Raw genomic sequence first — 112,482 nt, forward strand, 5'->3', positions numbered from 1 at the left:
TTATTTTTTCTGCTGTGTAGTGCTCCGTTGTGTAAATGTATCACATTTTCCTTATCCATTCTTCGGTCAAGGGGCATTTAGGCTGTTTCCAGGTTCTGGCTATGACAAACAATGCTGCTATGAACATAGTTGAGCATATGTCCTTGTGGCACGATTGAACATCCTTTGGATTTATGCCCAAAAGTGGTATTACTGGGTCTTGAGGAAGGTTGTTTCCTAATTTTCTGAGAAATCACCATACTGATTGATATCCAAAGGGCTTGAACCAGCTTGCATTCCCACCAGAAATGCAGAAGTGTTCCCTTTACTCCACAACCTCTCTAGCATAAGTTGTCATTAGTGTTTTTGATCTTGGCCATTCTTACAGGTGTAAGATGGAATCTTAGAGTTGTTTTGATTTGTATTTCTCTGATGACTAAGGATGTTGAACATTTCCTTAAGTGTCTTTAAGCCACTTTAGATTCTTCTGTTGAGAGTTTTCTATTTAGTTCTGTACTCCACTTTTTTTATTATATCATTTGTTCTTTTGACCACCAATTTCTTGAGTTCTTTGTATATTTTGGAGATCAGTCCTCTGTTGTGGGGTTGATGAATATCTTTTCCCAGTCTGTAGGCTGTCGTTTGTCTTGTTGACCGTGTCCTTTGCTTTACAGAAGCTTTTCAGTTTCAGGAGGTCCCATTTATTTTTTTTCTCTCAGTGTCTGTGCTACCAGGGTTATATATAGGAAGTGTCTCCTGTGCCAATGCGTTCAAGTGTACTTCCTACTTTCTCTTCTATGAGGTTCAGTGTGGTTGGCTCCATGTTGAGGTCTTTGATCCATTTGGACTTGAGTTTTGTGCATGGTGATAAATATGGATCCATTTTCATTCATCTACATGTTGATATCCAGTTATGCCAGCACCATTTGTTAAATATGCTTTCTTTTTCCATTTGATACTTTTTGCTTCTTTGTCAAAAATCAGGTATTCGAAGGTGTGTGGATTAATATCCAGATCTTGTATTCGGTTTAATTGGTCCTCCTGTCTGTTCTTATGCCAATACCAGGCTGTTTTCAGTACTGTAGCTCTGTAGTAGAGTTTGAAGTCAGGGATTGTGATGCCTCCAGAAGTTCTTTTATTGTACAGGATTATTTTGACTATCCTGGGGTTTTTGCTTTTCCGTATGAAGTTGAGTACTGTTCTTTCGAAGTTGTGAAGAATTTTGCTGGGATTTTCATGGGCATTGTGTTGAATCTGTAGATTGCTATTGGTAAGATTGCTATTTTTACCATGTTAATTCTACCTACTCAAGAGCATGGGAGATCTTTCCACTCTCTGGTGTCATCTTCAATTTCTTTCTTCAAAGATTTAAAGTTCTTGTGATATAAGTCTTCCACTTTTTTTGGTTAGAGTTACTCTGAGATATTTTATGCTATTTTGAAAGGTGATGTTTCTCTGATTTCTTTCTCAGCCCACTTATCATCTGTGTACAGGAGGGCTACTGATTTTTTTTAGTTAATCTTGTATCCTGCTACATTACTGAAAGTGTTTATGAGTTGTAGAAGTTCCTTGGTAGAATTTTTAGGGTTGCTTATGTAAACTATCATATCATCAACAAATAGTGAAAGTTTGATTTCTTCTTTTCTATTTCTATTCCCTTGATCTCCTTTTGTTGTTTTATTGCTCTAGCTAGGACCTCAAGAACTATATTGAATAGATATGGAGAGAGTGGACAGCCCTGTCTTTTTCCTGATTACAGTGGGATCACTGGGAGTTTCTCTCCATTTAGTTTGATGTTGGCTGTTGGCTTGCTATATATTGCCTTTATTATGTTTAGGTATGTTCCTTGTATCCCTGCTTTCTCCAAGACTGAGAAAGGGTACTTCTAGACACATAGGATCTTCTTGGAGAGTGATTCATTTGTTTGGTAGCTAGATTGGCATTCACGTGCTTACAGTCTTTTGGGATGGAGCCCTACCTCATAATCTGCTTTGGACACCACTTCCCATTTCTCCTTTTACCCCTGAAGGGACGTCTCACAGTAGCTCCATCACTCTTGTGGTATGAAGTACTATATGAAAAGGCAGAGGGTGTGGATCTTTGTTGAAGTCCGTTAGAAGAAAGCTTCTTTCTCATAGTCAAAAGAGGAGTCTGAGTTCAACCTCTGGCTAAGGGCAACATGAGCAGTCCCCCAGATTGGCGCCATCTCTTCTCTTCCACTTGATCCAACTGGAGCTGTCAAGAACCTGGAAAAACCGCTCCCAGAAACCAGAAACCAAAAACTTGTAAAAAGCCTATTCTCTAATGTCAGTCTGACCTATGGCCACACCACCCTGAATGTGCCCAATCTTTGTCTAATGTCTGTCTGAGCAATGATCCCTTTGGTCAGTCCCATTTGCTCCTTCTGGAATGCTTCTGTATTAAACCCTATTTTCTACATACACTGTGTATTTCTTGACCCACTTGAGGGAGCATGCAAGGACTAGAGAACCAAGTAGTTAATTATTTGCTTTGCTTTTGTTTTGAGAGATCAAGTCCAATTCTGCAGCCCAGAATAGATCTAAACTCCTGTCTCAACCTTCCCTGTGCCGGGATTGCAGGTGTAAACACCCATCACACCCAATTTATTTTGCATCTTTAAGAATAAAAACATTATCCATGATATATCTTTAAACTTGACTATGTGTTGCTTTGATAATATTAGTTAAAATACCATTTTGATACCCAGTAGACATTATTCATATAGTGATATGATATAAATCTCTGTAGTCAAGCTAATTAACAGTTCCGTCTCCTCGCATAGTCATAATTTCGTCTACAAAGTGAGTGTCTGAAATCTCTCTTTGCAGATTTCCAGTATTCAGTACAGTGTCATCTATAGGCAGCATGTTGTGCTTTCAATCTTAAGAATTAGTCTATGTAACTGCAACTGCATGCCCTTTAACTACCATTTCCCACAATTTAGTCGCAAAAATCTCACCATTTCCCAACTCCGAACCCTGTTAAATGCAGTTGCATCCTCTGCCTGTATACTTTACACTTTTTGAAGTGATGTAGAATGTTGACTGGCTGATGACCAGGTACAGAAAACCACAGATGCTGTGAGTTCATAAGTGCTGCCGTTCTTTGTATCCAGAAGACGCTGCTTCACTCTGATTATTCTCAATCTCTGGCTCTTCTGCTCCCTCTTCCATCATGGTCCCTGAGCCTATTGGTGGTAGGGTGTGATAGAACTATGTTAAGGATTTTTCAATGGTACTGTTTCCTTCTTCTGATAGACCATCTTGGTATAAAGCTCCAACAAGTTTTTTTTGTTAATTTTGTATCCTGAAAGTTTATTAAAGTTGTTTATTCTCACATCTTTGCAGTAGAGCCTTCATAGATTTCTACCTGTTATCAGGAAACAGGTTTGTTTTTCCTTCTCTCCACACCCAAATTTGTCTGCCTTTCATTTCTTATTCCTAATTATTCTTGCTTGTACTTCTAGTGCTACATTGAAAAGAACTAGCAAGAATGGACATACACCTTATATTCAATCTTAAAGGAAAGTCCTTCAATATTTCCCCATTAGTTGTGATGTTATGACATCCTTTTCTTATGTGTGTGGGTGATTGCCTTCATGTATGTCTGTGCACAGAACTCATTATATCCCCTGGTACTGACAGTTGTTAACTGCCATGTGAATGTTGGGAACCCAGGTCCTCTGGAGGAGCAGAGATCCCAGTGACATCAGGAGACACAGAAGTAACCACCGACACCTCTGTCTCTAGATGTGTGGGCTATGGAAACACAGCCACTCTGTTTAAGCCATTTGCTGCCAAAAGCTTCCAAGTCCAGTTCTCTCATAACTCAGTAATGGAAGCCTGATGTACTAGTTCCTCTGACCTCTACCTGATGAAAAGTCCAAGCCAGTGACAGGCGTGTGCTATGGAACAATTTTTGTGCACTGTAAATATGCACTCTCATTAGTTAATAAAGAGCTGACTGACCTATGGCTGAGCAGGAAGAGATTGGGCAGAAGAGAGCCAAACTAGGAGGATGCTGGGAAGAAGAAAGGCAAAGTCTCAGGAGCCGCCAGCCAGATATGGAAGAAGCAACATGAGGAAGTTCATAGATGAGGTAAAGGAGCCTTGGGTCAGCACATGGATTAATATAAATAGGTTAATTTAAGTTATAAGAACTAGCTAGTAACTAACCTAAGCTATCAGCTAAATGTTTATAATTTATAAGAAGTCTCTGTGTGTTTATTTGGGAAATGGGAGATAGAAAAGTCTGCCTGCAAATGGCATTCCAATGTAGGGCACCTACATCCACATGTGACCTGAGAAAGTTTTAAAACTGTTCAAAAAGCATTTTTAAAAAGCCAAATGTGGCTTCTTAGTCTCAAGTCTGTCATGCCAGCTATAGTACAAAGATGCATCTCCTGGCAGCTGCCTGTGGGATGGAGCCAACCGCCAACCATCATGTGTTACCACCATACACTAAACTGAACAGTGCTGGTAGCTGACATAGCAGTTTAAGATACAACCCATGTGATCAGAGAACAATGCAGATGGTCAGTAAAGACAGATACACACAGAAAAAAAAGCTCTAAACAGATTACAATGTATTTTAAAGTGTACATAGGCTTTGGAGAGAACAGAGAAATGGTATAGACAGTCATAGAAAAAATAGTTTAAAAATAATAAAGTCTTTAAAGAAAGAATAAAGTAATATAAAGGAAAAACATGAAAATACACAAGGAATCTAGATCCTGTATATTATTGTGCTGTCTTTGAATTTTCTGATTGCTGATACAGAAAGAAGAGCTGCTAAGATACATTGGATTGTGGAAACTGCTAAATTAAGCCAACCTACATAGTTTAAAAATATCTTCACTTCAACACAGAAGTCAAAAGATGTTACTTTGGGGGATGGGTTATCCTTTTATTTCCACTGAAAATGAGAGTTTCCAGGGTGATATGGATCAAATTTGATCAGGGGAAGACCCCTTGAAATTGCTGACTATAGATATAAAGAAATAAACCTAGGAAAACTACAAAACATGTAACATATATTTTACCTACTCAAACATAAAACAAAAACAATCATCTCTGGCTAACTTGTGTATGACACACAGTCTACACTTGTATTAATATAGAAATATATGTTACCTTTAAAAGTTTGTGTATTTTCAGAACAATGAAAACAGATAGCCCAGGTGATCCAGCATTTCTAAAATGCCTCTGTTACAGTCTCCTCAGAATTCTGCATCCAAACCAGCTTCATGGCACTGGCTGAGGTGGTCCAGGCTCACAAGCTCCTGCAGTCATGACCTAACAATTATTCTGATTTTCTCAAGGTTCCCCCAAAGATACCAATGACCATAAAAAAACAGGAAATAGTCTAGAGAATGACTTCCATATTCAGAAAAGATAGGCTATAGATGTTTGTTATCAATAAACGGGAAGAGGAAAGTTGGTTATAAGTTGTTATTAGTCATAGTCAGGAAAAAGCTAGATGAAGTTAAATTCAAAGATCTCTTTTTAAAGGATTAAAGGGGGCTGTGATATAGAAATAGTGAGATAAAAGAGTAGATTATTGAAACTACATTAATCCAAAAAAATTATTAATTTAAAAATATTTTACATTGCTTTGGATATTGGCTTATTGATACAAATTTAAAGTTATTTTGCCATACTATATGTTTGTTTCTACTCTTGTTTGGGGTACTGTAATAATACAACTCATTGAAAATGTAATGTATAGTTCAAAATACAGGTTAGTGGTTAGTCATCTATAATAATCAAACTTGTAGTCATATTACAATGTTTTCAAGGTTAAAAAGATATATTTAGATAGATGTGGTCTTCAAACATTTCAAAGACCTACATAATATGGCATTTAATATGTTTAATAAAATAACCTAACACTTTTCATGAAGTAAGACATGCCTGCTCCTGACAATACCAATTTACTTCAAAAGAAGATAATGGGTATTGAAGAACCGATGTATGGAATTCACTTTCTTTATGACAAAAGCTAGCCATTTGGGCAAAAGAACTGCCCTTGCCTCAATTGCAGACAGAATATTGTCCAAACTAGACCAGCAGGCTGCAAAAAATAGCAACTGCCAAATATTGCCAAGAAAAGGTAGGACATTCCTTCAAAATTCCCTGCTTCTCAAAGATGTCTGTCTAATATACCATGCCTGTAGGCAAGTGTTGGATCCCTCAACATTATAGAAGAACTTTGGGTGACTGTCCAGGCAAGCCATATGTCCTTGTCATTAGGTAATATTACACCATTCTGGTGTCTTTGATGAAGTTAAATACAAAATAATTAAACTTACAGTTTTCCTTAGTTACAATAAAAAGATAAATTAGGTATAAAACTGTAGACTCGCAAAGATAAGATAAATAATAGAGTATTTTCTCTAATTTTGCGAAATACAAATGGACTAGATATTGTAACTGTAATTCTTACTTGATAATTGTTTTGTCGTATAAAATTTTTACTATGTTAAACTTAAAAATCTTTCTTTTCAATTAGACAAAAAGGGGGAAATACTATACTATGGAACAACCTTTGTGCACTATAAATACATATTAATCTCATTGGTTAGTAAAAAGCTAATTGACCTATAGCTGGGCAGGAAGAGACTGAGTGGGAAAGCCAGACTAGAAGGCAATGGGAAGAAGAAGGGAGGAGTCTCAGAAATTGTCAGGCAGACACAGAAGAAGCAACAGGGGAAGTTTATAGATGAGATAAACTAGCCTCGGGGCAGCACATAGATTTACAGGAATGGGTTGACTTAAGTATAAGAGCTAGTTAGTAACAAGCCTAAGCTATCAGTCAATCATTTATAATTAATAAGAAGTCTCTGTATGTTTATTTCGGCACTGGCTGGAATGACAGGAAAGTCTGCCTACAACTGTCTATGTGCCGAGGGTCAGTCAGACCACCTACCCCATACTCTGGATGTTCTGGACATTCTTTCTGAGAACTGTTTCTCTGTTCACTGAACCCACTTGATTGTCAATATCTTTATTTTTAACTGACACATGTCCAGTACAAACAGCCTTTTAAAATGGAAAGGAAATCCTGAAGGTAAAAAGTCAAAATGGAAATAGGCAGGCAGCAGGATAGGCAGAGAGGACAAGCCTTACTTGAGAAGTGAACACATCACTGTAGTGTGTGGTCACCATGCTCTTCATTCAAACACCTGGCTTGGGATAGCATACCATCCCACGCCTGAGAGCTACCTAGACCGTGAGTTAATCTTTTTCCTGATGTGGATATTTTTGCTTCATTCCTTCCCTCAGGCAAGCAGATGTTAACCTAGGGCAGTTACTGTAGACGCTGAGGGTGCTGCTCCAAGGAATGGACCAGGAAAAGGGGGACAGCAGAACAAGCAGTGTGGGAAGCATCAGAGTTGAGGCATTTGCTCTCCTCTCCAGAAGGACAGACAAAAACCCAACCAATGAGATGTTTTTTTCTTTCATTTTCTTACGTCAAGATAGGGCCTCTCACTACATAGTTCTCGCCTATGTTGGGCCTGCCTACCTTAACCAGGATGGCCTTGACTTCTCAATCCTACTCCACCTCAAAGTGCTGAGATCTCAGGCAGACCAGTTCCCATCAGTTTCAGACTCCTGGGTTCCTGTTTGGAGACCATATACACTCTTTCTAGGTTCCTCCCTCCTAGTGAGGTTAGGGATTTGAATCTGTCAGAAAATGGGGCTTCAACAGAGATGATCTAAAACCAGTGAGAAAACTGAGCAGGTAAAAGTCCTTCCCGCGAAGCCTGAGGACCTGAGTTTCGTCTCTGAAATCCGCAAAGGAGAAGAAGAGCGCCAACTCCTGCATTTGTCCCGATTTCTGCACAGGAGAGTGCCACTCGCTCTTCCCCTGATTCCTAAAAAATACATGTAAAAGAATTAAAAGCAGAAGACTGTTTACATCTGCTAAGCCGAGAAGCCGGAGGGCAGACAAATGTCGGGAAGGTCGGTCGGTAGATGTCAACAACATTAAGGAAGTGGATCACTGAGAAAGTACAGGAAAGTTCCAAGAACGTTCCAAGAATGTTGGTTGAAGCTCCAAGAATGACCTAAGAAAGGCAGCCGTACTGACTATGAATCAAAAAAATTCCTGCTGTTGCCTGGATGTGCCCCGTTGAGAGCACTTGCCTGCCATGACCATGTTCCCGGTTTAAAGCGTTCCCTTTCTGCCGGTAAGTTGGGGTGTTGACTATAATCATTATATTCCACCCATGTCAGGAAAATCTTTGGGTTCCCACGCTTGGGAGGACTCTCTGGATTTGTCCTTAGAGAGGGAGGGATCCACATCTTGAGAGGATCACCACTGTGAGGGAGGTCGGCCCCCTCGCAGTCCCACAGGACAAACCCAGACCGTATTCTCAACCCCAGGGCCAAGCGATGTGGGGGTGGGGTGCTGCAAAGGCAGCAGCAGCCGGGAGTGCAAGTAAGCAAGAGAAGCAAGAGCAGGGGTTTCTGAAGCACTGGATTTTAAGGAGAAAAATTCTGGCCCAAAGATGAGCTGGTAAATCCTGGTTGGACATATTAGCCAAATGATGAATTTTGATTGTTGGACGTTGGTATTTTGTCTCAGGAAATCAGTCAATGATCAAATCTCAGAATCAGTCAGCTGCCAAATAAAAGAATGGTTCTTAGGAGACTGGAGTTTGGACCACTGATCGGGTCATCTCTCTTCTGGCTGTCCTATGGCCTTGTAGGACAGTAAACCTCAAGTTTGTTTTAATTGGGAAAGCTTTTTAAATTATGTTTTTATTTATGTTTTTCATCGAACGTTCCTGTACGATGTAGTTCTTTGTACTACAATATTTATTTTATGATTTTAAAAAGTCATCTTAGCAATTTGAGCTAGAGAGAGTGAAGAGTGTTAGGAGTATGTTTAAAAATGTCACAATTTCGAATATTCTGATGATACCTGACATAACGACCCGATCAGTGGTCCAAACTCCAGTCTCCTAAGAACCATTCCCTTATTTGGCCACTGACTCGTTCCTGAGACAAAATACCAACGTCCAACAATCAAAATTCATTGTCCCGAATCTCAAAAAGTAGCATGCCGCGAATCCATCTGGAAATTCTGAGAAACTTTTGCTTTTGTTTTCACAGTATGTTAGAATTCTAAATTGTATCATTGTTGGTGAGTAAACGTACTGTGCATGTTCTTGTGTGTGTGTGAGTGTGTGTGTGTGTGTGTGTGATGAAATTAAAAATAAGGTTGGGGGTTGGAGCCAGTGCTCTTAACCAGAGGTCCTGAGTTCAATTCCCAGCTTCCACATGGTGGCTCACAACCATCTGTAATGATCTGGTGCCCACTTCCGGCATGCAGGCAGAATACTGTATACATAATAAATAACAATAAATAAAAAAGATTTATTTGTTATGTATACAGTATTCTGTCTGTGTGTATGCCATAAATAAATCTCTAAAAAAATAAAAATAAGGTTGGCAGAGAAGATATGCTCCGGGGCTAGAAGTTCCGAGGTCAGTACCATAGCTTGGGGCTGCCCACTCCCACCTTCCCACTAGCCCTTGTGTGCTGGTTCAGGGGCAAAGCATCTGTGAATTCACTCTTGTTCTCCTCTGCTTCAAACACATTGGTGCCAGGCCTCCTCTCACAGCTATGCCTCCAGCTGTCTTAGAATCTGGGTCTTAGAATGTGGGTAAACACAGCCTGACCTGTTGAAAGGAGACAGGTGAGCCTCCAAAACCACTTCCATCTTTGGATCTCTGAAGCAAGTGCCTGGATGCTGAGAGATAGCCCTGCATTTCCTCCCTAGTTCTCATTGATCTCCTAATGTAATCTTCTCTTACTTTTAGCCTGAGATTTTGGCCATTGTGAAACTGCAGTGTTAACAATTGCCAATGTCAGCTCCAGATGTCACCACCTGCCTGGTGATGACTCATGATAAAATGCAGCGAACCCTGTGATGTCCTCTCAGGGACAGTTTTAGACACACTGTTCTGTCCCAGAACAACTTCAGTATTAATGTTTCGTGACTTCAGAAGCTGACTGAAGATGGCATTACCCCTTCATCAAGACAGCCATGTTTAGCGAATGTGGAAGGGAAATTATTTCAATCCTCTCAGCTCTCTGCTCCTGCCCCCTCCCCTCCCAGCCTCACCTGCACCACGCACAGTCCTCTGCTCCACCCTCACCCCATTCTCAGCCCACCTGCATTCAGTTTTGCCAGAAGGAACAATGTTGATTTTCTTGAAATGTAAGCTGACCTCAGGAGTTATCCTCGAGCCTTCTGTTTATGGAAGTGTGGTTCAGGTGTTTCCATTGACTAGAGTCATTTTCTGCTCTGTGAAGCAAAGCCTGTGCACACATAAAAACCCAAATGCACCATGAAGATCCACACTAGAACCTTCACATTCAGAAGGAAAATCCTAATCATCTCTCTGTCAACAAAACAGAGACAGAATTAATAAATCCAGATTTAATAAACAGGGCAATGCAAAGCAGAGCACTCCTGGATGGCCCTCGAGAATGTGGGGGACATAACATGAGGGCACACAAAAAAAGGTCTGTGAGCCGTTCTTAATAGCCAGTAAGCATGGTCTTAAATATGGACAAAATATATTCTTGACCATATAGTGACATGGTTTCACTGGACAGCTCTGACTGACCAGGATTTTACCATGTAGACCAGACTGGCCTCAAACTCAGAGAGATCTACAGCCCACTCCCTTCAACCCTGACTCCTCTCAGTGTGCCCCTTCTATCTGTGTTGAGATGAAAGTTATGTGCCACCACACTAGACCCAATTAAGATCATCAGTGCTTATTTCATGTTATTTATTTATCTGTATGTTTGGATAGGGTCTCACTGTGAAGCTCAGGGTAACCTCAAACTTGAGATTCTCCTGCCTCAGCCAGTTCTGGGAATACAAATGTGGCTGCTGGAACAGGGGAAGTTGATGAGGGAGGCCAGGCTCTTTCCTTAGAATCTTCAACAACAACAACAACAAAATTTAGACAGTCAGGAGACTAACAAGCAAAAGTGTTCACTTAAAAAGCTCAAGTGCATGCTGGGTAGAAGAATGGCAACCTCGGGTGGGGACTGAAGAATCTAAAACACTGTAGCATGGACAAATTCAGGGAAGCTGTAGCATCAGCACAAAGATCAGCAGCGTTTCTAAACACTAGCAACAAAATCCCTGAAAGTTTTAAACAAATCCATTCACAGTAGCTATAAAGTAAAAACAATGCATTTATCCTGCAGGCTGAAAACTATAAGACATTTAATGGCATAAAATCAGTGAAAGAAGCAATAGCACTTTCAGAAAAAAAGTAGATTCATTATACTATCTGACTCAAAAATAAATATATCCTACAAGGTTATAGCAACCCAAACACTGTGATACTGACATTAAAAACATTTGTAGGCCAACGAAACAGAATAGAGGATCCAGAAATCAATCCAGTGTACACTCAGTCCATCTTCAAAGGTTGTTAAGACACAGCTGGAGGGGCGGGGCATCTAGGAAGGATTTGACTCATGGCTGCAATCCCAACACTCAGGAGTCGGAGGTTGGAGGATTGACAGGAGGTTTGAACAGGCTTGGGCTATACAGTGAGTTCTAGGCCAGCTTGGGGTTGTAAGGTGCATCCGTCTTCAAGAAACAACAAAACAATAACAAACTAAAAGAGAAGGAAAATGTGAGGGCACACAGGGAAGAAAGAGCGCTTTCTCCAGTACACAGTGTTGGGTCTGCACGCAGAAGGGTGGAACTGAGTGGATCTCACACAGCAGGTGCAAATACCAAGTGCATTCAAGGCTTAAACGGAAGACCTGAAACCATAGAGAACAACCAGAAGAATGTAGCGGGGAAACACGACGGCATGAGTCTGGGTGAGATTTGGGGTGTATTTTAAAAGCACAGGCTACCAGAGCATAGACAGAAAGCACGGGCTTCTTACTCTGAAACACAGGCTTCTGCACAGAGAAGGAAAGAACCGGCAGAGCCTCGGGCGCCTACGGAGTGGGAGAAAGCATGGACAATCGCACATCGGGTGAGGGTTTGCTGCCCCCACACACACACCAAGCACCACAGCTGGAAAACAAACAGCCTGGCAAAGTGGGGCAAAGGATCAGAACGGGCGAGTCTCAACGAAGACAAATGACAGACTGACCTCTGAAAATGTGCCCAGTTCATCGGTGACCAAGGAAACGAGAACCAAAGCCCTGTGAGGTAGGCCTCACTCCTGTCCTAACAGAAAGAGGAAAGAGGAAAGAGCTGGTGTTCCTGAGGCGTGGAGAAAGGAGGATGCTTGCTCAGTTTTGATGAGACGTAAATTATTACAGCCGTTAAAGGCACTAGCCTGAAAAGTCCTTTAGTAATTTAGCAATAGGGTACACGGCCAGGCCTGATGCACACTTGCTCTGTCCATGGTAAGCATACTTGTCTTCTGAGACTCTGGCTCCTCCACATTCTCAGAAGGATTATTCCCAACAACCAAGATACGGAATTAAGCTATCCATCAGGACAGATGAAAACAGCAGATAAACATGGAACGTTAATACTCAGCCTTTTGTAAAGTGACTGTCATTTGCAACCACTGGAAGGAAGCTGGGGACGTGGTGTTAAGTGAGGTGAACCAGCCCCGGAGGGACAAATTCCACAGAACTTCACTTATAGTGTGGAATCCGAGTGCTCAGCTGGCAGCGGCAGAGAAGAGTGGAGCCACTAAGGGCTGGGCATGGAGGGGGCAGTCAAATATACACAACGAATACCATAATCAAATCATTTACTGAGCAAGCTTTTTAATGTATCTTTAAACTAAGTCATTTTTGCATTGTGGAGTTTCCGTAGTGTAGTGGTTATCACGCTTGCCTAACACGCAAGAGGTCCCCGGTTCGAAACCGGGCGGAAACAAGGTCAACACCTTTTCCCCACTTCAGTTTTCAGACTGTCAGCTAACTCCCTACATTTTCAGTCGTTACCACATTAAGAATCTCGGCTCTTAAATTTTGTTTTCACTGTAATGTTTTCATGGGCCCTGGATTTAGCAGGTAACTTTGTGAGGACTAATGGCTTCAATGGGTTTCCAAGAAAGTACAAGAAAACCCACGAAAACATTGGGGGATTAGCTCAAGTGGTAGAGCGCTCGCTTAGCATGCGAGAGGTAGTGGGATCGATGCCCACATCCTCCAGTTACTGTTACCTCTGAATCTGGATTATCTATTAAGATACTGAGATTTTGGCATTGGAAACAGCAGATAAACATGGAACGTTAGCTATTCAGCTAAGCGGCAACTACTGGAATGAAGTTAGGGACATGCTGTTTTAAGTGAGGTGAACCAGCCCCCGAGGAACAAATTCCACAGGAATTTGGAATCCCAGTGCTCAGCTGGGATGGAGAAGGTCAGCCTTCTATTTTACCTCGATTTAGCTAGCCCATGATACAAATATATACAACATATTATCAAGCCATTTACTAAGCAAGTTTTTTGGTTGGTTGGTTGGTTGGTTGGTTGGTTGGTTGGTTGGTTGGTTGGTTGGTTTGGTTGATTGACTTTTCGAGACAGGGTTTCTCAGAAGCCTGTCCTAGAACTAGCTCTTGTATGCCAGGCTGGCCTCGAAGTCACAGAGATCCACCTGCCTCTGCCTCCCGAGTGCTGCGCTAGCACAGCCCGGCTTACTAAGCAAGTTTTGGATGTGTGCCTCCAAACTTTGAGCCTTTGGGGAGTTTCCATAGTGTAGCGGTCATCACGTCCGAAGCCTGGCAGAAACAAATTTACGACTTTTTTTCTCACTTTCTCTCCTGTTTTCCGATTCTCAGTTCACTCCCTACAGCAGTTACTACATAAGAATCTCTGCTCTTAAGTTTTGCTTTGACTGCAATGTTTTCATGGGCCAGGTAACTTTGTGAGGACCAATGGGTTCAATGGGTCTCCAAGAAAATACAAGAAAACCCATGAAAACATCGGGGGATTAGCTCAAATGGTAGAGCGCTCGCTTAGCATGCGAGAGGTAGTGGGATCGATGCCCACATCCTCCAGCTATTTATGTTACCGGTAAAACCACGTTTCTGCTGAGGTTCCAGACATTCTGACGTTGCCACAGCATTGGAAATGTACTCAATTAAAATTAACCTCCTTAACCCTAACAACTTTCCGGCGTAAATTTCATTCCTCTTTTGAGCACACAATCATTTGGAAATTTCCCCCCACCCACATCGTTATTATGTGTATTCAACAAGTGTTCGTAAGCGTCTCTATTTGTTATTTCACTGGCCAGACATTAAGTCAGAACCTCCCCTGGCCCACCAGCCTTAGGATTTTTTTCCTTATCCACGCCGTGCTGTAAGTTCCCTGCCGGCTTCTCCAGAATCTTTTCCTATCTCTTTGCGCCCTCGACCACGTTGGTTGGAGGGCTGTTCTGCGCCTCACTGGAACCCTGCACCTCCACCAACGGCGTCGCCTGAACAAACTCGGCCTCAGTGGAATCCGCTCTACTGCTCTCAATTTTCCATTTCTAAGCTCTGCTTTAAAGAAAGAAAGTGCAAATCCTTTGTTTAACACATTGCTGTGATTTTTTTGCGTCACCTGTCCGGGTTCTCTCAAAAAGCTCTCCAGTGTCAACAGCGATCTCCTCGAGGTGTCTCCGGGTGATCATGCTCCTTCCCTCCGTGTGTTTTTCTCCCACGCGGTTCCCCTGCGATGCACGCTGCTTCTTCACCCCGGAATTCCTACACCCGCTCTTCTCCCTCCCTGAGCTCTCTCCCCTTGGCGCGCCGTCCAAGCCGCATTTATTAATCTTTCCTCGGGCCATGTCGCCTCTCCACCATGGCTTTTATCTTTGGTTTGGTCGCCTTCCTTGCTGTTCTCTCTGTTAAAGTGGATCTGTAACTTGTGGATGACACTAAAAAAATACAATGTCCGTCTTAGATGGGAAAAATGGCAAAGCTGCCCATATGTTGTGTTTCCGTAGTGTAGTGGTTATCACGCTCGCCTCACACGCGAGAGGTCCCCGGTTCGAAACCGGGCGGGAACAATATCTTTAGTTTCTCTTTTTTTTTTTCTTTTGAGGTCTCTGAAGTTCTTGGGTTTCCAATGGGGCATACACATCCGTTTTTCTGGACCAGTTCTGTCATTATACTGAAGTATGTCTTTCGCATGCCTAATCTCTCCAGGACTTTTATCACCAAGGCATGTTGCATATTGTCAAAGACCCTTTATAAATCTAATGAGATGATAAAGTTTCTTGTCTTTCAATCTATTTATGAGTGACTTATGTTTATTGATTTATATATATTGAACCATCCCTGCGTCTCTGGGGTAAAGCCCTTTGAACATGCTATGAAAACTTTTCGATATGTTCTTGGATTTGGTTTTCAAGTGTTTTATTGAGAATTTTTGCATCTATATCCATAAGTGATATTGGTCTATAATTATTGTTGGATCCTTGTGTGATTTTGGTATCAGAGTAATAGTAGCTTTGAAAAATACTTGGGAAATGTCCCTTTAGTTACTATTTTGTGGAATATTTTGAGGAATATTGTTGTTTATTCTTCCTTAAAGTTCTGGTAGAGTTCTGCACTGAACTTTTCTGGGCCTGGTATGATTTGATTTGGTTTGGTTTGGTTTTGCTTTGTTTTGTTTTGTTTTATTTTGTTTTGTTTGATTGGGCACTTCTATTTTTCTAGAGGTTATGGGTATGTCTAAAGTGATCTTGAATTAACTTTGATTGGTTGTACATATCAAGAAATTCATCCATTCCTTGTAAGTTTCCAATTTGGTGAAATATATGAACTACATATGAAATATGTCCTAATGGTTCTCTGAATTTCCTCAGTGTCTACTGTAACGTCCCCTTTTCATTCCTACTTTTGTTAACATTTATTTAATTTGGCTAAAAGTTTGTCGAGCGTGTTGATTTTCTCAAAGAACTAACTCATTTCATTGATTCTTTGAGTTGCGTTTTATAAGTTTGTTTGTTTCTGTTTCACGGAGTTAATGCTGGAGTTTGTTTCCTGATGTCTGCTCTGTGGGACGCTACTCCTTCTTGTCATTGTCTCGAGCTCTCAGAACAAGGCTTGTGGCACTAGGTTTCTACTGTGAGATCTCGCCAGACTTTCAACGTACTCATTTAGAGCTGCGAACTGGACTCTTAGAACTGTCTTCCTCTGTCCAATACGTGTGGATGTGGTGTGCTTTATTATTATTTGACTAAAAATGAATTAATTTCTTTCTTGATTTCTGTCTTGACCCATTTTTCATTCAGTAGTGAATTGTTCAGTTTCCACCCTTTGTATACTCTCTGCTACTGTTGATATCTTGCTTTAGTCCGTGGGGATTGGATAGGCTATGGTAGAATGTTATTTCAATTCTCTTGTATCTGTTGAGAATTGCTTTGTGTCCTAGTACGCGGCCAATTTTGGAGCAAGTCCCATGAGTTGCTGAAAAGAAAGTGTATTCTGTAGCCTTTAGCTGGAATGTTCTGTAGATGTCTGCTAGGTCTATTTGACTTGTGACGTCATTCAACTCCAGCATTTCTCAGGTTGCTGTCTGGATGATGTGTCTATGGAGGAAGGTGTGGAACGGGGGCCACCCACCACCACTGTGTGAGGAGAAATGTGTGGTTTTGCCTATAGTAATATTTCTTTTGTGAATTTGAGGGCCCTTGTGTTGGTGCATAACGGTTCACTATTACAATATCTTCTTGGTGGGTTTTCCTTTAAAGGGTGTGGAGTGTCCTTCCCTATTTCTTCTGGTCAGTTTTGATCAGAAGTCTATTTTGTCTGATATTAAAATAAACACACCTGCTTGCTTCTAGGGTCCTTGTGCTTGGAATTCCTTTTTCCATCCTTTTCCCTGAGGTGATATGTATCCTTGACAATGTGGCTCATTTCTTGGAATCAGCAGAAAGACAGATTCTGCTTTCTAATCTCTGTTAGCAATGAGCAGTGTTTATTGATTTCTTGTCTTTTGTTGTTCGTGTGTGAGTTTATCCCCCTCTTTTGATTTCCTGTCCTGGAATTATTTTTCTCTTGTGTCTTTTTGGATGTGGCTAACCTCACACTGAAGTTTTCCTTCCAACGTTTTCTATAAGAACTAGATTGGGAGATAGAAATTACTTAAATTTAGTTTTGTCGGGTAATGTTTTTGTTTCCCTGCTGCCTGTGATTGATAGTTTTGCTGGGTATAGCAGTCTGGGCTGGCATCTGTAGTCTCTCTGAGTTCTAGAACGTCTGTCCAGGTCCTACTGTCTTAAGGGTGTCCATTGAGAAGTCAGGGATTATTCTATGGACATGCTTTCATAAGACTCATCTTTTTCCCTTGCAATATTTAATATTATTTCTTTGTTCTGTATATTTAGTGTTTTAATTATTATGTGCTATAGGAACTTTCTTTTCTGGTCCTGTCCATTTGGTGTTATGTATCCTTCTTATACTTGGAGAGGCACCTCTGTCATTTTTAGATTGAGGAAATTTTCTTCTATGATTTTATTTAAAATGTTTTCTGAAGGACAAACATGGTTTGTGTTCACTCATAAATGAATATTAGCTGTAAAGTAAAGGATAATCATGTTACAATCCATACACCCAAGGAAGCTAAGTAACAAGGTGGGCTCAAGGAGCGTCAGGGAGACATGGTTCTTCTAGAAAGAGAAAATAGAATAGAGTTTTTGAGTGGGTAGGAGGAAACAAGTGAGGGTAGGTATGGAGGGAGAGAGCATTGGGGGAGATTATTGGAATTGTGGGGCGTCCCTGGGGTGAGATAGAAACCTTGTGCAATGGAAACTCCCAGGAACCTACTAGGTTGACCCTTGTAAAAACTCCTAGTAGCGAGAGGGTCCCGAGCCTGCACTGACCATCTTCTGTAACCAGGCAAGGGTTCCAGTGGAGGAACTGAGACACCATCCCAGCCACAAGACCTTAAACCTACAATCTGTCCTGTCTGCAAGATGTGCTGAGTAAAGATGGCACAGAACTTGTGGGAGTGGACAACCAATGACTGTCCAGCTTGAGACCCACGCCATGAGAGGGAGTCCATGCCTGACATTGCTGGAGAGACAGGAACCAGAGGTTGGATAGCCAAGAGTCCTGGGATAGAATCAAACATAACTGGGGGAGGAGAGGGTCCATGAAATGGTCCCTAAGGATACTCTGCTATACTTGTAGACTGGAGCCTAGCTTAATTGTCCTCAGAGATTCTTCATCCAGCAACCAATGCGAGCAAATGTGGAAACCCACAGCCAGACATTAGGTAGAGCTCAGGGAATCCTCTGGAAGATGGGGAGCAAGGCTTGAGGAGTCAGGGACACCACAAGACAATGGCCCACAGACTCAACTAACCAGGGTTCAGAGGGGCACACAGAGAGTCAGGGACCAAGTATGAATCGTACCTAGTTCTTTGGCATATATATTATGTCTGTGTAGCTTGTAGTTCTTGTGAGACTCCTAACAGTGGGGACAGGGACTTTCTCTGACTCTTTTGCTTGCTTTTGGGACTGTTTTCCTCTTACTGAGTTGCCTCATCCAGCTTTAATACGAAGGGATGTACCTAGTCTTATTGCAACATGATATGCCATGACTGTCTGAATTCCTTGGGAGGCCTCTCATTTTCTGAAGAGAAACAGAGGAGGGATGGATCTGGTGGGGAGGGTGGTTGGGGGGAACGGTGACTGGGAGGAGAGAAGGGAGGGGAAACTGCAGTTGGGGTGTAATATATGAGAGAAGAATAAATTAGAAAATGTTCTATGTCTTTGATCAGATTTTCTGGGTGTTTTGTGACTGGATTTTTTTTTAGAGTTAGCATTTTCTTTGAGCTATCTATTTAGTCTACCTGATTTTTCTCTTGGCTATCTGTAACCTGTTGATGAGGCTTACCTCTGAGGTTTTTCTTTGTCATCCTAAAGCTTTTCATTTCCAGCTTTGGTTCGGTTTGGGTTTTCTTTAGTGATTCTATTTCCACTTTCATTTCTTGAAATGTTTACTTTATTTCATTGTCTTAGGGTTTCTATTGCTGTGAGGAGACACCATGACCATGGCAACTCTTATAAAGGAAAGTGTTTGGTTGGGGCTGGTTTACAGTCTCAGAGGTTTAGTGCATTATCGACGTGGTGGAAAGCACGGTAGCACGCAGGCACATATGGTGCTAGGGAAGGAGCTGAGTGTTCCACTTCTAGATCCACAGACAGCAGAAAGAGTGAGTGAGTTTCTGTGCCTGGAGAGCACTTCTGAGAGCTCAGAGCCCACCCCCAGCGACACACTTCCTCCAGTAAGGCCACATCTGCTCCAGCAAGGCCACATGTTCTAATTCTTTCCAATAATGTCACTCCCTATGAGCTTATATGAGTCATTTTCATTCAAAACACTACATTCATTCACCTGTTTGAGTCTTCACAGGTTTTTTTTTTTTTATTTAGTAAGGTTTTTATTCAGATCCTTGAACATATTCATAATTGCTGTTTTGAAGTCCTGGTCTGTGCTTCCTCTCTATTGCATTTCTAAAGGCCTATTGCAGTAGGTCACTGCTTTCTCCAGGAGGCATGCTGTCTTGCCTGTCCATATAGGCAATGGAGTTATGGTATTTGAGGTGTTTCTTGGGGTAGATATCTGATCTTGTCCCTGCTGGGTGGGTGCTCTGTTCTTTGGTTGCTGTGGCCCACTCTGGATCCTAGGCAAGGGTGGTAGCTGTGGGGCTGCTGGTAGAGAGGACTTCTGCAAATTGGTACAAAGGAATGGAGGGAGACAGGCTATGAGGAAAAAAATCAGAGGGGCAATGGGAAAGAGGGACCCTGTTCCTCCACAAAGAGGCGAAGCCCCCCAGGGTGGAGTAGGTGGGCTGAAACAGAATTCCAGTGAAACAGTGTGGACACCGGGAGTCCCCGGGAAAGGGGGTTTCTGTGTGTCATTGGCTGACACCAAGGAAGGGAAAGCTCTGAGGATCCTCAGTAAAGAGTGTGTTTATGTGTATAGGTATTTGCATGCAATTCCCCGTGTAGCCAAAAGAGGGCGACAGAGCCCTAGTACTGAAGTTTAAAATGCAGATGAGAGCGCCATGTGGGTGCTGAGAATCAAAGTCATCTCCTCTAGCGTGACAAATCCTTAGGAATTGAAAATGGAGCCACAGAGTCATCCATCCCTCTCGTGGGCACATGGCCACAGTAGTGGGACAAGGTGTTCTGAGACATTTGCTGGTTCACAGGAACGAACCACTGACTGCTGAGACGCTCACTCCTTCGCATTCACAGAAGGATAAAGTGGCTCTGACACCCGAAACCAAAGAAGCTGAGGACACATGGTGTTAAAGTGAAGTGAGCGATCCACCTAGGGACAAATTTCACAGGACTTCACTTACAGTGTGGAATCTGAGTTTAGCTGCCCCTAACAGAGTAGAGTGGGGCTACCGAGGGCTGGGCATGGAGGGGACAGTCACCTTAGTTACTAGCCCATGATGCAACTATATACAACGAATATCATCAAATCATTTACTAAGCAAGTTTTTAATGTATGTCTTCAAACCAGGAAACACATGTTTTGCGAGGGGTTTCCGTAGTGTAGTGGTTATCACGCTCGCCTAACACGCGAGAGGTCCCCGGTTCGAAACCGGGCGGAAACAAGGGTTTTACTCTTCTCTTCTCAGATTCTCAGCTCACTCCCTACACTTTTGAGCAGTTTGTTTTGTGTTTTGACTGACTGTCATACATTCCTGGATACAACAGGAAACTTTGTGAGAACCAGTGGATTCACTGGACATAAAAGAAAGTACAAGAAAGAAATAAGAAAGGCTGGGGAATTAGCTCAAGTGGTAGAGCGCTCGCTTAGCATGCGAGAGGTAGTGGGATCGATGCCCACATTCTCCACTGGGCCTTCAGTTACTCTTTTATAGACTCCCTTGACTGAGTTCCTCCTTGGATGCTGAGGACTAGTTGATCCCACCCTTTGCTGTCATACTGAAAATATAAAGTTTGGGGCTCCCTTCAGCACCCAGTCTTCTGCGCATCTAAAAAATATTTGAGTCACAACGTATTCTGCGCGAAGTTTAAGTTCTTTCCCCTTAAACCACCACACCTTGCCTACTTTGCTTTAAGTTCTCTGGAACCTTTTGCCAACTCTACCTCGTTGGTGGTGGTGGTAGGGGAGTGTTCTGTGCCTCCCAGACAGGAAGCTTCTCACCTCTCTGCGCTGCCACCAACAGACAGCATCGGGTGGACAAACCTCCCCTCGGCCTGTGTGGGTCTTAGTCTCGGTTTCCCATTTCTGAAATCTGAAAAACCGGAAATTACGTTGTTCTGGTCATTTGAGCCACCTGCCTGGGTTCTCTCAAAAGCTCTCCATCGTCGACCACGGTCTCCTTGAAGTGTCCCCGAGCGTCCGAACTCTTCCATCCTCCTTCCTTCCCTGTGTTTTACAGGCGCGCGATTCCCCAGTGACGCGCCACTGCTTCCCAGAGCCGGAATTTCTATACCTGTGCTTCTCCCTCGGCTGGGTTCTCTCCTTCGCTGTGCCGCCGATAACGCATTTCCTATTCCTAGGCCAGGATCTCGCCTCCCCTTTTCCGTGGTTTTTATCTCTAGTTTGGTTGCATTCCTTGCAATTCTCTCCCTTAATGTGGATCTGTAACTTCTGGGTGGCACTTTAGCAGGGACACGGTGTCTGTCTTGGATTGTAAAGGGACGAAAGGAGGTGTTTTGCACTATTTTCTTACTGTAGTGGCTGTCATGCTGGCTTCACAGTATAGAGGTTCCCAGTTCGAAACTGGGAGGAAACAGTAGCCTTCTTTTTTTTTTTTTATTTGTTTGTTTTGTTTTGTTTTATTTTTTGCCTTTGCCTTCTCAGATTCCCAAGGGAGCACACATCCACTTTTCTTCACCAATCCAAAGGGAGCGGATACTCTGTCCCCTTCTAAGAACAAGCCAAGGAAGCCAGGCCATTCCACTGCCACCAGGAATTTGTGGGCTCTCCAGGTTTCCCCCCGCCCATTTCCCTCCCCTCACTTTTCTGTTTCTCTGGATCTGGAAAGCTTTTGAGCAGATTGTCTATGGGAGTTTTGGCCTGTGTTTCGGGACTTGACAGTCAAACGATGAATAGCACTACTGTAAATAAAAAGGACCAAAATCATTATAATATGGGGGAAGGGGTGTCAGCTCAAGCGGTAGAGCTTATTGTGCACGCCCACACCTTCCAAGTGTTTTGTCGCGTTTGGACCTCCAGATCTCTCTGTGCGCTTATTTGAATCCAAGGTTCTCTTGGGATAATAAGAACCTTCTGGAATTGTGTAGGGATCGCATTGTAAATATACTTAGCAACAGTACATTAAGAACTGAAAATGGGCCTTAAGCCATCACCCTCAAAGCATAATAAACATTGGAACTCGCTTCAGCACAGTCTCCTGAGGTGTTCTCCATCCGGATCACGCCCTTGTTATTCTGTGCGTTTAACAACTGTTTGTTAGCGTCTCTCTTTGCTCCCTCTCTAGCCAGACATTGACTCAGAATCTCTTCTGTGCCGCCAGGTTTCGGATTTTCCCCTTAAACCTCCACAACATGCTTCGTTGCAAGTACTCTCCCTGCCTCTCTACAATCTTCCGTTTCTTCATCTACCTTTTACCCGCTCTTTCGCGTTGGTGGGGGTTGTTCTGCGCCTCACAGGCGGGGAGCTTCCCACAGTCCTGCATTGATACCGACGACATCAGGGAGACAAAGTCCCACTCGGCCTGAGTAGAACTCAGCTCCTTCCCCACTGATCTCAGCTTCCAACTTCTCTGAGAGAAACCTAAAATCACTTTGCTATGATCATTTGAGCCACCTGCCCGGGTTCTCTCTAAAGCTCTCCAGCGTCAATTGCTTTCTCCTTGAAGTGTCTCCGAGCGTCCGAACTCTTCCATCCTCTTTCCCTCCCTGGGTTTTACACGCGCGCGATTCCTCTGCGGCAACACTTTCTGTCTCAACCTTCAGAAGGCAGTGCGGAATGGCCTACACTTTGCCCTGGTTTCTGCCGGAAGTTCGAACTGGGAATGCTCCCTCTTGACATTCCTAGTCTGAAAAGCAACCACTAAACCCACCAAGGACACCTCCGTCACGGGGAAGTTGAATCATTCTGAGTGGATCCCTTGAACTCATATGTCTTGCGTGGACTACCTAATCCGGAAGGTTATCCGTGGGCCATCCAGAAACTGGATGGAATTTATTTTGCTCCAGAATCTGAAATGATAACGAGGCCAGTTGGGTGTTTGTTTGTTTTTCTGGATGGATGAAGCAGCGGACAAGCCTTGCCTGGCTCATCAGTAGAAGACTCGCTCTAGTTAGCAGTGCCTCAGAACCGAGTGGCAAATCTGAGGCCTTAAAACAGGTGACCAAGGACAGCGACCTTTAGGCTATGAGGGTAAGGAGAATGGATGCTGGTGGGGGAAAGGGAGAGCTAAGGGTTCTCAGTTAATCTGCAGATTTACATCTGCACCTCGACTCCTCACGTGGGAAATCTTCCAATCTACATAAATAAGCAAACTGTGCCTCGGCACAGGATTCAGTGTCTGCACGGGGCTCATTTGCATGCTCCTCTGCTCAGTGATGTGCCCGGCATGCACACACGCAGTCCAGGAAAGGACCTGCTGACATTGGGTCTGGAGCTGAACAAATTGCTCTCTTTCCTCTAGAACTTATGACGGAAGCACATACTCAGCTGCTCTTTCCCTGAGGAGAATGACGTCCTGCAGCCTAGACCTGAAAGCCAACCTGGTCTGGAACTGCCTTGGCAGAGTTCCAGAGTGATAGAGCTCTCCAGCTCTGGGGTGGGAGACAATTGCCAGGAGCCCAGTCTACATTCAAGGCTGTGGAGGTTGGGAGCATAGATATTTGGTGTGTTAGTGGGCAAGTTAATGTGTAGACCAGGCAGCGGCAGGTGGGTTGGGATAGCAAAAGAACTCATTATTACATACTCAACCGGTTGCCCAATTCAGGCCTTGCCACTTCCCAACTCTGAGACCCTGAAAAAAAAAAAATACTCAATTTTCCTGAGCCTTCATTGCATCGGGAAAGGACAGATGTGCACAAGTCCTTTAGTTGCCAAAATGCAGCTGGACTCCGTGAAATAAATCCAAAGTATCTTTTAGCGTGAATAAGGGCATATGGAACTGAAAACCCTAAGTTATTTGGGATTGTAAGGGGGGAATCTGTAGATGTGAAGACCCAGATGGAAGCAAAGGACACGACAGGATGCTATGCAAAGAGCACAACCTTGAGTTCCATTCACTTGCTCTTCAGGGAATGCAGAACCCCTGTGTTACTTTTCAACAAAGGAGAGCAGGAAGGAAAGACTGCTGAGGGAAGAGAATGCCAGAGGACCGAAACAAGTGGGAGGAGAGGGGCAAAGGGCGGGTGTAACTGTTCCTGCTCCCTCAGCTCAGAGGGTCTTGTTTAGACGAAACCCAGAGGGGTGTGGACGCCGTCATTCTGCTGATGAGATGCTTCAGATTCAGCACCAGCCGACAGGGTGCAGTTTCCAGTGATGCTATGGTCTTTAAAAGCTGCAAGTGGATGCAGGATGCTTGGCGACTCAGACTCAGTATTTCTAACGTGAAGCTGCTGATGGAGGGGCTATTTGATGCAACCTCAGGTCTGTCAGTCTCCTCATCAGAAGACCCTGAAGTCCATCCTCAGGGGAAGGAGGCCTCCTTTTCTACCCACGGTCTATTAGTTGCTTGTGTTGACAGTGGGTGACAAGGAAGGACTGTGGAGAATTCCAAGTCACATCTGCAGAAATACAATCACAACTGCTGATGGTGATCATATTGACATCAGTTTCTGGTTGTCTGATGAGGTGGGTAGTGAGGAGAGTCAGGCTACACTGGGCACAGCAAGAATATATGTGCTTTTCCTTCCTATTGTGTGATGGAGCGAGCAGGGCAAATCCCTCCTCAGCTTGGTGCTCTGAAGATGCATGGCTGCAGTTGAGGCACAAAGAGGAGTGTGCGGTCATGCACTCATTTATTCCTCCAACAGTGAATCCTGGTGATCTACACTGTGCAGTGGTTGCTATGGTTGTAATGTTTCAAAAGTAAAGAAAATTCAGAAATACTTGAGAGCTGGGTTGATTAACTGAGGCTTTCCCTGAGGTCCTGATGTATGGAGGAGGAATGTAACTCCCTCTCTAAACCACCTCGACTTCTCCATATCGAGGTGTTATCTTCAGCAATATGGCTTAACCATCAGGTTGCAGGGGGAATAACCAATGCCCTTGAAAGAAGCCTCTGGTGTTTGAAGGTTTCCATGGGGCCCCTTAGGCTAATGTCTCAACAAGATGTAACCCATTTCTGGTCCCGGAGATTTTACTTGGTGTCAGTGGATGTCTAGTTTGGGTACTGTCTCCCTCATTATTGGTGACTCATTTAAATTCCTTTCATGTATGAGTATATTTTAAGAAGCTTCTGCAGTAGTAGGTTTCCACATGGTTGTTCAAATGGCCTTTACTGTTAGTTGTCCCTCCCCGTGTACCCTCCTTATCTCCTGTTCAAACACCTACTCTATCTTCCTATTCTAGTTTCCTCTTTGTCCCCCTGCGTTCTATTTCCCCTTCCTTGGAAGATCTTCTCCTCTACCCTGGTCCTATATTAGGTACCTAATCTCTGTAGTTATTTAGATTGTGGTTATTGTAGCAAACATAGCAACCTTAAAAGCAACATCCACATATAAGAGAAAACAAACACTATTTGTCTTTTCCATCTGTGTTACCTCGCTCAGGATTATTTTTTCTTTTTTACTTAATATATTTTTTTACATACCAACCCCAGTTTCCCTTACCTCCTCTTCTCCTGCTTCCTCCTTCCCCTCACCCCATCCGCATCCACTCCTCAGAGAGGGTAAGGCTCCCCTTGGAAGTCAACTAAGTTCATTACCTCATTGTGTTCCATCACATCATTGAGCAGGACCAAGTCATCCCCAACCCATCCCACCCTCATGCCTAGGCTGAGCAAGGTATCTCTCCATAGAGAATAGGCCCCACAAAGTCAGTTCATGCATTACAGTTGGATACTGGTCCCACTGCCAGTGGCTCCATCTACTCTCAAGCCACACCATGTCACCTGTACCCAGGGACCTACTTCTGTCCTATACAAGTTCCCCATTTGTCAGTCTGGAGTCAGCTATCTCCCACAAACATAGGTCAGCTGATTCTATGGGTTACTCTATCATAATCTTGACCCCTTTGCTCATATTATCACTCCTCCCTCACTTCTTTTGTACTCTGGGAGCTCTGCCCAGTGGTTAGATGTGGATCTCTACATCTGTTTTTATCTGTTTCGGGAAGAGGGTTCTAAATTTTGGGGTTGTGGACTGTAGGCTGATTATCATTTTCTTAATGTCTTGTATCCACTTATGAGTGAGTTCTTACTATATTTGTCTTTCTGGGTCTGGATTACCTCACTGAGGATGGGTTTTTTAGTTCTGCCCATTTGCCTGCAAATTTAAAGATACCATTGTTTCTTTACCACTCAGTAGTGCTCCACTGTGTAGATGTACCACACTTTCTTTATCCATTCTTCCATTGAGGGGCATCTAGGTTGTTTCCAGGTTCTGGCTATTATGAATAATGCTACTATGAACACAGTTGAGCAAATGTCCTTGTGGTATGACTGTGTCTCCTTTTGGTATATTCCCAAAAGTGGTATTGCTGGGTCTTGAGGTAGACTGATTTCTAATTTTCTGAGAAATCATCATACTGATTTCCATAGTGCCTATACAAGTTTGCACTCCCACTGGCAATGGAGGTGTACTCCCCTTACTCCAAATCCTCTCCAGCATAATCTGTCATCAGTGTTTTTGATCTCAGCCATTCTGACAGGTGTAAGATGATATCTCAGAGCTGTTTTGATTTGCATTTCCCTGATGATCAAAGATGTTGAGCATTTCCTTAAGTACCTTTTAGCCATTTGATATTCCTTTGTTGAGAATTCTCTGTTTAGATCTGTACCCCATTTTTAATTGGATTATTTAGTAATTCTAGTTTCTTGAGTTCTTTGTATATTTTGGAGATCTGCCCTCTGTCAGATGTGATGGTGAAGAACTTTTCCCATTCTATAGGCAGCCATTTTGTTTTGTTGACCACATCCTTTGCTTTACAGAAGCTTCTCAGCTTCAGGAGGTTCCATTTATTAATTGTCGATCTCAGTGTCTGTGCTAATGGGGTTATGTTTAGAAAGTAGTCTCCTGTGCTCATGTATTGAAGGCTACTTCCCATTTTCTCTTCTATCAGGTTCGATGTGGTTGCATTTATACTGAGGTCTTTAATCCATTTGGACTTGAGTTTTGTGCATGGGGATAGGTATGGATCTATTTTCATTCTTCTGCATATTGACATCCAGTTATGCCAGAACCATTGTTGAAGAGGCTTTCTTTTTTCCATTGTATAATTTTAGCTTCTTTGTCAAAAGTCAAAGTTCATAGGTGTGTGGATTAATATCAGGGTCTTAGATTCAATTTCATTGGTCCCCCTGTCTGTTTTTAATGCCAATAACAAGCTGTTTTCATTACTGTAGCTCTATAACAGAGCCTAAAGTCAGGGATGGTGATACCTCCAGATGTTCCTTTATTGTAAAAGGTTGTTTTGTTATTCTAGGTTTCTTCTTTCTCCATATGAAATTTAGTATTGTTCTTTCAAAGTCTGTGAAGAATTGTGCTGGGATTTTGATGGGTTTTGCATTGAATCTGTATATTGCTTTTGGTAAGATTGTCATTTTTATTATGTTAGTCCTACCTATCCATGAGCATGGGAGATCTTCCATTTTCTGATATCCTCTTCAGTTTCATTCTTCAAATACTTAAAGTTCTTGTCATATAGGTTAGAGTTACCCCCAAGATATTTTATATTGTTTGTGGCTATTGTGAAGAGTGATGTTTCTATGATTTCTTTCTCAGTCTGTTTATCATCTATATACAGAAGGGCAACTGATTTTCTTGAGTTAATCTAATATCCTGCCAAATTACTGAAAGTGTTTATCAACTACAGGAGTTCCCTGGTAGAATTTTTGGGGTCACTTATGTATAATATCATATCATTAGCAAATAGCAAAAGTTTGACTCCTTCCTTTCCAAGTTGCATCTCCTTGATCTCCTTTTGTCCTTATTGCTTTATCTAGGAGTTTGAGTACTATATTGAATAGATATGCAGAGAGTGGATATCCTTCTCTTGTTCTTGATTTTAGTGGAATTGCTTTGAGTTTTTCTCCATTTAGTTTGATGTTGGCTGATGGCTTACTGTATTTTGCCTTTATTATGTTTAGGAATGTTCCTTGTGTCCCTGATCTCTCCAAGACTTTCATCATGAAGAGGTGTTGGATTTTGTTGAAGGCCTTTTCAGCATCTAATGAGATGATCCTGTGTTTTTTTTCTTTCATTTTGTTTATATGATGGATTATAGTGACAGATTTTCGTATGTTAAACCATCCTTGTATCTCTGGGATGAAACCTACTTGATCATGGTGGATGATATTTCTGGTGTGTTATTGAATTCGGTTTGCCAATATTTAATTGAGTGTTTTTGAATCAATGTTCATGAGGGAGATTGGTCTGTAATTCTCTTTCTTAGTTGCATCTTTGTGAGGTTTGGGTATCAGAGCAACTGTAACCTTGTAAAAAAAAACGAGTTTGTGGCATTCCTTCTGCTTCTATTGTGTGGAACAATTTGAGGAATAGTGGTATAAGCCCTTCTTTAAAATTCTGGTAGAATTCTCTTCTGACACCACCTGGCCCTGTTTTTTGTTTGTTGTTTGTTTGTTTTTGTTTTTGTTTTGTTTTGTTTTGGTTGGGAGACTTTTGATGATGGTTTCTATTTCCTTTGCAGTTATAGGTCTATTTAATTTGTTTACCTTGTCTTGATTTAATTTTGGTATGTGTCGTAATTATCCAGAAAATTGTTCCTTTAAACTTTCCAATTTTGTGGAGTACAGGTATTTGAAGTATGACCTGATGATTCTCCCAATTTCCTCTGTGTCTGTTGTTATGCCCTCCTTTTCATTTCTGATTTTATTAATTTGGATATTCTCTCTCTGCCTTCTGGCTTAGTGTAGGATTTAAGCTTTAATAGTGTTTCTTTTACAAATGTGAATGCCCTTGTATTTGGGGCATAGATGTTCAGTATTGAGATTTTTTCTTGATGGATTTTTCCTGTGACTAATATGAAATGTCCTTCTTTATCACTTTTGATTGATTTTAGTTTGAAGTCTATTTTGTTAGATATTAGGATAGCTACATCAGCTTGTTTCTTAGCTTCATTTGATTGGAAAAATTTTTTTCCAATCCTTTACTCTGAGGTGATGTCTGTCTTTGAGGTTGAGGTGTGTTTCTTGTATGCGGCAGAAGGATGGATTCTGTTTTCATATCAAATCTGTTAACCTGTGCCTTTTTATAGGCGAATTGAGTTCATTGACATTAAGAGATATTAATGACCAGTGATTGTTAGTTCCCATTATTTTTGTTTTTGTTGTTGTTGGTGGTGGTGGTGGTGGCATTATGCATGTGTTTCTCTTCTTTGGAGTTTGCTGCTGTGAGATCATCTACTGCCTATGATTTGTGGATGTAGCTGATTTCCTTGGGTTGGAGTTTTCCTTCTAGTATTTTGTGTAGGGTTTGTGGTTAGGTATTGGTTAAATCTGGGTTTGTCATGGAATATCTTGTTTTGTCCTTCTATGGTGATTGAAAGTTTTACTGGGTATAGTAGTCTGGGCTGGCATCTGTGGTCTCTTAGTGTTTGCATGATGCCTGTCCAGGACCTTCTCACTTTCATTGTTTCCATTGGAAGTGATTCTGATAGATCTGCTTTTTTATATGTTACTTGACCTTTTCCCTTTGCAGCTCTCAATATTCTTTTTTATTCTGTACATTATGTGTTTTGATTAATATGTGGCAAATGGACTTTGTTTTTTTAGTTCAGTCTCTTTGGTGTTCTGTAAGCTTCTTGTACTTTTATAAGCATGTCCTTCTTTAGGTTAGGAAAGTTTTCTTCTATGATCTTGTGAATCCATTTTCTGTGCCTTTCAGTTGGACTTCTTCTCCTTCTTCTATCCCTATTATTCCTAAATTTGGTCTTTTCAGGGTGTCCGATACTTCCTGGATATTTTGTGTTAAGCATTTGTTGGGTTTAACATTTTCTTTAACAGATGAATCTATTTTCTCTATCGTATCTTCAATTCCTGGGTCCATGATAGAAAAGCATTTCTGATCCCTAATTAAAAAATGGAATGGAGATCGGATATGATGTAAGAGAGTCGGAGGGGCGGGAGAAGTCATGGGGAGGGCAGAGGGGAAGAGCTAGGGGACTCTGGACCTCTACAAGGAGGCAAAGTCCCCAGGGTGGGTTTCCTCTGTTTCAGCCCAGTGTGGCCACTGGGAGTGCTTGGTAAAAGGGGTTTCTGTGTGTCATTGAAGGGAAGGCTCAGAGGACCCACAGGAAAGAGTACAATTATTTCTGATGTAAATGGATATTGGCAAGCTGGAAGTTTCCGTAGTTTAGTGGTTATCACGCTCACCTAACACCAAGAGGTCTTTGGTTCTGAAGCCAGGTGGAAACGTGATTAGTAACTTTTCCTGACTTCTGTTTTTAGACTGTCGGCTAACTCCCAACATTTTTCAGCCCTTACCACATAAGAATCTCGAGTCTTAAGTTTTGCTTTGGACTGCCATGTTTTCATGGGCCCTGGATATAGCAGGTAAACTTTGTGAGGACCAGTGGGTTCAATGGGTTTCCAAGAAAGTACAAGAAAAGCAACAAAAACGTCGGGGGATTAGCTCAAATGGTAGAGCGCTCGCTTAGCATGCGAGAGGTAGTGGGATCGATGCCCACATCCTCCAGTTTATTGTTACCTCTGATTTTGGCACTGGAAATGTTCTCAACTGCACTGACTTGAGAATGAAGGTTAACCTTGCTTCTTCACTCCCTTGAGCGTATGGTTATTCTGCACCTTTGAACAATATTCGTAAGCGTCTCTACTTGTGACTTCACTGGCCAGACATCAAGTCAGAACTTCTGGTCCATCAAGCTTAGGATTTCCCTCTTATACACACCGTGCTGTAAGTTCCCTGGCGGCCTCTCTAGAATCTTTCTTTTCCTCGTCTCTTTGCCCCCTCGACCACGTTGGTTGGAGGGCTGTTCTGCGCCTCACTGGAACCCTGCACCGCCACCGACGGCGTCGCCTGAACAAACTCGGCCTCAGTGGAATCCGCTCTACTGCTCTCAATTTTCCATTTCTAAGCTCTGCTTTAAAGAAGGAAAGTGTAAATCCTTTGCTTAACAGGTTGCTGTGATTTTTTGCGTCACCTGTCCGGGTTCTCTCAAAAGCACTCCAGTGTCAACAGCGATCTCCTCGAGGTGTCTCCGGGTGATCATGCCCTTCCCTCCGTGTGTTTTTCTCCCATGCGGTTCCCCTGCTATGCACGCTGCTTCTTCACCCCGAAATTCCTATACCCGGGCTTCTCCCTCCCAGAGTTCTCTCCCCTTGGCGCGCCGCCCAAGCCACATTTATTAATCTTCCCCCGGTCTATGTCGCCTCTCCACCATGGCTTTTATCTTTGGTTTGGTCGCCTTCCCCTTATAGGTCTTTCTGTAAATGTGCATCTGTAGTTTCTGAATGGCACTTTAGAAAGTATACAATTTCTGTTGTTAACTGTAAGATAACTGAAGCAGTGGGTTTCCGTAGTGTAGTGGTTATCACGCTCGCCTCACACGCGAGAGGTCCCCGGTTCGAGACCGGGCGGAAACAGTGTTGTTTTTCTTGTTCTTGGATTTTTCAATGGAGCCCTTCTTTCTGGATCAGTCCTAAGGGAACACATTTCTCCATCCTCTTCTAAGAACAAGCAAAGGAAGCCTGTCCCTCCCAGGAATTTGTTGACTCTCCACGTTTCTTCAAACCCCACTTCCCTTTCATCATTTCTCTGTCTTACAGCCGTGGTTTTCAATCTTCCTAAAGCTGAGGCCCTTTAATATTGCGATGACCCCAAACCATAAAATCATTTCCATTGCTAATTCATAGCTATAATTTTGCTACTCTTACGAATCATAATGTAAATATCGTTTCCCCCTGGTTATTTTGGGTGACTGGAACATCCCCCCCCCCACCCCGAAATGGTCGTGACCCACAGGTTGAGAACCTCTCTCTTAGCAAATGGTGTAATCATAAGCTTTTGTCTGAACAGCTTCTGAGAATATTGTCTATGAGAACCTCAGCTCTGCCTTTTGGCACTTGATGACTAGCCAGGAGGTCCTGGGGGCAGGAAAGCCTCTACAAATAAAAGGGACCAGAAGGTCCAGGGCCTACTTATTTCTTACTTTTGAATCTGCTCCTTATTTTGTCTGTCTTAGTCAGGGTTTCTATTGCTATAATGAAACACCATGACCAAAAAGCAAGCTGGGGATGAAAGGGTTCATTCAGCTTTTGCTCCCACATTGGGGTTCACCACCAAAGGAGGTCAGGACAGACCTGAAACAGGGCAGGAACCTGGAGGCAGGAGCTGATGCAGAAGTCATGGAGGGATGCTGCTTACTCACTTGCTTCCCCTAGCTTGTTCACCCTGCTTTCTTATAGAACCCAGAACCACCAGCCCAGGGATGACATCATCCACGGTAGGTTGGACCCTCCTCCCTTACTTCACTAATTGAGAAAATGTCTACAGCTGGCTCTCAAGGCAGCATTTCCTCAACTCAGGCTCCTTCCTCTATGACGACTGTAGCTTGTGTCAAGTTGACACACAAAACCAGCCAGTGCAGTTTCCCTGTGCCATTAACTTGCCTCTCATCCATGGTTTTTAACTGTGGTTTGATTTCTTTCTTTGTGATTCTGTTGTAACTTCTGGATGGCAACTTAGCAGGAGACTGTAACTGTCCTGGATAGTAGAGTAGCAAGCTGCCTGTAGAGGTGTTTTTGTAGTGAAGTGGTTATCATGCCCACCAGGGAGACCGAATCACTGAAATGCAAAAGCAAGGTTTATTGTGTGCACGATGCAAGCCAGCATGGATCTTGTCAAAGCAAGGGGCACAGCAGTGGCAAGAGGAGGTACCCCACCCTTCTAGAAGGGATTATTTAAAGGCAAAAACCCCCCACAAAGTTACATTAGCAGGGTGTGGGGTGATGGGTTCAATCCTGATTGACTTCAGTCTAGAGACTTTTCAGAAATTTTATTTCTGAACCTCACCTGTTCCTTGTTGGCTGATTTTCAAGTGGGGACATTCTGTGGTTATCTCTGCTTTCCGGTTGGCTACCTTGTTACTTTTGCCTGTAGCCATTTCTGAGGACTGGAATGTTTTACGAGAAATAGCTTACACAAGACAAAATGGAGGAACTTTGGTTCTTCACTGACAACCAAGAATAGCCATTACATGCAGACCCAGATGGAAGCAAAGGACACGACAGAATGTGATGCAGAAAGCACAACCTTGAGTTCCATTCACTTGCTCTTCAGGGAATGCAGAACCCCTGTGTTACTTTTCAACAAAGGAGAGCAGGAAGGAAAGACTGCTGAGGGAAGAGAATGCCAGAGGACCGAAACAAGTGGGAGGAGAGGGGCAAAGGGCGGGTGCAACTGTTCCTGCTCCCTCAGCTCAGAGGGTCTTGTTTAGACGAAACCCAGAGGGGTGTGGACGCCGTCATTCTGCTGATGAGATGCTTCAGATTCAGCGCCAGCCGACAGGGTGCAGTTTCCAGTGATGCTATGGTCTTTAAAAGCTGCAAGTGGATGCAGGATGCTTGGCGACTCAGACTCAGTATTTCTAACGTGAAGCTGCTGATGGAGGGGCTATTTGATGCAACCTCAGGTCTGTCAGTCTCCTCACCAGAAGACCCTGAAGTCCATCCTCAGGGGAAGGAGGCCTCCTTTTCTACCCAGGGTCTATTAGTTGCTTGTGTTGATGGTGGGTGACAAGGAAGGACTATGGAGAATTCCAAGTCACATCTGCAGAAATACAATCACAACTGCTGATGGTGATCATATTGACATCAGTTTCTGGTTGTCTGATGAGGTGGGTAGTGAGGAGAGGGTTTGGATTGTACAGTTTTCATCCTTGAAGATCAGGTGTTCCAGTTAGTAAATTTCTAACTTTCCTGTTCTTGGTGTAGTCAGGGAACACAACAGGGAATCCTGTGTGCAGAGGCATCACGCTATATGGTTCCACGTTGGTGGGGACTTTTCCCAAAGAACTGTTTTTGTTTAAAGAAGCTGCCATTGTATCGATTTTCATCCTTCTCCAAAGCCCCACAAAATTTTCCAAAGGAAGAGGCACATAGAACTCCCATTACATACAGCGAGAATCATTAAAAATGAAAGTAGAAATTTCTGCTAGGGAAGTGTGGTCTGCAATTTGGAAATGCTGGAACTTTGTCAAGCAGAAGTGGTGGCCATTCGCCATGCAGCCCACGCCATATTATGCTTCCTCTCTATTGCATTTCTAAAGTGACATATTGCAGTAGGTCACTGCTTTCTCCAGGAGGCATGCTGTCTTTCCTGTCCATGTAGGCAATGGAGTTATGGTATTTGAGGTGTTTCTTGGGGTAGATATCTGATCTTCTCCCTGTCAGGTGGGTGTTCTGTTCTTTGGTTGCTGTGGCCCGCTCTGGATCCTAGGCAAGGGTGGTAGCTGTGGGGCTGCTGGTAGAAAGGGTTTATGCAGGTCGGTAGGGTGACACAAAGGGATGGAGGGAGACAGGCTATGAGGAAAGAATCAGAGGGGCAATGGGAAAGAGCTAGGGGACCAGATTTGGCAACAACATTCCCACAGAGTGAGGCAGGTTGGGAGGAGATACTCCTGCCTGCAAGCTGCTACAGGATAAGAGGTGGCCTGGACAGATCAGAATGGATGGATGGAAGGATGGTAAAAAATGCCTGCCTGTGTCCCAGCTCAGTGTGGTCCCTGGAGGGTTCGTGATAGAAAGCATTTCTGATCCCTAATTGACAAATGGAATGGAGATCGGATGTGATGAAAGTGAGTCCGGGAGCGGGGGAAGGTGGAGGAGGAGCAGAGTGAGAGAGAGCTAGGAGACCCTGAATGTCTACCAAGTTCCAAAGTCTTCAGGGTGGGATGGGGGGAAGGGTTTCCTCTGTTTCAGCCCAGTGTAGCCACTGGGAGTCCTTAGTAAAAGGGGTTTCTGTGTGTCATTGGCTGACCCAAAGGAAGGGAAGGCTCAGGTTCCACAGGAAAGAGGTCAATTATTTCTTATGTATATGGGTATTTGCATGTAGTGCCCAGGGTAGACAAAAGAGGGCGACAGACGCTGTACTACTGAAGTTAAAAAAGCGATGAGCTGCCATGTGGGTGCTGAGAATCAAAGAAGCTTCAATACCGTGACAAATTGAAAACAGCCAGAGTCATTCCTCTCGTGGGCGCATGGCCACAGTAGTAGAACAAGGTGTTCTGAGACATTTGCTGGTTCACAGGAACGAATCCCTGACTGCTGAGAGGCTCACTCCTTCACATCCACAGAAGGATTATTCCAGGAAGGATCAATATTATAAGGAGGTTCTGTCACTCGAAACCAAGAAGCTGAGGACAGGGCAAGTGAGGTGATCGATCCACCGAGGGGAAAATTCCACAGGACTTCCCTTATAACGTGGAATCGGAGTGTTCATCTGGCACTAGCAGAGTAGAGCAGAGTCACCAAGAGAACGGCATGGAAGGTGCAGTCACCTTAGTTACTTTGATTTAGCTAACCAGTGGCATAAGGATATACAACAAAGGCCATCATGGGACTAATCCTAAGCAAGCCGAAATAGCTCAGTTGGGAGAGCGTTAGACTGAAGATCTAAAGGTCCCTGGTTCAATCCCGGGTTTCGGCAGATACTTGTTTTACAAAAAAAAAAAAAAAAAAAAAAAAAAAAAAAAAAAAAAAAAAAAATTATTCCTAGACAAGAAAAGAATCTATTTCTACAAACTAGGAAAGTTGAGGCACTGTATAAGGTTTCCGTAGTGTAGTGGTTATCGCGCTCGCCTAACACGCGAGAGGTCCCTGGTTCGAGACCGGGCGGAAACAAACCTACTTTTGCTCAATTCTGTTTCCAGATTTTCAACTCATTCCCTACACTTTTGAGCAGTTACCACAAAAGAATCTCGGATCTCTGATTTGCCACTTGACTCTCGGCATACTTTCTTAGGCCATAAAGTAGCAGCCAACTTTAAGAGGACCCATGGATTCACCTCACATACAATAAAGTACATGCCAAATTGTAAAAACATCACGGGATTAGCAAAAGGGTGAAAATAACGGGGGATTAGCTCAAATGGTAGAGCGCTCGCTTAGCATGCGAGAGGTAGTGGGATCGATGCCCGCATCCTCCAGTCTTCAGACTCCTTGGGAGTCTTTCATACCTATAGCAATCCTTAGAAAATTGGGGACGCACAGAATTTTGTGTTGTCTTTTGGAGCACAAATTCACGATACAGACCTTTCGCAGTGTCTAAGGTCTGAGAATGTGGTTCTTGTCTAGTGCGGAAAGCCCAAATTCGATGAAGTTTGGAGAAATAGCCGAGGACATCTGACTTACTGCATTATGCTCATCTGCATATGTGTCTCTAATGGATGGGGAATGTCACGAAAAGGATCATCATAAACACCGCAGCACAGATCTCTACCACGCTCCCTAGGAGTGCTGGGAGGGACGAGGCTCAGCCTCATAAAACTGGCAAGAAAGATCTCTACCGGAACACGCTTTGGACCTCACTAGCTGTTGCACGTTGGTGAATGGCTTAGGGTTCTGAACCCGGTATTCTTCAGCTGAGTGTCTAGATAGGCAGAAGGCAGGAAAGACACAGGAGTTACCAGCCTTCTGACCCACCCAGGAAGTCAGGTGGTGAAGGGTCAGTGTGGCTGGACGGAAGGGACACGGGAGTGAATAGAACATTTTTCTGTTGTTTCCCTCAGCTTCCAGATGGATTCCATCTGTGCTTTGAAGCCACTAGAACCACAGAAAGACTCGGCAATGGTGAGGCTGGGGTCAATAAAGATGAAGTTCTTTGAAAGCGTTCTGACCGAAATGACTACTACTTAGAGTAGACTAGATCCTGCTTTGTGTGTGTGTGTGTGTGTGTGTGTGTGTGTGTGTGTGTGTGTGTATTTTAAAGTAAAAAAAGGTTAAGCTCCTCACGTGGCCCGTACGGGGATCGAACCCGCGACCTTGGCGTTATTAGCACCACGCTCTAACCAACTGAGCTAACCGGCCAAGTGAACATGCTGCTTCTGTTACCTCTTCAGAAGGGTAAGGAAACAAATGCTAATTGTCATTACGGGTCTTGGATTTTTATTTGTTTTAATTTTTAAGGTTTTCTGAAAAGAGGTATAAAACAAAAGATTTCTAAACCTGAAAACCGAAGAGGGTAAGTGTCACATTCCGATGATTGCTGAGCCTAGATAAGCAAGTATACTTGCTCAGACCGCAAAGTCATCCTCCAGTTACAGATGTGAGGACTAAAAAACAGTCGAAGCTGCTCTCTCTTTTAAGGTGCTAGGCTTCACTAGCTTCCAGATGATGGAATTGAGGACTTTCTTCTAAAAAGGAACTCCCAACTGGCCCGTACGGGGATCGAACCCGCGACCTTGGCGTTATTAGCACCACGCTCTAACCAACTGAGCTAACCGGCCAACTGATTAGTACGTAACTGTCGACCTCTACACGTAGCAAATGCTAGATTTATAGTTGAGATTATTTTAGGTGTTTATTGTTGCTTTGTTTCCTTGTTTAAAGTTTTCTTGAACCTGGAAAAAGTTACGAAACTCGCGTTGTTCCAAATAGAAAATTTCTCTGAACAGAAAAAATTCTGAACGAGTGCAGGTGATGTCACGTTGCAAAGTTTCCTGACCCAGAGATACTGGCCATGGACAGCCCAGTCCACTAGCCCGGTGGCCGCCCACACCGCGACCCGCCCTCTAGCCTTCACAGAGGTCGCCTCCTGTGCGGTTCTCCTTGTTGCCTTCAAGTGACAACAATCTGATAGCCTTCCCGATTTTACCGAGTTTCTCGTTCAATTCGCCAAAAATATTTGGATAAGGCAGTGCGCGGCTGGCCTCTGCCGGCGCGCGTCTCTACTGGGCCGTTAAGGCATCGATCGCTCTAGTCTTGCAGACGCAGGCACTCGAGGCCGGGTGGGGTTCGTGCGCGGAGAACCTGCGCTAGTCGCGGCTGGCGGGTCTTAGTCTCTCTGGCCACTGTCGCGGACCGCGGTGTCCTGCGGGACGAGTGAGACCAGGACCAGCGCCACCCCGCGCGTCACAGGGCAGAGTCCTCTCGGCACAGCCACGCTTTTCTCAAGTCTCAGCGATGCCAAACTCTGCTCAGCTGGAACTTGGATTTACCTTCGTCACTAGACCAGCAGCTGTTCCAGAAGTTTGGGGGACGCCTGCGCTTCCGGGCGGGTCATAGCTGTCTCAGCGGGCAACCGAAGAGAGAGAGCAGCTGTCGTGTCCTCTGCCTCCGAATTCCAGGATGCGCTCCCGTGTTCATTCCGTCCTCCTATAATGCAGTCCCGGAGGAGTGGAGAACTTGCGATTCTGAAATGAGTATTTTCAGGTCGCCCCAAAAACACTGGCCCTGGGCGCTTTTGGTCTGAGCGTCTGCGGAGCCTCGGCGAAAAACGCAACAATCCCAAGGCGACACTCACGGGACTGAATGGAGCCGGTGCTGCAGGACCTGAAGCCTGGGTTTCCTCTGACCTGGATGCTGACTCCAAGTCTCCTCATCCTGACGTCCGAAAGAGCCCCTGGTTCCCACAACAAGGAGCTTTGGTGATACAGAATATCTATGACTTCGAAGTCGCCCCCGACCTCGGAATCTTGTTTCCGAGGAGGTCAACAAAAGTCATCAGCCTCCACCTACCCAGTCCTGTTGATTCTGTTCACGAGGGACCGACCCTCGGACCTCCCGTTTCCTAACTGGGGGTCTTGCTGCGGCAACAACCACAGAAGGAGACCCGAACAAAGGAGGATTCGAAAAAACGCTACGTGTGACGCATAGTTCCTAGGACGTCACAATCTACTTCACTACTCTAAACTCAAACGGCTTTACCGCCAGGCTGTCAGGTCCCTTGTGGCCAAGGTCCCCGAAGGCCGGACCAAGAGCTCCGCGCGGTCCTCATTTCATAGCCCTGGCCCAGATGTGGATCCTGTAACTCTGTGAGGCTAGAAAACCTGCGCGTGCGCAGCTGACAAGGCCCTTACAAACTTTCTCTGGTTATTCCAGAGAAAGCGCCGGAATTGCCTCTCGGGTTCTCATCTACCCGCTTTTCAAAACTACTGAGGGTCTGTGGAGATGGGGCTCTTGGGCACAGCGAGCTTGATTAGGACATCTTAGCGGGATAATAGCTAATTTCTTCGGGAGACCGGGACAGAGTTCCCTCCGAATACTGGTCCTCGCGCGTGGGAAGTTTTTTGTAAATACATACTCTGATCCCATTGACATGTGTTAGACAACAAGAATCAGTTCTGCCTCACACCTCCATAGGAAGCGAACATTCCTAAATACCTGCTTGATTCTCGTTAAGCTGTCTCAGTACTGCTAAAATGACTGCTAAATCTGACCCTAAAACGGAACTCCGGGTTCTTATCTGGAAATCTCCATGGGGAACCGTGGAACCTCAGGTTCAGATTTCAAGGCTCCAGACACTGAAGGCTTGTAGTAAATTCCCGGGTGTGGGAAGAGCCGCCAGCGACTCCAGAGCCGCTGACCCGTTCTGACAAGCACTACCGGATTGAGTGTGAAAGAAATGAAGGCAACTGGGTTCCTCAGTGGTGTTATTGCTGAATGAAAAGGAACCGGCTCCATCAGGCGATTTAAAATTGAAAAGAGGAATTAGCAAAGACCTCAACCCCCAAAACAGAGAAGTCACACATACCAGATTAAAGGAGGAGTGACCATGCAGAGCAGCTGACCTGGCCTATGTTATTCTCTGGACTTCATCTCCAGCACCACAAACCAGTCAACAACTGCGTGCTGGAAAGGCCTAAGCCTGAGGGGCGGTAGCTCTGGGGTAGAGCAGTTGCTGATCTAGAATGAGGGGGGGGCGGGAATGCCAGCTCCAGTTATGTGCTTTCCTCCCTAGTCCTCGTGGTGGAGGTCCTCCCAGGGAAGACTCCTCCTCACACAGGGGCTTCAGCTAATGGAAAGTCTTCATTAGCCAGCTGGTGATGACACTGGGCGTTCTGATCCCAGTGTAGCACTGAGTCTTTCTCATGGTGAGCTTATAAGCACAAAACCCATGTTCTGGGTTGACACACTTCAGTTAGCGAGAAGAGTTAGTCAGACTGGAACAGTAAAACAAAACAAAAACAAAAAACAAAACAAGAAAAAACAAAAAAATGAAAAAAAAAATCCACCAAAGTTAGCACATTTAGAGACTGTCCTAGAACTATGTACTTTGATAGATTTAAGTCTTTGTTTTCAGTTTTAGCAGATGGTGCTGCCTCTGTGCTGAGTTCTACACTCTGAATGGTATTTCCATCACGGAGTCAGCTGTGCTAAGGTCTGAGGGCATACTATGGTCTGGGACCCTGTTACAACCCCAGGCTTCCTTGGCCTTATTCTCTGGTAAATACCTTCAAGGGGTTTACCTTTCTTTAGATCCGTGCCCTGGGCTGTATTTCATGGTTTAAAAAGCAAATGGGCCATGCAGTGTTACACACCTTTAATCTGAGCACTCAGGAGGCAGAGGCAGGTGGATCTCTGAGTTCCAGGCCAGCCTAGTCTACAGAGTTGGTTTAGATGGCCAGGGCTACACAAAGAAACCCTGTCATGAAAAAAAAAAGTTTAGTAAATTAATAGAAGGCAAGTGAAAGTGGTGTATATTTATTCATTTTAATGTAATGTGTATATATTATTTTATTCATTTAAAATTTTATAGATGTAAGCGTATCTGTGTACACGTGTGTGCAAATGCATAAGGAGGGCCAGAAGATACCGGATTGCCCTGACGGGGTGCTGCAAACCAAATTCTGTTACTCTGCACAGAAGTGTGTGCTCTTAACCACCTCTACAATGTAGTTTTATAATTATAACATCCTTTCCTGTTCAAAGAATCTGCATGAGATAATGAATTAATTACAAGTCACGTGATTTAGACCACTCATCCATAGCACAGCCAGTGTGCTGGAGAGGGTGTGGATCTTCATAAGGGCTGGCTTGTTTCAGGAGCTCCTGCAGGTCCCTGGCCCTCTCTTTAACACCTGTGTCTTTCCCCCATGTAATCTCACGCAACTGACTTTCTCAACTGTGGGATGTGACTCATAATAGAAGACACATTCTGCTAATTCCATGAGTCCATTCAATCACTCTCGTCCTCTTAGCAAATAGACTCATAAACAAGGGTCCTGAATTCCTGCTCCCAAGCACAGTTCCGTGGAAGGTACTGGCTACTATCTGTTCCCAGCTGTCACTCTGAGGATAATGCCCTCCCACTCTTCCCTCGTGACATTTCTTTCTCAGGCAACAGTTTTTCAGACCCTGTCTCTGTCTACCTTTTCTCCTGAAACTTCAATGTTTCTAAATTACCTGGCCAGAACTTCTTCATTCCACATATCTTTTTTTGTTTGTTTGTTTCTTTTGTTTGAGATTGGGTCTCTTTCCGTCCTGACTGTCCTGGAATGTAGACCAGACTGTAGACCTTGCTGTTCCACAAATCAAGTCCTTACCCTGATACTAGCTATGCTCAGAGAAAATGACCATGTTTTTCAGTATTAAGCCAGAATCCCGCTTCGGTGAGGAAAAGCTGTGGAAGCTACTGGACTCTGCTTCCTCTCCTCTCTTGGCACCCGGCTGTTTAGAAAGACTGTGAGAAGGATCAGGCAGACTATGAGACCCAGGAAATAAAGAGAAGTGGGGACGGGAGGGGGAAGCAAATGCCTCTAGATAAGACAGTGTGGAGCTACCATGTGATTTGTTTTGTTTCTCTTTGCTCTGGAGGTCTTTTGAATCTATGCTGACACATAAACAGAAGCTTTTCTTCTGGAGAACGACAACTATAAAGCGTCACCTTCATGAGCTCATGAAATTGGGAGAGGAAGTGCAGCACAGGGAAAGTAGGTACGAGTGGGAGGGGCATATGATGAAGAAACATTGTATACTTGTACGCTGACTGGCTATGTCAACTTGATACAAGTTGTCAAGCTAGAGTCCTTGAAGGAAAAGGAACCTCAATTCAGAAAATGTCTCCGTAAGACTGGGATGTAGGCAAGCCTGTAGGGCATTTTCTTAGACTGATCCATAGAGAAGGGTTCAGCTCATTGTGGGTGGGGTCATCCCTGGACAGCTGGTCCTGGGTTCTATAATCAAGCTAGGCAAGCTATGGGGAGCAAGCCAGTAAGCAACACTTCTCAACGGCCTCTGCATCAGCTCCTGCCTCCAGTTTTCTGCCCTGCTTGAGCTCCTGTCCTGGCATACTTGGATGATGAACAGTGATATGGAAGTCTAAGCCAAATAAACCCTGTCCTCCAGAGTTGCTGTGGTCCTGGTGTTTCGTCATAACAAAGACAACCCTAACTAGGACAACCTGTATGAAATTTTCAAGGAAAAAAAATTTAAAGTTTGGCCCTATTTTGTTTCTCATCTGGCTTTGTCAATCACCAGTGAGTGATTAGTTCTACTGAGCCTCCGCTTTATCAGTAAAATTTGAATAATGATACACAGGCTTGGGGGGGAAATAGGTTGAGAGAAATAATGTTAAGAAGATCTCTAATGGGTTTGGGGATCATAGATGTGGAAAAGAAGAAATGAAACAAAAAAAACAAAAACAAAACACACACATATACACACTAACATCATTGTGTGACATTTTGAGGGATTATTCAAGACAAAAATGGTTGGACCTGCAAATTTGCATGAACTGTCCGGCACACCTGTCTCCCAGAACTGATGTGAGCTGTTTACACTTTTAAGTATTCAATGGTAGGCACTGTTCCAACAGGGCAGGGCTGTCACGGGAAAGAAAAAGAGATTGAGAACAATGAAGATGGAAAATGTGTACAGTGAGATGATAAGTAGTAGCACAGACTTGGCACCCTGGTTCAGTCCTACATCATGACTTCAGGGCTCGTGAGGCTATCAAGGGCACAAGGCTAAGAGAGTCTCTGTTGTTCTCTTGGAAATATCCCTGCCTTAAAACAAACACCCAGAAATACAGACTTGAGGACTGACGGTGGAAATGGGGACAAATAGAACACATTCGATTCAATCTATAAGGTATAACCAACCACTGGCCTTTGTAGCCCTCTTAGCGCAGTAGGCAGCGCGTCAGTCTCATAATCTGAAGGTCCTGAGTTCGAGCCTCAGAGAGGGCAGCTTTTGCTGATCGGATGACTTTCCCCTTCAACACATTCTTAGAGCTAGGCTCAAGGACAAACGAATACTGCAGAAATTTTAGAAACCCTGAGATTGAGAACTGCCTAACAAGATGCCTTTCTGTGCAAACCTTTATAGAACTTAAAGACAGAGACCTGGAGGTTCAGTGAATGGAACTGTCCCCCAGTGTATTTCTGGTTCCTCTGATAGATAGGACAGGAACGCTCTACGACGAGATCCGACGGGGTCCGACGGGTTAAGGGCATACAAGATGCAGGACTTCCTTTTTCTGGTGTTCCATACTTACGAGCAACCGGAAGTCAACTTTGTGGGTAGCTAGAAGACTGGGTTAGCTGAATTGGTATTTGTACTGGAATAAACTGGGAAACAGGCTAAGCCTTGTGCAGAACCGGGAGAATCCGGGCTGTGAGAACATTGGTCTGGGGTCAGGTGGATGTGGGTGAGAACTGCAAAGCTTCTGCTGTCCTAAGGAGGACCTGACACACAGGGGACTTGTAGGAGCAGTCCAAGAGAGAGAGGGGTCCGACCCGAGGAGCGCTGTCTTCCGGGAGGCATTGCCTAGCTAGCAATTTTAACTGCAGCCTCAGAAGTCTTCAGATGCCCAGCCATGCTTCCACAGTGACATCAGGATAATCTGCTACGGAAAAACCCTGATGGCCAAAAAGGATAAAGGAATTTTTTTAGCCTGCCTCTTTGGGGGCTGGGACAAGTCAGCAACCAGGTGTGGTCCTGCTGAGTTAGTACCCATCCTGCTCTTACTTAGTTCAAGCTCAAAAAAATAAAAAAGTGTCTCACTTAAGAATAACTTAAGCAGACAAAACAGGGGTTCTGTTAAATCTCTACCCTTTACATAATTGCAATTCCTGTCTTCCAGATGTCCCTGCCTTGAGGCCTATGAGAGATTTCCTTACACTGCAGTCACCCAGCCTGAAATTGTACACACTGTAAAGTCCCTTTCCAAGATCCTCATGTCTGAATTCTTGGAGCCAGTGAGGAGTTGCTTTGCATGGAAAGATGGCTCTGCACATGTGTTAAGGTCACAGAGTCGGGAAGAGAGTTTAATTTAGCTTTGGTTTCCAGAGGGCTAAGAGGCCAAAATGGTGGGAGGCTGGGAAGAAAGCCTCAGACACGGCTGCAAGAGCAGGAAGTCGAGAAATCACAGCTCAACCGCAAGCACCAGGCAGGGAGAGTCCGTGAAGTCTCAGCTGAGCCCTGGGACTCTTCCAGCAAAGCCACTTCTGCCAACAGCTCCACCAACTGGGGACCAACTCTTCAAGGAACCAGAGCCTAAGGTGGGTATCTGTCATCCTCATCACCACAGACTGTCTGGGATTACCCAGGTCAGTCCAATAGAATCAGATGAGTGGATAAAAACAGAGAACCTCTCCCTTTATTATCCAAAGTAATTCAATGGCAGGAGATTTAGAGATGTATGTGAGTACAAACTGGTTTCAAAGTACAAGTTTTGAAAATGGTGGATGAGGTGAAACCTAGAAGCTGGAAAGAGAAGAAAAAAGGATTCTCCCGATGGAACAGACAACTCCGGGTGTAGCAGAGAGACTTGGACTATTGATCTGTAGAACTGAGAGACAGCAAAGGCATCATCATATCACCACATTGTTCAACCCTTTGGTTTCAAAGATACATGTTCTAGCAACAATAAAAGAAGTCTACTCACAACGGGAATCATCTGTCCATGTTTATTCTTCCTTGTTCTCTCTTGTTCTACCTTGTTCCCTGTTCTACATGTTACAAATATTCGCAGTCATATATATATATCCTTAAAACCAGCAATTCCCCAGCCCCAGCAGGTTCCAGGGCTGGATTTCTTTTGCCCTATAGAAAATCAGATAAGTGTTTCTCTCTCTCTCTCTCTCTCTCTCTCTCACACACACACACACACACACACACTCTCAGATCCATGGGAGTGGCTAGTATACATCCAGTGAACTTCTTAATGGAGAAGTTAAGAAAGGAATTAAATCATCAGGGGATTCTAGAGGGGAAGGTTAGCGCTCTATGCTACATTTTCAGATGATAGGAGCCAAAAGGTTTATTTTCAGTAAAATTATGAATAGGGCACAGATAGCTTAAATCAGTGTGCCACTTCTTTTCTCCCAGTATGTATAGAGGCTTCCAGGTAACCAGGCAACCTGTCTAATCAGGGAGAAGCTGATGGCTCTGGATCAGATAGCACATACACCAAATGCTGTAGTTTCAATGGGCCCATGTCTGGAGTTAGACTTACTGACCCAGCCCTCTAAGTTGTGAGTTCCAGGCTATGTGGTTATCAGTCATTATGATCGTGGGTGTTGTGGGTCTTCTTCTGGATTGCAGATAATTATCTCTTTTGCTGTCCTTGTGAGTAAAACACAGTCATAAATTTCCTGAACTAAAATCATCAGTAAACTGAGGTGAAGGTGAGTGTAAGGAGTAAGGAATCTTTTGAGTGAGGTAAAACCAGTGCAGCGACTTGGGCAGGTAGTAATTCCATGTCCTTGGAGATCTGTGAGTATCTTAAATGAGACAGATGCTCTATGCCTGGACCCTAAGCACTGACCAAATGCCTGCTGGTAAAGATAACTGCAGGAAGGCAGATCTCTGCGCTTACCTAGGAGAGAGGAACAAGGCCTAGCCAGTGGGAAACTGTTCTGAACTAGGGAATTAATTCCCAAATATATAGCAGAAAGGGAGTCAGCTACAGCGAAAACTCTACGCAAAGGACAGCCACCTTATTCAGAAAGCATAATGCCCAAAGAGCCTTGTCTTTTGGTTTAGCCTTCATCAGATCTCTTGGTTCTGATAAGTCCCTAGTGAAAAGATGGCTGAGCAGTTACTGTCAGATGTTGCAGCTTATAGCAGTTTTCCAAAAAGAGAAGCCACCAAATGTGTTTTCCTGCTCCCCTCTCCTCCCCTCCTGTCTTTTCCCTCAACTTCTTCAAGTTGCTACAATTTGTTTTAAGGGCTTCTTTTGTCTTAGAAGAACAAAGCGCTATCTATTACCTGGCAATTCGAAATGTTTTTGTGGGGTTTTTTATTACTATTAATTAAAAATATTGTTCTTCAGCTGAAGGAGAGGAAAAGCTCTTCAATTACGTTGAATTTTTAAAATTAACACAGAAATATCTCCCTTCAAGGGTCTGAATTGCTCTATAAGAAACCTTTGGAGTAAGATCGAAAATTAGGAGACTCTAAGCTCTTGACAGAAACTTTTAAAACAAGCAGAAAGTATAAAAAAAAACAAGCTTTCTAAAGAGCAGAAAGTCGAGTCTAAATGGCCTGTGGCTAGTGGCAGGTGAGCTGCCGTTCTTCATGAGAGACACTGAAGGAGGAGCTGGATGGGCAGAGACATATCTGAAGAACTAATGCTGAAAACTTCTCAAATTAGACAAAACTCATGAATAGTCACATCCAAGAATCTCAACAAACTCCAAGCAGGATAAGATAAAAAGCTACAAGACCCATTACAATCAAACCCCAAAGGGCAAATATAAAGAGAGAATTTTAAAAGCAGCAAAAGAGAAGCAATTAAGTTAGTAAAACACATTCTTCACTGAGACTAATAGTCGATTTCTCTTCAGAAGTGATAGAGGCAAGAGGCAGAGAGAAGACGTGTGTAAAGTATTAAAGGAGGGAAAATGCCAACCAGAAGTGAATTTAGCAAACGGATCAGAGCAAGACGGCTGAGCAAGTAAAAGCACTTGCTGTTAATGTTAGGACCCATAAGGTGGAAGGAGAGAACAAACTCCTGCAAATTGTCTTCTGTGGCATGCTTACACACACACACACACACACACACACACACACACACCCCGCTGCATGTTAGAACAATTTTTAAAAGAAGGTATCTAGCAAAGCTTTCAGAGGAGCCTGGGACTGGTGGGGTAGCAAGCGGTTGGGCCTTATATCCTTTCCTGTGGTACTGGAGAGCACTACAGAAGATTTATAATGTATTCAAGTTCCTCATAATCCTGGCATTCAGAACTCAACATTGTTGGAAGGAACTCCAACCTCCACACATACAGTGATATATAGAGAGATGGTTGCTCTCTCTACTTAATGCCATATAAAAGGATTACATTTACATTTGGATTGTTGGCTAGTTGCTGATGCTCATTATTAATAATTCAATTTTAGACATTATTTTTCTTTCTTTCAACAGCTACCATATCTCCTGAGCTTTTGTGTAGGTCTTGTTGGTTAAAGACCCTGAAATACTGAGGTGATACCAATATAAGGACTGAGTGAAAGAATGCCTAGCTTGAGGAAGCCCCTGGGTTTGAACACCAGCACTATAGTAATATAACAGTACATTATTGAGCAATTCACACTATTGACTTTTTTGAAGTGTGGAGCAAGCACTTTATCCCAACTCTCTTGGTTATACTTTTAACCTCTGCCATTTTGAGCTATGCTGCTTAGTCCATTCAGTCTGCTAGATCAAAATGCCATACACCAGGATGTTTGTAAACAATATGAACTTATTTCCCATTTCTTCAGATCGGGAAGTCCAAAATGAAGGCACCATCAGCTCTGCAAATTCCCTGTCTGAGGAAGGCTTGTTTCCTGCTGTGGCAATGGCATATTCTTCCTGTGTCCTCACATGGTGGAAGGAAGAAGCTAGGTCTCTGGGCTCTCACTTCTGTGTACTGATCCCACTCATGAAGACTGAGCACACAAAGCCTGACCACCTCCTACAGGTTTCTGGTTAGGAATTTACTTTGGTAAGGGTTTCAAGTAATGAATTTTAGAGTCATAACCAGTTAGTCTATAGTTAAAGGTGATTTGCCAGAGCCAGAGCAGTGGTTTGTGCCTGTAATTTCAGCACTGGCTGAGGCAACAGGATTGGGTTTGAGGTTAAGATGGACAAGCAAGAAACACAGGCTTGGTTCTGTTAATCTGGTTGAGAATCTGTGGTTAAGGAGCTCAGGCCCCAGTGGTGAATCTACTAGTACTATTTTGCTACATTGACATAGTATCAAACTGACCTCTAAATTCAACTCCATCTATCCATATATTAATATAGTTCTGAGAACTTACAACAGAAGTTTGTGTGGTAGATGGTGGTCAATGCAGAAACTCACAAGTAGTCAAAAAGCAGAAAATAAGTGACTGTGGAGTGTTCAGTCATAAATGTGGTATCTTATCAGACCTGATTCCAAGACTCAGGACTTATTAAGGAAAGGGGCCATTATGAGAGACAAAAGTCACGAGGATCAGAGTGAACCTGTCTTCTAGGCATGGCAGAATCTCTGCACTTATGAACTCACAGCAGCAATGGGTCACTGCACAAGACCTGCTCAAAACCGAGCCAGTTAATGGTCTAGCATGGAATAGGAAGTACTCCATGTGTTCTCATTCCTGATATGGATACTTTATGGATTCTGGGAGTTTTTCTTAAAGGTTTGGCTCCTTGAGGCCCAACCATATTCTAGTGGATGACCCCATATTCAGAAGGATATGGACAATTTGTCTCACAAATTAAATTTAATGTGTTCACATATGCAAAGGAAAAACAGAAGTATTTGCAAACGGCCTGTAATTAAATGGAAGACAGTGACCTTCGGTCTTCATCTACTTCTGTTCCCTGGCAGTGTTCATATTGTCAGTATTAACAATGGGCACAATATATAATCAGTATTTTTTCACCTAATTTCAAATTGACACAAGAACACTATACTCATTGCTTTAATCACTGCTTCTCTTCTCTCTCAATCCCTTGATATCCACCATTCTGCCATATTAATGAGTTTGACTCATTTTGATAGCTCATGTAATCCTATATAGTACTGTCCCTCTGTAACTTGCTTGCTTTACTTGTATATTTCCAAGGCCTGTCCACATTATGAGATGGATTTTCTTCTTAGCTAAGGCTCGGTGAATATTCTGTTGTATGAACATGCTAGTCTCTTCATTCATCCAGAAATGTTATCTAGGTGGTTTCCATATTATAGATATCATAATGTTATCTACACGATCCTGATTTCAATTCTAAACTTTGATTTTTTTTTCATCCACTTATTTGTATTTCTGTTTATGTACATCCTGCTTATCTTATGTGCATGATATGCAAGCAGAGTCTACAGAAGTTAGAAAAAGGCATCAGACACCCTTGAGTTAGGGATGGTTGTGAGCACCTGACCTAGGTGCTTAAAACCTCTTCAAAAGCAGCAAGTGTTCTTAATTGCTAATCCATCTCTCCAGACCCTGATTTTCAATTCTTCTGGAAATAAATTTCAACTCCTAAAATGATTCCAATCCTCTCTTCTTGAACTTCCATGAGGACATATGTGCATGTGCCCACAGAAGACAGGAAAGGGCATCAGATTCTCTGAAACAGGATGGATAGGCAGTAGTGGACCAATGATGTATGTGCTAGGAACTAAAAACTAGGATCCTGTGCAAGACCAGCAAGTGCTTTTAACCACTAAGCCATCTCTTTAGGCCCCCAATCATTTTAAATCAAGAAGAGTCTTGGGGGTTGGAGGGATGTCTCAGTGGTTAAATGAACTAATTGTTCTTGCAAAGGATCTAGGTTTAGTTCCTAGCACCCACCCTAAGCAGCTCACAGCTTCCTTTAACTCCAGTTTCAGGGGATTCTGGCTTCCTAGGTCACCTGGACACATGAAATGCACATCTAGACAAGCAGACACATAAATAAAAATTAAGTTTGCTGGACAGCGGTAGCATACGCCTTTTATCCCAGCACTTAGGAGGCAGAGGCGGGTGGATCTCTGAGTTCAAGGCTAGCCTGAGCTACAGAGTGAGATCCAGGACAGATAGGGATACACAGAGAAAGCTATCTAGAAAACAAAACAAAACAAACAAACAAAAACAAAACAAAACAAGGGCTGGAGAGATGGCTCAGCGGTTAAGCGCACTGGCTGCTCTTCTAGATGTCCTGCGTTCAATTCCCAGCAACCACATGGTGGCTCACAACCATCTGTACTGAGATCTGGTGCCCTCCTCTGGCATGTGGGCATACATGGAGGCAGAATGTATATATACATAATAAATAAATCTTTAAAAACAAAAACAAAGTCTAGGATATGGTGGTATTATGTCAGTTAAACTTCAGTAAGAGTTGAGTGCTGTTCTAGCCAGTTGGATCCACCACTGTCCAACTAATTTCTAGACCAGGAAATAATAAACACAAGTAGTAATTGTGGAGTCAGGGCGTGAAAGCTGAAGGATCAGAGAAGCAGAGTAGCCAGCCGTTGGACAGTTCTTTAACTCTACCAAATCCTCAGACTTAAACTTCTAAGAAACCTCAGACTGCTCTGAGCTCCTGTCTTCTCCCATCTTCTAGTCCTCTCTCCATCCAGGAACATCGCTCCTGTCTCCACCTCCCTAGAGCTAGGATCACCCCTGTGTGAGCTCTGTTTCTCTTTTGGGCAGATTCAATCTCATGTAGTCCAGGTAGTCTTGAACTCAAGAGATCCGTCTACCTATTTCCCGAGTGCTGGGAATGTGCTACCACTGCCTGGTTTCTATGGCTTACTAGTGACTTAGCTCTGTACTCTGATCGTCAGGCAAGCTTTACTTGTTAGATCACAAACAAAATATCACTACACAGGACGTTTGCACAGAGAAACCCTGTCTTGTAAAAACAAAACAAAACAAACAAAACCAAGGAAAACAAACAAAAAACTCAGTCACTGGCCCCCTGTGCTCAGGAGGATGGACATCAGTAACACAGACACTGACACTGACACTAAATGGGACCTCCTGAAACTGACAAGCTTCTATAAGACAAAGGACACAGTCAACAAGACAAAACAGCAACCTACAGAATGGGGAAAAAAAATCTCCACCAACCCCACATCAAAGAGGGCTAACTTCCATCTGTTTCCTTGGTCATGGTACACTATCACAGCTAACAAGAAAAGCAACTAGAGCAGAACCAGAGAGAGGGCTACTGTTGTGACAGACCTGGCCATGTGGTTGGTTTTCCTGAAGTAAGGTGGCAGACTTTGGGATTTTGAACTAGAAAAGCAGCTAAATTCTGTAACCAGAGCTTAATGGGCCTCATAGCAGGAAACTGGAAGACAGTAGTCCTGAGAGCTATGCAGACTATGGAAACTAAGCTCAAGAGGCTTCAGAGAGGAAGAATATTAGTAACTGGGCTAAAGATCTTTCTTGTGATATTTTGGCAAAGAATGTGGTTGCCTTCTGCCCTTCTACAATGGTTATGGCTACTACCTACACATTCATCATTAAGTACAATACCCCAATGTAAATGCAGGGGACTAGTTAATTTCTCATTGTATAGTGGAGACAATAAAGAGTTTTTCAGAACAAATGTTTATTTAAGAATTAAAGGTAAACAAAACAATAAAGCATAGAGAAGTACATGGACAGAATATACTTTATTTCATTTGGTCTGAAATCTTGAAAAAGTTACTCTAACTACTTACCTGAGGTAGATTTGGGTTGGCACTGCTTCAAGGGAACCTCCATCCATCCCAGAAGTTACCTTCTAGCTTTGGTTACAGGCTCCCAAGTGGTCCTCTCCAACCTCAGGTTACGCTACGTAATACCAACACCTTCTCACCATAGTTAACAGGCCTCAGGCCTGCTTTACATCCTCAAAGTTCTGTTTGAGGAATGGTCCACTGTTAGTTTATTTAGAGACTACAGACAATTATCAGTGAGACAGGCTGAAGGAAGGGTAAGTCACCAACCTACTAATTTTTTTTTTTTGTTTGTTTTGTTTTTGTTTTTTTTTGTTTTTCGAGACAGGGTTTCTCTGTGGCTTTGGAGCCTGTCCTGGAACTAGCTCTTGTAGACCAGGCTGGTCTCGAACTCACAGAGATCCGCCTGCCTCTGCCTCCCGAGTGCTGGGATTAAAGGCGTGCGCCACCACTGCCCGGCCCTACTAATGTTTTAAGCTTTGTCTCTTTCTCCATGGTCTCTTTACTGATTAATAAGCAGTCATAATGACTAATTTATTTTTTACTGCCATTGTCATATATCCAATATTATTTTAAGTATCACAATTATCAAACTTTTGCTAGTAATAAGCATGATATTCCTCAAGAAGAAAAATACATATCTAGTGTGTGTTTATCACAATGGATAAATTTTCATAGTACTAGAGTTATTTGTAAAAATTACTAGAACATGTCTGATTAAAATTGACACAACCTTTTTCTTAAAAGGAAAAACACTGGAACCAGATTCTTTACTGAGCTAAATTCACTGGCCTTAAGATTATGATTATCAAACAACTATCAGGTTAAGAGCTTACAGCCACATATAAGATATTACCAGATCACTTGCATGAATTGAAACACTAATACCCCATGGAGTCCAGGGGTTCACTAAACAAATTACAACAAAACTAGAGGACTATAATTAGCAAGAAAATAATACTCTACAGAGTCCCAAATACTACAGGAACTTGAAATAGTTGAATTAAAAGTCTTTTAAGCCAAAGGGGAAAAAAAAAAACAATGAGAAGTGAACATAAGATGCTTGGGTCATGAGCTATCCAAAGAATGATAAAGACAATCAACTACCCTACTGTACTGGGAACAAATGTTATCCTTAAACCTCAGGTGAATCTGCCAACTACTTTTCTAACATTTATAATCCTGCATTTCAAACCAAGAATATACCTTATATTGTGTTGACTGCAATCCTTTCCCTGGAATTAAACTGTATTTTTCTTTCCTTGACAGAACTGGAATAAATGAAAAAAAAAATGTGTCATTATGAAGCTTAATTTGCTGCAAGCATCAGGATAAAAGAATGAAGAAGAACATGAGCTTTGGAGTCAGGACCCTTGAAATCAGTGTCCTGTTCCTCTATTAAGAATGCTTCATTGTCTCTCCTCTGCTTTCCCTGGTTTACAACTTTCCCTTATTTCTTCTGCTCTGAGCCAGTTGATACAGTATCTATCACTGAAAGAGATGTAGCAAGTCACAAAAAGCTGGATTCTATAACATGATCATAACCAGTATCCAGGAACTGGTTGTTTGGGCTCGAAAAGAAATGAATCTCTAAATCTGAAATTTCAAGGACCAATGATAACTCAAAAAAATACTTTAGGGACAATTTTGGACCATTTTGTGGGCAGATCTCAACACTAAGAGCCGAGTACTCTGCTTTTTGCTGAAGTTGATTATGCAAAGGGGAAGCAACTGAGAATTTTAACCCAAACTAAGTATTCCCTAGCTTCTTAGTTCTTTTCATAGCCTGCTAGCAACACGCCATTCCCATTCTAGATAAGAGACTTTAAAAAGAAAGGAAGCAAAAATCAAAAGCACATCTTTCTTCCGACAATAACCCATGCCCTACCTTATACACAAGATTACAATCCTTTCCTTTATTGAATTTATGAGTTTTTAAGAGTGAAACTAAAGCAATCATTAAGTGGTTCAGACAAAAGAAAAGTGTCTTTACCTGAGTTACCCTTCAGATCCATGCTGCCTGTCCCAGCTCCTCCAAAACAAGCTTCTGGGTCACTAAGACACTATTCCCTTCCATACAACTCTACTTAGCTCCTTATAACCATGAGAAGAGCTCTCTCATACATAGCATATATACAGATTCTCACCCACAACTAGATCTCTCGCTGGAGCAACTCCTCCGTAGAACCGGTTCTTTGGGGCCCGATAAGATGAGAGCTTCTAGCTTCTCAGAAACAAAGCATTTATGCGTTTTCACTGATGTGAGTTCCCTGATATACCCCCAAGAGCCGAAAATTAACAAGCTGTTCTCATTCCGACATGTATCTTTCTTCTGATTTTTGTTTAGGTGGATACAAACCCACGTAAGACTCTCCAACAAATGTTTCTGCCACACTCAAGACAAATATCCATTTATACCAGTATGGCTTCTCTGATGGGTAAGAGAGTATTTTGTCAGAAGCTTTTTCCTGCAATTTCTGGGGTTTCTCCCCAGGGTGAATTTTCTGATATCCAATAAGGCGTACATATTATCCAAACTACTGCTGACACAGAGCATTTAAATGGCTGTTCTCTGGCGTGCATTCTCTTGTAATGGTGATGGTTTAACACTGCTGGAGATTTCCCATACTGCACATGTAAGGCTTCCTATCTGTATGAACCTTCTTGTGTGGAAGGTTTCTCAAAACCCAAAGCATTTGTGGAGTTCTTCACAAATGTGGCTAATAATGGTGTCCTAATAGGGCCAATCTCTGCATAAAGCTTTTGTTACAGTTCCAACGACTGTAGACTCTCTCTCTGGTCCCCAATTAAGTCTGAGGTCTGAGGTAAATCTGAAATTCACCTACGAGTCTTTCTCTTAATGAGTTCTGGCGTGTAAATCCCTTTTTTAAGGTAATGTGACTTCTTGTCAAGACATCCGTGAGGTTTCTGACGCACGAGAGCTGAGATCAAGTCCTTTTCCACTCACATTACAGATGCGTTCCTCACCAATGTGCACTGTCTGATGCTGAAGAAGGGCCGAGCTATGATGAAAGCTTTTATCACATACGCTGTATTTATAATGCAGCTCCTCTGTCTGAGTCCTCATTTTCTGCTGGGCAACAAAGTCCATACCTAGGAAGAAACCGCTCTCACACATAGACCACTGATGTGGCTTCTCTTCCATGTGAATTCTCTGATGTACAATAAGGTCTGAGCTACAGTTGAAGCTTTTCTCATATTCAAGGCATTTGAAAGTATGAGTGTGAGTTGCCTGGTGCCTAATTAGGTTGGCACTCCGGGTAAAACTTCTCATACACTCCAAGCATTTATATGGTTTCTCACCGGTATGGACTCTTTGATGTACAATAAGGTCTGACTTCTGGCCAAAGCACTTCTCACAGGCACCACACTTGTACGGCTTCTCCCCAGTATGAACTCTTTTATGTACAATGAAGGCTGAACGGTGTCGATAGCTTTTCTCACATTTACTGCATTTGTAGGGTCTTTCACCGGTATGAGTCCTTTGGTGGCTAATAAGATCCGATTTCCCACTAAAAGCTTTTTCACATTCCAGACACTTAAATGGCTTCTCACCTGTGTGAGTTCTTCGGTGCCTTATGAGATTTGTACTTCTACTGAAGCATTTATCACACTCATTACACAGATAAGGTTTTTCACCTGTATGGCTTCGCTGGTGGACAAGCAGATCAGAGCTCTGACCAAAATTCTTGCCACAGATGTCACAGGTATAAAACTTTTTACCTGCATGTGTTCTCTGGTGTCCCGAAAGGGCTAAGTGGTGCCAAAAGCTCTTCTCACATTTGCTACACTTATAAGGTTTCTCATAATTATGAATCCTCTGATGCAAAATAAGATCTGAACTTTGGATGAAGGTTTTCTCACACATATCACATCTATAAGATTTCTCCCCAGTATATGTTTTCTCACACATACGTGCTAAGTTTTCACAAAAATTTTGTTCACGTTCAAGGCACTGACAAATTTGATTATCTATTTGAGTAATCTCATGAACATGAATATAAATCTTTTTCCCCTTCTGAGGGCATACATGGTATATTTTTCTTTTTTGAGTTCTCTGGTTACATCTCTCATGTGAAGTGTACATTTTCTATGGTTCTCTCCTAAGTGGTTTTCCATTGGTCTTCTTGACCCGTTTTCATAGTCATTTTACTGGTAACTTCAAAAGCGTATCTGTTTCAAGCCTTTCATTCATTAGCAGTTTGCGTTTACAAATTTCCAGCATCATATATATTAATTTCTTAATTGGAACCTCCAAACCTATGAGACAAAGTAGAAATATTATTTATATTTCTATCACTAAGAAGTCTAAAAGCCAAAATCACTGCAGGAAAGACTGACAGAAACTTTTTGTTGGGGTGGGAGAAATGACTCGGTGGATAAAGGTGCCTGCTGCCAAACCTGACAACCTGAGTTCTACTCCCATAACCAATCTACATGATAGAAATTGAGAACTCACTGTCTTCCAACATCCACTCTGGTGCCATGTAGCAACACGCACCTCCTTCACACTGAATAAATGCAAAGGGAAGGAAAGGAGAAAAGGAGGAAGGGAAGGAAGGAAGGCTGGAGGGAGGGAGGGAGGGAAGGAGGGAGGCAGAGAGGGAGGGAGGGAAGGCTGGAGGGAGGGAGGGAGGGAGGTGGAAGAGAGAAAAGAGGAAAAGGAGGGTAGGAGGAGTAAACTGTATATTCTGCATGATTCCTTATCCAGAACAAAATGTTCTGGATCTGAGATTTTTAAATACCTGCACATATATAACGAGTTGCCCTGGAGATGGGATGCACATCTACACGACACTCATTCATGTTTCATAGCCAACTTATTTGGTCCTTCACATTTGCCGTCGTGTGTAGTTTTTTTCACGCAGCACCACCATCTTTTATTTAGTAATATAAATATGACTTTTCATCTTATTAAGAAAGTGAAAGTAAACAAGCAGAACAAGAATAAAGCACACACATCAGTGCAAACGACACCCTTCACTGTGTTCCTGCCACCACCTAGCAAGCCTGTAGGTGTGCTACAGCAGGGCCTGCTTCCATCTCTCACCAAGGAGGACAAGTTGCTGCTGCTCAACCCACAAACTTTCATCTTTGTATGGGACTCCCATCTGCTTTCTTCACATCTGCATCCTGACTGCAGCTCTGCAGCCACTCTCCTGCATCATCAACATATTCCTTTCTACTGGGTCATTCTCATTAGTAAACAGGCTATTCTTTCTCTTCTTTAAGGAAAAAAAAAAGCACAACCAACAAGCAAAATTCCTTGATCACCTCAGCCTCAAACTAGTCTTCCCATTCTGTTTCCTTTATATTAGAACCTACCAAAAGAAAAATCACCCGCTACCTGCCTCCAAATCTTGTCTTCTAGGGTTTCTAGAACATATTCCAATTAGACATTTGACCCTTAACTTCTACCCAAATTCCTTTAGAAACCTGCAGACATCAAGGAAACCTGATCCCTAGTTCCCAGCTTAAGTCATTTCTGTGTTCTTCCCTATTCTGGGCACCTTGGTCTTTGCCACAGTTCAAGCAAGCCAGAACTATTTCCATTTCAGGGTCTTAATGTCGTCTGTCTGTCTGTCTGTCTCTTTCTCTCTCTCTCCAGATTAAGGACTTTTCCTCCTCTAGATGTCTTCAAAGCTTCTTTCCTTCACTTAAATCTTTGCTCAATTGTTACATACTCCCAGTGGGGCCTTTTCTAATCACCTTATTCTCCACCTCGACTTACACAACACCCTTTCCATCCTTTCTTTTTTATTTTTCTCCACTGAATGTGAACCCTAACAGATAAGATCCCCCATACTTATTTCCATTATTATTTAATTTGTTCACTGCTGTTTAACACCTAGGACAATGCCTGGCACATGCGAAGTTCTCAAACTCACAACAGACTTTCTTATTTGGCATCTATAGGCGACTGTATAACCTATGAATCATTTGCTGCTCACTATACATCTATTTTTCTAGGGAGAGTGTCGCAAAGGTCAAGTATCTAAGAATGGACTGGAGCCTACATAAAAGTTTGTAAATGAAAACAATATCAAAACTGACTGAAAATGGCATGCTAGTAAATGTAAATGCTCACCAAATTCAGCACACTGATAAATAAAGTGGAGCAGAACTCAGATAACACACCAAAGGGATCTCAAAGGCACAGTAGGGTTATTCTTACCCCCTGCTAATAAGGTAACGCATGACTTCCTATTGCATCAATTTACTAACTCCGGGGCATTTCTAATTTTCACTCAGCATTTGATAGTATCCTAGGGTGTGTGAATATACCCATTAAGTGAATCCTTGTTAGACAATAAAATATGCACCTTTGTTACATTCACCTTGTTGACCCATTCATGTTGGGTATCAAAGGGCTGAAGGCCTACCTGGTGGAAGGAAGCCACACAAAATACCGACTTGCCTTGTGGGAAACAGTTACCAGAGAAACCACTAATGTCTTGAGCAGAGAGCATGCTTTGTCCCTGTCACAATCAACCCTGAAATCCTAAAACCACCAGAGAACATTATTCTGACTTTATGAGGCTGCGTTTATAGAAATGAGTGCCTAGAAACTGTCTAGAATCTACTCTGGCCTTCTAGTCAAAGGAAATAAACAAAGCCTGTCTTACACTGACAATAAATTCTCAACTCATCCAAAAACCAGAAAGGTCACCTTGTAATCTCTTCTGTTTTGTACCTCACAATCAAGGTGTCAAAAAAATGTTGGCTCCATTTCAAAATTCATAAATCCATATCCAACCACTTCTCACCAATTTCTACTGCTACCAATCTGGTTCAAACCACTCTTCCTTCTCCTATGGAGTATTATAACTTAGCTGGTTGTTATAGGCCAAATTGTGCGTCACTTCTAATCCCTACCTTCTTAGAATGTGATACATTTGACCACATGATCTTTAAGAATGGCTAAAGCTAGAATAAGGACATTTGAACGACCCTGACTCAAGTGGACCAATGTTCTAACAAGAGAGTAGGATGCCCAGAGTTAGCAAAGATGCACACACAGAGAGTGAAGTCTGTGAGGGCACGGGGAGAAAGGAGCTGTGGGCTCCAAGCAAACCACCAATACACATAATAAAATAATTAAAGAAAAAAATTAAAATTCCCCCCCTTAGCTGACAAACTAAAGGGGCTAACACATCACAAAAGATGGACCCTACTCTGGTGAGAGAGAGGTCTAAAGATTGAACAAACTGTCGCTTACCCAGAATCTAGACAGACGAGAAACAGCATTCACTGTCTGGTCTTGAGAAAATCAAAATTAAAATACAGTTTTCTGTAAAACACAAGGACAAAACAAATTTTATGCTAGGTCATTTATACACAAAGAACTTAACAGTGAGTAAACATTTCCCTTAAAAAGGGCTAATGAGAGCAGGGCAGTAGTGGCCCATGCCTTTAATCCCAGCGCTTGCTAGGCAGAGGCAGGATCCAGATCTCTGTGAGTTTAAGACCAGCCTGGTCTACAGAGCTACTGCCAGGACAGGCGCCAAAGCTACAGAGAGAAACCTTGTCTGGAACACCACCCCCAAGAAAGGGGGATGGACTGATGGGTGTTGGATACATACTCAGCTGCATGTGCTGATCGCCCAGAGGACCCAGGCTCAATTCCCAGCATAGTGTCTCACAACCATCTTTCTGTAACTCCAGTTTCAAAGTATCCAACAACCTCATTTGGTCTCTTGTGTTGTAGGAAGCCACTTGTTTGCTTTTGGCCACCCAGACTCCCAAAATAATCACATAGAAACTGTATTAATTAAATCATTGCTTGGCCAATCACTTAAACATACTGCTAACAAGATTTTACACCTAGAATTAACCCATTTTTATTATTTTATATTTTACCATGCTGTTCGTGGCCTACCAGCAAGGTTTTAACTAGCAGCTCACATTTTCCCCCTCTGGCAGCTACATGGCTTCTCTCTAACTCTGTCTTCTTTTTCCCAGATTCGGTTTAGTGTTCCCTCTCCCTGTGTTGTGTCCCCCACCTCCCAGCTCTGTTCTGCCTTGCTATAGGCCGAAGCAGTTTATTTATTTGTTAACCAATAAAAACAACACATATGCAGAAGGACTCCCCAGACCACTCTCGGGCACTGGGCATGCAGATACAGTACACAAACATACATGCAGGCAAAACACTTACACACATGACACCAGTTGATGTGTCTACCAGAGTGGGATAATGAAACACAGATTCCCCATAGTCACAGAGGGGAGTTAAAAGTACAAAAGAACAAGATAGAAATGAACTCTGTATCGTAGTTAGATGGAACTGAAGGGCAGTATCAGAATGAGGTCATAGTTTGTACTTATAGAGAAAACAGACGTGTGTACACATAAAAACGTGTTTTTATCCAATACTGACAATTGTCACATCACAGAAATGCAATCCCAGCAATAATGTACTTAATGAACATTAAGATTCTAGGTTTTAGGCACCATTCGTCCCTGAAAGGAATCAGGAGACGTGTTAGATATGGGTTTTCAAACCAGCCTAAAATTAATATTCATGTTGAGCCAAAATGTAGACAAGCTCAAACAGAAATGTGATATGCTGGGTTTTTGGTTTTTTTTGTTTGGTTGGTTTTTTTACTGTTTTGTGGTAATGGGAATTGAACCCAAGGCCTGTAAAACACTTTTATACTCTACCATTGAGCTATATACCCTATACTTTTTACATTTTGAGAAAGGTTTTCCCTAGGTTGCCTAAGCTAGCTTTGTAACTTGCAATCCTACTGCCTCAACTCTTTAACTGAGTTTGCTGGAAAATGGACCAGATTATCTCATTCAGCTACCAATGCAAAGCATCACAGTTGCCCTTAACAGCCAAGAATGTGTGGTACACAAGGAAAACAAAGCAAAGCAAAGCAAAACAAACAAAAATATGTAAAACCAAAAAACAATTTTCCTATGCAAACAAAATACAATCTGGCTGTCGAACTTCAAAAGACTATGACACTTCCCATGTTTAAAATGCCGTTTCTTACCATTTATCTAGAATAAAACCCAAGGTCTTTACTGCCCTCCATAATATGGAATTTCTGCCATCTTCATCCTCACAGGACCTCAGAAAGTTAACACTGTTTCTTCTGCCTACACTGCTGCTCCTTCATGCAGCGTTCTCTACTGTTTGAGTCACGTGAGACTGAAACTTACTACCTCAAAAAGTAGCACACCTTGATTACCTTCTCTCAAAGACTTCATACCACCTTACTGCTCAACATCACTACCCAACTTTACCATATGTATTTTATGTATGTTCCCTTGTTTCTCCTATTACATCATAACATCTACTAAAGTTAAGACATTGTCTTTTGGTTACTGCAATCTCTTATCTGTTCCATTTAGAATACATCTGCTAAACAAAACAAAACCAAACCCCCATAAGTAAGCAAGTATCAGAATAAAAAAAGAACTATCACTACTCGTGGGTCTCCAACAATAATACAAGCTAAGCTGTCCATCTGGCAAACACAAACACATCCTCTGAATCTTAACTCCAGGTTGCTGTCTCCAAAATGCTTTTCTTACCCCCTCCTAGGAAGGAGCAACTTTTCTCTTTTCATGAGCAACATCAGACTGCATTTCATGAGCAAAGAGCAAACAAAAGTTCAAGTATATAAGCTGAGCAACAGAACTTCAGAGCTCAAGAGTCTCTTCGGTTAAAGGGCGGATGGGACAATCACACAGTAAATATTTAAACTATTATCTGAAATCCCACACTTGCTGTATACGCCTAGACCACAGATGGCCTCACTTCTTATCATTATTTCCATGGGTTATGGACATGTAATCCTTCCAAGACCACTGTAAAATCAACTATCAACACCAATGCCTGCATCTTACAGACAGGACACTTGTTTCTATTGGTAGTTAGCTAATTACGCAAGACTTAACAGGTAGGTAACAGAGCCAGGGTTTCAATATCCATCCTCTCCTCCAGCCTGCCCGAGCACTGGGCACAGTGCCTTCTTCGTACGGCAAATCAAAAGAGGGACAACCGTTGCACGCCTACTGTGAACATGCACACACTTGCTGGAAAAGTAAAGTGTGCTTTATCTGGTACAACAGGGGCTGGTCTCATCACCACTATGTTAGCAACAAAGCCATTTCTTTTCCTCAGGTATGTTTTACCTCTTTCGTATCCCATCCCTACGTCAAAATTCACTTATATAAAAACAGATACATACCACTTACCATAGCAAGGACTCAAGGATTTTTTTCTTTTGGCTCCACCAGGTTTCTAATTCACAACTACTCATAATATTCAATTCTTCCCTCTCCTAGAGGAAAAAGCAACAAAGTTGAACAGGGTTGCAAAGCTTACAATTTTTTACAGCAAGTCATTTAAATATCATCCCATGCACACTTCACAACAAAACCCTGGGCCTTGTTTTCCTACTGCTACTTCCTTTTGTTTGTTATCATTTAATTTTTGCTATTAAGACAGGGTCTCACGTAGCTCAGGCCGGCCTCAAACTCGCTAGGCAGCTGAGGTTGGCCTTGATTTCCTTATCCTCCTGCCTCCAACGCACAAACGCTGAGGTGACTGATAGGTACAGTATTATTTCAACTTCTGAGACCAAGGATTCATTCTTCGCACACTAAAACTCCAAGAATATGATGCAAGATTGCATATAACCGAGGCCCCTAAAAATAAATGACTATGCAATGCTCTGACCAAGCAGATTCTGCAAAAGCAGTTTAACTAATCTCCGCCCTTAAGACTCGGTGCTGGTGGTGGGGGTCCTCCCAACGCCCCTGGCTCTCTCCACATTCAGGAAGGCTACAGACTGCCTCCAAGCCCGGCTTCATTGCTACCGCTATGACAGTCCTACGGGCTCTCCAGCCAACTTTTCGTTGACTGTGCTCCTGACATCAGAGGCGTGGTGCCCGGCCCCCATCCCCGCATCGCCAAAGGCCGCGCTGCTCGGCCGCCAGCTTACCCGGCCGCCCTGGGCGGCACTTCCGGCGATTGGAGTCTGGAGCTGGAGCTTCCGGGGTCGCGCACGCTGCAGCAGAGAGTTCGGTTCCAGCGTCTGTCAGGGAGAGAGGGTGAGGCCGAGAGGCCGAGAGGTCAGCAAGCCGTTTGCAACCCACCAACCAGGCTCACCCGGCCACCCGCGCTACAAGGCCAACCCCGAGAGCGCGCACCAGCCGGGATGCGGCGGCGTAGTCCCGCCTCCCGGCACGTCACCATCCCTCGTAGGGCGTCACTGCGGCTCTGAGCCAATAGGCGCCGAGCCTCCGGAAAAGAGCGGAGCCTGAGCGCGCCTGCGCCCTGGCGCTCTGGGGGGCGGGATTTCCAGTTTTTAGCCCCTGGAAGATTTGGGAGCCGGTCTGGCTGTGGTCCTCGCGGAGCTGCAACCACGCTCCACGTTGTTTTATTTCCCCACGGGTCTTCACGGCAGGAGCCGGAAGTAATGTCCCAAGGATAGATGCTGCGGACCCAGACTTAAACATCGGAGATCCGGAGAAGTAGAGACTTCCAAGGCTCTGCGGAGTTGTCGCTCACGCAAGCCAAAGACAGAGAAGGATGAGAGGCTTTGAAAAGGGAGCGGCGGCATGGCCTTGCTACGTGGAGAAAGCGGCGAGGAAAGGATTTCGGTTCATTCTGACTGAGATTCTAGGCTAGAGAACGGAGATATAAAAAACGAAAATGAGCGTTAAATATCCTCTTAACTTGAAGGGGAAAAAGTATGTAGGCCGGCGAGATGGCTCACTGTGGGAAGTGAGGAGCGGCAAGTGTTCACTGCTCAAACCTAGAACCAGAATTCCATCCTTAGACCCCATGTAAAAGGCTAACTCCCCGAAAGTTGTCGTCTGCCACGCACACACAATAATCATAAGTATATAATATAGCACACATATCTCCACAGACCTACATATATGTATACATAAAAAATCCCCCCACAGAGGAAGATGAGTACTAGAATTCTCTGGTCTGGCAAAGGATTTGGATTGGCTGAAATTCTAGAATTAGGGACTGAGGATGGCAGTTATGTGTTCTGGATTCACTAATTCCAATTTTCGGAATGTAGCTTGTTTTAAACGAAAATTTCTAAGGCAAAAGTATTCTAACATTTAAATGTTTTTCTTAGACTTACTTATTTTATGTGTATGAGTGTTTTGCTAGCATATATATATATATATATATATATATACATACATACACACATACATGTATATGTGTGTGCACTACCTGAGTGCCTGGTGCTCTGGGAGGGCATCAGATTCCCTAGAATTGAAATCATGCATGGTTTGTGAGCTGCCATGTAGCTGCAGGGGCCTTTACTGTTATCTCTCAAGCCCTCATTCTAATATTTCAATAACTTTTATTAGCTTTTTTGAGTATGATATGTACCAAACACAATTCTAATCACTTTGTGGAGTGGGCTGTGTATGACTATAGTAGGAGGGAAGGTATTCTAAGAAGAGACATGTCACTCTCTTCAGCTATGAGGGTATTGAGACAATGGACTCCAAGGAACTGGAATTTTGGCAGAAGTCTTATGCTGGGAAAAGGAAAGGCCTGAGGCCCTGTTGCCAGCCAGTGTGAAAGTTTGAGCAAGATTTCACACAGTTCTGACTATGAGGACGAGCAGGGCTGCATCTTGACCAGGACTGCTTACTTATGCTAATCTCATGCCAAAAAAAAAAATCACTCAAAAAAATTCCTGAACCTTATGTTAGGTGCCACCGATTTGAACTCTTTACTCCTTCCTCTTACCAATGTAACCTCACTGAGTAAGTATTTCCCTGCTTTTCCTTGCTTGTCTTTTTGACACACCGAAGCTAGGTGGCTGAGCCTAGCTTGTTAGCGCTACGAAGGTCCATGCATGGACTCTAACAGCTACTGCAAACAGAGGGATTAATTTGCCAAGAGTACACATTTAGTAATGGGAAAATGGTTTGAGCTAATGATACCAGAGTCAATTACTGGAACCACCATACTTAGGGCTACCCCAGAGTATCATGGGAAATGGCTGGACTGAGCGTGGCGCATGCCTTTAATCCCAGCACTCGGGAGGCAGAGGCAGGTGGATCTCTGTGAGTTCGAGACCAGCCTGGTCTTCAAGAGCTAGTTCCAGGACAGGCTCTAAAGCTGCAGAGAAACCCTATCTCGAAAAACCAAAAAAAAAAAAAAAAAGTAAGTGCTGAACATCCTTTGTCAATTGCTATAAACATATTGGCCCAAGCAGAGGATTCAGTGCCTTCAGTCCGAGCATCTCTAATTCACCTGACATTACAGTAGAATAAAATACACAAGCCAAATCAGTCCTGAGCTTGCTTGCTAGTCTTATGCTCACAGTCTAGGACGGAAACTGCAGGCGTTAATAGTAGAGAAGTTGTAAAAGATGGTGTGGGAGCATAGAGATGGGGCCCTTGGCTAAGATTCGGGGGAAAGGTCAGAGAAGAATGGGCAATTAGGCATGAGATAAAAGATTATTTGTTTTGTTTTTTTTTGTTTTTCGAGACAGGGTTTCTCTGCAGCTTTTTTTTTTAGAGCCTGTCCTGGAACTAGCTCTTGTAGACCAGGCTGGTCTTGAACTCACAGAGATCCGCCTGCCTCTGCCTCCCGAGTGCTGGGATTAAAGGCGTGCGCCACCACCGCCCGGCTTGAGATAAAAGATTAGAAGTTGGCTAAAGATGCGATGGGATGGAAATGAGTCACAGTTATTTCAAAGGGGCTGACCTCATCCTCTAAGAAATGAGACATCAGGCCAGCAAGGTGCCTGTGGGTAAAAGTGCCTGCTGCCTAGCCTGATAGCCCAAGTTTGATTCTCAGTGCTCAGGAGGTAGAAAAACTGACTTCCCCATGTTGTCTACTGATGTCCACATTTGTGTGTGGCACGCTTGTGCCACCCCAACCCACATATATGCACACAAAGGGACTAATGATTATTTTAAAAGAGAAACAATTCCTGAAATTTTAAGCATGCTGGGGTAGCTTAGTTATCCCTGAAGTTCAAATATTTTAAAGGTTTTTTTTCTTTTTGATGTTAGTTTTAAATGCAGAGACAAAGATAATAAAAAATTTAATAATAACATTAAGTTTAACTAGCAGGGTCAGATATTCCAAAGCAATAAAATAGACTTCTGGGTGTTATATACTATGGATTATGTTTATATGGTATACTATATACTATATCCATATATTATACACTGTGTTCCAGACATTTTATCATCCCTATTTCTTTTTATCTTCTAAGTAGTTGAGATATCTCGGGTTTTCCACTGATACACAGAAAGATGATGTAAAAGTATCAAATTAATTTGGTGAACAACTTATCTGCAGATTCCATTTAACTTTAAAATTAATGAACATCCTATTTTATACTGTAGTCCAATACTATGAGTAGAAAATTGTAAAAGTTGGTTTGTACCTTTAAAATAATAATTGAAACCAGGTGTAATGGCTCACACATTTAATTCCAGCACTTGGAGGCAGAGGCAGACAAATCTTAAAGGGCTCTCTAACAGGCCCAAGCCTTGCACACATGGAACCATCAGGTCTTGCCACCCCCACTTCCCTCTCCCTCACGAAACCATTAGATTCCCTTATTTAGGTAATTTTACATTCCCAAAGCTAGTCAGCAAGGTCTATTCCCTTATTTGGCTACTTCCGTATGTCTGACTAAAACACCAGGGCCCAACTATCCAAACATCAAGGTCCAGCAACCAAAATTCACTATTTGGCTATAGTGACTAACATGTCCACATAGGACAACTCATTCTAACACACCCTTCCCCTTTTTCTTTTTAAAAATCACTCCTGCAGAGAGACCACTGCTGTCTTTACCTGATCCAGAGGCAGCTCCCTGCCCCATCCCCAATTGTCCCTTCTAGGGTAAATAAATCTTTTTTATTCTGAAATTTTGTTATCTGGGTGTTTTCTTCAAAGCCTCTTCAAATCTGAGTTTGAGAACATTCTGGTCCACATAGAAAGTCCTCCTCCTGAAAGGCTGTACTGTACTCTCCTCAAGATAGAGGAGGCCCAGGGGCAGGGTTGCAGTCTGGACCATCCTGGATGGTGGGTCACTGTTGATGGTCACCTCTGGCTACATCAGTCCCTATACTGAAAAACTTTAAAATCTCTTCACCAAATATACCACAGTTTCACAGTGACTGACTGTGATGATCCTGCCTCACAGATTACACTAGCTAAGACTTGGGCCAAGTCCTGGACTTTCCCATTATGCAGAGACTGGAAAATAAATGATACAGTTAGCTCTCCCAGGACTTGATACTTTTCTCAAGTTTTTTCAGTGTCCCCTAAAGATGCCATCATCCCCAGATAACAGGAAGAAAACTTAAGAACATGACGTTTATACTCCCAAGAGATGGGGTGGGTGGTTTTTGGTCCTTCAGTGGATTATGAATATTTGTCATCATTTAGGGGAGGTGTATACAAATTGTTATTGATAATGGTCAAGAAAAAAAGATGAACAAGGAAGATTGGATTCAGAGATCTTGTTCTATAAAGAAAATATATAAAGTAGATATAGAAATAAAATAAAAAGGTAGATTATTGAATCTACTTTTAAAAAGCAACTACTAGTTGTAAAATTATGAACAAATATTTAGGATAATAAAGAAATGCAGGTTAGGAGTCAGTCATCTATTAAATCAAACTTAGATATGTTTTCAAGGTCAAAAAGAGATACATTTTAGATAGACAAGTGGTCCTCAGATACTTGAGAGATCTGCAGAATATGACATCTAAGATGTGTTCATAATATAAGGTTCTTTTTCCCCCCCTATGACAATGAGGCATGTCTGCTCCTGGCAGCACCAATCTACTTCAGAGAAGATGATGGGCATTGAAGAAGCTCCACAGGGAGTTTGGTTTCTTTGTGGCAAAAGTTAGCCACTGGACAAGAAACTGCCCTTGACCCGACTGCTGACAGTAGACAGTATGCTGTACAAACTGGTCAAACAGAAGAGAAAAAAAGTGACTGTCAATCTTTGCCAAGACAAGATGGGACAGTCCTGCAAAATTCCTGCTTCACAGGTAAGTATATCAGATATTCTAGGCCTGTAGGCTGAAGATGGATGCCCCAATGTTTCAGAGGAGCCTTGGGTGACTGTCTAGGCAGCCAGCTGTTTCTGTCATTTCTTATTTTTGGAAGTTGTTTGTTCTATACTTCCTGTTTACTCAGGTAATATTATGTCCTTTTGCGGTCTTTGATGGATTTGAAGACTTTATAGTTATAGTTTTCTTTTTTTAAAAAAACAAATTCAGAAAAGAAATTCTCAAAAGAGGTGTAAAGTATATAAGGTTGAGAGACATAAAAAGATAGTTTTGGGATGGTAATGCAAGTTAGGATAGAAAGTAAATTAGGTACACCACTTTGAACTCACCAAGATAGGGTAGATAATAGAGTATTTTCTTTGAATTTGTCGAATGCTAATGGACTAGACACTGTTAATATAATTATTGCCTGTATATATTTGTATATAGTTATTGTACTTATTGTGTATAGTTTTTCTAGGAACCAAACTAGAGTCCTCTGCAAGAGCAGCAAGCACTCTTTTTAAAAAAAATATTTATTTATTTATTTATTTATTTATTTATTTATATGTATACAATATTCTGTCTGTGTGTATGCCTGCAGGTGATGAGGATGATAGATGCCCACCTTAGGCTCAGGTCCCTTGAAGACTTGGTCCGCAGTTGGTGGAGATGTTGGCAGAAGTGGCTTTGCTAGAAGAGTCCCAGGGCTCAGCTGAGACTTCACGGACTCTCCCTGCCTCCTCTCCCTGACTCCTCTCCCTGCCTGGTGCTTGCGGTTGAGCTGTGATTTCTCGACTTCCTGCTCTTGCAGCCGTGTCTGAGGCTTTCTTCCCAGCCTCCCACCATTTTGGCCTCTTAGCCCTCTGGAAACCAAAGCTAAATTAAACTCTCTTCCCGACTCTGTGACCTTAACACATGTACAGAGCCATCTTTCCATGCAAAGCAACTCCTCACTGGCTCCAAGAATTCAGACATGAGGATCTTGGAAAGGGACTTTACAGTGTGTACAATTTCAGGCTGGGTGACTGCAGTGTAAGGAAATCTCTCATAGGCCTCAAAGCAGGGACATCTGGAAGACAGGAATTGCAATTATGTAAAGGGTAGAGATTTAACAGAACCCCTGTTTGTCTGCTTAAGCTATTCTTTTTTTTTTTTTTTTTTTTTTTTTTTTTTTTGGTTTTTCGAGACAGGGTTTCTCTGCAGCTTTTTTAGAGCCTGTCCTGGACCTAGCTCTTGTAGACCAGGTGCTTAAGCTATTCTTAAGTGAGACGCTTTTTTTTTTTTTTTTTTTTTTTTGAGCGTGAGCTAAGTAAAAGCAGGATGGGTACTAACTCAGCAAGACCACACCTGGTTGCTGCCTTGCCCCTGCCCCTCCCTTCACAAGACACAGGTGTGTTTTATCCTTTATCCTTTTTGGCCATCAGCAATTTTTCGTAGCAGGTTATTCTGTTATTGTGGAAGCATGGCTGCTCATTCTGTTTCCTCGCAGAAATCCGAAGACTTCTGAGGCTACAGCGGAAACCGCTGGATGTGCAGTACGAGGCGCACAACCTCCCGGAAGACAGCGATCCTCGGGTCTGACCCCTCTCTCTCTTGGACTGCTCCTACAAGTCCCCTGTGTGTCAGATCCTCCTTAGGACAGCAGAAGCTTTGCAGTTCTCACCCACATCCACCTGACCCCAGACCAATGTTCTCACAGCCCGGATTCTTCATTCAGGTACAAATCCCATTTTAGATAGCCCAGCCTTCTACTATCCATAAAGTTGACTTCGATCCCTAGGAAAGTACCCAGTACCAGGAGAGGGAGGTTCCGCTTAAAGGCGTACAGCAAAGATCGCTGTGTCCTCCATGGCTCTGAGCTCCATAGACTATAAGAGCAGGTCATCCCCGCAGGCAGGTTCAGTCAGCACCCAGAGCAGGAATCCTAAAATCTTTACAATACTCTTTTGTCCATGAGTCATTCTAGCTGCAGAGGCAGGCTGATCTCTGTGAGTTCGAGACCAGCCTGGTCTACAAGAGCTAGATCCAGGACAGGCTCCAAAGCCGCAAAGAAACCCTGTCTCGAAAAACCAAAAAAAAATAAAAATAAAAATAAATGTGTTGGGGAAACCACCAATCAGCAGAAACTGCCCTCTGAGAATCTAACTCAGGCCCTTCAGAATATGAGACTGACATGCTGCCGGTTGCGCTAAGAGGGCTGTAGGCGCTTACTTCTAGCTAAGCCTTTCTTTCTTTCTTTCTTTCTTTCTTTCTTTCTTTCTCTCTCTCTCTCTCTCTCTCTCTCTCTCTCTCTCTCTCTCTCTCTCTCTCTCTCTCTCTCTCTCTCCTTCCTCTTTTTTCTTTCTCTCTCTTCCTTTCTTTTAAAAAAGAAAACAATCTTTTTTTCATTTTATATACCAATCCCAGTTCCTCCCACTCCCTCCCCTCCTCCCCTTCCCTCTGCCTAGCCCTCCCACCCCGACTAAGTATTTCTTATAGGAAATATTCCCTGTTTTCTATTTGTTCTCCACCTCACCTGCCTGGGCTCTGGAAGGGTCTCACACTCAGGGAACCCATGGTGGAGGAGGACTGAGCAAGGATGCCGGTCTCTGCTCCTGCTTCCGTCTCGCTGATGTTGTCTTTGTTTCCTCATCCCTGCCACCAACCTTTCCTTTCTTACGGTGCCATGTTGGCACAGTGCCTGCCAATGAATACTTAAAACAATGAACAGCTCCCACCAGGCCTGGGAGAGAGGTGCACAGGACAGTCCATGAAAAGTTGCAGGTTCCAACCATGTTGTCTTGGATCTTCTCCTCAAAATGTCACACAATGATATTTAAGTGAGGTCTCTTGTGTTTTTTGTTTGCTTTGTTTCTTCTTTTCCACCCAAAAGTTGGTTAAGGATCTTGTTGACACCAGTTCTGGAAACATTTCTTTTCTTATTTAGATTATTCTAATCTAACTGTTAAAGTCAAGTCAAGTGGAACTAATCGCTCACTGGTGCTTGACAAAGCCAGACAGGACACAAATCAAGGCTCAGCTTTAATGTTTTTTCTTCGAAAATTTCATACCACTATACAATGTATCTTCATCATATCCCCCAATCCCTCATTTCTGCTTTCCCTGCCCCCTCAACACCTCTCAGTACCAACTTCATGAGTCCCTCAGGGGACACTTTGCAGTCGTCATTTCCCAGAAGGAAAACTTCTGTTAATCTGTTAACATAGATCTGAAAGACCACTCAGGGCAACAAACAAACAAAAAGAACAAAAACCAACCAACTAAACAAACAAAAAGAACAAAAAAAATCAAAACCAAAACCAGCACATGACAGTTCCACACTGCCTAAACTAGAGGCATTTATCTTTCCAAGTTGTGTTGATAGAGGTTTCTGTCCTGCTGGGTCCCTCAGCTGTTCAGTCCCAAAGAAATGCACAGAGGCCTACATTAATAATAAACTAGTTGGCCTATTAACTCAGGTTTCTTATTAATTCTTATATCTTATATTAACCCATAATTCTCGCCTGTGTGTTAGCCATGTGGCTTGGTACCTTTATCAGTGAGGCCTTCTCATCTTGCTTCCTCTGCATATGGGTGATGACTGCAGACTGAGCCTTTCCTCTTAACAGAATTCCCCTATTCTGGTAACCTCACCTTTACTTCCTGCCTGGCTACTGGCCAATCAATGTTTTATTAAACCAATATAAGTGACAAATGTTTACAGGGTACAAGACCATTTTTCCACAGCAAAGTTGCCTCCCCCACACCCTCTCCTGTCCCTACTTCGCTTTTATTCACAGGCCTTAAATCCCAGCACTTGGGAGGCAGAGGCAACCAGATCTACAGAGTGAGTTCTAGGACAAACAGGGCTACACAGAAAATCCCTGTCTCAAAAAACCAAAAAGTACACTGGTCCTCACACTCTTTCCTAAGCCAATGTAGATATTCAAGTACTGCTGCCTGGGGGGCAGCAACACAGGGCTCAAAAGGAACTCACAGGTGTTGATGCGCCTACTAGACTTTTCTATCTGAGGGAGTTAGGGAAAAAAACACACATACACACATTCTCTTGATGGTTTCCTTCAAACCTTTTTTTTCTCCTTCTTTTTTGTTCTTTATTCCTTCACTCATTCTTGATGTTTTCTTTCTAACTTTATCTTAATTCTGGATGTTTCCCTTTTAATTCTCTCATTCTTGATGTTTTCCTTCTAGCCCATTTTAACTCTATCTATATTCTTTCCCATACAGCTTATACACCCCAACAAAACCTTTCAGGCAATATAAAAATTACAACATTGGTTGCATTCTGATTTTCAAGTGAATTATTACAATGAATACAATTTTTAAAAAGCATGTTTTACATATACCTTAACATTATTAAGCATTTTACATATTACAGGTAAAAAACCAAATTATCCCAATAACCCATGTACATTCAAACCCAACCAACTTGTTATAGATTAACCGTGTGAGCAAGCAAGACATTCTTCTCAGTCAGGTCTTTTCCTGGCAGACTGCATTTTGCAGTTACAAAGAAAGGACCAATCACTTTATTCCTTATCTTGAAAGGTAATCTTATAAGAATCTTAAAGGAATCGTAAACCTAAACTTTTATGTATGAAAAGGAATCAGTCAGCTCTACTTTAAATCTTTAGGGTATATACCCACTCATCAATAGTTTTTTATATCAGGAGATTGAAGGCAGAAATGGCCACAAGGAAGTAATCATCACCTTTGGTCATCAACCAATCCTAGCAAGAACGGCACATCAACTAATACAAATTGAGCTGCTTTGTTCTTGTTCCCTGACCTTAATGAGTTCTGTATTCAACTATGTGCCTTTCTAAAACTTTAGACTATCTTCTTGGGTGTTTCATCTCAAAGCTATTTGACAAAAACATCTTAGTCTAATTTTAAGTTATTTTCAAAGCTTTGTTTCAGCTGTGATGCTCTCCAAAATCTGTGAACACATCTCCCAACATTAAGGTTAAAAGAATTTAAGCTATCCGGGTTACTGGGATTCAATTGTTTTTCTTAATCAATAACCTTAGTCACAGTCTATATGGCTCCTTAATAGAAACTCATATGTTCTAGCTGTGTGATACTTTCTTGTTTATATTTTTAATCGTCATAATTCTATTTAAACCAACATTATTATCAATTAGGCAGTACAGCATAAGAAATCATCTTCATGGTAATAATCCACAAGTAAAAATGCCCAATAGAACAGGATGTTTCCATGAAATAAGCACACTACATTACAGGCAGTAGGGATCTCCCCCACACCCATTCACACCATGCCAGATACCAGAGAAAGATAACAACAAACATGTCAAGGCACAGCAGAAGCAAAAGACATTTCTGCGTCTGTGGTCTCAGGGCCTTGACTGTCCAAGACTGATCCATCAGCGAGTTCCTTCCTAGTGGGCTGACACCTTAAACTTCATTTGCCACCAGATGCTCCTCGGACATGGCCACTGAGCACTGAATGATATATATATATATATATATATATATATATATATATATATATGCCCCAGGAGTACAGAAGATGCAGAGCACAGAGATGCACTGGTTTTCACAGCTGTTTCTCACCTAAGCGAGATGCCGTCTTAAGATTGAAATACAGCCATTTTCTTTGAGCATAGCTATCATCAGGGTCGGGGCTTTGTTTATGGTTTGTGAAATGAAGACTGTTAGCCAAGTAGCTTAGACTTTGTGAAGGAGAGTCCAGTTTCAGAAAAGAGTGGACAGAGAGAGTGTCTGAGAAGGCATTGTCTAAGAAACAAGTCACTAGAGGGAAGGCATTGTCCTCAAAGTGACTGATGGGAACAGACTTCAGCGGGTGGCTTCCATGATGATGCAAGTGACTGGGAGGGGTGGCCTTGAAGACCCCACGTTATGAGTCTCTCCACTCATAGGAGAGGAGGATTGTATGGACCCATGGAACTAACAGAATGTGTCTTCTGTTATGAGTCACATCCCACAGTTGAGAAAGTCAAGTCAATTGCATGAGATCAGATGGGGAAAAAACACAGGTGTTAAGGTGAGGGCTAGGGACCTGAGGAGCACCTGAAGCAAGCCAGCCCTTATGAAGATCCACACCCTCTCCAGCACACTGGCTGTGCTATGGATAAGTGGCCTAAATATCATGACTTGTAATTAATTCATTATCTCATGCAGATTCCTTGAACAGGAAAGGATGTTATAATTATAAAACTGCATTGTAGAGGCAGCTAAGGCCTGTAGGACAGCAACCTTATCTCTATTTGTTTGGGCTCGAAGATGGCAAATACCGCCACAAGCAGACCATGCATCCTCCCAGACAGCATGCCAGAAATATCCCAACCCCCACCCATTCCTTCAAAAAGGAGAAAGCGGAATATAGCCAATCAGAAAACTGTTCAAGGGTGATGGGCTGGACACGAGTATTATTCAGGATAGTGATCTGGAACAATTGATTCTGGAGTAACAGCTTCGCTTCCCGTGACCAGTTCCCCGCCAGATACTCCCCAATTCTTCGTGACTCATTCCTGGAATTGTTAAAGATAAGAGAAGTAATGCACACATGTTTCTGATAGAAGACACATCTGATCTGGACCAGACGGGGCAATTCATCCACCTGAGTCTGCACATAATCTATCCTCTGATTGGCAGCTATTATGCCAGAAAGGATATGATTGTTGATTTTATTCTGGGTTTCTAATGCATCAGCTGTTCTTGAAACCACGTCATTAATTGTGGTCGCCGTTTGCACCTGATTAGCCATGGCTATGAACTCTTATATTTTTGGTTGTGAGCCTAGCCTTTAACGGCTGAGCCATCTCTCCAGCCCCGTGACTCTGATGTGCTACCAGAAACATTAAGGAGCCAAGTCCTAGTTAATTGTAGCGTCGCCAGGGCTGAGATGTCTGCCGTGGTTCCTACTTCATTAGAGAGCAGCCATTGATACCAGGACCATCCTGATCCGATAGTAGAATTTTGATTAGACTGATTATAAAGGTATTGGTGATGCCCTAAAACGAGTGGCATTTTTAGGGGTGGATGCACCTCCCAACAGTACCATGGACTCCACTCTCATGGCCAAGGTAGTAGCATTAATGGATGTAGCATTACTGGGCCCTCCTGACCCTGAGGTGGCACCCTGAGTCACCTGGGCTAATGCTGCGCCCAGGGACCCTATCCCAACTTTACTCTGCATCAGGGGATCCATCCAATTGGTCAAGTTCTTGCGTAAAAGCCTTATGCAGGATCCCTTCCCCTCAAGGGAGAAGCACATAGTCTCATTTAGGGCTATCTTTGTAGCATTAAACAACTCCTGCTTAGCGTCTGAGTTAGACAGACAGGGTGCCTCCAGATCGCAGGAGGTGGAAAACAGTGTGGGCAATATAGAAGCGTTAGCATGAACAGGCATCGGCATGGGCCAGGCCCTCGTTACCGACCATAACGTCATTGGACTCGCGTTCAGCAGGGCTGTCTCCATTGCCAGGATCAGCATCCATGTTGTTGCAGCCCTCATCTTCAGCTGCTGGTCTCAGGCTCCTTGTCAGCCGTGTTGGTACCCAATGAGGGACTTCTTGACTCTGTGGGAAAACACAAACAGCTCCCCTGGATCTCGCAACAACTGGATCCGGTCCATACCATTTATTATCCAACACATCCTTCCACATAACAGACACTCCCTTATCTTCGGGGGTCATGTTAGCATGTCTATCAGCCGCCATTTGGCCTTGACCATCAAAAATTAGAAAATTAAATGTAAAAAATGCCAAGGCAATTCTATCCCTGGGGGACGCTGTTTCTGCTATTCCCCGTTTTTGTTTTATTAGAATATCTTTGAGGCTTCTGTTAGCCCTTTCAATGATCCCCTGGCCTTGGGGATTATATTTCTTATATTATATATAGTATATTTTATATATTATACATATTATATACATTATATTATATATTATATTTTATTATATATTATATTATATATTATATTATATTATTTTTCTCTGCCCAAGGGCTCTCTTTGGCCCTTTTCCCTGGGCTTAACTTTTGGATACTTTTTCTTTTCCTTTTTCCTTTTTTCTTTTAGGCCTGTCCAAGTCTTCCCCTTTTGATTCCGATTCTGATAAGCTGTCCTGGTGGGTCATAAATGCCTCTCTACCTTTTCTAATTAGATCTGTATTATCACCCTCCCGTAAGCAGTTCCTCACCAGTCGCCATAGTGGCATAGTGCCGCGGCCTATTTTTGTCCTCATGTTTAACTCTTTCCAAGTCCCGTCCTAATTTTTCCCATGAGGGCAAGGTGAAATCCCCAGAGACCGCGAACCACAGTGTGTTCTGGTCAGTGTCCCTCACGGCCGCATCAATCGTCCTTAATGCGCACTTATGCACGGGCGCCCTACCGGAGAGCCGCTTAAGCTACAGCGGTCTTACTTCCCCCTCAGAGAAAAGCCGTTTTATCCACAACGGACTTACTTTCGATTCTGACTAGGCGCGGTCGCAACAGCAGAGGCACTCTCTTGACCAGGCTTATGGCAGCGCAATCAAAAACAACACAGGAATACACAGATCATAATTACCACAAAAGCGAGGCAGAACACTCCAGGGCTCACCTCCAGCAATCATTATACCTGGGAGACTTGCTTACCGAGCGCTGCCGTCCGCGTGTCGAGTTCTGAATGGCCCCTCGCCCAGTGACCGAAAGATGCCCCGGCCTCCGGCACCAGTTGCGGCGAACCCCCTTGCCCAGCAGGGAAGAACGACCACCGAGTCGAGGATTCTTCTCAAATCACGCTTTATTGGAGCCTCTTGGTTAAAGGGAGAGCAGTAAGCAAGGGGCTCCGTGGATGAAGCGGACATGGGTCGTGCCTGTGGGAGGTTCTGTCTAGAGCCTTGCCTAATATGGAGTTGTTTACTCGGTGGTGCAGGGGCTCGGCACCATCTTGTAATGGCGGCCAGCAAATCGGCTCCCTGCAGTCTCATTCGTCCCGCAGGACACCGCGGACCGCGACAGTGGCCAGAGAGACTAAGACCCGCCAGCCGCGACTAGCGCAGGTTCCCCGGGCACGAACCCCACCCGGCCTCGAGTGCCTGCGTCTGCAAGACTAGAGCGATCGATGCCTTAACGGCCCAGTAGAGACGCGCGCCGGCAGAGGCCAGCCGCGCACTGCCTTATCCAAATATTTTTGGCGAATTGAACGAGAAACTCGGTAAAATCGGGAAGGCTATCAGATTGTTGTCACTTGAAGGCAACAGGGAGAACCGCACAGGAGGCCACCTCTGTGAAGGCTAGAGGGCGGGTCGCGGTGTGGGCGGCCACCGGGCTAGTGGACTGGCTGTCCATGGCCAGTATCTCTGGGTCAGGAAACTTTGCAACGTGACATCACCTGCACTCGTTCAGAATTTTTTCTGTTCAGAGAAATTTTCTATTTGGAACAACGCGAGTTTCGTAACTTTTTCCAGGTTCAAGAAAACTTTAAACAAGGAAACAAAGCAACAATAAACACCTAAAATAATCTCAACTATAAATCTAGCATTTGCTACGTGTAGAGGTCGACAGTTAAATACTAATCAGTTGGCCGGTTAGCTCAGTTGGTTAGAGCGTGGTGCTAATAACGCCAAGGTCGCGGGTTCGATCCCCGTACGGGCCAATTGGGAGTTCCTTTTTAGAAGAAAGTCCTCAATTCCATCATCTGGAAGCTTTAGTCCTCACATCTGTAACTGGAGGATGACTTTGCGGTCTGACCAAGTATACTTGCTTATCTAGGCTCAGCAATCATTGGAATGTGACACTTACCCTCTTCGTTTTTCAGGTTTAGAAATCTTTTGTTTTATACCTCTTTTCAGAAAACCTTAAAAATTAAAACAAATAAAAATCCAAGACCCGTAATGACAATTAGCATTTGTTTCCTTACCCTTCTGAAGAGGTAACAGAAGCAGCATGTTTGCCTGGCCGGTTAGCTCAGTTGGTTAGAGCGTGGTGCTAATAACGCCAAGGTCGCGGGTTCGATCCCCGTACGGGCCACGTGAGGAGCTTAATGTTTTTTTACTTTAAAACACACACACACACTGTGGTTCTAGTGGCCTCAAAGCACAGATGGAATCCATCTGGAAGCAGAGGGAAACAGCAGAAAAATGTCCCATTCACTCCCGTGTCCCTTCTGTCCAGCCACACTGAACCTTCACCACCTGACTTCCTGAGTGGGTCAGAAGGCTGTGTCTTTCCTGCCTTCTGCCTATCTAGACACTCAACTGAAGAATACCGGGTTCAGAACCCTAAGCCATTCACCAATGTGCAACAGCTAGTGAGGTCCAAAGCGTGTTCCCGTAGAGTTCTTTCTTGCCAGTTTTGTGAGGCTAGCACTCCTCGGGAGCGTGGCAGAGTTCTGTGTTGCGGTATTCACGATGACCCTTTTCGTGACATTCCCCATCCATTAGAGACACATATTCAGATGAGTGTAATGCAATAAATCAGACGTGCTCGGCTATTTCTCCAAACTTTAGTTATCTCTGGGATGGAATCGAATTCCACACTTAGGCAAGAACCATGGCATTTAGGTACATTCTCAGACCTTAGATACTGCGAAAGGTCTGTATCGTGAATGTGTGCTCCAAAAGAGAAGTCTGTAAGTACCCCATTTTCTGAAGATTGCTGTAGAAAATTGGAGGATGTGGGCATCGATCCCACTACCTCTCGCATGCTAAGCAAGCGCTCTACCATTTGAGCTAATCCCCCGATATCCTCATATTTTTTGTTAATCCCCTGAAGTTTTTACAAATTTCCATGTACTTTCTTGTATGTCAGGTGAATCCATGGGTTCTCCTAAAGCTGGCTGCTACTTCATGGCCTAATAAAGTATGCCGGGAGTCAAGAGGCAAATCAGAGACCCGAGATTCTTTTGTGGTAACTGCTCAAAAGTATAGGGAATAAGCTGAAAATCTGGAAAGGGAAGTGAGCAAAAGCAACCTTATTTCCGCCCGGTTTCGAACCGGGGACCTCTCGCGTGTTAGGCGAGCGTGATAACCACTACACTACGGAAACTTCATATAGTGTCTTGATTTTCCTAGTTTGTAGAAATACACTCTTTCCTTGTGTAGGAATAATTTAATGATAGCCTTTGTTGTATATCCTCGTGCCATTGGTCCGCTAAATCAAAGTAACTAAGGTGACTGCACCTTCCATGCCTTGCTCTTGGTGACTCCGCTCTACTCTGCTAGTGCCAGATGAACACTCCGATTCCACGTTATAAGGGAAGTCCTGTGGAATTTTCCCCTCGGTGGATCGATCACCTCACTTGCCCTGTCCTCAGCTTCTTGGTTTCGAGTGACACAACCTCCTTATAATATTGATCCTTTCTGGAATAATCCTTCTGTGGATGTGAAGGAGTGAGCCTCTCAGCAGTCAGGGATTCGTTCCTGTGAACCAGCAAATGTCTCAGAACACCTTGTTCCACTACTGTGGCCATGCGCCCACGAGCGGGATGACTCTGTGGCTCTGTTTTCAATTTGACACGCTAGAGAAACGTCTTTGATTCTCAGCACCCACATGGCAGCGCATTCTTTTTTAACTTCAGTAGTACGGCGTCTGTCGCCCTCTTTTGTCTACCCTGGGCACTACATGCAAATACCCATATACATAAGAAATAATTGACCTCTTTCCTGTGGGTTCTCTGAGTCTCCCCCTCCTTTGGAGTCACATGCCAACTTGCAGTAGTCCTCCCCAGCAGCAACCCCACAGCTACCACCCTTGCCTAGGATCCAGAGTGGGCAACAGCAACCAAAGAACAGAACACCCACCCGACAGGAAGAAGATCAGATATCTACTCCAAGAAACACCTCAAATACCATAACTCCATTGCCTACATGGACAGGAAAGAAAGCAGTGACCTACTGCAATATGTCACTTTAGAAATGCAATAGAGAGGAAGCATAATATGGCGTGGGCTGCATGGCGAATGGCCACCACTTCTGCTTGACAAAGTTCCAGCATTTCAACATTGCAGACCACACTTCCCTAGCAGAAATTTCTACTTTCATTTTTAATGATTCTCGCTGTATGTAATGGGAGTTCTATGTGCCTCTTCCTTTGGAAAATTTTGTGGGGCTTTGGAGAAAGATGAAAATCGATACAATGGCAGCTTCTTTAAACAAAAACAGTTCTTTGGGAAAAGTCCCCACCAACGTGGAACCATACAGCGTGATGCCTCTGCACACAGGATTCCCTGTTGTGTCCCCCTGACTACACTGAGAACAGGAAGGTTAGAGATTTACTAACTGGCACACCAGACCCCCAAGGATGAAAAGTGAACAATCCAGATGCAGAGCCTGAGACCATTAAGGGCAAGAGTTCAGTCAATAAGCAGAGAGGAATCAGAATGTTAGGGTGTCGTGGAAAAGAGCAAGCCCCCAGGACCTTTCCTTTGGGAGCATATGAGAAGTGACAGTCCCAGTATAGAATGAGAAGACACAAAGGAAAGCAACTAGGATACAACTCCGTGCTTACTGTGCTACACCGTGGAAAAGCTACAGTGCACCCCACTTACAAGTTGCAGTGGAGTGTCTTGTCCCCAGCTTATTTCCCAAGGTCATGCAGTTGCATAGGGGCCTCCATTCCTTCAGGGGTCCAAGGAAAGTCCCTGCTTGCCAAAGGAAGTCATTTTCCTTAACACCAGCAGGAGGAACTTGTGGCTCTTGCATTGACCGAGGAGGGTGACTGGTGGAGTTACTGAACCTCAGAGAACATAGGCACTTGGATACTTGCTGAACCTAGTGTTTTCATCTCAGTGAAAATGCTGCAATGAAGTTAATGATGGCTTTCATCCCTGAATCATTGAGTCTGCTTCCAGTCTTGCCTGTAGCTACACTATTGCACAATTATAGGATATAAAACATGCAGCCATTTTTCAATAATGCGACATCCATCCGGTTCGCCTTCAGGCCTGTCAATCCCTTCCTTCCCTTGCCAGAAGCTATTCTCCTCTTTGGGACCTGAACACCCTGGAGTCCCTGGAGCTGGAATCCGTCAATAAGACAAGGACTTCAAAATAGCAATTATGAATATGTTCAAGAACCTTTAAAAAAGATCTGAACAAATGCAGAACCGAAAATGGTGAAAATGCAAACAGTTGGATCAAACAATGAAAATCTTTTAAAACCTGAACATCGATATGAAATTATGAAAGAAAACCCACACTGAACTAAAACTGAAGATAAAAAAGCTTTTGGTGTCAAATGAAAACCTTAAACTAAGCCTCATTATAAGACTATGACATTGAAGAAAGAATTACATTAATTTCTCAATTAAAGAAAATGTTAAATCTAAAAAAAAATTTCCCTTTTTTTCTCTCTCTTTTTTCTTTCTTTCTTTCTCTTTTTTTTTCGAGGCAGGGTTTCTCTGTATAGCTCTGGCTATGCACTCCCTTTTTAGACTAGGCTGGCCTCATACTCAAAGAGATCTCCCTGCTTCTGTCCCCACCACTGGATTAAAGGCATGAGCTACCACCACCTGGGCAAAAAATGCTTTTAATGCAATCTTGGAAGAAAATTTAACCAATCTAAAGAAAAGAGGTTCCTGTCCAAGTACAAGAAGCACACAGAACAGCAAATATACAGGAGCAGATAAGAAATTCCGCATAACACATAATAATCAAATACTCAATATACAGAACAAAGAAATATTAGAAGCTGCAAAGGGAAAAGATCATCTTATAATGTTATATCTTTATAAGTCTTACAAAAATATTTTAAAGACTTATAAAATTCTTTATGTTTTAGAAACTCTTATAAATTCTAAAAGTTTCAAAATTCTAATGAAGGCATGCATATTAGAATAACACTGACATCTCAGTGAACACTCTAAAGACAGTAAAACCTGGACAGACGTTCTAGAACTCAGAGAGACTACAGATGCCAGCCCAGACTGCTATACCCAGCAAAACTATTAATCACAGGCAGCAGTAAGTAAGGATGAAAGGGGGGGCGTTACAGTGGACTCTGAGAAAATCCAGAGAACCATCAGGACATACTTTGAAAATATTTATTTCACCAAATTGGAAAACTTGAAAGAAATTAATGAATTTCTTGTATGCATGACCTATCAAAGTTAAGTCAAGATCAATTTAAATATGCCCAGAACCTCTAATAAAATAGAAGTCCTCACTCACAAAACAAAATAAAACAAAACCAGGGCCAGATAGGTTCAGTGCAGAATTCTACCAGACCTTAAAAGAAGCATAAACAACAATTATTTCACAAAATAATAATTGGAGGAACATATTCTAATTCTTTTTTTTTCTTTTTTTTTTTTTTTTGGTTTTTTTCGAGACAGGGTTTCCCTGTAGTTTCTAGAGCCTGTCCTGGAACTAGCTCTTGTAGACCAGGCTGGTCTCGAACTCACAGAGATCTGCCTGCCTCTGCCTCCCGAGTGCTGGGATTAAAGGCGTGCGCCACCACCGCCCGGCCTAATTCTTTTTTTCAAATGTTCTATTACCCTGATACCAAAACCACATAAATCCCAACAAAAAATTATAGATCAATATCACTTATGGACATATATGTAAAAATTTTCAGTAAAATATTTGCAAACAGAAAGGACATGGTCAACAAGGCAAAATGGCACCCTACATAATGGGAAAAGATCTTCACCAATCCCACATTGGACACAGGGCTGATCTCCAAAATATATAAAGAACTCAAGAAATTGGTCATCAAAAGAAGAAATAATCCAATAAAAATGAGGTACAGACCTAACAGAGAACTCTCAACAGAGGATCTCTCAACAGTGGCTGAAAGACACTTAAGGAAATGTTCAACATCCTTGGCCATCAGAGAAATGAAAATCAAAACAACTCTGAGATTTCTATCTGACACCTAAGAATGACCAAGATCAAAAACACTGATGACAACTTATGCTGCAGAGGATGTGGTAAAGGGAACACTTCTGCATTGCTGGTGGGAGTGCAAACTGATACATCCACTTTGGAAACCAGTATGGCGATTTCTCAGAAAATTAGGAAACAGCCCACCTCAAGACCCAGAAATACCACTTTTGGGTATATACCCAAAGGATGCGCAATCACACCATAAGGACATGTGCTCAACTATAGTCATAGCAGCATTGTTTGTCATATCCAGAACCTGAAAACAACCTAAATGCCACTCAACTGAAGTATGGATAAAGAAGATGTGGTACATTTATACAATCGAGTACTACATAGCGGAAAAAAACCAATGATATCTTGAAATTTGAGGACAAGTAGATGGATCTAGAAAACATCATATTGAGTGAGGTAACCCAGACCCAGATTGTACTCATTCATAAGTGGCTTTTAGACATAAAACAAAAAAAAATTCTAGAATTCACAACCACAGAGAAGCCAGACAAAACAAAGAGGACCCTAAGAAAGACATACATGGATCTAATCTACATGGGAAGTAGAAAAAGACAAAATTTCCTGAGTAAATTGGAAGCATGTAATTAGAAGTAAAATGGAAGAGAGTAGAAGAATGGGGGGAGGAAGGAAGGGGAGCAGATAAAAATATATAGCTCAATAAAAACAAAAAATATTTGCAAACAGAATTCAAAAACATTGCAAAAATATTATCTGCTGTGATTGTTTAAAAGAAAATGGCCCCAAAGGACTGGCACTCTTAGGAATGTGGCCTTGTTTGTTTGATGAATTGTGGCACTGTGGGGTAGGCTTTTAGGTATCTTTTGCTCAAGCGTTGCACAGTGTGACCCAACGTCTTCTTGTTGTATGCAAGATGTACGACTCTCAGTTACTTCTCCAGTACCATGTCTGCCTGCATGCCGTCATGTCCCACCATGATGATAATGGACTGAACATCTAAACTGTAAGCAAGCCACCCCAATTAAATGTTTTCCTTTATAAGAGTTGCTCTGGGAGTGTGGGGGGGGGGGAGGAGGGAGAGGAAACTGTGTTTGGTATGTAAAATAAATGAAAAATTAAAAGAAATTAAAGTTCTCCCGGTCATGGTGTCTCTTCACATTAATAGAACCCTTAAGACATATACCACGATCAAAAAGACTTCATCCCAGGGATGCAGGGATGGTTCAATATATGTAAATCAATAAATAAATCCTACCACATAAACAGACTGAAATAATAGAAATACCATCATCTTATTAGATTCATACATTGCCTTTGACAACATCCAACAGCCCTTCCTGATAAAAGTCCTGGAACAACTAGAGATGCAACCAAAGCATTTCCACCAATATCATGGAGAAAACAATGATCCCCATTCTTTCCACATCTGTTCAATAAAGTATTTGAAGTCCTATGAGAACATTAAGAAAACTGAAGTAGATCATGGGGAAACAAATAGGAAAGGTAGAAATCAACATGTCTTTATTTACAGATGACATGATTTTATACATGACAGACCCTAAAGAATGCCTCAGGAGCGCTGGAGAGATGGCTCAGCGGTTAAGAGCATTGCCTGCTCTTCCAAAGGTCCTGAGTTCAATTCCCAGCAACCACATGGTGGCTTACAACCATCCGTAATGAGGTCTGGTGCCCTCTTCTGGCCTTCAGGCGTACACACAGACAGAATATTGTATACATAATAAATAAATATTTTTTTAAAAAAAAGAATGCCTCAGGAAACTTCTCTACAGATAAACCTTTTCAGCAAAGTAGCAGAATACAGTTTAGAACATAAAAATCAGCAACTCTCATATATACAAATGACAAGCAAGCAGAGATAGAAATCAGGGAGATAGTACCTGTCACAGTATCCTAAAAAAAAAAATATCCTGGATGTGAAGAATGCCTTCCATGCTCGTGAACTGGTAAGATTAATACTGTGAGATGGACATCTTGCCCAAAGCGACTACAGCTTCAATGTAATTCCCAACACAATTCGTCATAGAAATTCTTTTAAAAATCAACTTTCTATGGAAATAAAAAAAAAAAACCCTCAGGATAGTCAAAACAATCCTGAATGATATCCCTGATTTCAAGTTGTACTATGTATGACTCTCAGTATGATGTATGTATATACATATAGTATGTATTATGGAGCCATAAAAAAGGGGCCTGGTATCAACCTAAAACCAGACATGTTGGTCAATGAAATTTATCTGAAGGCTCTAATCATAAGTTCACATACCTATGCACAGCTGATGGTTAAGAAAGAAGCCAAAAATATAACCTGGAGAACAGCAGAATCTCCAACAAGTGGAGCTGGTCAAACTGGATGTCTGCATATACAAAATGAAAATAAACCCATGTCTATCATTCTGCACAGAACCAAACTCCAAATGAATAAAAGATGCCCGCATAAGTCCAGACACACTGAATAAGATAGAAGAAAAAGTAGAAAATAGTTTGAAATCATTGGCGTAGAAAAGGCCTTTCTGAACAGGACACCTAGAGCACTGGCACTAAAGTTAATCAAATGGAACCTCATGAAGTTGAAAACCTCTGGACGGTAAAGGATACCATTACTGGGACAAAACAACAGTTTAGAGGATGGGGGAAATTCATTGTAAATTATATGTCTAATAGAGGGTTAATATCTAGTATATATAAAACTAAAAAGCTGAACTTCGGGAGAATAAGACAATTAAAAATGGGCTATAATACTAAGCATGGAATTCTCAAAAGATGAAATAGAAATGGCTGAGAAACAGAGAAATGCTCAACATCCTTAGCATCAGAGAAATGCAGTCAAAACTATTTTGAGGTTTCATCTCACCCCAGTCAGAATGGTCAAGATCAATAGAGCAAATGACAGCACATGCTGGTGAGGATGTGGGTAAAGGAGAACACTTAGTCATTGCTAGTGGGAGTCCAAACATGTACAGCCACTTTGGAAATTGGAGTGGTGGTTCCTTAGGAAGATATGAATTGATCCACCTCCAACTACCTAAAGCGGACACAGTAGTGCACATCTTAATCCAGCACTTGTGATGCAGAGACAGGCAGAGCTCTTGAGTTTGAGGACAGTCTAGTAGTCTACATGGTGAGTTTCTTGACTGTCACGGCTATGCAGAAAGACCCTGTCTTTCTGTCTCTAACAAACAACAAACTTTTAAGATCCAGCTATACCACTCTGTGGCACACACCCAAAGAACTCTACGTCCTGCTACAGACACGCTTGTTCATCCAAGTTCATTACTGCTTTATTCAAATATCCAGAAATTGGAAACAGTCTAGATGGCCATTAACTGATGAATGAATAATGAGAATGTGGTACATTTATACAGAGGGATATTATTCAGCTGTTAAGAGAAATGATATCATGAAATTTGCCACTAAATGGATGGAAATAGTAAAAAAAAAAAAAAAAAAAATTCCTGAGTGAAATAACTCAGATACAGAAGACAAATAGTGTTTGTTTTCTCTTATATGTGGATGTTGTTTTTAAGCTTTTGGTATGCTTGTTACAAGAACTATAATCTGAGTAACTATAGAGATTAGGTACCTAGTACAGGACTAGGGCAGAGGAGAAGCTCTCCCAAAGAAGGGGAAATAGAATGCAGGGGAACAAAGAAGAAACTGGAATAGGAAACTAGAATGGACCTTTATTGTTAACTGGATACCTAGGACATACATGGGGAGGGACAACTAACAGTAAAGGCCATTTGAACAACCATGTGGAAACCTACTACTGTAAAAGCTCCCTAAAAATTATTCATACATGAAAGAAATCTAAATGAGTCACCAATAACGAGAGGGACAATACCCAAACTAGACATCCATTGACACAATCTCCAGGACCAGGAATGGGTTACATTTTGTTGAGACATTAGCCTAAGGGGCCCCATGGAAACCTTCAAACATCACAGGCTTCTGCCAAGGGCAATGGTTATTCCCCCTGCAACCTCATGGTTAAGCCATATTGCTGAAGATAACACCTCGATATGGAGAAGTCGAGGTGGTTTAGAGAGGGAGTTACATTCCTCCTCCATACATCAGGACCTCAGGGAAAGCCTCAGTTAATTAACCCAGCTCTCAAGTATTTCTGAATTTTCTTTACTTTTGAAACATTACAACCATAGCAACCACTGCACAGTGTAGATCACCAGGATTCACTGTTGGAGGAATAAATGAGTGCATGACCGCACACTCCTCTTTGTGCCTCAACTGCAGCCATCCATCTTCAGAGCACCAAGCTGAAGAGGGATTTGCCCTGCTCGCTCCATCACACAATAGGAAGGAAAAGCACATATATTCTTGCCGTGCCCAGTGTAGCCTGACTCTCCTCACTACCCACCTCATCAGACAACCAGAAACTGATGTCAATATGATCACCATCAGCAGTTGTGATTGTATTTCTGCAGATGTGACTTGGAATTCTCCACAGTCCTTCCTTGTCACCCACTGTCAACACAAGCAACTAATAGACCCTGGGTAGAAAAGGAGGCCTCCTTCCCCTGAGGATGGACTTCAGGGTCTTCTGGTGAGGAGACTGACAGACCTGAGGTTGCATCAAATAGCCCCTCCATCAGCAGCTTCACATTAGAAATACTGAGTCTGAGTCGCCAAGCATCCTGCATCCACTTGCAGCTTTTAAAGACCATAGCATCACTGGAAACTGCACCCTGTCGGCTGGCGCTGAATCTGAAGCATCTCATCAGCAGAATGACGGCGTCCACACCCCTCTGGGTTTCGTCTAAACAAGACCCTCTGAGCTGAGGGAGCAGGAACAGTTACACCCGCCCTTTGCCCCTCTCCTCCCACTTGTTTCGGTCCTCTGGCATTCTCTTCCCTCAGCAGTCTTTCCTTCCTGCTCTCCTTTGTTGAAAAGTAACACAGGGGTTCTGCATTCCCTGAAGAGCAAGTGAATGGAACTCAAGGTTGTGCTTTCTGCATCACATTCTGTCGTGTCCTTTGCTTCCATCTGGGTCTGCATGTAATGGCTATTCTTGGTTGTCAGTGAAGAACCAAAGTTCCTCCATTTTGTCTTGTGTAAGCTATTTCTCGTAAAACATTCCAGTCCTCAGAAATGGCTACAGGCAAAAGTAACAAGGTAGCCAACCGGAAAGCAGAGATAACCACAGAATGTCCCCACTTGAGGATCAGCCAACAAGGAACAGGTGAGGTTCAGAAATAAAATTTTTGAAAAGTCTCTAGACACAAGCCAATCAGGATTGAACCCATCACCCCACATCCTGCTAATGAAACTTTGCTGGGTTTTGACTTTAAATAATGCCCTCTAGCAGGGTGGGGTACCTCCTCTTGCCACTGCTGTGCCCCTTGCTTTGACAAGATCCATGCTGGCTTGCATCGTGCACACAATAAACCTTGCTTTTGCATTTCAGTGATTCGGTCTCCCTGGTGGGCATGATAACCACTTCACTACAAAAACACCTCTACAGGCAGCTTGCTACTCTACTATCCAGGACAGTTACAGTCTCCTGCTAAGTTGCCGTCCAGAAGTTACAACAGAATCACAAAGAAAGAAATCAAACCACAGTTAAAATCCATGGTTGAGAGGTGAGTTAATGGCACAGGGAAACTGTACTGGCTGGTTTTGTGTGTCAACTTGACACAAGCTACAGTCGTCATAGAGGAAGGAGCCTGAGTTGAGGAAATGCTGCCTTGAGAGCCATCTGTAGGCATTTTCTCAATTAGTGAAGTAAGGGAGGAGGGTCCAACCCACCATGGATGATGTCATCTCTGGGCTGGTGGTTCTGGGTTCTATAAGAAAGCAGGGTGAACAAGCTAGGGGAAGCAAGTGAGTAAGCAGCATCCCTCCATGACTTCTGCATCAGCTCCTGCCTCCAGGTTCCTGCCCTGTTTCAGGTCTGTCCTGACGTCCTTTCGTGGTGAACAGCAATGTGGAAGCAAAAGCTGAATGAACCCTTTCATCCCCAGATTGCTTTTTGGTCATGGTGTTTCATCATAGCAATAGAAACCCTGACTGAGACAGACAAAATAAGGAGCAGATTCAAAAGTAAGAAAACATCGGGCCCTGGACCTTCTGGTCCCTTTTATTTGTAGCGGCTTTCCTGCCCCCAGGACCTCTTGGCTAGCCATCAAGTCCCAAAAGGCAGGGTCGAGGTTCTCATAGACAATGTTCTCAGAAGCTGTTCCGACAAAATGCTTATACCATTTGCTAAGAGAGAGGTTCTCAACCTGTGGGTCACGACCATTTCGGGGTGGGGGGGATGTTCCAGTCGCCCAAAAAAACCGGAGGGAAACGATATTTACATTATGATTCATAAGAGTAGCAAAATTATAGCTATGAATTAGCAATGGAAATAATTTTATGGTTGGGGGTCATCGCAATATTAAAGGGCCTCAGCTTTAGGAAGATTGAAAACCACGGCTGTAAGACAGAGAAATGATGAAAGGGAAGTGGGGTTTGAAGAAACGTGGAGAGTCAACAAATTCCTGGGAGGGACAGGCTTCCTTTGCTTGTTCTTAGAAGAGGATGGAGAAATGTGTTACCTTAGGACTGATCCAGAAAGAAGGGTTCCATTGATAAATCAAAGAACAAGAAAAACAATATTGTTTCCACCCGGTTTCGAACCGGGGGCCTCTCGCGTGTGAGGCGAGCATGATAACCACTACACTACGGAAACCCACTGATTACTGTCGAATGCAGAAAGTGTATACTTTCTAAAGAGCCTTCCAGAAGTTACAGATCCACATTTACAGAAAGAACTGTGCAAGGAAGGCGACCAAACAAAAGATAAAAGCCATAGTGGAGAGGCAACATGGCCCGGGGGAAGATTAATAAATGCGGCTTGGGCGGCGCGCCAAGGAGAGAGAGCTCCAGGAGGGAGAAGCGCTGTTGTAGGAATTCCGGGTTGGAGACGCAGCGTGCATCGTATAGCAGGGGAACGGCGTGCGAGAAAATCATAAGGAGGGAAGGAGCCTGATCACCTGGAGACACCTCGAGGAGATCGCTGTTGACAGTGGAGAGCTTTTGAGAGAACCCGGACAGGTGACGCAAAAAGTCACAGCAACGTGTTAAGCAAAGGATTTGCACACACACACACACACACACACACACACACCTCTGAGCTTAGAAAAGGAAAATTGAGAGTTGTAGAGTGGATTCCACTCAGGCCGAGTTTGTTCAGGCGACGCCGTCGATGGCAGTGCAGGGCTCCAGTGAGGCGCAGAGCAGCCCTCCACCAACATGGTCGAGGGAGCAAAGACATAGAGGAGGAAAATAAAGATTCCAGAGAGGCCGGCAGGGAACTTACTGTAATGTCTGGCCAGTGAAGTAATAAATAGAGACGAGTGATGAAGCTTACACGGGAAAGAAGAAGCAAGGTTAACTTTCAGGGCTCAAATTTGTGCAATTGAGAACATTTCCAATGTCAAAATCTCAGTATCTCAATAGAAACGTGGTACCATACATAACAGTAACTGGAGGATGTGGGCATCGATCCCACTACCTCTCGCATGCTAAGCGAGCGCTCTACCATTTGAGCTAATCCCCCGATACCTTTTATTGGTTTTTTTTGTACTTTCTTGGAGATCCATTGAAGCCATTGGTCCTCACAAAGTTACCTGCTATATCCAGTGCCCATAAAAACATTACAGTGAAAGCAAAATTTAAGAGCCGAGATTCTTATGTGGTAACGGCTGAAGAATGTAGGGAGTTAGCTGACAGTCTGAAACAGAAGTGAAAAAAAGTTACCATGCCTGTTTCCGCCCGGTTTCGAACCGGGGACCTCTCGCGTGTTAGGCGAGCGTGATAACCACTACACTACGGAAACTCCCCACGAAGCAGTAATGACTTAATTTATAGATACATTCAAAAAAATTGGTCTCAATAAATGATTTGATTATGGTATTTGTTGTGTATATTTGTACCATGGGCTAGCTAAATAAAAGTAACTAAGTTGACTGCCCCCTCCATGCCCAGCCCTTAGTGGCTCCACTCTTCTCTGCCGCTGCCAGTTGAGCACTCGGATTCCACACTATAAGTGAAGTTCTGTGGAATTTGTCCCTCGGTGGCTGGTTCACCTCACTTAACACCACGTCCCCAGCTTCCTTCCAGTTGCAAATGACAGAGCCGCTTTACAAAAGGCTGAGTATTAACGTTCCATGTTTATCTGCTGTTTTCATCTGTCCTGATGGATAGCTTAATTCCGTATCTTGGTTGTTGGGAATAATCCTTCTGAGAATGTGGAGGAGCCAGAGTCTCAGAAGACAAGGATGCTTACCATGGACAGAGCAAGTGTGCGTCAGGCCTGGCCGTGTGCCCTATTGCTAAATTACTAAAGGACTTTTCAGGCTAATGCCTTTAACGGCTGTAATAATTTACATCTCATCAAAACTGAGCAAGCATCCTCCTTTCTCCACGCCTCAGGAACACCAGCTCTTTTCTCTTTCCTCTTTCTGTTAGGACAGGAGTGAGGCCTACCTCACAGGGCTTTGATTCTCGTTTCCTTGGTCACCGATGAACTGGGCACATTTTCAGAGGTCAGTCTGTCATTTGTCTTCGTTGAGACTCGCCCGTTCTGATCCTTTGCCCCACTTTGCCAGGCTGTTTGTTTTCCAGCTGTGGTGCTTGGTGTGTGTGTGGGCAGCAAACCCTCACCCGATGTGCGATTGTCCATGCTTTCTCCCACTCCGTAGGCGCCCGAGGCTCTGCCGGTTCTTTCCTTCTCTGTGCAGAAGCCTGTGTTTCAGAGTAAGAAGCCCGTGCTTTCTGTCTATGCTCTGGTAGCCTGTGCTTTTAAAATACACCCCAAATCTCACCCAGACTCATGCCGTCGTGTTTCCCCGCTACATTCTTCTGGTTGTTCTATGGTTTCAGGTCTTACGTTTAAGCCTTCAATGCACTTGGTGTTTGCACCTGCTGTGTGAGATCCACTCAGTTCCACCCTTCTGCGTGCAGACCCAACTCTGTGTACTGGAGAAAGCGTTCTTTCTTCCCTGTGTGCCCTCACATTTTCCTTCTCTTTTAGTTTGTTATTGTTTTGTTGTTTCTTCAAGACGGATGCACCTTACAACCCCAAGCTGGCCTAGAACTCACTGTATAGCCCAAGCCTGTTCAAACCTCCTGTCAATCCTCCAACCTCCGACTCCTGAGTGTTGGGATTGCAGCCATGAGTCAAATCCTTCCCAGATGCCCCGCCCCTCCAGCTGTGTCTTAACCTTTGAAGATGGACTGAGTGTACACTGGATTTATTTCTGGATCCTCTATTCTGTTTCGTTGGCCTACACATGTTTTTAATGTCAGTATCACAGTGTTTGGGTCGCTATAACCTTGTAGGATATATTTATTTTTGAATCAGATAGTATAATGAATCTACTTTTTTTCTGAAAGTGCTATTGCTTCTTTCACTGATTTTATGCCATTAAATGTCTTATAGTTTTCAGCCTGCAGGATAAATGCATTGTTTTTACTTTATAGCTACTGTGAATGGATTTGTTTAAAACTTTCAGGGATTTTGTTGCTAGTGTTTAGAAACGCTGCTGATCTTTGTGCTGATGCTACAGCTTCCCTGAATTTGTCCATTCTACAGCATTTTAGATTCTTCAGTCCCCACCCGAGGTTGCCATTCTGCTACCCAGCATGCACTTGAGCTTTTTAAGTGAACACTTTTGCTTGCCAGTCTCCTGGGTCTCTGTCTAAATTCTTTTTATTGAAGATTCCAAGAAAAGAGGCTGGCCTCCCTCATCAACTTTCCCTGTTCCAGCAGCCACATCTGCATTTCCTGAACTGGCTGAGGCAGGAGAATCTCAAGTTTGAGGTCAACCTGAGCTTCACAGTGAGACCCTGCTCTAATGGTCTGTACAGTCCGTTTAAGGATGGAGCTAGAAAACATTATTTTGAGTGAGGTAACCCAGACACAGAAAGACAATTATCACATGTACTCATCATAGAAGGTTTTTAAACATAAAGCAAAGAAAGCCAACCCACAAACCACAATCCCTGAGAACTTAGACAACAATAGGAACACTAAGGGAGACTTACATAGATCTAATCTACATGGGAAGTAGAAAGTAGAGCATTGCCTGCTCTTCCAAAGGTCCTGAGTTCAATTCCCAGCAACCACATGGAGGCTCACAACCACTGTAATGAGGTCTGGTGCCCTCTTCTGGCCTGCAGGCATACACACAGACAGAATATTGTATACATAATAAATAAATAAATAAATAAATAAATAAATAAATATTTAAAAAAAAAAAAAAAGAAAGTAGAAAAAGACAAGATCTCCTGAGTAAAGTGGGAGCATGGGGACCTTGGGGGAGGGTTGAAGGGGGAAGGGGAGAAGAGAAAAATAAATATCATGGGAAAAAAATCACCCACTCCCCCACCAGGCAAGCAGATCTTCCTGAGTTCCTTCTGTTCCATCTTCCTCCTGAAGAGGCAGCTGTCCCCTCCCCCTCTTCCCTTCTCTCTCTGTCTCTCTCTCTCTCTGTCTCTCTGTCTATGTGTCTCTCTGTGTCTCTCTCTGTCTCTCTGTGTGTGTTTCTCTCTCTCTCTCTCTCTCTCTCTCTCTCTCTCTCTCTCTCTCTCTCTCTCTCTCTCCCCACCGACTTTCACCAGGCCTGTACATGCCCCCTCTAATAAACTCCTAAGCGGGTTTGTTGTCTGTTCCATGTTTCCTTCTCACTCGTACTGGTAATTTCAGTGAGGGGAGTGGGGGTGGATCTCTGTGATTTTGAGGCCAGTCTGGCCTACATGGTAAAGGCCTGGTCAGCCAGAGCTGCATAGTGAAACCTTTCTTCAAAAATAAATCTAAGAAAGGGAAATAGAACCAGTTAAGATCTTTTTTCTTTCTTTTTTTTTTTCAGTTAAGATTTTTTTTCTCCAGGATGGTCATGGGAATATATCACGTATGTGTGCAAACAAAATCATAAGGGGAAAAAGTATAAGAGTAAAAACAGAATGCCTATTCCTCGTAACCTTTTAACTTGGATGCAACAACTTCCCCTGCACTTTGACAAAGAATGTTTAAACTTTTTCTTATGAATCTGAAAGTTCTAATGTGGCTCTTCACGATGAATTTGATTTTTATGTGTGCACAGACTGTACTTACTTCACAGAGCAGAAAATGACTCTAGTCTGCTGGGGACCAGCCTCAACAAAAATACCTCTTGCCAGGGTAGAGGTGTGGGGATTTAGAAATATAGTAAAAAAAAAATATGAAGACACAAATAAATAGTATATAGGAGATATGATAGTATCAGGAGGGAATTCCAGTGAGTACTGAAAATTCACCGGTGTTTAATTCCCAACTGCTTAAAATACCCCTAACCCAAAAAGATAGGAGCAAGACAACAAAACTGCATTAACAGGGTATAAGGAAATGAAAAGACCAATTGAAGGTCATGGACTACATTCATAGTTCAACATTCTGTTGCTAGAACAAGTCACATTCACACCTAGACCAAAACATTCTATAGGCAAACTACTCCCTGGGTAGAATCCAAATATCTCCTTAAGCGAACTGAAACTTAGTTGGATCCTTGGACTTTTGTTTGAGGTAGGAACAGATCCACTCTGTTGTATTCCTGGAGCACAAGATCTGACTAGTAGCCACACCTGTTGACAACAGCCTTGAGAGAGCAGAACTCTCTGGTCTTTGCCTAGGTGGGACCTTTGTTTGAGGTAGAAGCACAATAACCTTGAAGGAACTAGAGGTAAGTTCCAACTCTCTGACCTTTAGTCAACGTGGAAATAGGCTCATATTTTCAGGCCTCCACACTAGTCAATGGAAACACCTGAGCCACACTTCACAGAGCAGAAAATGACTCTAGTCAGTGGAAACACCTGAACCACACTTCCACAAAAACAAGGCTCGAGAACTCCTGAGGTCAGCTCACATTTCAGGAGAATCAGCACTGTTCCCTCTGGCAAAACTGAATGCAGGTGGGCTGAGAATGGGGTGAGGGTGGAGCAGAGGACTGTGCGTGGTGCAGGTGAGGCTGGGAGGGGGCAGGAGCAGAGAGCTGAGAGGATTGAAATAATTTCCCTTTCCACATTTGCTAAATATGGCTGTCTTGATGAAGGGGTAATGCCATCTTCAGTCAGTTTTTGAGGTCACAAAACATTAATATTGGAGTTCTGGGACAGAACAGTGTGTCTAAAACTGTCCCTGAGAGGACATCACAGGGTACACTGCATTTTATCATGAGTCATCACCAGGCAGGTGGTGACATCTGGAGCTGACACTGGCAATTGTTAACATTTCTGTTTCACAATGGCCAAAATCTCAGGCTAAAAGTAAGAGAAGATTACATGAGGAGATCAATGAGAATTAGGGAGGAAATGCAGGGCTGTCTCTCAGCATCCAGGCACTTGCTTCAGAGATCCAAGATGGAAGTGGTTTTGGAGGCTCACCTGTCTCCTTTCAACAGGTCAGGCCGTGTTTACCCATAGAGATTCTAAGACAGCTGGAGGCATAGCTGTGAGAGGAGGCCTGGCACCAATGTGTTTGAAGCAGAGGAGAACAAGAGTGAATTCACAGATGCTTTGCCCCTGAACCAGCACACAAGGGCTAGAGGGAAGGTGGGAGTGGGCAGCCCCAAGCTATGGTACTGACCTCAGAACTTCTAGCCCCGGAGCATATCTTCTCTGCCAACCTTATTTTTAATTTCATCACACACACACACACACACACACACACACACACACACAAATATGCATGGTAGGTTTATTCACCAATAATGACATAATTTAGATTTCTAACATACTGTGAAAACAAATACAAAGTTTCTCTGAATTTTCAAATAGATTCCTGGCATGCTACTTTTTGAGATTTGGGACAATGCATGCCAGGTATCATCAGAGTATCCAAAATTGTGACATTTTAAACATACTCCTTGTAATGGTCTGTCCTGTCCCTTTAAGAGACTAGCAATGTGCCCTCCCCCATCTGCCAAGGCAAGCTGATCTTTTGCGTCTAGCCTGAGTCCCTTCCCCACCCTCTCAGAGGCAGCTGTGTCTCTCCCTTCTCCCCACTTCTCCCCTTCCCCCCTCTCTGTTTCTCTCTTTCTCTCTCTCTCTCTGCTCTTCCCCCTTCTCCCCTTCCTCTCCATAACCCACTAAATAAATATCCAACTTCACTCTGCATGGCATGCCTATCCATCTCAGTCTCTCACCCAGCATGGGGTCCCTGCCTGGGACTCAGCTGACTTCATGGCCTGCTGTGGTCTTGGGGGCTTGTTGCCTGCTGCCGCTCCTCTGCTTTGGAACCTGTGGTGTGGTCTCATGGCCCACTGCCCCCTGCCTCCACTCGGGGACCTGCAGCATCTTACTTAAACCATTAAACTCCTAACACTCTTCACATTCTATAATTCAAACCACTACCGATACCTTTTTAAATAATAAACTACAAATTATTATAGTACAAAGTACAAACTACATTGCACAGAAACACTCAATGAAAAACATAATTTTAAAAATCTTCCCAATTAAAACAAACAAACAAACTTGAGCTATACGGCCCTACAAGGCCACAGAACAACCAGAAGAGAGAAGACCCGCTGAGATGTCCAAACTCCAATCTCCTTTTCTGGCCTGCATGAGCCTTGCTTGAAGGGTTTCTAGCACTCGCTGCTACTGCTGCTGCTGCTGCCGCCGCCGCCGCCTTTGCAGTTCCCCACCCCCATCCCCGCTTGACCCTTGGGGTAATAATCTCCTTTGTGCTGAGATGTCTTCATTTATTTATTTGGTTTGGGTATGTCCTGTGGGATTGCGAGGGGGCCCGACTTCCATTACATTGGTGATCCTCTCAAGATGTAGATCCCTCCCTAAGGACAAATCCAGAGAGTCCTTCTGACCATGGGAGCCTACAGCGCAGAGGTGGCGCACGCACACAGTAGAGAATGGTTCAAGACCCACAGAGCCTTGGCTGCGAGACCAAGGAAACGTACAGCTCATCCTGCCACAGCTCATCCTGCCGAGCCCAGGACTCACACCTCAGCCCCAGGCCCTAGGCAGAAACACAATCCACATCGCCCTCTTGCGGCGGGAAGTTCCCCTCTGTCAGGGACGATTAGATGCAGCTCTTGGGTAGTGTTGATGCCTGTCTGTCCAGGTGCATTCCGCTTGCCTACAAAGCCTCTCTCTGTTGGTTATGAAGCCGTGGTAGCTTTATTCGATGTGAACTGCAAAAGTTGTTTATCAAAGAAAACTGAGCAGCATGAGCTGCCGTTTGTGTTCATTCTTGGAGGGGGAGGTTTAAAACAGAGCCAAGAGTCCTTAGATGGACGCTCTCCTTGCAAAGTAGGGCGGTATAGGAGATGCTGCTGGTGGACCGGTGACAGGCTCTTATCATTTTCTTCGGAAACTTTTTTGGACCTCCCTGCAGACCTTCCTAGTGTGTGGTGACCTAATGCAAGTTATAACCGAGCTTTTTGAGGAACATTTCAGAAAGAAGCTTTCTGAAGATTTTCGTTACGTGGGTGGAATATATTGATACAGCCAACGTCCCAACTTACCAGCAGAAAGGGAACGCTTTAAACCAGGAACATGTTCATGGCAAGCAAGTGCTCTCAACGGGCCACATCCAAGTAACAAGAATTTTTGGCCAATAGACAGGGTCACTGCCTATTGTCCCTCCAGCCTTTCTTAGGTCATTCTTGGAGCTTCAACCAACATTCTTGGAACGTTCTTGGAACTTTCCTGTACTTTCTCAGTGATCCACTTCCTTAATGTTGTTGACATCTACCGGCCTTCCCGACATTTGTCTGCCCTCCGGCTTCTCGGCTTAGCAGATGTAAAAAGTCTTCTGCTTTTAATTCTTTTACATGTATTTTTTAGGAATCAGGGGAGGGGCAAGTGGCACTCTCCTGTGCAGAAATCGGGACAAATGCAGCAGTTGGCACTCTCCTTCTCTCTCATGGATTCCAGAGACCAAACTCAGGTCCTCAGGCTTGGCGGGAAGGACTTTTACCTGCTGAGTTCTCTCACTGGTGCTAGATCATCTCTCTTGAAGCCCAGACAGATTCAAATCCCTAACCTCACTAGGAGGGAGGAACCTAGAAAGAGTTTATATGGTCTCCAAACAGGAACCCAGGAGTCTGAAACTGATGGGAACTGGTCTGCCTGAGATCTCAGCACTTTGAGGTGGAGTAGGATTGAGAAGTCAAGGCCATCCTGGTTAAGGTAGGCAGGCCCAACATAGGCGAGAACTATGTAGTGAGAGGCCCTATCTTGACGTAAGAAAATGAAAGAAAAATGCCTCATTGGTTGGGTTTTTGTCTGTCCTTCTGGAGAGGAGAGCAAATGCCTCAACTCTGATGCTTCCCACACTGCTTGTTCTGCTGCCCCCCTTTTCCTGGTCCGTTCCTTGGAGCAGCACCCTCAGCGTCTACAGTAACTGCCCTAGGTTAACATCTGCTTGCCTGAGGGAAGGAATGAAGCAAAAATATCCACATCAGGAAAAAGATTAACTCACGGTCTAGGTAGCTCTCAGGCGTGGGATGGTATGCTATCCCAAGCCAGGTGTTTGAATGAAGAGCATGGTGACCACACACTACAGTGATGTGTTCACTTCTCAAGTAAGGCTTGTCCTCTCTGCCTATCCTGCTGCCTGCCTATTTCCATTTTGACTTTTACCTTCAGGATTTGCTTCCATTTTAAGAGGCTGTTTTTCTTTGGGGTAGAGTTGGTGCTGGGCATGTGTCAAGTAAGACTAAAGATATTGACAATCAGGCAGGGCTGGGCTCCAGTCAATAGAGAAGTAATCCTGAAGGAATGGCCATCTCAAAGGGCGGGAGGTCTTCCTGACCCTTGGCACCCAGCCTGTCACTGGCTTGGACCTCTCATCAGGTAGAGGTCAGAGGAACTTGGCCATGAGGCTTCCAGTACTGAGCTATGAGAGAGTGAGCCTCAAGCCTTGGAAGCTTTCAGCAGCAGCAAAGGCTTAAACAGAGTGACTGTGTTACCACAGCCCACACACCTGGGGTGTGACAGAGATGATGGTGGTTCCTTCTGTGCCTCCTGACGTCACTGGGATCTCTGCTCCTTCTGAGGATCTGGGTTCCCAGCATTCACAAGGCAGTTCACAACCGTCAGCAGGGGATATAACGAGCTCTATGCACAGACATACATGAAGGTATACATACACATAAGAATTCTCTTTTTAAAAAGACCAATTTAAGGAGCTGGAGAGATAGCTCAGCAGTTCAGAACACTGGCTGTTCTTCCAGAGGGCCCAGGGTTCAATTCCCAGCACCCACATGACAGATCACAACTATCTTTAACTCCAGTTCCAGGGGATATAACATCCTCACGCAGACATACATGCTGGCAAAACACCAATACACATTTAAAAATTTATTTTAAAAAGATCATTTTTAAAAGCAAAAGCACTATTCCTTAATTTAACCCACATCAGGCTATAACTAATTTCCAGGGATAACCATCACAAAAATCAAGCCAGTCCACATCCTGGATGTATTTCCAGCTGAGATCCAGTCAAGATGGGCACACTGACTTTAACTGCACATGACTCCACACCACAGACCCTGCAGCCAGTGACAAAGTGACAAGGCACTCTCAGAACTTGGCCTATCCCGGGGGACACAAGGGTCACAGTGCAGAGCTCTGGAGTCAGTTGAGGGAGCAGGCTCCACTTTCCTCCACAGGATAGGATAAAAGCCCTAAACACCCAACTTTGGAAATCTGAAATATATCTACAAAGTAGAAAATGCTCATTGCTTCGCTGTCTTATTTTTGAAGCATCTCCACTAATACTTGGTTCTTTATCTTTTTTTTTTTTTTTTTAAACGATATGGCCTGGCTGTCCTAGAACTCACCAGTAAATTCGCTTGACCTTGAACTCAGAGATCTACCTGCCTGTCTCCTGCATTCAAGGCGCGCACAAAGCCCACTAACAATGTCTCTTCACTGTACTCCAGTCACGCAGAGTCAGGTGTCTTCCGTAACTCTCACCTGTTCTCACCATTGCTCCTGTACAAGAGGCTTAATGTGGAAACAGTGGGTTTAAACAGCGACCCAGATGAAGATGCAACTCTCCCTTTTATCAGCTATGTGACTCTTGAGACAAAGAACTTTCTGCCACTCCTTACCACTGTCACAAGCAGATAACAGTTCCTGAATTGGTTGTCAAAGGAAACATCACAGGTAAACTGCTGAACATATTCTTCAGGATTTTTATAATCTCTCTCCTCACAGCTACTCAAAGAGTTTGCCAAACACACTGAAACCCTAAGGAGTCAAAGATAAAAGTTCGATCTAAGAACACCAAGGAAGCAAATAACAATTACGGTAAAATAGGAGGAATGCCACCCCAGAAAGAAATCAGTGCTTCAGCTCCATAGAAGCAGAGCACCCACCTAGGGAGGGGAAGCCAGGGAAGCCAGCCTGACATCTTATCAGACTTGATTGCGAAGAAGAAATACACCTGAGCTTGTAGGGAAGGGAGTGAGGGGCCAGGGTGTCAGGCTGTTGGAAGAGAAGTTTCAGAAGGTGCTGAGGAGGGTGGTTCATGTGACAGAGCCACAGTGTGGACAGGGCTGAGGAAGGGGAATGGAGATAGGAACAGGGGCTGTAAAGGCAGGTGGAAAGGATCCATGAAGGGGCGGCTCATACACCAGCTGTCTTTTTTCCCCACATTTAGTAGTATCTTTCTTACCACATGTATAATTTTTATACATAAGGCACACACGAAAATGATTACTGAAACATTTTAAAAGATAGGGTTCATGATAAATCATAAACATCTTTTCAAGATGAGAAACTTATCGTACAAAGAAAAGGAACATAAATTATTTTATTTATTTATGTATGTATAACATTGAAGCTAGGTTTCTTGACACACACCTATAATCTCAGCTCTTTGGGAGGCTGAGACAGGATTTCAAGTTCAGGGCCTACCTGGCCACAGAGTTAGCTCAAAGCTTACCAGTAACTTACAGAATGAACTCATGGCTAGCCTGAACAATGGAGTGAGGCCCTATCTCAAAATGAGTCGTGAGTAGACAAGGATCATGTCTGCACCAGAGTAACTGAGTTTGGCTTCAAAAGAAGTTGAAACTCACTCTGATTCCCACCTGAAAAACTAAACACATACAATTTTTTTGTTTTGTTTTGTTTTTTGAAACAGAGTTTCTCTGAAGCTTTGGATTATTTTTTATTTTCAAACAAAACTTCAAATTGGGCCACTAAACCAATTCCTGTTAATTCTGCCCCCTACCACAGTGAATAAACACCATAGATCACATGGGCTTGTCATGGCTACGCTAGTGGAAGGCAAATCCACACTTTTCAAACCAGAAATTGTTAGAAGCCCACTGAAAATGAGGCAGGCAACCAGAAGTCCAACAAAAGACAACAGGCACTTCCAGGAGTAATCAGCCTGGAGAGTAAGTTCTTAACTGGGCACTTACAGGATTTGATCAGGGTAGGTAAAAGAGGCCTACAAAAAAGAGCCTTTTTTTTTACCAGACTCTTGGTCTGTGGAATAGAGAGAAAATATCTTCCTGGGCTGTCGGTTACACTCTGTGGGGACAGACCAGCGGAGAGCAGGGCTGGTAGGTACAAGTGGCTTCCTTTTCCACCAGGAGTCCCTTGCTGGCTATGGTTCTTCTTTGCTCTCTGCAGGTGGAGGGGCTCCAAAGATCTTGGCAAGGAGCCCTTTGTTGGATCGGGCCTGGTCCTGGGCGTTTGCCAGTCGAGCTCGTTCCCGCCCTCCTGGCCGTGCTGCCTTCCGGGCCCTCAGCTCCTGCTCAGTGGGACGTTGAGCAAATGTCCAGGAGCTATTCGGGCGAGTAGCATCCCCATCCGCTGCAAGGAAGCGTTTTCCCCGTTCTACACTTTGAAGATAGAAGTCAGTCTCTCGCTTTGCTTGGGCGACCTCTGCTCTTAGGCGCTGCCTCCGTACCTGGCGCTCAAAGGCAAGGTGTTCGCTGAGATGCGACCACGTAAAACGATGCAAATACTGTGGCCAGGAAAACAAGAAAAGGTCAGGACAGGGAAGACCAAGGGGGACAGTGCGCCTGGGCTAGGGCTGCGGGACTAATGAAAGTGTGGCAGAGAAACCTAGAATCTCACCTTAAGGTTCCACAGGTCGTAACGGAAGGGGCTGCGCCTGCGGGCACCCATGGGCGTGTTATGTAGACTGGCTGCCACTCGCTTGGCTATGCGCTTGTCACGGAACTCCACCCAGCCTTCTGTATAGTCCTTGCTGTATTTAGCTGCCTTCTTCCCTCCTGCAGCCGCAGCTGCCTTCTTCTTGCGTCTCACAAAGCGGTCTGTGGGCCAAACAAAGCGAACATCCTGGTCAAGCATCCACCGAGACACACCTCCGCTTGGTCGGAAGTTCAAACCTGCTAGCTCGGGTGTCAGTTCACAGCTGCTGATGGAAAAGGACGATCTGCAAGATGCAGACCCTTTCACTCACTTCTCTCTTCAAGTGCAACTCCCTGAACACCAAGAGCCCAGTTCCCACCTCCGTCTCCAAACTGTGCACGTCAAGAGGTGGAAGAGGCTGAAGGAGGCGAATCATACACTGTTTCAGGGATTACCTAAATATCAGGGGTATCTTTCAGGCCTTATTACTGCACTCTATCCGCCCACCCTCTCCATTCTCCTTCCCCCGCCCCAGCCTTCTAAGAGACGGGAATGGTACAGATTCCACAGCTAGTAGGGAAAGTCTCTCCCACGCCTCATGCGTGTACAGCCTGCAATAAATTGTGCCCACCTGCCTGCATCGCCACCCTCTCCCTTGGACGCAGGGCTTACCTTCGGCCTGGAAGAAAACGCGTCCCACCTCACCGTAGGCGCTGAGCAGGTTGCGAACGTGCAAGGGCCGGAATCGCGGCGGGACGTGTCCCAGGTAAACAATACCCGGCACTACCCTCCTCTTCTTCTTGCTGCTGCTGCCGTCGCAGTCCGCTTCCTCGGGCTCCTCTTGCTCCTCCGCCGCATCTGCATTCCTCTCTGCCTCTTCCTGCGAAACTGCCTCCATCGGCGCCTTTCGCTCCTCCACCAACTCCGCGGCTTTCATGATGGCGGATATGGGGAGCACGACAGTCGTCAATCCGTCGCTACCCGATGACGCACATCCTGCGCGCGGATCTGCGGTCAGGGAGGGGGGACTAGAAGTGGCCTATGACGTAAATTTCGTGTGCTAGTCTGCAGCGTGGGGCTGGGACAACTCCGTGAATACCAATCAAAAGATGGCGTGGTCGGTTGCGAGGCAGCGGAGCCGACAAGGTAAACGCGAATGGACGTTCAGAGCCAGATTCCGGGTCCGGGGCGGGGCGTGGGCGGGGCAGGGTCTGGGGCGGGGCGTGGAAGGGGCGGGGCAGGGGCGGGGCGGACCCCACAGACTTCACTCTGGAGTAAGAGGCGGAGCCACGGGCAGTGAGTCCCTGCAGAGTGCAACCCCGGCCTGAGGCAAGCTCTGGAGGACTATTTTTAATTTTTTTTTTAATGTGCGTGTCCTGGTGCGTCTCACGGTTTTTTGTTTTTGTTTTTGTTTTTGTTTTTGCAGAATTTGTTGGGAGAGTTTTGTGTTGTAGAGACCAAAACAGTATTTTATTTTAGGACGGTGGTGCAAATAGGGTTGAGGGGGATAACTCATCTTTTAAAAAGCTTTATGAAGTTCAACTTGTAAATTTCAGTCAGAGCTTTTAAGTTTTAATTATTTGAAATTTCAACTGAGTTTTAAACATTTTTAAATTAAAGTTTTTTGAAGCCGCGTATAAACTTGCACATAGAATTTTGGAATCGTAATTGGGTTTGTCCTTTTAAATTTTAAACGCGCCTTCTGGTGATTTCAAATTTAACTTGGTGGATATTGAAATCTTTAAATGTGTTAGCTATTTAAAGACCTCTCTCTGACTACTGTCGTGCGCGAATCTATTTCTGTTGCCAGTTGATGAGCGAAGTGTGAGGAGTAGCATCGCTCAGTTTTGCTGTCCGGCCACACTTCGGTCAGTACCCTGCGCAGCCTCGGGGCAGCCGCCAGGGGGCGCGACCCTCATGCCAGCCGCTCGTCTGCGCCGCCAAGTGGCCGCTCTTGCCATTGGGACCCAGAGCCGTGGCAGCTGCGGTGGCTCTGGCTTAGGCCAGCTGGCCAGGCACCAGCGATGCTGCTAGAATTAGTGAAATAACCGTCCCTCCTGCTTTACGGAGCCTAGGACGACCCTGAGGATTAAGTGTTCCCTCGCCGAGGCCGGATATTATTTCTCATCCTCCATAGCCACGAAAATTATAGAGAACAGAAGCCGGGCGTTATTTGTAAAACTCGGGTGCATCGAAAGGCCTAATAATTAAACCTGGGTTTCTCGGGAGTTTGTTTTGGTGCTTTCATTGAACTTTTGTTGGTTACCTCTGCTACTTGTACGGTGCGGGGAGAACAGACTCCTGCTTTTAATTTTTAACTGACTACTTCACCAGCAATGGTGACGCTTGAGAACACCTCATAGAGTTACTATGAAACATTGAGAGCTGGGGGCGGGGGGGGGGGAGCACATGTGAAAAAGATGCCAGAGTGCCTCACGCGCGGCTAAATGGCAACACCTAAAGCTATTTCTCTACTTTGTGTGTGCTTGGAATTATTGTTAACGAAATGTTTATACATATTAATTGCCAAGTCAACCGGGAGTGGCGGCCATCATGTGATCCTCAGCTCTTGGGAGGTGGAAAAAGGAAGGTAAGTTCCAGATCAGCCTGGCCTACAAGAGAGACACTTTTAAAATTTAATTAATATTTTTTAAAAAGTATGACTATAGTAGAGGATCGTGAAGAATTGTTGACTTGTCAATGAATGAACACGTAAATTTCATGGGGTTGTTGATTGCATTTGCTTATTTCACACCAACTTCTGTAATTGTGTATATCCACATGACAATGGTTCATGGTGTTTTCCAATTTTTTTTTTTTTTTAAATCCTGGTAATCCAGTGGATGGTGAGCCATTTTCAAAAGGCAATTCCTTCGAGCCGGATTCGAACCAGCGACCTAAGGATTACTAGCATCCAGTCCTACAGTCCTCCGCTCTACCAACTGAGCTATCGAAGGAACATGTCAGGACACTTTTTAAAAACTTATAAAATAGCTGGTAGATTTGTTGCAATTCATCTGATTTCTTGTAAAATGATAAGGAAGTGTTTTTGAGGTACTAGAGATTATAAAATTAGCTAATGATCACACCGCAGGTGTGTAAGAACATGTTCTCTTAATGCATAAGTGTTTCACATAGATTTCCCAAACTGCATCTAGGAATGTGCGTGCCCTGAATCCTTCGAGAGGGAACCATCATCCCCTTGATGCACTTTCCCTGCTGTGCTCTCCAGTCTCCTTACACCTCCTTTCTCTGCTAAAAGTAAGAGAAAATGACAGTGGTACCATAGGCAAGCAATACTATCCTGAAGCACAGCTGTTGCCCACTTCACCAGAGAAACGCGTGATTCCTTTCTGAACAAGGAAAACCAGGGGTAGACACAAGTGCACGAGAGACCTTTAACGTGGATCTAGAAAAGGAGGGAAACTTGCTATTTTGCACAATTGTAATGGAGCAAATAAATGAAATATTACACATACACCTCAAACAGTAATTTTAACCACTCCATTTTTAAGTATGCTGTCGTGCTTGGCTAGTAAGCACCTATGGTGCCATTCAGCTTCCTGATCCTAAGACAGAAAAATGAGTACCATCGGGAAAAACAAGAAGCCATCCAGGGATATTTGTATGGGATATATGAATTATGAAAGGTTTATAAATTATAACATGTATGGAAATCTTTCTAGTATGTTTAGCTATAAAAAAATTATCTCGTTAAAATTGCAGGTCTAAACTGAATGTTGTTTATATGCATGGACTTAAATCGCCTCCAAATCTGAACTTCTTAAGTTGGTTAAGTCAATTCAATTGTCATTGAGTCTGTGCCATTAAAATAATCCTCCTTCGAGCCGGATTCGAACCAGCGACCTAAGGATATCAGTTAACACCTACAGTCCTCCGCTCTACCAACTGAGCTATCGAAGGAAGCTACTTAACGTACCTGTCAAGCACTTGATGATTTATGGAGTAGCCGGCTGTTTTATTCTACTTTTGGATTCTATTTTTGGATTCATTCAAAATGACAGCTACCAGGAAAGTCTCTTAAGGTACTAGGACATTGCTTTTATTGTCCCACTGTGCTGTCCTGTCTCTCTAGGACCTCCTCCCTCTGCTAAAAGTGAGAGAAAATAGCAACAATATCATAGATAATGCATCCTGATACAGAGCTATTGCCCAGTTCAGAGACAAGCATGATTCTCTTTTCTGAAGGGTGAATGCAACTGCATGAGACACAAAACTTGAGAGGCTTTTGACATGTGTTTTAGTTCTGTTGCTGTCACCGTGTTCAAGCAGGCAGGCACTTGGGAGCAGGAAATGAAGCAGATAACATGCTGCTTACTGGTTTGCTTACTCAGCCTGCTTTCTTATACAAGCCAGGGCCACTTGCCCAGCAGTGGCACCACCCACAGCGGCTGAGCCGTCCACATCAATCTTTCATCATGAAAATTCATCATGAAAATGCCCGCAGAGACTTGCCTCCAGGTCAGTCTGATAGGAGAGGCATTTTCGAAACTTCTTTCAGTTGACGAGCTGTGTCAAGTTGACAAAACCTACCCACACTGCATGTATTTAGGAATGAAGTGGCCCTTGTATATTGAACAATTATACTGGAACAAATAAACAAAACATAACATATACCTCAAAGTTAATGAATGTAATCATCCCACATTTAAGTATGCTGTTAATGCTTGCCTAGAGACCACCTATGGACCACTCAGCTTCCTGGTCCCAAGACAGAAAAATGAGTCTCGTGGGAGAACATGGCATGCCGTTCAAGGAAGCTTTTATTTATTTGTTGGAATTTATACGTTTTAAAGTTTATTAATTACGAGAGGTAAGGAAAGCATATAGAATTTATGGAAATATTTCTAGCATTCTGGAGGTCTGCGAGGCGTACAGCAATGCCGAGGACTCCGGGTTTCGGCTAGTATCGGGGACTGAAGCGGAAAGAGGGTGGAGAGCTGAGGGAAGGCTGTAAGGAACTGAGGCGGTCTAGGTGCTCCAGAAAGCCTCTAAGAAAGAAAAACCAAAACGCAGACACCAACAGCAAAATCAAAACCTGCAGATATTTACGAGCTATGCCTAGATTCTCCTGCTTCAACCTCTCCAGTTGCTGGGATCCCAACGTGAATATCTACACCCATCATCTGTCGTTTGGGAGACATTAATCGTCTTCGCCCTTAGTGGGAAGGAGGAGGGAGAGGAGGAGGACCAGTCCCTCCTTTAAACCCTCACTGGGACCTTTTCTCAATCTCACGGTCCCTAGTGAGAGGATCTCACATTTTAGGTGTGCCTAGTACTGTCAGAGGTGGGTGGAGTGTGTTGGGGACACACTGTGCAAAAGGGACTGAACTGATGGCTTTCTCTTGGATATGGTACGTGACGTTTTGCTTTGGGGTATGCTTGGCAAGGCCTCATAAAATTCTTCCTATGCCAAGACCAACTGGTCCCGACCGCAGAGGACCCCATTGGCTGTCGCCTATGTCCTGATTCCTGGGAAAAAATTAGTCTTGGGAGCAGGGTGACCCTTGACATTCTACATATCCAGTGGATATAAATTAGAGAAACTAGAGCAACCAGGAGGCAGTAAGTGACAAGTTGTCAGAGTCTGTCTAAACGACCCTTACACTTTGGGGAAGACTGTTATTAAATTATAATGTTCATTACCATCAAAACATTCATCCTTCGAGCCGGATTCGAACCAGCGACCTAAGGATATCTCAGGAAAGGATGAAGCTCCACTACAGTCCTCCGCTCTACCAACTGAGCTATCGAAGGAGATGAGTGACCTATTCTTAGGAATATTGTATTATCTCTATTTTGTTAAGTTGCCATAACTTTAATCTCTTTAAATAGTTGGAATATTTTATATAATAATGTTGATAGTTTCATGGGTATATATATACCTATATATAGGTATATATACATATATATGTATATATATATATAAAAACAAACTAGTAAGATTTGCTGTCTCCTAGAGATTCTATAGCCTGTCCTTCCTCTTAGACTTGTTCAGGTTTGCTAGATAAATGATATGGTTGCATTAAGTTTGAGACAACTGAGGAAGGGTAGTTGTGGGTGGGGGAGAGCAATGACCTTTGGTCATTTTGGTGCCCTGGCATTTCTTCCCGAAAGCCGGGAAAGTGGTGCCATTTAGCAACTGTCAACACTTCAGTGTAGGTTGTAAAATATTCCTCATCTTCGAGCACCCCAGGAAATCCAGAGTTTGGAAAGGTAACACCCATCCCAGTGTTTCTGGAAACCCAAACTTTGTTCCTGCTAAAGACCTCAGGCCATGAGTGTAACCATGCCAGCAGATGGGAATGAGCCTTGGGAGTGGACTAAGCTGCTCCTATTGCACGCCTACACTTCTCAGTGTCGTTTGAAGGTTAAATATTGGCCAGAGTGGGCAGACTCTGTCCAGTAAGGAGAAAGAATCTTGACAGTGGTGAGTAGCAGGTCCAGTCTATGAGAGGAATAATAGTTCCGCAAGATAGGAATACAGTTTTAGCATCTGAGATTTAAAATCTCTTATGTGGAGGGAGCTTCTTTTCACAGAAAGTAATTTTCTTTTTGTCAACCTTGTCTGTAATAAATAAGCAAAAGAGAAAAGCAAACGTTAAGGGTGGTCTAAAGACCCTGGAAAGGCTTGTATGGGCGCCTTGCACAGCTCAGAGACACAGGATAGGGTTTTTGGTTGTGTGTTTCTCTTTCCTTTCTTTCCTTTTCCTATTTGTTTATTCATTATGTATTCCTATTTAAAGGAGCCTTTTGTCCAGCTCCTACTGGCCTGGTATTCCGGAAATAGCCCATACTCAGCCCCAACCGGCTCAAGAACCAGTGGCTTAAATATGTCTCACCTTCTCCCTTTCAATTTTTATTATCTTACTCCAATTTTAATGAGGTTTTTTAAATAAACTTTAAGCTCACAAGAGGAAACCTCTTTTGATGAACTTTCAGGAGAAGAGGCAGCTGTGCTTATTCAGTGGGTGGGGTCTCACCTGCTATTCTCTATGTCAGGCCTCTGACCACGTCTAGTCCACCCCTCTGCTCACCACCAGAGCCCTAGCTAAGACCCGGAGGTCCACCTGATAACTCGGCCTCCAGGTCCGAGGTAGGGCTCTGGGCTAGACATTGCCAGCTCCGTAAGTCCAGAAGGAAAAAACAATTACTACTTCTCTCTTTTTGCAAAGATTTCTCTAGTCTGAAACCATATATATCCACTTCTAGCCAAAGGTGGTGGAATATTCCTGAAAGAAGGCCGGGAGCCAAGGCCCAGCCTCGCCGCCTGGGGAGCTAGTGTTTTTCTCGGCCGAAAGTTTATTTTACCTCTGGCATCTGGTTTGTGTACACAGGGTCCCAGCGTCAATTTCTTGCCAATCCCAGCACCATTGCTTCAGTGATCTCCGCGTCCTGGCCCCCTGAACGTACCCTTGTGCCCTCCGCAGAACAGGCGGTACTGTCTGTCTGTCACCTGTCCCGGGTGGAAGTCAGCCCGGAGCTGTTCTGCGACTACCAAACCACAATCGCACACTTTTAGCTTCGTTTTGCTATGGTAACCCAAGCTGGTCTCAAAGAGGCCATTTTCTTCCTGCCTCAGGACCCCTTTCTTCTCCCTACTTGCAGTTGTGGGGTTACTGAGCACCACACCCAGCCCAGGAAAAACTTTCTTAAATACATTTCACCTCCATTTCAGTTTTATCGTCTTGTCCAGATTTCACTGGGCTTTTAAAAGCAAACGTTAAACCCCGAGGGGGGGAAAAAAAGTCTCGATTAGGTGGATTGAAAATACCGTCTGCTGTTGAATTACATCCAGATATGAAAAGGGAGCAAGGCAGCAAGCGTGCACCACCAGGTGGGGAATTAGCTCAAATGGTAGAGCGCTCGCTTAGCATGCGAGAGGTAGCGGGATCGATGCCCGCATTCTCCAGTTTTTCCACCCTTCGGGTTTTTTCCCCCCAACTCTATTTTGCTGGAGGCACCAACTCCCTCATTCTAAAGACCCCTTTTAACTTCTCGGGTTCCCTCAGCGACCCGGGAGGGCCTGGTTGTTGCCTCACACTTCTGTAGGAAATGGCTGACTTCTTCGAGAGATTTTCCTCACGACTTGGAGAACTGGAGTTTTACTTTTGAGAGAATTCGCAGGCCTACATTCGCAATAGTTATTTGATAATATCTTTTTATTCACTATTTCCCGTTTTCCTATCAAGTTCTTATAGGATTCCCCTTTGTTAATAAGATGAGGAGTCTAGGTGTGTCTGAATCTAGGTCGTTTGCTTATTTCCTTCAGTTCACCCTGGGGCTATTATTACCCGTTCTAGAACATCCCAGAACACCGTACAAGGTATGGAAAGAAATGGGTGGGAACTTACTGTGCCTTGCAGAGAAACCTAGTCCGGGACTATCTAATACATTTTGTGTCCGAGGCCCAAACATTATCTTTGAAAAGAAAATTGTATTTTTTCCCCCCCAATACACTTTCAAAACACAAGAGTTTCCGGAGCTGCCAACTCAGACGGGTCTGCAACTATAGACCGACCTCGTGGTTTTTCATGTTGGTAATTTAAGATCGTTATGGTTTACAACGAAAATTGAAAATAATTTGCTACGAGAATAAAAGTTCTGACACACAGGGTGGAAGGTGCCAAAGAATCTTGTACAACTTCTGATCGACCTAAAACCTTTGTCAATTACGTTGTCTTACTTGCTCTGACAGTCTTCCACAGTGTATGAGAATCACATTTTTGTATCTGAGATACAAAACTAGCATATACGTTGTACTGATACTCAGTTGTCTTGAATCTCCTTTTGCATTTCTCTCCTAAAACCGCCATTTCTTTTCTAGCAGTGTCTTTTGGTTTTGTTTTGAAAATAAAGGCTCACCTTACTGCCAGGGCAGGCCGGAGACTCCTGGCTGATAAACCCGCTGCTACATCAGCCTAGCAGCCCTTTTAGAAGCCCTTGCAGCTCATTAAAATCATCTGCATACCTTTTGAAATTAGCTGAAATTAGCACCGGTTGTAAAATATCTCCAGGTGATTCTGATACGCGCCAGGTTTTCCCAGCTGCTTGAAAACAACAACAACAACAAACCACCGTAACACGGGAAAGCTAAGCAGGTTGGACAGTTGCGGCTGAGGAGTTTGAGCCTGAGGTCCGGCTGTTGAAAACTCTCCGGCCACTGGAGGGCGCGCGTGCCTCACCGATTGCCCGAGGGCCTCGCGCAGGGTTTGAGGACGCACTCCCCGCTCCAGACCCCGGCCGAGACGATGTTCCTGGTTCCTGTCCTCAAGGGACAAGGATCTCCAAAGGGATGAGATTATGTGAGCTATGAAGTCGAAGCCTGCTTGCAAGCATTAAAAATTATTACAGCGACCAAGTTTTAAAAATTATATTCATTTCTCTGTATATCGAGAATAGTGTTAGTCTGATTCAAATATTGAAGACGCCACCTAATTCTCTAGAGGGTGCACAGAAAAAAAATCGCCTAAATTAAGGACTCCTTCGAGCCGGATTCGAACCAGCGACCTAAGGATGACTGGGTTATTCAGCTACAGTCCTCCGCTCTACCAACTGAGCTATCGAAGGGCCCACGTGTATGTCTTTCCCACTGGGGATGCCATCTCTGTGTCATTAGACCCTGTGTCTGACTCATTGTGTAAATTGTGTAAGAGTTGCCTGCCTGCCTGCCTGCCTGCCTGCCTGCCTGCCTGCCTGCCTGCCTGCCTGCCTGCCTGCCTGCCTGCCTGCCTGCCTGCCTGCCTGCCTGCCTGCCTGCCTGCCTGCCTGCCTGCCTGCCTGCCTGCCTGCCTGCCTGCCTGCCTGCCTGCCTGACTGCCTGCCTGCCTGCCTGCCTCCCTCCCTCCCTCCCTCCCTCCCTCCCTCTCTCTCTCTCTCTCTCTCTCTCTCCCCCATTTTTCTTCTTTTTCTTAATTTAGTGCCTCCTCAAAACCAAATTTCTGTCACTTAGTGCCTTGGCCCCAGAAGAAAATGGGAGTTTGAAAACCAAGGAAACAAAACTATTCAGGACTTTGCGAGGACCAACTTTTATTGTGGTGAATTTAAACAGCCAGGTTTTGCCCCATATCAGCAAGATTTGAAACGTGTTAACCTCGATTTGCATCAAGAGTCCATGACTGGCCCTGATGTAGCTGCGTACTCCTCCAATCCCAATACTAGGAAGTCAGAGCAGGGAGAACTCAGTGAATTCCAGCCCAAGCTTGGTCCACCGAGTGAGTTGAGGGACAGTCAAAGTGAGAGCCTGTATAAACAAACAAAGATAGGATTGGGTAAGGTAGGGTAGAACAGGATAGGATAACAGGAAGGATTTTCTGTTTCCTTCACCTAAGGCCCAGTCTGCCCTGCAAACTGCACTGAGTCCCTGAATCTCTGTGTCCTTTTTTGTGTCTCTCAAATTGCCACGGTGGTCTAAAGAACGCACTTGCCTGTACGGATGGAAGAAACACTGTCCCTGAGTAGGCTCAGTTGTTCAGTGGTTTCTCGACCTGTGCCCTTCATCCAGAGCCTTGCTAAGTTCAAAGGTGTTCCTGTCTAGACGGTCCAGCGGTGGGCCCCTCGGATGACTGCCTTCTGGTTTGTGTTCTTGTCTCTCGCCAAGCACGTGCACTGCCTGCAGATGACCTCTCATGAGAAAAGCTCACAGAAGATTTTTTAAGTCAATTCAATCACATTTACTGACCATTTTTTATATAAAAGATGATGTGCATTCAGTCAAGCAAACATTCAGGTGCCTCCCACACCAGGCTAAGCTCC

General features: G+C 43.6%; 2 protein-coding genes and 25 non-coding genes across 31 annotated transcripts; 15 read left to right on the plus strand and 12 right to left on the minus strand.

Annotated features, from left to right (window-relative positions):
• The first annotated feature begins 12,819 nt into the window (after positions 1–12,819).
• On the plus strand, positions 12,820–12,892 carry Trnav-aac. Its single transcript has one exon. It is a non-coding gene; the product is annotated as a tRNA-Val (tRNA).
• A 205-nt stretch (positions 12,893–13,097) lies between these two features.
• On the plus strand, positions 13,098–13,170 carry Trnaa-agc. Its single transcript has one exon. It is a non-coding gene; the product is annotated as a tRNA-Ala (tRNA).
• A 775-nt stretch (positions 13,171–13,945) lies between these two features.
• On the plus strand, positions 13,946–14,018 carry Trnaa-agc. Its single transcript has one exon. It is a non-coding gene; the product is annotated as a tRNA-Ala (tRNA).
• A 922-nt stretch (positions 14,019–14,940) lies between these two features.
• On the plus strand, positions 14,941–15,013 carry Trnav-cac. Its single transcript has one exon. It is a non-coding gene; the product is annotated as a tRNA-Val (tRNA).
• Positions 15,014–20,513: 5,500 nt separating this feature from the next.
• Positions 20,514–20,586, plus strand: Trnav-aac. Its single transcript has one exon. It is a non-coding gene; the product is annotated as a tRNA-Val (tRNA).
• A 171-nt stretch (positions 20,587–20,757) lies between these two features.
• Trnaa-agc lies at positions 20,758–20,830 on the plus strand. The gene has a single exon. It is a non-coding gene; the product is annotated as a tRNA-Ala (tRNA).
• A 9,905-nt stretch (positions 20,831–30,735) lies between these two features.
• Positions 30,736–30,808, plus strand: Trnaa-agc. The gene has a single exon. It is a non-coding gene; the product is annotated as a tRNA-Ala (tRNA).
• An 835-nt stretch (positions 30,809–31,643) lies between these two features.
• Positions 31,644–31,716, plus strand: Trnav-cac. Its single transcript has one exon. It is a non-coding gene; the product is annotated as a tRNA-Val (tRNA).
• A 3,990-nt stretch (positions 31,717–35,706) lies between these two features.
• On the plus strand, positions 35,707–35,779 carry Trnaf-gaa. Its single transcript has one exon. It is a non-coding gene; the product is annotated as a tRNA-Phe (tRNA).
• A 121-nt stretch (positions 35,780–35,900) lies between these two features.
• On the plus strand, positions 35,901–35,973 carry Trnav-aac. The gene has a single exon. It is a non-coding gene; the product is annotated as a tRNA-Val (tRNA).
• A 232-nt stretch (positions 35,974–36,205) lies between these two features.
• Positions 36,206–36,278, plus strand: Trnaa-agc. Its single transcript has one exon. It is a non-coding gene; the product is annotated as a tRNA-Ala (tRNA).
• An 806-nt stretch (positions 36,279–37,084) lies between these two features.
• On the minus strand, positions 37,085–37,158 carry Trnai-aau. Its single transcript has one exon. It is a non-coding gene; the product is annotated as a tRNA-Ile (tRNA).
• A 345-nt stretch (positions 37,159–37,503) lies between these two features.
• Trnai-aau lies at positions 37,504–37,577 on the minus strand. The gene has a single exon. It is a non-coding gene; the product is annotated as a tRNA-Ile (tRNA).
• A 5,609-nt stretch (positions 37,578–43,186) lies between these two features.
• On the plus strand, positions 43,187–43,259 carry Trnam-cau. Its single transcript has one exon. It is a non-coding gene; the product is annotated as a tRNA-Met (tRNA).
• An 8,306-nt stretch (positions 43,260–51,565) lies between these two features.
• On the minus strand, positions 51,566–62,887 carry Znf322 (zinc finger protein 322). Of its 5 annotated transcripts, XR_005285781.2 has the most exons (6): positions 62,678–62,887; positions 61,929–62,014; positions 58,936–59,007; positions 53,843–55,976; positions 52,902–52,966; positions 51,566–51,877 (listed from the first exon to the last, which is right to left on the minus strand). XR_005285781.2 is itself a non-coding variant. In XM_038333261.1 (4 exons), exon 4 carries the CDS (start codon positions 55,801–55,803, stop codon positions 54,604–54,606), a length of 1,200 nt encoding a protein of 399 aa, XP_038189189.1. In that variant the 5' UTR covers positions 55,804–55,976; positions 58,936–59,007; positions 61,929–62,014; positions 62,678–62,887; the 3' UTR covers positions 52,082–54,603. The 5 variants fall into 5 exon arrangements, 3 of the variants coding, with proteins under 3 accessions (XP_038189189.1, XP_038189190.1, XP_038189191.1); XR_005285780.2 differs by having other exon boundaries at positions 52,902–55,976; XM_038333261.1 differs by lacking the exon at positions 51,566–51,877 and having other exon boundaries at positions 52,082–55,976.
• A 14,408-nt stretch (positions 62,888–77,295) lies between these two features.
• Positions 77,296–77,369, plus strand: Trnai-aau. Its single transcript has one exon. It is a non-coding gene; the product is annotated as a tRNA-Ile (tRNA).
• Positions 77,370–77,669: 300 nt separating this feature from the next.
• Trnai-aau lies at positions 77,670–77,743 on the plus strand. The gene has a single exon. It is a non-coding gene; the product is annotated as a tRNA-Ile (tRNA).
• A 944-nt stretch (positions 77,744–78,687) lies between these two features.
• Trnav-aac lies at positions 78,688–78,760 on the minus strand. Its single transcript has one exon. It is a non-coding gene; the product is annotated as a tRNA-Val (tRNA).
• Positions 78,761–89,202: 10,442 nt separating this feature from the next.
• On the minus strand, positions 89,203–89,275 carry Trnav-cac. The gene has a single exon. It is a non-coding gene; the product is annotated as a tRNA-Val (tRNA).
• Positions 89,276–90,072: 797 nt separating this feature from the next.
• On the minus strand, positions 90,073–90,145 carry Trnaa-agc. Its single transcript has one exon. It is a non-coding gene; the product is annotated as a tRNA-Ala (tRNA).
• A 206-nt stretch (positions 90,146–90,351) lies between these two features.
• Trnav-aac lies at positions 90,352–90,424 on the minus strand. Its single transcript has one exon. It is a non-coding gene; the product is annotated as a tRNA-Val (tRNA).
• A 9,958-nt stretch (positions 90,425–100,382) lies between these two features.
• Abt1 (activator of basal transcription 1) lies at positions 100,383–102,727 on the minus strand. Its single transcript, XM_038333273.1, has 3 exons — positions 102,379–102,727; positions 101,689–101,888; positions 100,383–101,575 (listed from the first exon to the last, which is right to left on the minus strand). Exons 1-3 carry the CDS (start codon positions 102,641–102,643, stop codon positions 101,213–101,215), a joined length of 828 nt encoding a protein of 275 aa, XP_038189201.1. The 5' UTR covers positions 102,644–102,727; the 3' UTR covers positions 100,383–101,212.
• A 1,848-nt stretch (positions 102,728–104,575) lies between these two features.
• On the minus strand, positions 104,576–104,663 carry Trnay-gua. The gene is given in 2 exon segments: positions 104,576–104,611; positions 104,627–104,663. It is a non-coding gene; the product is annotated as a tRNA-Tyr (tRNA).
• An 882-nt stretch (positions 104,664–105,545) lies between these two features.
• Positions 105,546–105,630, minus strand: Trnay-gua. Its single transcript is given in 2 exon segments — positions 105,546–105,581; positions 105,594–105,630. It is a non-coding gene; the product is annotated as a tRNA-Tyr (tRNA).
• A 1,757-nt stretch (positions 105,631–107,387) lies between these two features.
• Trnay-gua lies at positions 107,388–107,484 on the minus strand. Its single transcript has 2 exons — positions 107,448–107,484; positions 107,388–107,423 (listed from the first exon to the last, which is right to left on the minus strand). It is a non-coding gene; the product is annotated as a tRNA-Tyr (tRNA).
• A 2,082-nt stretch (positions 107,485–109,566) lies between these two features.
• Positions 109,567–109,639, plus strand: Trnaa-agc. Its single transcript has one exon. It is a non-coding gene; the product is annotated as a tRNA-Ala (tRNA).
• A 1,570-nt stretch (positions 109,640–111,209) lies between these two features.
• Trnay-gua lies at positions 111,210–111,297 on the minus strand. Its single transcript is given in 2 exon segments — positions 111,210–111,245; positions 111,261–111,297. It is a non-coding gene; the product is annotated as a tRNA-Tyr (tRNA).
• Positions 111,298–112,482: the final 1,185 nt, after the last annotated feature.

The sequence above is a fragment of the Arvicola amphibius genome, chromosome 6, assembly GCF_903992535.2.
Source record: "Arvicola amphibius chromosome 6, mArvAmp1.2, whole genome shotgun sequence".
Lineage (NCBI taxonomy): Eukaryota > Metazoa > Chordata > Mammalia > Rodentia > Cricetidae > Arvicola > Arvicola amphibius.

What these genes read in the sequence shown, in the direction of transcription:
- Znf322 (XM_038333261.1), bottom strand. Translation starts at nt 55,803, where the DNA reads ATGTACACTTCACATGAGAGATGTAACCAGAGAACTCAAAAAAGAAAA.
- Abt1 (XM_038333273.1), bottom strand. Translation starts at nt 102,643, where the DNA reads ATGAAAGCCGCGGAGTTGGTGGAGGAGCGAAAGGCGCCGATGGAGGCA. An exon ending in CGTTTTCTTCCAGGCCGAAG is followed by an intron (nt 101,889 to 102,378) that starts GTAAGCCCTGCG and finishes TTTGGCCCACAG; the next exon opens with ACCGCTTTGTGAGACGCAAG. An exon ending in ACGACCTGTGGAACCTTAAG is followed by an intron (nt 101,576 to 101,688) that starts GTGAGATTCTAG and finishes TCCTGGCCACAG; the next exon opens with TATTTGCATCGTTTTACGTG.